Source organism: Osmerus mordax, chromosome 14 (genome assembly GCF_038355195.1).
Source record: "Osmerus mordax isolate fOsmMor3 chromosome 14, fOsmMor3.pri, whole genome shotgun sequence".
Lineage (NCBI taxonomy): Eukaryota > Metazoa > Chordata > Actinopteri > Osmeriformes > Osmeridae > Osmerus > Osmerus mordax.
In genome coordinates, this window is record NC_090063.1 from 4,510,469 (window position 1) to 4,652,366 (window position 141,898).

Below are 141,898 nucleotides of genomic sequence, written 5' to 3' on the forward strand. Positions count from 1 at the left end.
GTTAAGCCTCCCTAATGCTTCCTTGGAGTGAAGGATCAATAAACACAACGCTGCAGTCCCAAGCAGCGTTGTGTTTCGTCTTGTAACTTTCATTGGAACCCATACCAGGTTTTTGAGTCATGTTCCTCAGCATATAGCATGGTCTATTTGAAACATACCTTTTAAGGTAGAGGTACTGAACATAATGTTTGCTTAGCTGACTGGCGAGAGAAAGCCAGAGAGTGTGAGAGAGTGAGTGGCAGAGAGTACAAATGAGAAAGAGAAAAGATTGTGTATATGTGTGTGTGACTGTGTATGTGTGTGTGTGTGTGTGTGTGTGAGAGAGAGAGAGAGACAGAGAGAGAGAGAGATTGTGTACATCTAATTCCCCATGTGAGTGCTGCATGTCAAACCTGTGTTTGTGTGTGTGTGTGTGTGTGAGAGAGAGAGAGAGAGAGAGAGAGAGAGAGAGAGAGAGAGAGAGAGAGAGAGAGAGAGAGAGATTGTGTACATCTAATTCCCCATGTGAGTGCTGCACGTCAAACCTGTGTGTGTGTGTATGTGTGTGTGTGTGTGGAAAGGATTTTCTCATCATCAGGGAGACTTCCTGTAAGCCGTGCTAGGCTCCCCCCAGAGTTTCTCCTCCATGCTCAATAACACACCGTCGCTATGAGAGATCAGAACAGGACACGGACCATCTACCACCACAGTCATGTCACTACATAAACATCACTTCACGTGGGCTGGATCAGTTCATTTTGAGTTGTGTTGAAACCCTGTCTCTTTAATCTCGCTCTTAAAGACAGTCTTAATACAGGTTGGGTTTTGCACCGTGTTATATTTAACTCAGGGCCATTTGAAGGATGTTAGTTCTGGATACGTTAAATGAGCTCAGGGCATGTCATCAATTGTATGTTGGAGAACCCAGTGAAAGTGGGAAGGTGTTTACATGTAGTTATTTAAGCAGAGGCTTGTATGTGTTCTGTGCTCAGAATCTGCAGAGAGTTTGGAAGGCAAACCCATGTTGTGTGTGCAGCATTGCAGGGTGGACTGCCTGGGCTCAGTGGGATTTGAACCCAGATACAACGTGCACAAGGCAAAATACAGGAACGTATCTCACAAAGCAATCTGATGTGAGTCATGATTTGCCTATAGAACAAGTGAAATGTGATGATGATGTCAAAATCAAATATTTGACTAATGATTTCAGTAAGCATGCTGCCATTCATCAAAACCCAGTTAACTTTTTGATTGTTTCCAGAAAATGTTTGTAGTTTGTTAATGCTTTTGTGTGTGTGGTGTGTGTGTGTGTGTGTATGTGTATGTATGTCCGTATGTGTGTGAGTGTATGTGTTTGTATACGAGTGGGTGTGTGTGTGTGTATCTGTGTGCGAGTTGCTGGCCAGTTGAGAAAGACTTTTGGAAACAGACCAGTCAGTCTCTGGGAAGATAAGGCGGTCTCGATAAGGTGCAATTGAGCCATTTTTTCTGATAGGAGCAGGAACAAGGAGCTGCTGAGGAGGGAACAAGGAAGTGAGCGTTCTCTGCTGTGCCAAAAAGACAGAGCCCCTGTGCTCCAGCCAGCATGTTCCAACATCCCAATCACTGCATGCAAGTCAGATAAGACGTCAGACGAGATGGACTGTTTGGACAGGCCTTGTGAAGGAACACAAACCCCGCAGAGGCCTAAAGCTTGGTCACGATCCCCAATGTGTGCAGTGCAACACACCATGAAGATGAACAACCATCTTCCATGACATCAGTTCTGGTTTATTAGACCATCAGATTTCTACATATTCTCTTTTGAGTCTGAAATACACATTTAGACGTGAATACGACAAAACAGTGAAGTGAAATGCGCTCATTGCGGAAACATTATTTTCTTCCTTGTAGGAGGTTTCATGGCCAAGGGCATGTCTAACTATATGAAGCTCTTGCAAAAGTTCTGCCAAGAAGACCAAACTTTTGCATGCTTGGGTCTGTATATTTCCCATACTATCCTGCTATGTATTCATGAATGCTCACCCATATTCATCCTTCATCTTCCCCTCAGCCGACTAAATCTAAGCAGTCATCAGCCCCCGCCACCACTGTCTGGACTACATGGGAGGATTTTGCTTCCTGCTTCTCTGTGCAGACACCCCGCAATTCCCAAATCTCCACATAGAGTCTAAGAGCCAAAGACATTGTGTCAAGACTAATCATGACATCATTTATTATTATTATTACTTTATTCCGGACACACAAAAAGTGGTCCATAGCACAATACAAAACATAGCAAAATACAGACAAATACAAGATAAATCACATACAATCAGAAATGACTACAACAGAGAGTTCCACAATACACAGAAAGAATGTTCAGATATTAGTGTATAGACTAAAACGCCAATGGTTCCACAGTCTCGAAGTGAACCTAACCGCACTCATTGCAGGGTTCACTAGTGTTGCAATGACGCTGTTGAATGACTTAGTTAATCTACACGTACATCTGTACATTAGATTCCCGAGGACAGCAGGACAGGTAGATACATCAACACTTACAAACATTTGGCTTGCACTGCTCCATCGTGGCATTTTAAGCAGTAGCCTCATGCTATCATTATATGCCACAATGTGTTTCTGCATACTGCTTTTTTTATAGCGCCACAAGTGGGCAGTATACATTGGGGTGCAAAAAGCTTTAATAAGTGTGGTCTTCACAGACAGTGAACACATACTGAATTTGCGATTCAGCATATTAGCTTGTGCATACATCATACAGTACCGTCTGTGCATGTCCCTATCGTCAGACAGGTCATCAGTTATACAGTGCCGTAAGTATTTGACCTCATCACACACTTTAAGGACAACACCAGACAGAAAGAAAGCAGGAAATGAAAGTTTATTGTCCTCCGTGCTTCTAGCGATCATAATATTACTCTTCTTTGAATTGTACATAATGTCAAAGTCTGAGCCATATTGGGAGCAGACCCTTAGTAACTGTTGAAGGCCAGCACTATATGGACAAAGAATCACCAGATCATCAGCGTACATCAGGTGGTTGATAATGGTGTTCCCAACCATACAGCCTATTCTACAGTTGTTTAGCAGCTTCGATAGATCATCCATATAAATATAAAAAATAAGATAAAATGCTTCCCATGCTTGGGGCAGACATAGAGTTACCCCATTTCACATACGTTGACTGATGAGCATACCAAAAAGCTAAGATTCTCACTAGATGTTTGGGAACCCCTCTGTTGTGCAATTTGTAGAATAGCTTCTTAGGATTTACACGATCAAAGGCATCAATAAAACACATAAAAACTGTGGAATTATGCCTGTTATACAAATCTAGGATCTCCTGTAAGGCAAAAATTACACATATCCGTGCCATGTTTAGGTTTTAAGCCAAACTGGTTGTCAGAGGTCAGGACAAACTGTTCCAATCTATTCAGTATAATCCTCTCCAAGAATTTGGATAAAATACTGGCCATAGCTATAGGCTGGTAATTATCCAAGCTATTAATTTTGCCAGCTTTGTCTTTGATGATAGGCACTAATGTGACAGATAAAATATAGCCAGGTAGAATACCATGGAATAACTACCCAGTAAAACAAATAGCAATTATGGGACAGTTTTCTTTTCGCAAGTTTTAAATGCTCCGCAGATATCTTATCCATACCACATGCCTTATTATCTTTTAGCATCATAATTGCATCCTATATTTCTTGAGGGAAAACCGTCACATCTCCATTACTATCAATGTTACCAACTGTAAATTAGTTACTTTCAGTAAAACACCTCATAATAATGTTTCTGCCACAACTGAGTAATTCTCAGTGTCTCAGAGACACCCTCAATGTTCGTTGGTAACAATGTTTGACAGTTATTCATTCTCTTGATTTCTTTCCAGAAATCAATAGGGCTATTGTATTGCAGCTTCCTTGCAAGAGAGTCACACCTCATTGTATTTTCATTCCTCTTAATGAGACGTAGAGCATATTTAAAGTTTGCATTTGGATGTGTCTGATATTCAAATAAGGGACCATTTTTAGTCTGCCTGACTCAACAGATGCTTTGAAGGCCCTTCTTGCCTCAGCATGTATCTCTTCCACATAATCATTCCAGCTTGGCTGGATTGTTCAATAAACAATTATTTTCACTGGTGAAAATAATACTCCTGATTGTAATGAAAATAGTAAGGATTTTCTGGGATGGCACTTTGCTAAAAGCATCCATTGAATTTCCAAGACAAATGCTGCTGCTGTTTCTTTAAAATCATTGTAGAAGCTTCTTTTATGAATTATGAGAGCAAAAAACGATCTCTCATTGTATTTTCTTGGTTGAGATCCAATTTCATTGAGGTGACCTTGGAGAATCAAGAAGTTCACAATGACTGACGTGGATAAAAACATAAATAACAATAATTACGTTATCTCAGGGGCGTAGCCACGGGTAGGCCTGGGTAGGCACAGGCCTACCCAGGCCCACTGAAAAGATGCCTATCCATATTTTTCTAAGCCTACCCAAAAATATTTTTCTGGCTACGCCCCTGCGTTATCTGCTCTATTATTTTAATAGAAAAAAGTTTAGGAGTCAAAACTGAAAAACATGCCTGATAAGCCTACCTAATGGGTCCTTTATTTTGGTGGCCGTCAAAGATCAAAGTTGGGTTTAGTGATAACTATACATAGGTGTATTAAGAGCGTACTGTATTTCTCATTGTGTTGTTGCATCTCTTCAGGTGCACCAGGGAATGTGTCGGAGCTCTTTAACCCCCCCCCGTCCCCGTCCCCGTCCCCCGTCCTCGTGAGGTCGAGGCGGACTGGGTCGTATCATTTCCAGCTGCACTCCAGCAGCCGACTCGCTATGGGAGTCTCTGGCACCAGCGGGGACGCACATTATCCACATCAGTCTCGTGAGATTGCACTTTTAATGCGTGATGAAAGGAACCACACAAAGACTCAAACGCACACACGAAGGACAAATGTAACGCTATCAAGCCTTGCCTGTTCTACAGCTCCACATCGCCACTCTCTGGACATGTATGGGTTAGATTCTTGTGATTAGATTACAAAAATACGACCAAGATAGCAAAGATAGTCTCTCTACCTCTTTGTAGAAGTGGCAGAGACGAGAATAGTATTTAGGATTTAAATAGATGCCTATATTCAAGTAACAATACATCTGTAAATCATACAGCCAAACAGACTACGATTACAAGGCTCTTTCAGAATATTGTTGTCCCCCCTCATTCACACAGCCTCCAGATTCTCACACTACTTAAGTGATTCCGATTCGGGTTCTCAAACCGGGAACGAAGCAGGAGAGAGATGGGGAAGAAGGCCTGTTAGATGCAGAGAACCGTTGCAAAACACAGGTGTGTTTGAATCATCGGGAGTCCTTGTCAAAACAGCGGTGACTGACTCACTCTCGCCTCGGGAGTTGATAAGGATCTTGATAATCAGTATGAGGGTGGCTGTAGAATGTTCCGGTTGCCTCCTCTCAGGGTTTGTATGAGGTGGCACAGATGTGTGCAGGTGTGTGTAGGAAGGGGGGGGGGGGGGTTGCAACAGTGTATCATTCACAGGAAGTAGTTAGAACATTCTATGAATCCAGAGGCTGTGGTGAAATGAGGAACATACCTGATCTTTGACTGATTGCGTATAAATGCAAGAACACACTCATCTGCTCTGTGGTCAGACTCGAGTTCAGATTAAACTCTGACCCTCATAAATTAGCGACGACACAGGTTGTTGTGTGTATTATCTGCTTGGGTTCGTGGTTAGGGCGGCATATAAAACATTGGCACAGACAGTTACTGAGTGAACGTGTACAGGGACAGACTCTGTTCAGCCACAGTGTTTTGTGTCCAGTAGATGGCAGTGGACTCGCAGAGAAGAGATGGGATGGAGTGGGAGGGACAGGAGGGGAAGACAAGAACGAGAGAGGGACGGTGGGATGGAGAGAAGCAGAGTTGGAGGGGGAGTGTTCATGAACAGAATCAAAGGTCACAGCCACACAGACAAGCCTCAGGCAGAACCACAGTGCCGCTTCCCTCCCTGTCTCCTGGCTGTCGCAGCCAATAGGAAACGTTCGGGACTGTGAGGTCGTATCCTCAAGGGACCAACGTTGAGCCAGGTAACAAGAAATCTGGAAAACAACCTGGGACTTGACTCTTCCTTTCCTCTCTGATGGAAGTCCATGTCTAGTTCTTTCAGGATGAAATGATGGTTGATTCAGTATTTCCACATTTGGATTTCCCTACATAGAACACAAGGCAGACAGAAATGTTTCTGTTTTGACTGAATAGCACAAAGAAGCATACTAATCCCATTGCTTTGAACCTCTCTCACTGTCCCTTGGTCTCGCTGCCACTAATTATGGTTGTTCTTTGAAGCTCATCTGCTCTGAAAAAGCAGGAAGGATAGACATAATCCGAGAGGATTGGAGAGGTAGAAGAGGAGAGGTCAGAGAGCCCAGATGTTGGTGAGCGTGCAACATCAGGACACCTGCCTCAGGAAATCAGACCCCACCAGACCTGTCTCCACTGTGACATACACACACACACACCTAAACCACATTTGGTAGTTACTACTACACTATTACATTTTGCCAGGTTTTTTCTTCCCGGAGTCTAGGACAGAGGACAATCCCCTGGCAGGTCTCCTTAGAGAACACTGACAAATCATTATAAACGGCTGATTGTTAACATCCTGATGTTATGGCTTGTTAGGGTGCTCCAGCTCATTAGCTTGTTTCCCTGCAGATACAACCCACCTGCTCCAGGTCCACGCCCAGCCTGAACGCTCCTCTGTCCTGAGGCTGAGAGGAGCAGAGGAAGGCTGGGGAGGTGAGTGGAGGCCCCCATGTGGAGGACTAAGCTGGTAGCTAGTGTGCTTTATCTTCTTATCGGTGTACATTTTGCTCATCTAAGTCTTCATAGTGGAGATATATACGCAAACATGATTGTAATATTAAAGTTATGAATGATTCATTGTCTAGGCCTGAAGATATGCTTGCCAGTGTTCAGTTAAGCGTGTGTTTAACAAGATTACAGCTCCTCTTTGTGCTTCCATTCGACAGTAGCTGGTGGTCTAGTCTGAAGGACATCTCTGCTTTTGTCATTTAAAAGAACGATCCTTTCTCTCTCCTGCCCCAGGAATTGTCTGCTAAATTTTCTTTTATCTATATATAAACCACTGTGACGTTGTTGCTCATTCCTCCCGGCCGTCACACACACACACACACACGATGCAACTAATGTTTTTGTTCCATCAAAAGGGATTATCATTCAAGCCTTTGTCCACAGATGCACTGTGAAACTGAATTAAATATGCGTTACGGTTTCAATTTTAAAATGGGATTTACAGAATTCAGTCCACGCATGTGTCGTTTGTGTGAGATACACGTACCCATAATGGGAAGCATACCAACTGTTTCATTACATTTCTTGACTTAAAAATGACACCAAAAACAATCATGCCAGTGTAACTGTAAAGAAGTTTAATTCCTTTGGTGTTTGGTGCACAAAAAAAAAGTAAGTATCTTTCAGGTGCCCAAAAAAACAAAACCAGCACCTCTACTCGTTGACAAACAGGTAAAACCACATGGACATTTTAAATACTAAATATCAAATAAAATATTAAAGTAAAATTCAAAAGCAACCATTTCATATTCCATGTTCAGAGTGAGTCAGAGGAAAAATAAAACGAGACAAAGACTGAGGCACAGACGTTAGAATCCACAGAGCCTGGATTCTGGGCTGACAGAACTCACTAGGAGTGAATGAGAGGGGGAAAAGGAAAACTGGAGAATGAAAAGAATGCAAAAAATTAAGAGACAAAAAGGAAACAAAGCTATAAGTGGAGTAACAAGACAGCTATGAGATTAGGACGGTAGTTAACAGACAACAACCTGACACTGACTTCAATATAGAAAGCGAACACTACCATAAACTACTTCTTAAAAAAAAAAAAAAAAAAAAAAAAAAAGGTTTATCCGACTCTCCTAAAAGGCCTTTGGTGCCTTAAGCTGCTAAGATGCCGTGCTGCTTTTAAAACTGAGAAGAAAATAAAACAGTGGAAAGGTTTTAACAAATAACGAGACACACTTTTCAGTGCTGGTGCATCTCTGCTTTCTACCCTTCAACACCCTACCGTGTATGTGCTAGCTAGAGTATCATCTACTCAGGTTAGTCACCAGTCTCAAAAAAGTGGACCTCTAAATCAACAATAATAAACACTAGTGAACAAACACCTTAAAAACTATTCTTCCCACATGACAAAAGAACTTGATCACATGGTCTAATTGCTGAGAGAGGGAGTTTCTACCAGGGAAACTCAGGTCCCTCCTCCACTGTACTCTATCGCGGGTCAGTTCTGGCCCCATATTCAGGCACTTGGAAAGCGTGAGATTACAGACGATTCTGCGGACTGTCTTCGCTGCGTACAGCTGTGCCTTGAATCAGATCTCTCCAAAAACCAACCAATGTGCGCTGACCCTCAAAAACCCTGCAAGTACCGTTTTAGAGTGTGTGTGTTTTCAGATGGTTCAGGTTAGGGTGATGTGTGTGTGTGTGTGTGTGTGTGCTTTTCTCCACCTCAGCCCTATAGATCCCTGCTGAAACCCAACAAACTCTCGAGGTCTGGGGAGCAGCCCGCTGATCTGACACCTGACCTAAAGACAGACAGCGGGCCAGAAGGAGTCCTGGCAGTACGACACGTGACATCATATTCATCATCAACCACTGGTTAACTGTGCAACACGGTGACATCACTAAAAAGAACGGGGGAAAACTAACGGTGTGACGTCACTGACCACGGCTGGGAAAAAAACTCACATGTAACGTGTTCTTTTTTTTTTTTTGTGCTTGTCTCATCATTAGCATGCTACTTTCACAACCTAACTGGGACACCGGGTTGGGGGGATAACAGTGGATATACTCATTCACAATCACGTACCACTTCGTAACAGGTGAGCCGTGGGGCTCAATGCATCCTATCATGGACTACACTTACACGATCACTCGGGATGCCACAAAACTATCGTCATAACAACCGCTCTGATTCACAGGACGACCTGATGACGCCACGGGAGGGGGGGGGGGGGGGTGGCGTACGCATCGTCATGGTTACAGGCTTAGAAACGCTACAGTTACACAGACCTCATCTCATCAATATCACCACCAATATAAATATATACATGTATGTACGGGTCATTAAAAAAAGCAAACAAATCTGTCATTACGTTTTCACAGCAAATATAGAACAGACAGAGTCTTCCACCCCCCTCCCCCCCCCTCTCCACTTTTGTCTTCCACAGGAAGGACATCCTCCCCCTCGACTGAGGTCTTCCTGGGGTCCCGGGGTGAGACTGGGTAAGGCTATATACATGTCTCTCGCTCCCTCCCCCGCTCCCCACTAAGAGCTGCTGCCGCTGCTGCTGTTCTTCGAGCTCTCCTGTGCCCCCTGGAGGCGTGGAGGTCAGTGCAGCCCAGCCCGCGGGGGCGGAGGGGGGGCGTGGGGGCTTAGGGAAGGCTGGTTATGTCCCGCTTGGGAGGGGGGCCGCCGGGTTTACAACTGGCCCCGTTAGCCTTGTCCTCGAAGATCATCACCCTGGGGAGAGGGGGGCAGAAGAGGAGGGACATATGAGAGAGAAACACACAGAGAGAGAGAGAGGGAGGGGTGGGAAATGGCTTGTTGGAAGTCACAGCGGCTACAGAACGATGGAGTGTGAGTGCGTGTGTGTGTGTGTGTGTGTGTGTAGGTGTGTGTGTGAGTAGGTGTGTGTGCGTGTATGTTTGACAGCAGTGCCAGTCTGACAGAGCGCGGTCCCAGAGCTGCTACTGCTGCAGTGCCAGGGTAGATTAAAGATGGCTGCCGTGTCCACTCAGTGTCCGGCCAAACAGGTCAGCGCAGGACAGAGAGACACCCCGCTGGGATCAACAAGGGGCTTATGTCCCTAAACAGGACACTTATCCACACTGACAGAGAAGGACAGGGAGGGAGGGATGGGATGGAGGGTAGAATGAGATCCTGAGGGGGAATTTGGTTACAGCCACCCAGCAGAGAAATACAAATAAAAAGGCCCAGGAAATGAACAAAAAAACGAAACGAAAAAGAGAGAGAAAAGGCAGAGAGAAAAAGGGCAGAGACCAAACAGAGAATGAGAGGATAGAGGCTGCAGAATAGAGGAGCAACAGACAAAGGCCAGCGAGGCAGTGAGAATGAGGGATGGAGCCGACAGGTCTATTCAGAGGCCTTGTGGGACGTCTTTACTTTCCTTTCCTGGTTAACCTCCTCAAAGCTCCCGTAAGCCCTTAACGAGCCCTGATCCCATAGCGACCACACCGCCTCCCTCGGCAACTGCCATCGTGCAGTTTCCAGACTACATTACCCAGAGTTCTAGCTTTGCTGACCAAGATGCTGTCGTGTTTCCCTGGTGCTGGCTGCCGCAATACATACATGCATGTGGGCTCACTGCCAGCAGGAACAGAAATATGGTATTCTGGTATAATCTGTATGACCAAAAACTGAGAAATATAGTACACACTATACAAAAATACAGGACCAATGGCATCAAATCGGCACCATCAAACACGAGAAATACAGTACTGGTTCAATCTGGTATATAGTAACAGGTGTAATGTAAGATTAATCATTTAATTGTCAGATAGCTTAAATGAGCGTAGCTTAAATCATGCAAAGAACATAAATCAGAGACTCCTCCCATCCAAGCCGTGACTTTTTGAACTTCTGCCTTCTGGAAGACGCTACAGACCTATGCGAGCTGGAACGACGCGCCTCAACAACAGCTTCTTCCCCTCTGCTATCAGTGTGTGTGTGTGTGTATTGTTTAGTCTGTGCTGGCACTCAAATGGTAAACCCAGGAAATAAACAGGATGAACTTGGGCTTCCACATGGTCTGTTTGCAGAGTGTGTGACCCAAATTGTTTTCCTGCCATTACGGCAAAATTCTATTGTCCCTCTGCCAAACTCTTTGAATAGCACACTTGGGCTAGTCTGAATCACACACTGACTGGAGCACAGTCAGTCAATAACAGAGACAGAACAAAATAGGGATGAGATAAGGAAGGTTTGGGTTTGGTTAGCTGGTCATTTAGCTAGATCAGGTGCCCTGTTGAAACGTGTTAAGCTTTTCATAAAGTCTTGAACAATGATGGCTTGTCAATGTCGCTTTTTGTCAACCAACCAATCACAGTCATTTATACTATTTACTCATCCAGGTTGTGGATAGTACATCTGTAGTGGACAATTGTAGATTTAGAAGAGCCAGGATCCATTGTGCAAATATGTGCTCCTTTTATCCAACCTCCACCTGAGAGCAACACATTCCCCTTGTTCTATTTGACATGTTTTACTTAAGTTATTGTTATAAAAGTTGTTCAGTAATCTTGTTTACATAAAGTGTGGCGTGGGTTGTGTGGGTGCTGCTATATGTTTAACATTTGCCAAATTCATTCATTTAGATGGTGGTTAGCTCAAACTCACCCCAGAAAAGTATCGATAAAGACTCGGATCGTTAAGCAGTCTCGAAAATGGTATCAATATTGATAAAAATGTACGATCCCCATCCCTACCCACCACCAGTCTCTCTCCCACCAGTCTCTCCCTCTGGCTCTCTCCCTCTGGCTCTCTCCCACCAGTCTCTCCCTCTGGCTCTCTCCCACCAGTCTCCCCCTGTGGCTCTCCCTCTGGCTCTCCCTCTGGCTCTCCCTCTGGCTCTCCCTCACCAGTCTCTCCCTCACCAGTCTCTCCCTCACCAGTCTCTCCCTCTGGCTCTCTCCCACCAGTCTCTCCCTCTGGCTCTCTCCCACCAGTCTCTCCCTCTGGCTCTCTCCCACCAGTCTCTCCCTCTGGTTCTCTCCCACCAGTCTCTCTCCCACCAGTCTTTTTCCCCCACTCCCCTCCCAGAAAAAAAACATCACAAGACAAGGGTGCCTCTGTAGCCCTCCAAGACCAGACTGGAGGGTCTCCACTCCAATCAGATGCACACATTAAACACTGGAGGGGAGAAAGTTCTGAAAAGACTGGGAGTGTGTGTGTGTGTGTGTGTGTGGGGGGGGTCAATTCACTCAGAGAGAGAGACGAGGCTAAAATTACCCCCACCCTCCCCCCAACTCACTTTCTCTCTCTCTCCCTCAACCCAGTAGTGTAAATAGAGCATCATTCAATTCACTGTGACTGATTGTGCCAAAGAAAACACACCTGCTGGTTTCTAAAGGCCAGTTGGTGTGTTTGGGATCATTGAGAGATTTGTCAGGCCAAGGGTCCTGGTTTCAGCCAGGCTACCTCCCCTAGGTCTGGCCCACTACCCAAGCTAACCAGCCACAGCGGAACCCCCCCCCCCCACCGCCCCTCTTATAACCACAACCATGTTATCCGGTTCCTCTGCAGTGTCTGTCTGGGCACAGTGGGGCCCTTCAAGAGCCTTCAATAATCTTGCGGTCTGCTGGTTAGAAAGTGCTGACACAGACTTGTCTGTTCAATTAGATCGGGGTGCTCCAGATGGGCAGGGACTCCAGGGACCTGATCCTGGATCAGCGCTGTGAAACGCCGGGTAGGTACCGGCATCCCGACGCCGGAAGAAACTAGCTGTTCGCTAGCTGCTAGCTACTATTCATGGAGTCTGTTGCCATGGAGTCGGCATGTTTGGCCCCAAGCCATGCGATTAGTGATGACATCACCTGCCTCCTTAAGACTTTGCTGACGCAGCAAAATGTGAACACGAACCATGTGGGCCAAACAAACAGCCACTCTCAAACTGTCCAGACAGACAAGAACAGCAGGCAGCAAGAAAGCATGCAAAACCCAAATTATAACACACACACACACACGCTACAGGGTGAACCACGCCTGCCCAGATGACAGCACAACAGATGCAATACAAAGCAGTAAGTGGGCGGCAGTTGCAGCAGCGGCCACACACACACACACACACAGGCTGACTTACAGCTTGAGGACGGCAGAGCGTTTGCCCAGCATCATCTTGACAAAGTCCCGGTAGTTGATGGTGTCGCTGCTGCCTCCCGTCACCTCCGAGATCATCTTCTTCATCTCCAGGTGGGTCTTGGGGACGCCCAGCTTCTCCATCATCCTCTTCAGGCCCATCATGTCTGATGGCACACACACACACACACACACACACACACACAACTGTCAACACGTATGCAAAGACACACACTACCTCCCGACAGACTGAACACATCCAGGACATTATTCAACTCCTGGCTGATTGTCAAATTCCAGCCTTTGAGCGAAGGTTAGGTGTTAGACCAACAGCTATTCGAAGAAATGTTTGGCCACTAAAGCTAGGCTCTGGAGATGATGGAGCTGTCCCTATCATCCACTAAAAGGTAGTCGTTTGTGGAGGTGATTCAGCTGAATGCTGGGCTGTTAGAGGCCATGAGGTCAGTGACTAAGGCCAGGTGTAGGTGACACTGTATCGGCTTTCACAGCCGTGACACGGGCCTTTCAAGAGCTCCAGCCACCTCACACGCAGCAGGATTTGCAACACTCCAGCTTCACATATGGCGTAGCACAGACATCTGAGACTTAACTACAGCAGAGCATCCGAAGACAAGCAAACACACACGGTAAAACCCACACACATCCCTAATTACAGTTCTCACATAACGCACAGGCAAGAGTTGCCTTCAGTACAGCATACAATCTCAGAAACATAAACACACACACACGCGCGCACCGCAGAGATGAACAAACAAAAACACACACGCCAAGGTGAAATGACCCGTGGGTGGGCGGACGATATCACTCACCTATCTCTCCCTGGTCATTCAGGTCAAACTCGGCATACTTGTCTGCAAAGCAATCACAGGTCAGCACAACACAGTTAATGTAGGCAGGGGTTGATAAGACACTGGAGACCAGCGGGGGGGTGGGTGAGTCACACGGCATAACACCAGCCCCCCTCTCCACTGCACTCTCTAACATCCCTCCTGACAGAGGAAACAACACTTCTGGGACTGTGTCAGCAAGCATACACACATGCGTACTGTAGACACACACACACAAAAGACTGAGACACACAAAAACGCACAGCTGATGATGACAGGTGTGTGTCGGCTAGCTGAGGGTCAGTCACAGGAAAAGCTGAAAGGGTGGGGGGTGAGAGAGAGAGAGAGAGAGAGAGAGAGAGAGAGAGAGAGAGAGAGAGAGAGGTAGGAGAAGAAAGGAAAGGAGGATGTGGAGAGCATCCGGTTTAAAGACAAGAGTGAAGAGAGCTTCCACATGAGAGACTAAGACGAGAAGTCTGCAACCATGGCAACCAGTGATCACTGATTGAGGTCCCACTGGACTATGGAGAAGAGGTAGGCTAAGTCTGTGGATGGATGCCTGCATCATATTTAAAAACATGGTAAGAAAAAAAAAAGAAAAAAACTACTGACATGTACTGTACATCTTTCTTCCTCTTCCTTATACCTCTCTCCCTTTGTCTCTCTTTCTCCTTATCCCTCTTCTTCTCTTTCTGTATAGATCTTAGATCGTTGGATTAGGCCTGGCTGCTTCCCCCATTACAATGGTGCCTCTGTGTGTGTGTGTGTTTGTGTGTGTGTGAGAGAGAAAGAGAGGCCTTGAGCTCTGGAACTGTGTCACTGAGTGACCCCAGGGGCTGTGGGAGGAGACAAGGCTGACCTTGTTCATGAACTCGACACACACACACACGCACGCACGCACGGTCTCTGAGTGGGCCTCTTGTCGTGGAACAGCCTGTCAATCATCCAGTCTGGAAGACAATCTCATCTAAACAAGTGATGTCCTCTTCCTGCCCTGTCACTTTCTGCATTCCTTCATGTTCTCACTTTCCAGATTTGGAGGCCTCTCTCTATTCTTCTCCTCCCCCTCCCCTCCTCTCCCTTTTCCCTATTGTGTTCTCAGGGCTGACACAAAGGCCAAGTTCCTCACTGACAAATAGTGTCAGTCCTCTGCTCTCTGCTCTCCTCCCGTCCTCTGCATGTCTCTCTCTCTCTTCTCCTGCCCCTCTATCTGCTCATCTCGTCCACACCAACACAGCACCAGTACCCTCTGAGCCAAGAGGAGAGGGCAGCTTTACCCTGAGGTCACCAGCAGAAGGAGTCACCACCAATCCCCGGTCCATCCTTCTCTCTCTGCCTCTCTCCATAACAATATGACCTCAACACACACACACACACACACAAAATTGTGGACATTAATCTTAGAGGAATCTGGAAAGGAATCTTCATAAGGACGCCTCTGGGCGTGTGGTTTGCGTGTACATCTCTCCGGCTGGAGGCTGAACTGTTATTGCAGGCAGCGGTAACTCCCTGGACTTGGACTGCAGGCCGCTCTCTCCCAGGACTCTTGACGGTGCAACAACAACCAAAAGGAGAGACCGGCACATTCCTGCCTGGCCACGGGGGACCAGGCCTCCCAACCCACTTAGAAACCAGGCCATGAACACTTTAACATGCTCGCTCTCTCTCCCCATCTCTCACACACAGCTGCGAAATGCAACACACACCCACACACTCATGGACATATGGTCTAACGCAGCCTGCGGCCTTGCCCCACTCTCAGTAACATAACACACACAAAAACAAAAACACCCACACCATCCATCTGGGGTTCCAAGACAATTGCTTACTTTTGAAGGAATCTAGTTTTTCGGGCAGGTCGTCCTCATCCCGGTACTTTTGATCTTCCATATATTCCTACAGGGGGTGGGGGGAAAAAGAGGGCAGGAGGGGGACAAAACACAGTCCATCAGGGAAAAAAAGTAGTTCAAAGCAATTCATCCGACACCCTCCTTCTTCCTAAAGAAGACGGTGCTTGTGAAACAACCTGATACGGTCGGTTATCTCCGGCTACTTTCTGCAGCTTTTGTTTCACCACTGAGAGAAGAATGTCAACATCTCGCCGAGCAAGCAGGCTTCGTGGCAACAAACGAAAAAAAACACTCCAACTCCCAATTTTGGAGTTTTGGTGTCACTCCGAGGCCGTCCGTCACCTGACCGCCCAAACGAAGGAAGATGCCCCAATTGGTCTCGTTGTAAACTAGAGCAGCCCGCTAGAGAATGAGGAGGAAGCCAGAAGGCCCTGGGAGCCTCATGAAAACATTATGGAGCAGTCTGCCACAGGAGACTAGTTTCTTCAGTCCCTGGAGCGAACGTTACTGGTTTCAGGCTGTCATGAGGCCATGTACTAGCATCCATGTTCAACCACTTATCTGAGATTGATTGATTTTTGTCTGGCTACAAAGCAAACTGATTTAAGGGAATTCAAACCTGAACCCATCCTAGAACTCAAAGCAAACTCAATCCAATGCATGGGCTTTAAAATGAGGAAGGACTGGGTTACTCCTGTGAGTCTAGTTTAAAGAGCTGGCATGGTAGTGACATCTGAACCCGCGACAGGGTTTATTAGGCATGTGAGCCGCCATGGACTTCGGTCTGATCCAGCCCATGTCGCTGTCTTCACTGTGACCTCTTGACTGGTGTTGTTGAGAGGAGGATACAGATGCCTGAAGGCTATGTCAGCCTCTTGTATTGGAATGAACATGGGAATAGGAGGACATTTGTCAAGGACAGCACGACTCAGCAAGTCTGAGTCATCACTGCAACACACACACACGGTACTAGTGGGCAATCTGGGATAATAAGCGCCTGTAAATGTAGGTCTCATCAAACGGAGATCAAAATAAGGGGTTTTGAAATAGAACCGGGATTACGGTTGTGTTCATCCACACTCAGCACCATGCTCAGGACCATAGAGGTAGTGATGCAGAGGTGTGCAGAAATTATTTATCAAGCAAAAAAGAACTCGGGCATAACTTGAAGCCTACAGTAAATACAATGACACTTTCAGTCTGGTGACTGACTACTTTGGAATTATAACTTCTAAAAAATAAATAATAATAATAATCATTATTAAATTGTGTTCATATAGCACCTGTTTCTTTCCTAACACGATACAGCGCATTTTCCACATCCAATCTCACACAGGCAGTGACTCCCGATCGCCCTCTTACCACGACCTGATTTTGAGCGCTTCATGGTTTTCTTAAGAGACTGAGCCAAACGCTACAGACAGGCTGGCATCCAGCAGAAAGGGGGGACGTGGGGAGAGAGAGAGAGATACCATACAGAAGGAGTGTGGGAACAGCCCCGGACTACGCTGCGCGCCTGTTCAGCCCGCTATCCCTACACCGAAACAAAGAGCTCATTCAGCCCTCAGCCCCAACACCTGTTTCCCGTCTATACGGGATGAGGGTTCCCGAAGGATAGATGGGCATTGCCGAACAGCCCTGCTGATTTACTTTTACGCAATGTTTAGAGATTTCAAATGGTCAGAGACAACATTTGGTTCCACGATTTGATAATGATTTCATGTATTAGAAGATACCTTTCACGAGTCACGACCATGAAAGACGCAGAGCTTTGCGATAATGCTGGGCAGCACGCAACAAGTGTGGCCATCTCAACACCGGGCATGCGTAAGCATAGCCTAATTGGGTCAATGCTCGTGAAATAATAGATGTCAAATCTGATCAGGAGAAGTGTAGGTAACAGCTATGCGTTTTGCAGTTAAGCAGAAGAGACAGCGTTGAGGCTTACGAGACTAGAGGTCTCATTCAAAGAGCTTGCTTTGAATGAGGGTCAAGGCCAAGTGCATTCTCAACGAATATTAGGAAATAAATCACGTAGCACATTAAGTGAATATGTATTGATTTTAAAAGAGAGCAAAAAAATTAAGAAATTACTAACCTTGTTTATTTCGTCCAGCCTCTCCCTTTGTTGGGCTTTTAATAGTCCAAAGGTTTTCCCTCCTGCAAATAGAAAATAGCCTGTTAGCCTAATTCCATCATCTGTGCCACGCTATCCTCCATGTCGGCTCTATTGAAACAAGAGCGGTGAGCTAGCTAGCCAGCGTTCCAAAAGATAAGACAGGAAAATGTGCTAGCTACACTGGCTTGCTTGTAAATACCTTGAAGATTTTGATTCGAAGGCATCGTGGAATATGAGAAGAATATAGACAGAGAGCGAGGGTTAAAATGCCGGTGTGGCTGTCTTCAATCTGCTTCCCTTTGCAAGGCAACGGGGGCGGTTGCTTGTAGTTAATGGCACACCAATAGTGGGTCAACTAACTGCTCACACACCAAGTGGAGTGATGCTTTATGGCTCGCCAGGAATGTCAGTAGCTCTCTGTCTCCCTCGTGTGGAAGTTTGTGGAACAGCCCAGTTTGTCAGCTTGAACTGCTGGACTCAACCATAACAAACCCATCATATGTCATAAATATCCGAACCAAGGGCGCAATAAAAAAAACATGCAATAAAAAGTGCAATGGGTTCTCTTGAAACAGACCTAGCTACCCAGTATTAAGCGGCAAGTCCAGACAATTACAGAATGTCATGGGACACTCCAATTACATCCCTGCTAATTGTCATTTAGTTTGTTGTGACATTTGGGTTGGTTAGGGGCAGTCTTTAAACCTGATCCCCACGGACCCCTTTCCCTGCATGTTTTAGATGTTTCCCTCGGAACACACCTTATTCAAATGAATGGGTCGTTATCAGGCTTCTGCTGAGTTTGATGACGACCCATTCATTTGACGCAGGTGTATGGGAGCAGGGAAACATCTAAAACGTGCTGGGCATCACTGAGGACCAGGGTGGAAGACCACTGGATAGGTGTTAGATTCACTTCATTTCTCAAGTACAAGGGATTTGACTTAATACCTGAACTTTCAAGTAATGTCCTGATCTTTGATCTCATTGGATAACAAATATTTGTCATCCCTCCTTTCATACACGATTGGTCAGGGGGAAAAAACGTCTACAATCCTCAGAACCCATTGGCAAACTGTCACGTCAATAATCAAATGTACCGCCCCAAATCGTAGTTCACGCTAGTATGTGAAATGCGGCTTCGAAATAGTGCGATGTCCTTCCTTCACCACACTTGGTAACTATCTAGCTAACACATTTCTGTGAGTGGGGTTTCTCTTATGTTCTGTCTGTTAAACTCATTCACACTTGATAAGGCATTTCTTTAAATGACAAAATGGTTAAATGATCCCAGTGATTTTACGAGTGCATCAGTACTAGCTCTAGCATTGAGAGATGCTGTCAGGTCAGATAGCTCAAGCAGGCTTTTCAGAGCAGACCAATGGCAATGGCAATGGCAAAGCCATGGTGCTAGCTAGCTAGATAGCTATCAAGCTAGCATTTAAAAGTCTGTCTGACAGATAGCTTGCTTGTAGCTATCTCGGTTCGATTAGTAGCCAGGGCAGGATAGGCTTGTCATGTGTTTGTGCTAGATAAAATATGTAGTATTGTATTACGTTCGGTTGTGTGACAGATTGTTAGCTAGTTACATGGCCATGAGGCTAACTGGAAAGACAAGCTAGCTTGCACAATTCAATGGCATTTCAGTTGTTAATTTCTCGGCTAGTAAAAGCTAGCTGGAGCATGGTGGTTAATAACCTGTCAAGCTACTTTCAAAGGGATTTAGCCTTATACGTATCTACCTCTATGGTCTTGCTAGCGACTGCTATATTCTCGTTTTGTGGAGTCTCTTCCAGCTGTTCTTTCCATCAAGATGTCAAGACATCTTCATCTGTCACTTGATCTGCTCCGGTCAAATGTTTTGCCGGGTTAGGGTTAGCTCTGGTCATTGAATCCGTTTGATTCGTTAGCTGGTACACTCTTGTACTCTCAATTTTCACTCCATCGTGACCACCATCGTTGCAATATAATTGATCTGTCAAGGTCACAAATTCTGTTTGTTGAGGTCTGACCTTTTTTTGTGTGCCAGAGTTCACCAATGGAAAGTGAGGCTTAAGGTATAGGTTGGCACAGTGATACTGTTGTCTAACAGAATGGTTTTTCATAATGCACCAATTGCAGCAACGGGATGAACTTTCCTCTATTTCCAGAGTCTGATTGCCTGATCACCATGGACAAGTTGAAGAAGTGAAGCCCCCCACCCAAATGACCTCCTTACCCCTGAGGCAGAAGTCGAGCTGCTGTACAGTCGTTGGATGAGTCTACAGTTGGAAGCTGAAACAGAGCCAGACTCAGAGGTGGATGTCCCCAGCTGTCAGGCACCAGGCCCTTAGCTGGCTGGACCCGGAGCAGAAAGTACACCCTGTGAGGAGGTGGATGTGAGTCGGGGAGGGCTCTGACGTCGGGTCTTGGACGTTCCCTCACTAAGATGTCTATGAAACAAGGTGACGGGATGTCCATCGCACAGGCCTTGGCCATGACGGTGGCGGAGATACCCGTGTTTCTGTACTCCACCTTTGGGCAGGTAAACATTCCACCATGGCACTCACCCTATTTGAATGTAGGCTGACACGTAGGTTAATATACAGTTCTGTCATTTCAAACATTCTCTCAATGTAATCGCGTGGCTAGTCATCCTCAGGCCTGTTTTTGACGTAACGTCCCCTCCCTCTCGCCGTCGTCCTGCCAGTCAATATTCTCCCAGCTGCGCCTGACGCCGAGCCTGAAGAAGGTGCTGTTCGCCACGGCGCTGGGGAGCGTCGCGTTGGCGCTCACGGCGCACCATATGAAGAGGCGGGGCAGAAAGAGGAAACAGGTGACGGCTGGGAAAGAGGGCCAGAAAACGGTGGGTATACCAGAGGGGCTGCTGAGGACGGGAAGGCCTTCGTCCTTGAAGAGAAGTGAGTCTCTCTCCCTCTGTCTCTCACACACGCACGCATGCACACAAACCACGCTCTCAACCCCCCCCCCAAGTTACATGCGGCTTCGCCCTCAATCTGTGTGAAGTGTTGATGGCGTATTTTGGCTGTCACAGTTGACCAGCTATCGTTAAAGTAGGACTGCGGGCCTTTCAACTCATGCGAGCAAGATCTGAGCGAACAACATTTCGAGCGGGCTTTTTGCTCTGTCGTCCGTCCGCAGTTCCTCTATCGGGGCGACAGATGATGAGCCCCAGCACCCGGAGCAACGACACCATGAGCGGCGTCTCCTCTCTGGCCCCCAGCAAACGCTCCAGCTCCTCGCACAGCCTGGCCTCGGTAGGTGCTTCCCCCTCCCTCCCTTTTGGCCTCCCATGCCCTCCTCCTCCTCACTCCCTCCTTTCCTCTCTTCGCCCTTCCGCTCCTTCCTTACCCCCCTTATGCTTACCGTTCTCTTCTTTTGAAACCTCTCCGTGGCGAGAGAGTCAGTGGCCACCTCCCCGTGTTTGTGACGTCGCCGTGTTTTTTTAAATTGGATGCCACAGGTAAGGGTGCCGTCCTCTCCCAATCAGTCAGCCAATCCCTCGACTCCCCGGGACGCGGAGCCGGTAGAGGAGGAGCCCGGGACAATGGAAGATGCAAACGCAGAGAACCTCTACATCCTGGGTATGAACACAGACCTCAACTGTCATTAAGCCTTTCTTATCTCATATTTATCTTCTCTCTGTAGCCAAATCCTTTATTAGGGAGGCCATGCATTGAACCACATTACCATGATAAGGTTGGCAAACATGCTCCTGTTAAACTGTTCTTTATCTGGTCTTACTGGGTGGTTCCACTTAAATGTGGCTCACAGTTCCAACTGCCATCAAGCTTAGGTTCCCACCCCTCCAACTTCCCTCTCCACTTGTCTGCTCCCTTTTCTCATCGCCTCTGCTCTCCTCTTCTTCATCTCTGCCCCCCTAGGGATGGAGTTGTTTGAGGAGGCCCTGCAGAAGTGGGAGCAGGCCCTGAACGTCCGCCATAGCTCCCACTCCAGCGCCTCAAACAATACCAGTCTCGCCCTGCAGGGGGCAGCCTGCGCTGAACCACCGACGGTACCTGCCGCATCTCGCACCTTTACAAGTAGACTCCCAGATTGAAATGTGTCTCGGCTAGGAAAGATTACCACGGACAATAAATGAGATGCGTCACCATGGTGTTTGACGGATAGACGAGGGCAGTCAGTACTATAGTCATGTAATCCAGGGGCCCCACGTCCCTAGCTGACGCTGTTTGCGTTTTTTTGCTACCGTTGTTTCAGGTGGAGGTTCGCAACAAGGTGTTTGCCGACAAGTTGGAGACACTCCTTCACCGTGCGTACCACCTCCAGGAGGACTTCGGCGCCACTATTCCACCTGACAGCCTGCTAGCAGACTTTGGTAACTAGCATCTATGGCTGCCTCTCCGTACCTGAGCACTGTGGTAGGGTCAGTATGTAGCTTGGAGTTGAATCTTTTTTGCGTATGTTAGCATTAGCATCTTGCAGTAGTGGAGTTGTCAGCTCTATAGCTTCTTCTTGGGTAATGATGTCTAACTTTTCACAATTTTGGTAGTTAGTCTGCATATGACAAATGCAGGGCTCTTAAGTGTCACGCATTTCGGTCTTTTGTCACGCCCTCCCGCCACATATTGTATTTCTCATGCAGAAAAAAAATATTTATAATATATTTAATATGCCGCAGCACCCAACCAAAATTCCTCTGGCCGCGCCGCTCTCACTATGGAACCGGCAGGAATCAAGCGCGTCTCCCCAGGAGTTCTTAGTCGAGCCTGCCACTTATCAGCCAATCAAAAAAAAGAAAGGGTCTATACAATAGCCAATCGGAAAATAGCACTATTGTATCTGGGTAAGATTTAATGCAACAACCAATGGAAAAAAAGGATATCCTCTAATTCTTCGTGATTCTGCTACGTCTTCTGAAAGTTTTGTTCACCTACAAAGCAAACCACTGGAGCTCGAGCATCACTTGGAGCACAGTCATGATATCCTGTTTTACTGTTACAACATATTCACAACTTGTTTGACACAAGCAATGACAACTTGACTGCTGTTAGAAAATGTTTACCAGATAATTAGCATCAGTTTTTCATAACCAACAATGTCTTAACCAACAGTTTTACAGCCTGTTCACTGACAACACCTGCTCAGAACAAGTAGTTCATAGATGTAGCCAGTGTATATCGGTGAAACTCACTCCTCAGGTATGTAATAGGCCACCCGCATCAATGGATTGCTAGCTTTTCGTTGGCGTAGTTGGTAGTGGTGGCGCTTAGGATGTCAGAGGTGGCAGGTTCGAACCCAGTGTGGGGTGAACATAGGCCCGATACCTCTGACGGAGCTTGCAATACCTCGTCTGTTATATATAATTGGCCTAGTCTTATTTTCGTTATCACACGATGACTGACATATTGTCACATTATAAACATCTCTTTCCAAATAGGCGTTATCATTTTATTAGCACTAAATACATTTAAGTGTTTTGCATAGTCGATGTTATAGGTAATTAATCATTGCTGCCTTTCAAAGATGTCAGGTAAAAGGCAATTAATTAATATATAAATTTTGACCCCCTGACGGAGGGGGGGGGGTGAGAATGTCACTCTTGCCTGTCTTCAAAACTTGAGAGCCCTGCAAATGACATGAGCTTTTCCCTCGTAGCATTTCTAGCATTTTCATAGCAGGCTAGCATTTCTGTTGTTGCTAGAATGTGGGACAAGTGTAGTCGTGCTGTGACCGGCTCTGCTCGGTCATTCTTCCAGAGAGCGAGGGGACTCTCATCTTGCCAAACGTAGGGAGCTCCCACAGACAGAGGGACGACGACGCCACCACCATCACCTCCGACGACTCCTTCTTCTCAGCAGCAGAGGTTGGTGTCTCTCTCCCTCTCGCTTTCTCTCTCTCTATCGCTCACGACTTCTTTCTCTCACTCCTTCTCTCTCTCACCCTTTCACTCTCTCTCTCTCTCTCTCTCACCCCTTATCCTTGCCCTGTTATGGACATGGTAGACTGTAAAGATCCTGTGTTCATTGATAAGGACAGTGACTCGTTTAAGTAAGGTCAAGAGGGGGTGAATGACTTAACCCTTGTGGTGTTATTTTCGGGTCATTGTGACCCCCCCACGTGTTGTGACAACTTTACGTCATCCAAAAATAATGTGAAGCATTTTCTTTTAACCGTCGGGCTGTCTCACAGCACGAAGGTTAAAAGAAAATGCTTTTTATTTGTTTTTGTATTGGGTAAAGTTGTCGCAGCACAATGATGGGTCGTTGTGAACCTTCGGGTCATTGTGACCCGAAGGTAGCTCGAGGGTTAAAGGAGTCAGGTGGCTGAGCGGTGAGGGAGTCGGGCTAGTAATCCGAAGGTTGCCAGTTCGATTCCCGGTCATGCCAACTGACGTTGTGTCCTTGGGCAAGGCACTTCACCCTACTTGCCTCGGGGGAATGTCCCTGTACTTACTGTAAGTCGCTCTGGATAAGAGCGTCTGCTAAATGACTAAATGTAAATGTATATAATTGGCCTAGTCGGAGGTGGCAGGTTCGAACCCAGTGTGGGGTGAACATAGGCCCGATACCTCTGACGGAGCTTGCAATACCTCGTCTGTTATATATAATTGGCCTAGTCTTATTTTCCTTGCCTTGCCCAAGGACACAACGTCAGTTGGCTGACCGCTCCGTGGGACGGTTTACCCTGGAGAATGGGTGTAGCATCTTATACGGCCTTCGATCTAAGATTCTGAATACTGAATGGAGATAAGTTTGACCAGTGGTCATCTGAAGACATGAAGTCTGGTGGACTTAAGATACATGTGACACCACAAAGGACAGTTGACCATTTGGATGGTCAACTCCTGGAGCTTTATGACTTCCTGACTGGGAGAGAAATGCAACATGAGTTCTTATCAGCTGAGGGAGGGGAGCTTTGGACATCAGGTCCTGAGGCTGTGTGGTTTCTGCCGTCACTGGATTGTGTTTGGAGAATGTGACTGACTTTATATTGATTGATTGTTGAATAGAAAGGGACCAGATTGTTGGTACAATACAAGACTGGGTGTGTCAGGACCACTCCATCAAACGACTGGTAGCAATACTCCGGTATGACGGGTCACCGAGTGCTCTGTTTCCTGCTGCAATATTCGAATAAAGAATTTGTGTATATCCGGCAGTCATATCAATCTAGACATACAGTGCCGTCGGAAAACTTCTCCTTACAACCCCCCTGCGCCTCCATCCTGCAGCTGTTTGAGTCCCTAGAGGAGGTCTACCATCCAGTGAAGTCTGCCGCGCTCTATGAGGATGCGCTGAGCTTGGTTCGCGAGGGACGGGTGGTCTGTCGCTCCCCCAGGTAAACCCCCTCCTAACAGTCAGTCATCATACACCAATGTTTACTTAGGTCGACCGAGAACCCGCTCCCTCGGGTTTCTGAACTGGGCTCTTGTTGATATCTCTCTGTCCTAGGACTGAGTTGCTAGAATGCTACGGTGACCACGACTTCCTAGCCAAGCTCCATTGTGTGAGACAAGCCTTCCAGGTGAGTACTGAGGAGTGTGGTGCTGAAATTCGAGATGCTGTGATAAGTTTCACATGTAAGTCAGCAAGGCCGGGTGGTTTACCTCAGTCAGCGGTTTTAAGTTGGAGATCTTCTCCAGGTTCTTTTGCTGGACGAGCGACACAGAACGTTCTTCATGGAGACAGGAAAGCAGATGATCGCTGGACTCATGGTCAAAGCCAACAAGGTGACAACCCTGTACCATTTCACATCATTCATCCTCACCCTTATATTCTCTGCCATGATTCCCTGATTCCCACAACCAGAGGGAGTATCAAAAATCCTTTTTATTTCCCTGTGGGTGTGGTCTCAGTGAGTTTGTCATATTCACATATAACTAATGTGACGTGAGCAGAGTTGGCTCTCTTTGTGTTCTCCATTGTATTGGGACCCGCCTGAGGGAACTATTGGCGATAGTTGTGTACGTGTATCTGTGTTGTGTCTAAGCAGAGCCTTTTGTTGGTTCTGCGCAGAGCCCCAAAGCCTTCCTGGAGAGCTACGAGGATATGCTCCTGTACACCCAGAGAGAAGAGACCTGGCCCGTCACCAAGATGGAGCTGGAGGGACGAGGGGTGAGGAAGACCCCCTCTTCTCCCTCGCCTTTTTTGTTCCTCTGGCATGCCTCGTTTGTGTCATCAGAAAGGGGAAGCCAAGTGGGACATCTGGCAAATGTCTGCCTGTGAAACTCTCTTGGATTACCTGAGGGGAGTAACTTGTTCAGATGTAGCCGTCTTATATTGTAAACTCCTGTGTTTTGGTCTTTGGCCCACGCGCAGGTGGTGTACATGAGCTTCTTTGACATCGTTCTGGACTTTATCCTCATGGACGCCTTCGAGGACCTGGAGAGCCCGCCCTCGTCTGTGGTGGCTGTGCTCCGCAACCGCTGGCTCTCCGACAGCTTTAAAGAGACGGTAAACAGACACATGCACATATACACACTCACACCTAAACCATGGCTACATACAGGCACATATATAGAGTACCAGGGAAAATGTGTCCAAACTTTATATATATATATATATATATATATATATATATACATACATACATACATACATACATACATACATACATACATACATACATACATACATACATACATACAACACACACACACCACAATCCCACTCATACTCACACACGTGCATCAATTCCAACTGAAACACGAGAAACTCCCCACAAATTCTGGCAAAGACATGAGACTTCAGAAAAGATTGGGATTGTAATGAGGTGTTCTGTCTCAGGCCCTGGCGACCGCATGCTGGTCTGTTCTCAAAGCTAAGAGGCGTCTACTGATGGTGAGTCCAAGATAAACAAACAAATAAAAACCAACATGTGTACAGACTCTGCACTTCAGCTGAAACAACAAGGCAAAAATACAAACGCCATTGTTCTTCTTCTTCTTCTTCCTTTGACATTTTGCGTTTTGTCCCACGGTTTTTCGTTCCGTAGGTTCCCGACGGGTTCATCTCTCACTTCTATGCCATATCAGAACACGTGAGCCCTGTTCTAGCCTTTGGGTTCCTCGGACCCAGACAGCACCTCAGTGAGGTGTGCGCCATCTTCAAGGTGAGGAGGGCCGGTTACCACTTGGCGATTTAAAGTTGTTGCCTGTTCATCCCAATCGACCTTCACTGGTGTTCAAATGTTATTTGTCCTCCTCTCTTTCCCACCAAACAAACCTGAGGTTTGAATCACTTGAACTTGACGATTTCATCTCTCATGATTTGATACGTGAAATTAATCTCTAACCCTGGATAGAGATTTTAATTCAATTGAAAGTAACCCCAATGCTCAGACAGCTTCTGGTGGCAAAGCTGAAACATACCTTGTGCCTTGTTTTTGTTTAAGTTGGCAAAATAACTATTACAAAACGTAGACAAGTTCTCCTTAGTAGCCCATTTAAAACTACAAAATGAACCCAATCACATGGTCCTATTTTTCTCTGTCTAGCAACAAATCGTGCAGTACCTGAAGGACATGTTCGATCATGACAAGGTGCGCTTCACCTCGTCCCAGTCCCTCGCGGAGGACATCTTGAACCTGTCCCACCGCCGCAGTGAGATCCTGCTGGGCTACCTGGGTATTGACAGCCTGCTGCAGCTCAATGGAAGCCTGCCCAGGGACCAAGGCGACTCCACAGGGTCCAACTGACCCTAGGAACCTGCCGGGATGGGACACGCAAGACTAGACTAGACCCAGGACAGAGTGTGACCCGGACTGGGCCGGGCCAGGCCAAGCTATATTAGGTAGACTAGACTAGAAATAGAACCAGGACAGGCTGTCAGGCCTACCATGCAAAGATGAACTTCAAATGTTTGTTTTCATGTTGAGACTCAAACAACATGACTGAAAAGGATCAAGACAAATTTTACAGTGTGGAAGTTACAGTATAGAACATTCCTTACACAGGATTGAAACAGTCTAGCATGTCATCAATGCAGTTACAGTAAGACCATTAATATATCCGGATCAGTGTCTGTTGCTCACCTGACAGATGTGCCCTGAAAATCACCATTCAAAGTACCCAGCTGTTATTGGACATCACAAAGAAGGAATCCTGTTGGACTTTATTCTCCAAATCTCCCCTTTCATTGACCGACCACCTTTTTAGACTTGACGCCGGTCCTTGACGATCCTTCTTTGTCTGTGTGAAAGGCAGTGATGGATCAGAATGTGTTTTATGTTGTGTACGTATGTCTATAAGTTTGGGATGGGAGGGGCGGGGGAGAATAGAAACCATCCCTTTTAGCAAACATCCCAACACCCTCGGCCAAACGAAGACTTGCACTGATCAAAGTCTGCTAGTGGACTTCTGCTGTTGCTGTTGCTTTTACCTCTGCGCTGTGTAATCGTTCAGCCATTCGTTTTGTTTATTTATTCCTATCGGAGTCGAACGTCAATGTATTGTGGGACTCATCCAAGAGAATGAATGTGTAATAAGGTTGAGTCAGGGCACTGTCATGCATAGAAAGTGTATGTTTATGACCCCAGCGTGTCCTCACACTCTCAGTGTAGAATTGTTGCTGAAGCCCTGAGGGCGCGAAGAAGCCAAGCTACCAGTGTTGAAGCTGTTGGCCTGCATTATGCAGACTGGATTCTGTTCTGCTTGGGGAAATGCAAAACATTATTAATGCTAGATCATTAGCAGCTTTGAGGGGGAAGACTATCAGTTATAGTTACTCAGACTGTTGTCAAAATGTCTGTTTACATGCATGTGTGATAAGGTGAGGACAATTGTCTCTAATCACTAATTGTCTGTAAAAACTACATTGTTGGTATATTAGAGCCAGTAATCCCTCCCTCCCCTTCCTGCCAAAACCTAAACTTGTTTGATCTAGTCTTTGTGAATCCTGGATCTAAATGTCCTGCTTTCACTCGTCCCATACCCACACTATTGTACCTCAGACCTCTCAAGTCCCAGCAGGACCCAAGGCTATGTTTGAATGTCTCTCAATTCACAGCTTTCCTGTTCATGTTTGGTGGCTTATCAAGTCATTTGGAACTTGTTCAGCGGTCTCTTTGCAGTTTTGTTGCATTGTAGCTGTATCCAGGCAACCAACAATATTTAAGGCCTGTATCTGAATCGGAAGGTGAACAGGGCAGCTGTGAAAGGATTCATAATTCTGTTAGGGTGCCATATCCTGCTTCTGGTTCATTATGAAGCTAACTTTAAGGACGCTGTGTAAATTGAGCCTTTTATTTGCCTTTTGTCCCATTTGCACTTAATCAACCAACAAATAAGAATGAAATGCAGATAATTGTCTAGCCCTATAGTTAATCAAGAGTAGGCTAATTGGATAGTGACTACAGCATAGGTCTTAATCATTTTAGTTACTGGATATGTAAGTAATGTAAAAGCACGTAAACTCTCCCTTTGAACTTTGTCGATTTAAATGAGATGTAGTCATGCCCACAATTTTGGTAAGAACCGCCTGCGGACTTGTCCTAATCTGCACGCTGACAAACATTTTAATTTAGCTTGCTGTTTTTTCTGTTCAAAATTGTAGTTCTGCTATAAGCTTCTTGTTGGAATTAAAGCTGTATCAGAGCTTCCTGTAGCAAACTATCAGTCTGATATCAACTGAAAAGACTTCTTATTACTTCAGAGTAAGTAAGAATCAAATTACTGTAAAATGTAATGTATAGTCTCAATATGTATCACATTGATAATTGCACATTATTTGCATTGCATTGCCAAACAGCTGCTTTTGGGCTGAGGGATTAGTTTCTCCAAGACAACTGAAAATGGATGTAATCCATTTTAATCCGAGAATCATTACTTTATTTCTTAATCAGAATTTGCATGCAAGTTTTTTTTCTTCGTTTTGAAACCCTTAATGAATGAATGAATTTGTCCGTTAAGTCTTTTGATTAGAGTCCGAGACTATTACTCTGTCTCAAAGATCTCTGAATAATTCAGAATAGTTGTGTGTTGATGCCAGTAAAAATGAAACAAATAGGAACTTTTCGAATCAGTCAAATTAATTATAGATGGTGAAAATAACTATGTAATTATTTTGTCAGCTTTCTGTTTTTGTATGGTTTTACATTTTAACTCCCAAAGTTTCGGTAGTGATGAAATGTATGATGGCTGTCTTTGGCTTTGATTTGATAAAGATTCCAGAAAGCCAAAAAAAAAGACAAATCGAATTATATAAACTGTCGCTTGAATGAACTCTTCACAGTAGACTACGAGTGTCCTATATAGCCTATGCCTTGTTTTGTGATGTCTTTCTGTTGTGAAATTACAATGCCAGCACATACTGTAAACGATTTTCTTAATTTGTTTTTTCTTAATAAATATATATTCACCTGGTCTTTTCCCAATCAAAGAAGTAGCCTATTCGCTTTATTTTATTGAAAGGCAGCTTACATACATTGATCTCGTTGTAATTTTAGAGTTAGGGTTAATGTGACATTGCCTCAAATTCCGTCAGCCATGTTTGACCTGCATATATGATTCCCAATGTTTTCATTCACTAATTTCTAATTTTATGAATAAATATTCCAGTAGAAATGAATCATGATTGGACACGATTTATGCCATGGCAGTGCGATCATTGGTCGACCAGTCCAGTATATCCCCGTGAAGTTTTTTTATGTAATAGGGAGGAGGGAGAGGGAGGGGGCATGGTGAATGGGTCGTTTTCGTAAAGGGGGTTCCGTTTACTATTGGTAGACATACTTGGGCGTTTCATTGTGATTTGTCAGTGCACATTGCCCGGTGTCCGGGTAAGATGGCGTCGGAAGAGCAGTGCTCGGCACCACCTCAATGGCGGTCGATATCTCTAACCCATGTTGAGTTCCCTGCCGGTAAGTGCGCGCAACGAACCTAGTTTTTCGGTTGCATCTGTCCGTTATAGGCGTGCAGGTTTGATACCTAAAAGAAGTGCTGTGGTATGCTACTGAATGGACACGATCAACAGCAGTTGCCGAATAGTGACACAGGGAGTGCGCTTAGGCATACACTGCTCTGCAGGCAACGTATCAACAACTGCCAAATTATGAGACAGTTCCGCATGCGCAGATAGCAAATAAGTCCACAATGCCAAGCTAACTAGCCCAAATTGCTACATTGATATTTAAACGTTATAAATGACAATGTATTCACATATTACACGTAACAAAATATAACATAGTTAAAATTGGTTTTCGTGTTTATCTTTTAGTATTGCACGTGCAGATGTAGTCCCCTATGTAATCAATCAGCTTCTTTCTGTTAGCTAGCTAGCAAAGCTATGCTTGCTAGCAATGTTTGACAAGCTGGTTGACAAAACGTTGCCTAGTTAGTTAACAATGACCAGTTAACTAGTTAGCAAGGTACAGTTGATTGCATGTTTTTCTAAATCAATCCTCTGTCAATTACAACACTTTATAGTTTGAACTTGTTCCATCATGAGGAAGTCCTCCTGGGGGTACCAGAGGGGCAGTTTACATCTCTACTGAGCTATGAATTTCCCCTAACTTAACTGTAATATATGATAAATGTCCTCCCACCAACCATCTTCTGTGTGTGTCTGATGATTTGTAGGTGACCTGACTGGACAAGTGTTGGCCTACACCAGCCTACTTCCAATGGCTGTTCTCGTGGGCTTCGTCACCCTCATAGTTTTCAAGCGAGAACTGCACACTGTAAGTGAAACCCTTGTCGTGGACAATTTTGAGAGAATTCATGTTTATTTGAAGTATGACGTATACATAATAAAGTTACCAACATCATAGGTGTTGGTAACGCCCCCCCCGAACATCGTGAACAGACCATTTTATACCACACAGTTGTCAAAAGTCATTGGTCCATCCACAATCATGATACGACATGCAACTTTACCAAATCTCTTCTGTCATTGGCTAACTCCTTAAAACAATACAGTTGAATCCACATTGTCTCCAGACCATCTGTCTCTTCCCCCCAGGTGACAAGAACTCAAATCACCCAGACTTCACGTCTCTAGACTTCACGTCTCCTAGTTAGGTGGTCATCAAAACTTGCATCTACCCCAAATGGTCAAACTAATCTCCATTGTATCAAGGTTGACCCAAATCCCTTTCTGCCAACTGTAAACTACTTTTAAACAACTATTAAAATACATTCATTGTACATAAGCCCAACATTTCTTTCACAACCTGCTTCAACTCAGCTTCAGCCCAAAATAATACTGATAAACACCTGTACTCTAATCTACAGCTGTTAGAAATGCAAAGAGCTGGGCTCTTTAATCTTTGTATTCAAATTAATTGTGCCACTGGGGCACCCCAGTGGCTTACTGGGTAAAAAAAATAAACCTGGGTTTGATTCCAGCTCAAGCCATTTCCTGTAGGTCTTCCTCTCTCTCCCCCTGCTTTCCTGTCTCTCTCCAACTGTCTCTATATAACGAAGCAGAAAAAAGCCCCGCAACTTACCATCTTCTGTTTGACAGATCTCCTTCTTTGGTGGACTGGTGCTGAATGAAGGGGTGAACTGGCTGCTGAAGCACATTCTTAGGGAGCCACGCCCTTGTGGAGGTGACCCAAACATTCAAAACATGACCTTAACACTGCAATGTTGACATGCATAACCCAACACATGCAGCTTCTTTGATCCGTAAACATGTTCAACTCAGCACCATACTCTCTTGTCTGTTTCAGCAGGGACACATACAACCCTGAACACAGAGTATGGCATGCCTTCCAGTCATTCCCAGTTCATCTGGTTCTTTGTGGTTTACTTCTTTCTTTTTCTTTATTTAAGGTGAGTCGCACAGGTCTAAAGTTTTTAAAGTATTTTCCCTATCTTTCTGGAGATCTCGGAAGATTTTATGGGTGATTTTGTCTGGGTGGTCAGAGCTTTATTCTCTGATGGGCTGGTTGAATTTCCTGCTGTGTGCGACATCCATCCAATTCTCTCAGATCTCCACAAGTTGTTAGGGCAGTATTGGTTGATGGGTGCTGAGTTACTCCCTCTCTGCTGTTTAGAATGCATCAGACGAACAATGCTCGGTGTGTGGAGTTGCTGTGGAGACACATACTGTCCATCGTCTTGTTAGGGATGGCCTTATCGGTGTCCTACAGCAGGTAAGGAAGAGAGGGGCAATGGTAGAAGGAAGTTGTGGAGATTCTATTACTGTGTGTATTGTAATATTAAAGAAATGGATCTTTCCAGTTTAACCAACAATGTCTGATTTGTAGTGGTGTGAAACGGTTAAGCTGAAGATGCTTGTGTGTGTATTGTTCCCCTCAGGGTTTACCTGTTGTACCACACCTGGAGTCAGGTTTTCTATGGAGGAGTGACTGGCAGTACTATCGGGGTTGTGTGGTTCTTCTTCACGCAGGAGGTGCTGACACCGCTGTTCCCCAAGATGGCCGCTTGGTGAGGAACGGGGCCGCATCTCAGGGGAGAGCACAGACTTAGAAAGTTAACCAACCAATACCAGTCTCTATTCTGGCAGCTAGCTCCTATTTACTCGTACAGGCTTGTTTCTTTGATTTTTTTTCTCTTTATCTGACAAGTCTTTATTACTTATGTCCTCTTGAATGCAGGCCGATATCAGAGTTCTTTCTGGTGCGAGACACAAGCCTGATCCCCAACATCCTATGGTTTGAGTACACAGTGACCAGATCTGAAGCGAGGTGAGGTCTTCTACATGTTTTTTTTCCACATCTAAAATATATTTGACAGTTTGTGTTTTTAAGAACATGTCTTGATATTTTTAGTTTGATACTTGATAGTTGTTTTGTTTTTTTAATGCATTTTATTGTTGTGAATCTCCATGTCACAGAAACAGACAACGAAAACTCGGAACAAAACTTCAGTGATCTCAGTGGTCCCTTGGTGAAACTGAGTTAAAGGATCACACACACACAGACACACACAAACACACAAATACTCAAGAAAACACACTGGAGAGCCACCATCTTCTGGACTGACCTGGTTGCTATGAATAAAAGGGCCAAACCGTTTACAGGTGGACCAAAAGAGAGTGCCTGGACCTGGCTGGGGAACTGACAACGGGAGAATGTCCGGCCACATGCCTCTCCTTCTTGTACAGCTTGCCCAAAATGCTCCCCAATGCATGCAAGTCCGTGCAAGAGGCATACTATTTAATTATAAATTAATATATATTTTAACTGTAAACGCACGCTGACAGTAAACGTGTACTGTAAGAGAAGGAGGGCTCTATCAATTAACAAACATTGGGCTGGTTATTAGTACAGCATGAAATTTGTGAATCTTTTATTTTGTTTTTGCAGACTCATGGTTAGCTGGTTGAGTTAGTTCAGTAAGTTCCTTTTATTTTGGTGTAGGTAGTTGGTTGAGGCTGAAAATGATTGAGTTGGGGATTTATTTGGTAATGGGTACAATAACTTGGAAAATTAAAGTAACTCTTTTTCATTCTTGTATAACAGAAGAGAACAATTTAACTTAATAACTAGTTAAAATGTAATATAAACAATTATTTGCACTTTGTGGAAAAATTACACTAGTTACATGTTAAAGAAACCCCCTAGTTTTTGTGTTTATTTTTTGCCTCTGGTACCCTCTAGCATCTGTCTGTGTTTAATGGTTGTCCAACCTCTGTATTTGGATCCAGAACTGACTTGCAAGCATCTATGCCCTCACCTATAGTATAAAGCTAATGACTTAAGCTTCAAAAGTCTTTTTGCTTTTGTTGAAGAGATTATTGAGGCAGTGCATAAGAACCACCACAGAGCTTTATATGTTAAATATTTTTTTTCATATATTTTTGGGTTAGGCTTCCTCGAGGTATATAAGGAAGTGTTTTATGAAATCTTCCAGGGATCGAAGTTTCCTGGGAAATTGTTTTGTTTTTTCTTATTTTCTATTTGAAGTTATAAAGAGAACATGAAATTTGAATCTTTCTGTTTACCTGCCTTTTAAAGACAATGTTCCACATCATTGGGGGATAAAACAAACGATTTGCTGAGAGGAAAAATGTTTATATATATGTGTATATATACATATATATATATGTGTGTGTGTTTATGTATATAAAACCTCTGGTCAATCGTAGCATTTTTCTAAGCTGTTTTCCTCACCACCAGGGTGGTGCAGTAGGGCTGTGTGTTGAGGCTCTGAAGTGATTTGAACTGTCATATCATATCTCCACAAAGGGAAGCATTTCTCTTAATTTATCATAGTTTTTTCCATTTGTAACCCATATCAGGCTGAATAAATAAATTGTGTTTATGTACCACTGTTTACCATGTCTCTTTTTCACCAAGAAATGGGAGAGGGAGATGCCTAATGAGTGTTACTCTGATCTTTGGAGTGCTAGTTAGAGGCATGCAAACTCCTCATCTTTAGGTGAGACTCACCTTTTTGAAACCAAAATTTTCACTTGTGTCCTTGGCCAACACAGCATTTTACCCGTGCTTCGCAACTTTACAACTGTCTCTGGAACCAATTGTCACTCTTAATGCCGAAAACCACACAGCCAATCATGGGCAGAGTGGGGAGAGGTTTTCTACATTGATCTAGCCTCTTAATTTTGCTATCAAAGTTCACTAGATTGATGCATTTAACTTTAAAATGTAAGAAATTTTTGCTGTATCGTTCTCACCTTTTTTCCCCCTGACCTGTTTGCATGCCTGCATGAGCCAATTGTACTACAATTGGCTAATACGTACAATTCTGTTTTCTTTTTAGGTTGAGAGGTTCATAGCATTGACCCCGATGCTGTCCACTGTTATCTGCAGTGCTCGTCACATTTCGACCACCTCTACCTTTACGAGGACTTTAGCCCACTTCAAATCCCAGCTCACCCAGGCTCTTGAGCCTGAACACTTAAGAGTTCACAATGAAAGCCACATGCACACCGTGCCCTCTGGCTCCGAGTCCCATTTCAGAGTCCTTGTGGTCAGTCCAAGCTTTGATGGCCTCTCCTTAATAATAAAAGACTTGAACTTGAACTAATACAGCGCCACAGCTCTGACTATCCAAGCTAAGAGCCCGCAGCAGTGAGGCAGCCACCCCAGTCTGGCCAAGAGCCCTCCCTGCATGGGAGGCTAAAGAGGGATCACACAATTGAGGAGAAACTCAAGGCTGGGCAGGAGTGAGCTCAATGGGCCCTGTCAGGGCACTCCAAACTGGACTGATTAATTTAAAAGTGAAGTGTCAATTTTCCATTTAATATATGGCTAATGTGATCAGTTAAAAACCCTGAGTGAAATAAGAGTCTGACTGACCACAACCACAAGTGGTCAGAATAACCTTTGCAAATGGGAGGTTTGCAAAGATGGTTACCAATTAAAGTACAGTTGTTTTCTGAGCTGACTTAAGTTATCCTTGGTCTAATTATAAATATTCCCTATTTTAAAAGTGTAACTTAAATCCAAAATTCTTAGCTTTTTATTTGACCAGAAAGCGTCTTTTGAAAATATTAAAGTGTTAAGGCTGAGGCAAGTTCTGTTACAAGACAGTTTGCAGAGAATTGACATCACTGCCAGTTCTTCAGTTTCCCCACTTGAGGGCAGCATAATGTAAAGCTACAGTTTGTTGAATTTGAAGGAGACAGGCCTTCGGTCATCAGAAGAATCAGAATTTGGTTTTATTCGCCATGTAGGTTTACACAAACACGGAATTGACTGTGGCCGGAAGGTGCAAACAATACAGGCATGCAAACTCCTTACCTTTAGGTGAGACTCACCTTTTTGAAACCAAAATGGGTAACTTACGTGAATCGTGCAGATCCGATGGGGGCGGGGCAACACAGCATTTTACCTGTGCTTCCCAACTTTACAACTGGCTCTGGAACCAATCGTCACTCTTAATGCCTAAACCTCACAGCCAATCAGAGGCAGAGTGGGGAGAGGTTTAGGGACCCATTTGACGTCATCGAGTAGAAACAATTGTAATCCAATATAAAAAATGATGTCTATTGGATGTGTGTTACCTTTACAGTAAGTGATGCTTTTGACTTTTGCTTTTTAAAGTAGTTCAACACAGGTAATCCTGTTTGTTTAATTGTTTTTTATGATGTATGCTATACAAAAAAAAATCTTTATGGTTGAAAGACAATGACATTGTTTACAAGAGCACATATTCTACATAGATCTAGCCTCTTAATTTTGCTTTCAAAGTGCACCAGATTCATGCGTTTAACTTTCAAATTTAATACATTTTCTTCCGGGGGAGCATGCCCCCGGACCCCCCTATAGCGGGTCGGGGGTTCGCCGTATCCTTCTCACCTTTTTTTTTTACCCCTGACCTGTTTGCATGCCTGTAGTTAATAGTGTGGAATTTCACTTTTTTATTTTTTACAAGATTGCACCGTGTGATGTCTTTTAAAATGAAATGTTAATACTATTGTGTGAGCATGCAACTCGTGCAAAGGCTAACCGCAGTAACTTCAAAATTAAGTTTTAAGTGAAATTGAACTTCTCAATATCTGTTTTATTTTGTGACAAGGTTTCAGAGTTCAATCTTGCTCCGTTTTCGAGAAAAGGTGTATAAAGAATTGCAGTAACTATCAAAGCACACTTAAAACCGAGGCAAACGGCAGTAAGTGTAGTTACGGCGCTGTTTGCCCCTTCATTGTATGCACTTACTGCAGTCTACAAGTAATTCTACTGGTCCATATTTCGAGCTCATTTATCACCACTCTCACCTGAATGAAATTGCATCTAGAGGGAAAAGAATACTGGAACTATCACTTAAAAGAAAATATCCAGATTATGGCTAAGTAATGTGCTAATGAGCTACGAAACCAACTGCGCTAAACCCACCGGTGATAAGATAGTAAACCTTACCTTAACCAGACAATGTCTAATATAGAAACTTAAACAGGCTCTGCCTTAACTCAAGCTAGCGAAGGTTAGGTGATGACTAGCGTATTTCACTTTCATTTCTTTCATGTTATTTTGTGTACTTTTGAATTAAGTAATTGTGTAAAATACTGAAGACTGATCAAAATTAATTAGTTACCATGGCAAAAAAACTCGATTATTAAATACATTTACAAAATATTTAAATAGTCAAAATAGTTTGTTTTACTGAAAATACAAAGAAAACTGGAAAACAACACTGTAGTTACTGCACTTGGCTTCTGCATTTACTGTATAGCTATTTCGGGGTCATGGGTCAAATCTGTGGCCGTGTTTTTTAATGAATAAATATTACTTCATTAATATATGTTCAATCAGTGCACTACCACTAACCTGAACATCACTAAACACATCTGGCTGGATAGTCAAAGAACTTTGAAGTCATTTTTCTCAGTTTCACTTCTGCAGGGCGGAATAGTATCAGACAGAACAAGGCGGAAGAGGGCAGAACCCGAACGTCACTTCCCCACCAGTTAGCAACTTCGCTTGAGAAGGTAACGGCGGAGATTTTTTGAGATGGAATCAAACAGAATGTAGCTACTAGTAGTTGAATGCCATTTCATGTTATTGGAACGGAGCTGTTTGTCTGCTACATCGATTTAATGCACCTTTTATATTCCACACCGTTTAATTATGGTAAGGTTTGCTTTGGTCGAAAAACCCACACCGTATTCCGGGAAAACATTGATAAACTACGTACTGTAACGCTCTCTCTGGTTAACTACTACTAGACTTATTTTAGCAACTAGCTAGCTAGTTAGCTGTCTAGAGTAGCTATTCAGCTAACGAGTTACTTTTCCGAGGAAAGGAAGTTTCCCTCACTTTTAATTTTGAGTTAACGTTTGCGTGTTTGCTTTGTCAACAAAGCAGTTCTCTTCTACATGTGAGTTAGCATGTCAACAAAGTGTGCAGCGCAAAGGAGTCATGAGGCTTTATAAGAAAAGTGGACGCATGATATAAACATTGAATGTGTAACTTAAAAAGTCGAACCCTGAGAGCCTTTTGTTTATCTAAATATGACATTATGTAAATCACTGACAGCCGTTATTTACCAATGAGTTTCCTGTGCTCTGACCATCAGCATTATTTACCTGTCTGTTTTTCTCCTATAGATGAGTACCTGTCGCTGGTGCACGTCAGTAGAAAATGGTGCAGCAGAGCTGCTCCAGAGCTACAGTTCTGGCTCGCTCTCGGTCGAAGATGAGGAGGCGGTCAACGCGGACCTCTGCTTCTGCAACGAGTGTGTTCTGGAGTACCACAGAGCGAGGGAAAACTTCCCTGCACTGCATAAGGTGACAGTTTAGATGTGTTGTGCACGCTGGTGTCTATATGGGGAAAATAAGCATTTAGAGCTATGTTCTATTGTCTGAATATTACCTTTTTTGATCAACTTTTGGTCACCATCTTTATCTCTCCATCTCTCCATTGACCCTGTCGCCTCCCATTCTTCTCAACAGAGGCTTTGGAAGCTGGAGACATCTCGGCTCCGCAGCCACTTCTCTCAGTTTTCAAAAGAGGAGCTGGAGGATGACGACCTCTGGGTCATCGAAGATAATCAGGAGGAGACCAAAGTGTCTAAAACGAACCCAGCGGAGTATGCTAATGTCCTACGCTTCCCTCTGCTTGAGATCCTGAAATACCCCTACCTAATGGCTGATCGAGAACTGAGTGAGTTTGATACACAACAACCAATTCACTTAAATGTTCTCTTCTGAAGGGCAACATGGGTGTATTTCTGTAGAGACCCGTGGAGTACTGTTGTCATTGTATATAAGGAGCATTACACCCACTTTCTTTTCTTTGACATAGACATGCTGGGCTGCAGTCTCCTTCACATGTGCTTTTGTCCACCAGGTGACATGTGTGTCGAGGCTCTTTGTAAGATGGAGAAATCAAACCAATCCTTTCAGGTTACTGAAAAAAACCCAGGCATCTACCTCCTCCTAGTTCATCCCAATGAGACGGTACTGCTCGTTGTAAAATAGTTTGTAAATATACACATGCAATGGACATATATTAATTGTACCATCACACTATTGTCAGATGCTGATTGTGTTACCGTGGTGGTGAGATGTACATTTCTCAAGGTCTCCTTGAAAGGGTTGAGGGTTATAGAATAGTAACAGGGAGTCAGATGGCTGAGTGGTGAGGGAGTCGGGCTAGTAATCTGAAGGTTGCCAGTTCGATTCCCAGCCGTGACAAATGACGTTGTGTCCTTGGGCAAGGCACTTCACCCTACTTGCCTCGGGGAGAATGTCCCTGTACTTACTGTAAGTCGCTCTGGATAAGAGCGTCTGCTAAATGACTAAATGTAAATGTAAATGTAACACCTATTCTACATATTCAAAATCTACATGATCTCCTATATTTTCCTCCCCTCCTCCCTAGGTGAGGCGGTGGGCCATCAATGTGGCCAGGTCTCTGGGCAACGTGGACAGAGATGACTTCTATGACCTCCAGGAGACATTTTCCTGCATGTTCTTTGTTGTGGAGCTTGGAATCTCCCGGAACCTCCAGGGGATTGACCCCACTTACGACCCCACCAAAAAGATGACAATGCTGCCATCGCATCTGTACGACAAGAACGACAAGAATTACTGGCTAGGTGAGGCGTCAATCTCAATTTAGTTTGGTTGTACTTTTACATAAATTTATTTTGCACGCTAGTTAGCTCCCTGTCACGTGACAACGGAGCGCAGTGACAAGGAGTGATTGATGGGTAATATTAACCAATCAAAACCCTGCATTAAAGTTTAGAATGTAAAGATGACGTTTAGTTGGTTATGTAACATTGGTTTGATAGAACGGTGGACTGGTCACTTTATCAGCTCATGTCGTGTAATTTTATCCAAGTCTTCAATCTATCTTTAAAGTGAAAAAATGGCACTGGAACACTGCAAAGTTTGATGCAAAATGTTTATTGGTCTTCAAGACAAACAAAAATCCCAATAAACGTGAGCAGGCCCTGAAACCCAACTTATTTTTACCCCCCCGCGTATCCAGTTATATACTATTTAATGGCCCCTCCTATTCTCATGAGTTATGTTTCTATTGGTAATAACAACTGTGAATCATCCCAATTTAGGCCTAGTGCTTGGTTTTCCCAAAATGTGGCTTTCCTTAGTTTGTCTGGGCCCTTTGTTGACTAAAGATAAGATTCTGGGCGTAGGGCCAAAAACCTTGACTTCTAGCCTATGCCTCTGTTTAAGAAGGAAGACATCTGTTCCCGGGTAGCCCCTCCCCCCTGCTCCTCAGCCACTGTTACAGATCACACACATGCTCAATACCTTTGTGTAATTCAGTGATATTGATTGTCAGTCAACAGTTTAATATATGTTTTCCATTAATATAGAACAATACTAAAAGGGGTGATTCAAGAGCTTCCTTATTAATCTTAATCAATCTTCATCAATTCAACAGTGTGGTTTAATTTTCCACATCATAACCCAGGGCTTAAAACTTAACTTTTTTACTTGGTAGTACTGGTCCTCCCAACTTTAACCCTTGTGTTACCTTAGGGTCATTGTGACCCTTCAGTCCCAATACAAAAATAAAGTGAAGCAATTTCTTTTAACCGTCGGGCTGTCTCACACCCCCCACACCGCGAAGGTTAAAATAAAATGCTTTTTATTTGTTTTTGTATTGGGTAAAGTTGGCGCAACACGCCGATGGGTCGTTGTGAACCTTTGGGTCATTGTGACAGCACAAGGGTTAAAAAGTTAGCACCTGCAAACATTTCGGAGCATCCAATCGAATATTAAGAAGCATTGATGAAACAAAAGTTCTGTACGTCTTCAGTCACTTCTCAAGATGTAAAAACAGCACTGGAACTCAGCAGGGTTGATGCAAAGTGTTTTATTGGTTCTCAGGTAACAAAGATTGGCAATAGAACGTGAGCGTGATCCCGGGATCAGACTGAAGTTTTCTCCGGACAATTTAACTTATATAGTCTTCTCCCCATTGTATGTTAATATGGTACGATATTTGTTGGTTTCGTAGACATTAGGTAATCTTACAAAGCGGATCCCTTGTCTCAGGGGATTCAAAACAGGTACTTTCCTACATAGACACTTCTTCCAATTTAGGCTCTTTCTGACCTTGAACAGCCAGCTGCATTAGGCTTCTGGGCGAAAGGCCACAAATATGTCTCATAAGTCATAGCTGTGCGTCCTGGTCCTTTATGAAAGCATACACATGCTCCTCTCCCCCACTCATCCTTTAATTATTTAAACCTTATATTTTGGGCTTCATGTCTCCTACTATTGTTTAGGAATAACAATAATCAGCAAACAGCTTTGCATCTGGTTTCCTATAATATAACTTGTAATAATATGGTTTCCAATAATATAGCATACACCAAAGAGTGATTACAAATATCTTTAAGTCCATAATCATTAACCATCTTCATAATTACAACAGTATGATGTTTTTTCCACAACAGCATCACAACTAAAATGTTGATGTTAGATTTATTTATGTAAAGTTGGATGGATAGAACAGTGGACCGGTCACTGTATCAGCTCACAGCAGGCACATACTGTGTAGTAAGCTAATTAGCGAGCGTTTTGTAAAGAAACGAAAACAGGTCGCACCATAATGATTATTTGCACTTGCAGAAATGCTCCCAAATATATTTTGAGGTCTCACAGATACAATTTATGGACCATACGCAACCAAAATGGTCGCAATTTTGATCTCTGTAACCGTAAAAAGCATATTGTGAGATAAGGAAATGTCTGAAGCATTTGTGCTTTTCCTCACTTGGCTTCAGGCATCTGCATGCTTCTGACCCAGTTGGACACACAGGCCATGGACTCTCTGTTCCTAGGACCAGACAAACAGGCCAACATACTCCAGTGTATCCTCAATACGATGGAGAATAACATGGAGGGTAAGTAACTTGTCGGTGAAGCTGACAAGTCGATGACGATGCTTCTTTTGTATTGTTTAATTAGTTATCGAACTGCTTGAATCTTCCAAACATATTTACAATTGTTGTTGTTGTTTTGTTTTTTGCCAGAGAGATTTGGTTGTGAAATGATATTGTTGTTGTAGATATTAAAAGTTAAAGGCATGCCTTTACTTAACATTACTCAGTGAGGGAGCGTTAATCTCATGGAGCTGTCTTGATGTATGTTTGCTCCCTCCCCCGCAGACGAAGAGCAAGATGGGAAGGAGGACCCCTTCTGGCCGGCCCTGCAGTGCTTCATGGTGATCTTGGACCGGCTGGGCTCCAGGATCTGGGGTCAGATAGAGCCCATCCCTGCCTTCACGACTATCACAGAGAGCTCCAGCTACATGAAAGAGATTGATTGCATAAGAAAGGAATCTCAGATGTACGAACGTTTCTGTTTATATACTTGCACATGATGTCTATACTTATACATGATCTCCCTTTTCTTGTTGAATTTGATGGATAACTAATGAGTTTCTCCCCCCCCCCCCCCCCCCCGCGTTTCTATAGGCCGCAAGTCAAAGTGGAGCCTGTGCTTGATGATGATGATGATGATAGCACGGTGTCATGCAGTCAAATGGTGTATTGTGCTAACATCCCAGACCAGAGCAAGGTAGCATAGCTGAAGCTACATTCTCACCATGATGTATTTTGGACTGATTGTTTGAGAGTGTTTGACTCCAAACCGGAAATGTAAAAAATGTGTCCGTGGATTTATCTGCCCGTACATTTTGGACGTGGGAGGGAGCCCACTGCAGGGAGACCCGTTTCAAAACCCGGTGTAACACCACTAGTAAAGTCCTGTGCTGAGTTATGTGATGACCTCTTGGACTTAAACCTTCCTTATGTTTCCTGCAGGGTGATTCCAAGAGTTTTCCGTGGGCTGTTAATCAAGAGCGTCAGAAAGTCAAGGCCAGGGAAAAGGTTATTTAGTATAATCATAGCTTGCGAATATATTTCTTTATGGCACACAATGAAGTCAATCTCTGGGATTCAATTCCATGGTCCTTGTTAATGGAGACTCGCAAGCAGCGAAGCACACACTCCCTCAGATACACTTGGGTTAACCTAGCCTGGCATCGCCCGACCAATTGGCAAATGCAAATAGCAAAATTCAAATCACAGCATTGAAACATCATCCCTGTTGCTTACCAAAAGGCCTCCTCTTTGGATTAAACCCGCCACATATCAGACCAACGGTTATGATTGGCCCGGCACTTTTCATGTCGGAAGGAAATCTGTTGGAATGGTAGGGCGGCCAGACCCATTTGCCAGAGCAAATGAACCATGAGCTTGCAGATTGGTCTGGTTCCCAGGCTAGAGTTAACCATTACATTTGAAATAAATCAACAAGATGCAGTACAGGTTATCAATAGGGTAGAGGATAGGGTACCTGGGAACTCAGTGATTTCTGGTGTACGAGGTAACAAAGAACTCTCTTTCCCTCTCCATCTCTTTCCCTTTCTGTCTGTGTCTCTCTCTCTTAAGGAAAAGAGAGGGCGACGCTCCCATGGTGCGGACGGCAGCGTGGTGTACGAGGAAATGAACTGTCTGGTGAATTACCTGCAGTCTGATCTGGGTCAGGCCCTGCGCATCCACAACAGTACCTTCCTGTGGTTCATCCCCTTCATCAAGTCCATCATGGACCTCAACAACCTACACATCAACGAGGTCATCCACTATCTATGCGAAGAAATGAACAGGGACTGGCAGGAACGACGATCTACCTGCGACAAGGTCTCCGAGTTCTTTACCCTCATTCTCGTTTACATCATCAATCTGCACCTGGAGAGTGGATGCATGAACATGCTTTACTACTGCGCCCCCAACTGGGTGGAGGTGTTGGTGAAGACGGCTACACTTCCCGGTGAGGCTTTCAAGGGCTTGGAAGTACCAAGCTCTCACTCTGTCTCCTCCACTTCATCATCGAGGTTGCCACCGCCTCGCAAGACGGCTTCGAACAGGGCAGTGCCTCAGGCTTGCATGGCTCTCATCCGGGCCCTGCTTAAGGAAGGCAGCAAGCTGTGCTCCAACACCCCTCAACAGACCGCCAAGTGTTCACATTTCTTGGATCTCTTGAACCAGCAGATCAGAGGCCCTCAAAAGGATTGGATACTGAAAGGGTCAGAGGTCAAGCATCTGCAGAACTGTTTGAAGCAGTTTGTCAGGCAGATGATGGACAAACCAGCTAGAACAATCACCCCGCCAGCTGACGCCTTGAATGCCGGCCATGCATCACCACCTGTTTGTGCACCATCTGACCTTCCTGGGCCAAGCGGTTTAATAGTAGGTAGCCGTCCCATTAAAGAGGAAGTGTCGTTGGATTACAATGAAGATGCTCCCCATGATGGCAGCAATCGTAGCGCACAACTCCTGGAAGCACCATCGCTGAAGAAGGAATTTATTGAGGATCCTGCAACAGCGAAAGACATCTCTGCTTCACCTCCGATCCCCGAGAAGTCCTCTTTGAGACCAGATCTGGGAAGAATTCTGGAATTAAAATCCAAACTCAGTGAGCTGATGTCTAACAAGAATGCAGGCGTAAAGAACAGCGTGGCTTTTGAGCGTCGGAGCAGAGACGAGACAGAAAGTCCCAAGCCCTCCACATCTAACTCTGACAGGACAAGGAGAGAAGTTATGAGCCCCCCTGCTGATTCCACTGAAAGCGAATCCGTCGACAATACTCGCCCCTCGGTGTTGAAAAGAACGAACGTGAAACCCCATATACCTCCTGGCAGTTGTCACAAACTTGACAGATCCGTGTTCAATGAAACAAGAGAGGATGTCATTGTAATATCGGATGGCGATGGCGAAAGCGATGGGGGGTCAGGAGAAGACCTTTTTTTTGTGAAGAAAATGATCAAGAGCGAACCCTCTGGCATGAACCACAGCCCGTGTCGTGAATATGAGGGGGACGAATCACAGGTGTTTGAGTTTGAGACGCAGGAAGATGTTGTATCTGCTTGGGCTGACTCGGGTCTAGAGAACGACAATGTGCAGCATGTTATTCCTCCCAAGACTAAAAATGATTGTCCCATCAGACCAGCGTTTAGTGAAACCTCAGCTTTTCCTGAAAACGACACACAACCAATTTCAGATGAAGACATAGAAAGAGCCATGCTAGAGGCAGAGGAGGGGATAGCCAAGCAGAAGAGGCCTTCTCGAGATCTTAAACGTGCCGCCATTGTCCCAAAAAAGGATATTTTTGTAGAACCGAAACCACTTCCTGTTAAAGCCCGGAGGAAGAAACCTGACCATGAAGAGAGGAGATCCAAAGAACATGCAATGATTGCCCCTCAGTTTACCATGCCGCTTCCCAAGAAAGCAGACCATACTTCTGACTCCACTTGGATAGAGAAGGAGACCCGACCCTCTCTCTCGAAGCCTACCTCCTCCAGGACCGAGAAAGAGACCCAGGCTTCCTCCTCCTCCGCCTCCAATTCAAGGCCAGCCCAATCTACCTCCATGCCAGCGATTGTACCCCCAAGAAAGGTCCGTAAGGCCAAGGAGCCCGAGTCCACGGCGGAGAAGCTAGGCCTTAAAAAGAAAGAACGAAAGGCCTTTGATTTGTCCCAGCGATCCCGGGACTACGTGGACCAGCTGAGACTCCACGGCCAAGGAGTTCAAGTAGAACAGGCAGGGAGGAAGCGCACCCGAAAGACCAAGAAGGCCAAAGTCCGGACCTCCGACACGCTTGTAGTGCCGGGTACTAAAAGGAAGCTCATACCCCCAAAGCAACGCCAGTTCTTCAGGCAGGCCAAGTCTAAGCAGCAGGGGGGGGGACCGGGGGCCCCAGCACACCCCGGGGAGAATGCTGAGGAAGACACCCGTGGGAAGAACAAGAAAGATCCCGAGCGACGAGCCCTTCCACTCATGTTTTCAGACGAGGAGGATGAAGATGATCCCCTGCCTTGCTCCCAGCCAGATCCGGAGAAGAAGGTTTTCAAAGCAGCGATGAATGGGAACGCGCCAGAATCTCCCACCACATTGAGCACCGCCTTATCCAGCACAGATATTCAAATATCGAAATGTTTCCATGGGAAAGATGATGTCACTGCTAGCAGCTCTGGTCAGGCTGCCAGGGGGGATGAAATGCTTGGTAATGATGATTACGACTATGAATGGATGATGTACACTCAAACAGGGCCCACAGATATGGAGATGTCCTCCCAAATGGAGGAAAATGAAGATGAATTCTATACGCAGCGAGATCCTGTAGACATGGATATTGACGGAGACAGCCAGGAGCCCGCGGATGGAGAAGATCTGCCAGGCGACCTGCAGGCAGATCAAAACCACGGTTTTAAAAAACCGCCTGCGCCTCTATCTGCCACCGCAGATGCTCAGAACGACGAGCGCTTGTTCCTGAAACCAGGAATGTCTCCGATGTCTTCCAGGAACGCCAAGCCGTCCACCACCAAGATCTATGCTTCAACGTCAAGTTCCAGAAGTGCTTCGTTGGGGCAGGACATTGCGAAGAGTGACGCGGGTCCGGCTGGTTGCGCTTCGGGAAGGGGCAGGTTCATCAGGCCCCCCAAGCCTGCCCGGAGACCTGGTGCCCCCCAGCCTCACCCGCCCCCCCAAGCACCGTCTGTACAGATGCCTCCACCAAGACAACCATTACATAAACCCATCCCACCTACAACCCTCCCCCAGTGCCCCTCTACCTCTAAGATCTACTCCAGACCCGAAGCTCCTGTGATAGCCAAACAGGCACCACCAAGGGACCCGAACATCCTTCTGGACCCCTCCACCCCTATCCAGAACATTCTAAGGTGGACCTACGATATGTTCACCAACTACAAGCAGTTTGGAGCGCCTACAGACCTGTGTGCCTTCCCGTTGGTGCCAGTGGGCACACACTTTAAGTCCTTTGATGAGTACTACAAGACCTTTTACCCTTTGTTGCTCATCAATGCGTTTGAAGAGGTGGGTGTTGTGTAGAATTCTTTGCATGCTTATGTTGAATAGCCCACGTAGTAGGTCGTAAGGCAAACCCAATAAAAAACAAATGACTGCCTATTTTGTAAGTGTTCATGGATCCTTTTTGGAGATTTATGTTCTGCAGTTAATGCTTGGTTTCTGTCTCTCTGTCGTCAGCTTTGCTCTGATTGGCAGAAGAACAGTGGAACAAGACAGATGAAGCTGAACTTGGTCGGAAATGACTTCCGCAACGGTGTATGGAACGTCAATTTCGAGGGTAACTTTTGTGAAAAAGCCACAAATTCCTGTTACTGCTTAGAGGATGAACGATTAATAGTCATTTAACTTTTCAAAACTCAAACCCGTTGAAAGCCATATTTTATTCCAATGATAGCCTCAATCCAATGTTGACGACAGTGGTGCACAACTTGGCTTAGTTCACCGACGTCTCATCTTTCAACGGGGTCTGGTCTGGCAGTGCTAGTTATTGGAATAGCTAGGAATTATTTTGTCCCATGCCTGCTTCACCTCAACCTTTTCCCTCTCAGCGGTCCTCACTCCCAATGAAGAGTCGCGTCACCTGTACCCTAAGGAGGATGACCTGGTGGTCCTGTGGCTGCCTCAGAACACTGGAGCTTACTCTATACATGAGCAAGAGCAACTGGAGCCCAAGGCATACTTCGGTTGTGTCCACAAGTCCAACGTCCAAAGCGAGGGTGAGGATGATCGCCTGGAATGTTAAGGAAACGGAATGTCACGGGATCAAAGTTGTATTCCCCCCTCGTTTCCCCCCCCCCCCCCCCTAGTTGTGCATGTTTGTCCCTTAATTCAAGTATTCATTTCCTGCCTGATCTATCCAACACCCCTTCCCAGGCCAGCCCACCATCACCATGATCATCAAGACCTGTGGGAACGTCACGTCTGTGAACAAGATGCCCGTGCGGTGTGATGTGGTGGGTTCCCTCATCAGCACACTGCGGGAGTTCAGGGCCCTGGTCAGTCTGAAGAGCAGTCCCCTGAACAGGTCCCTCCTGGCCCCCCAGATCTCCTACTTCACCCCTGGCGAGGACGACGGCTCCGCCCTCAACCTGCCAGTGAGTTCTAATTGTTTGCTTTGTCATTCAGCCTCTGAAGTTGAGGTTTTATAAGGGAGGCTTTCAGAATCAGAAAGGGTTTTATTCGCCATGAAATTTTGCACAGACAAGGAATTTAATTTGGCAGGTAGGTGCATACATTAAACATATAGGAATCCTAAAACTTAAATATGTGATCTAACTATACAAAAGGTAAAAGTCTACCTAATACTAATACAAAATATAAAATAAAATATAAAGTAATATAATTTACCAAATAATTTACAATATAAAAAGAAAAATAGTACAAGAGATATAAATAGTGTAATTATTTCATGAGCTAGTAAGAAGTTGGTTCACTGGAGGATGCTTATCCCCATTTAGTTCCACTCCAGTGTACCAGGCAGTAGGTAACAGTACAGTTTTACATTTAGTGGTTTGTGCGTGTGCCTTTCCGTGACATTGACACGTGACAGTAACTGGAAACGTTTGTGTGGCGTGTTGTGATTGAACCACGTTCGCCGTGGTGTTCTCAGGAGTATAACTCAGATCAGCTGAAGGCCGTAAGGAACGGGGCATCTGCTGTCAGGAACCAGGCCAAGGGCCCCAAGGTCTGCCTGATCCACGGACCTCCAGGAACGGGCAAGAGCAAGGCGATCGTAGGCCTGCTCATGAATCTCTTCTCGGGGGTAAGACTTGCGGTAGCGCCAGGCGCACATAGACCCAGGTGTGCTTGATTGAGTTCACCTGGCACATTGTGGTGATGGTCTTCGCACCTCTGACGCGATTTCACTGTGCCAGGTGAGAAGTGCGTCCCAGGATAAACAGTAGTATCCTACCATTGATAGTAGGTTTAATCGGACTCGTTTTAAACACCAAATAAATGGATAAAATGATGTTGAAATGAATATCACTGCGTGACAAAATCGTCTTTGGCTACATTATTGATAATCCCTCGCAGGGTGCTCAGAGCATGGCCCCTACCTCCGCCAACCGCCTTTCCAAGCCCCGTCGTCTCAGGGTCCTCCTCTGCGCCCCCTCCAACGCCGCCATTGACAACCTGATGAAGAAGGTCATCGTGGCCTTTAAGAGTCTAAGCCTCCCGCAACGGCCCCAGGGTACCTCTCTTTTACACGCACGCCGACACAGGAACGCGCCGGGGCCGACAGTCAGCCTGTGGTGACACTTGTGTGTGTTTGCGTGCAGGCAACTGCGGGGACATCAACCTAGTAAGACTGGGCAGCGAGAAGGTCATCAGTAAGAAGCTCGCTGACTTCAGCCTGGACAACCAGATCAAGAGCCGAACAGGTGACACATGCATGTTATCGAAATGGGAAACGACACGAGAAGACCGCCTCTCGGAGCGTAGTAGTTATTCATCAGACTATTGCTGACCTGTTGTGTGTGTCCCAATAGAGAAGGCCATGTTACAAAACCCAGACGTACACCGGCGCAGAGCTCAACTTGAGGAGTGGATCTACAATATCTCCAGGGAGATCAGCCGTGCAAATAAGGACAGTCCTAAGGTACACACACGACACACAGACGGAATCAAAAGACAAAGCCCAAATCTGACACACGCATCCCTAAAATACCGATCACAGCCACGTGTACTATTCTTCACCAGAAGGGGCCGCCAGAGCCCAGTATATACATTACCTCCACTCATTTTGTCCACTAGGTAGTCCTTTCAGAGAATAATAATAAAAGAGGGAATTGTAGTTTTTTTCACTGCTGATATATTTCTTCCTGATGTATATGCAGTACAGGGAGTTGGTTGAGAAGAAGGCCAGACTGGCCAAGGACAGACAAGCCCTCAGCAGTGAGCTCAAGCAGGTGAGAGACTGTTTTATATCTCTAACCTCAACAACATATCCACTAGTAACCTCCTAATCAGACAACATTGTAAATAAAACACAAATTAGTCTCAAGGGCAAGAACTTTCTAGAAATATCCATTCCACCATCTCACTCTTTTTCTTTCTCCTTGCCCCTTGTCCCTCCTCCCCCTCCCAGAGTCGCAGTATGAAGCAGGCGATGCAGGCCAGGGTCCTCAACGACGCTCACGTCATTTGCTCCACCCTGAGCACCAGCGGCAGCATGGTCCTAGAGTCCGCCTTTCGACGCCTCGGACACGAACCCTTCAACTGCGTCATCGTGGACGAGGTCAGAGTCGGAACGCCGCTAGGGGTTAGATAGGATGAGAAAGATCGCAGCCTTTTAAAGTAGTATCCTCTTCTTATCATGTAAGTGAATAAACCTAGCTGTATAATAATTTTTTTCCACCTTGTTCATAAAAAAAAAAGACTTTACCTGACTGACATCATACCCATGTGTCTGTGTCGTTTCGTGCGCATGCGTGTTTGGGTTTCCATGATGCCCAGGCAGGTCAGGCCACAGAGACGGAGACCCTGATCCCCATGCTCTACCGCTGCAGCACACTCATCCTGGTGGGAGACCCCAACCAGCTGCCCCCTACTGTCGTCTCACAGGTACTGCAGCTCCCACTGCAAGCGGGTTCAAAACGCGTTCAGCAACCCGCACGCTCTCTCTCTATCCCATGTAGTGTGGTCTCTCACTCTGTGTCCCTTGCGCCTCCCCCCTCTCCCAGAAAGCGAAGGAGCTGGATTACAGCCAGTCTCTGATGGCCCGGCTGTGTCAGCGCCTGAGGCTCCTCAGCCAGGAGCAGGGCTGCCCCAGCCCTGTGGTGTTTCTACGGAAACAGTACCGCATGCACCCCGACATCTGCGAGTTCCCCTCCAAGCACATCTACAACAAGATGCTCATCACAGACAGGTAGATCTCCCCCCCCCCCCCCCCCCCCCTGCTCATCACAGACAGGTAGATCTCCCCCCCCCCCCTGCTCATCACAGACAGGTAGATCCCCCCCCCCCCCCTGCTCATCACAGACAGGTAGATCTCCCCCCCCCCCTGCTCATCACAGACAGGTAGATCTCCCCCCCCCCCCTGCTCATCACAGACAGGTAGATCTCCCCCCCCCCCTGCTCATCACAGACAGGTAGATCTCCCCCCCTCTCCCGTCTCCCGTGGGGGGCCCCGACATCTCCTTTGTCACAGGGGAAAAGAGTCGCTCACCCTTAGAACCCCTTCCTCTATAAGGTGGACAAGGGTGTAGGGGTGAGTCCATCCTCTCACCTGGATTAGCTGCTCTTGACTAGTTGACCTGAAAACAAGGGGCGACGAACGTCTTTTCGTGGACCAAACGAAGTACTGCACTACAGAATTCAACATGGTGGGTAACCCTGGTGTGTGTGTGTCTGCCTGCAGTGCTACAGGAGAGGAGAGGTGCGCTGCCGGTTGGCCTTTCCAGCCCTACCTCCTGTTTGACGTTTTGGATGGCCAAGAGCTCAAGGACAGAGAGTAAGGACGCTACATGCTCAAGAATGAACCTGACCCCGACTTGAGAGTCGGCCGTGCGGCCGGATGGGTGACCAGTTGGCTGACTGGCTGTGTTTGCGCGCGTTTCCAAAGGTCGTTCTGCAACGAGAAGGAGGCGCGGCTGGTGCTGCTGCTGCTGAGGCTGATGAACAGCCACGTGATGGCGGCCGTGAAGAAGCAGGCCGGCGTGCCGCTGGACAAGAAGCAGGTGAAGGTGGGCGTGATCACCCCTTACAACAGGCAGAAGGAGCGCGTCAGGAGAGAGATGTCGCGGGAGGACTTCGGACACGTCCAGTGAGTCTACCAGCGCGCACACACACACACATTTAGACATGTGCTTATGCACATACGGTCTCTCTCTTCTCTCTCTCTCTTTCTCTCAGTCTTTGTCCTTCTCGTCTCTCGTCCTCTCTCTGTTGAGGGTGTTTGTTGACGCTGCGTCCTGCTGTGTTGGCTGCAGGGTGGAGGTGGACACTGTGGACGGCTTCCAGGGCCAGGAGATGGACTGCATCATCGTGTCCTGTGTCAGGGCGGGCCAGGATGGCATCGGGTGAGGGGACGACCCAAGAGGGATGGGGGAGGTGGGGGTCACTGTATGTGTTGATGATGGTAACGGCGCGTTCACACTGCAGCGTTTTTGTTAACGCTCTGCACCGCTTGCCTTCCCACAGTACACCACGCTCGGGGGCCGTGTTAGAAAAGTTAATACAGAGTTGTAGTTCTCTAAGGTCACTGTTGTAGGCATGACCAAGCGTGCAGACTTGGGTTCATGTACTCACAATATCGATCAAAATACCACTTTTACACAACATTTGTGTAAAAATACAGAATTTTTACTAGTGCAAGATTACAGTAGACTACATGTTACGCCACAGGTCACTCAACCATAAGGTGACCAAATTTGAGTTTGTTTGGGGGGGGGGGGGGGGGGGGGGGGGGGGGTGAGCTGGTCGTCTATTGCATGCCGCATTATCTGATCAAAATGACAGTTCTCTCTACAGTCAGAGCTCGTGCAAGAAGGTGGAACGTAAGGGAGATACCATTTCCAAAACTTATATGGGCGTAATAGTTTGTGTAAGACCCAGAGAAACACAAATATCCGACGAGTCAAAATCCCGGACAGTTTTGGAATCCCTGCCGGACGCTTTTTTTAGGTCTCGAAAAGAGGACATGTCCGGGTAAAGGAGGACGTCTGGTCACCCTAATCAACCAGTCGTTTGTAGGCTGGGCTAGCAAGCTAGCAGTGGCACAGAACAGTCACGTAATGTGACCAGACTGAATTTAAAAGTATAAAAACACCCTAGGGACACTGACAACGTCGGCAACCCTGCACCATGCATTATTAGTTTAATGTAATCTTTAAATTCAGGCTCGTCACATTACGTAACTTTGTTCTGAACAGAACTGGGTGTGCAGACACATACGATAAGTTTCTCCTCCATCTTGAAATTGTCAAACCTAGAAATGTTTACCATGACCAACAGTTGCTACGTTACAAGAAACAAGAAACCAATCCGATTGGCCAACGCTAGCGTTTTCACGCGCCTCATTTACATAAAGTTGAGAAAATCCAACTTGCAACGCTTCGCTCCGCTCGCCTTCCCACAATGCCCTACGCGAGCGTCAACGCCCGGTTTCATAGAAAATGAATTGGAAGCCGACGCCCCGCGCCGCCCGCTCCGCTGCAGTGTGAACGCAGCGTGAGGCTAAACTCTTGTCGGTGTGGGTAAAGAGCGGAGGCTAGCCCCGTGTGTGTCGGTGATGGTTGGCCCTGTCGGTGAGGGTGAAGGTTAGCCCTGCAGGTTGACTTTATGTACTGTGTAATGTTCATGTTTGCTGTTCCCCACAGGTTTCTGGCTAACAGACAGCGGATGAATGTAACCATCACACGAGCCAGGTGTAGCCTGTTCATTCTGGGTCACCTGCGCACACTCAAGGTTGGTTTTTCGCGGTCATACAATACGTGGGGGCGTGGCTTATATCCATGACTAGTTCTTCTTTATTAGTATAAACACAAACACACCTTGGATTTATTGACATTTCCAATCCAGTCGTTGATGTTCTTTGCTAATACCTTGCAGATTAAGTTGATTCTGACCCGTTTCAACTTTGCCTTTTTGGTTCCTCCCACACACACACACACACACTAGAGCGGCGACAGTGATTGGGGTGCGCTAATCAACGATGCTAGCAGGAGAGGCACCATTGTCCGCGCTGAGGAGAAGGCCTTCAACAACGCCGTCCAGAAGATCTTCAAGCCCTTTCCCTCCCTCGCCCGGAACTTGTCCTACCCCGCTCCTAACCCTTCATCCCGAGCGGAGGCCCCGAGGCCCGCCTCTGCCAGTCAGCGCCGCTCTACCTACCCTGTGCCCTCCGCCCAGGCCAGTGGCTGCTCCCTCCAGCAGCACCCCAGCAACGCCTCCCCTCCCCAGGCAGTAGCGCGACCCACCGACCCCCGGCTGGCGGCGAGAGTCCCACAACCCCCCGACCAGAAGGCCCAGTCGCTCAAGCCCCCTTCCGCTCGCCCTCCTCTCGCCCCCCAGGGCCTCCAGAAGAGAGAAGAGGCACAGGGGGACCCCAGGGCGGAGACCTCACCCCGGTACCCCCCGGCCCCCCAGCCCAGGGTAGAGGCTCTTCGGGAGACTGTCCGAGACCATCCGGCTGTCAACAAAAATAAGGTCCGATTCAGTGACACTGGGCAGAAGCGGGTCAAGAGCCCTCAGGATTTCAGCTCGTGGGCGCCTTCTGCAGGCAGCGGCAGCAGCAACAGGGACCCCAGAGGTGACGGAGCGAGGGAACACCGAGCAGCCGTCTACAACCGGGAGCCCCAAGTGGACGGCTCCAGAACCGCGTGCGCCGAAAACATCCGGGACCCCGCCACCGACGCCCCCCGCCCTTCCAGAGGACGACGTGGGGATCCCGGCAGCAACAGCCCCAGTGGGGGAGACGTCGAGTACAACCATGGGAGGAGCTCCAAAGCTCTCCTGCCAGAGAAGGACATGCACTCTGTTTCTGGAGCCCCGCCCCACCCAGCACCAGGGGAGCGGACGGCCCGAGACCCCCGATTGACTGGCTCCACACACAACAAGGCTCGCTCCCCGCACCTCAACCCCCCCACACACACCCCTAAGGGACTGAAACGCTCCTCGGACCAGCAATGGGACCCCCCCTCCAGTTCAAAGAGAGCAAAGAGATGAGTGGATCGTTTTAGTTTGGTCTTTTTTATATTGATTTGGTCAAAGGTGAGGACTTGAAGATGAGAGAGAGAAGAGTTCCCCTCAGACCCAAAGTTCTCAACGAGAGTCCAGGTTTCCATCTCAGCTGCTTCTCCTTGGTCACTTCTGCTGTGTCTTTATAACTACAGTCCAGTTCCACTGTGGGATGGATTTTTGTTACAGTATTTCCGTGTTCACAATGTCAATGATCTTGCCAAAAACACTGGGATGTAAATAGGGGTTTTTCCAGATGTAAAGTACAGCCACTTAAATGCACTTAGAATACGTATATATATATATATATATGTGTTGATGCTGTTGTTTTCTTTTGTGATCTGTTTTTTTTGGACTGATTGTGAAATTCTCTTTTACATACCCCCCCCTCCCGTTTATTCCTAAAGCTTTGTATTTGTACTGACGCCGTTTTAAAGTTTGTCTTTTGGTTTCTCATCATTTCCATGTCCTGTTTCTACCTGAAATTCCTCCTCAAAAGTCAGAACTCAGCTAATGGCCTCTCTGACAACCCCAAGGTTGGCCTCTGGGTGTGTGCTGACAGTAAATAGATCTGGAGAGAAATGCATAATATAAGACAGACCTTTTGAGCTGTTTGATTGGTTCTAGTGAAGAGGGGGGAGAGAAAGGTACCCTGATAGAGTGGGTTTATGAATGGTCTTCGAACCAGATCTAGTTTAAGGCAAAAGCTCCTTGTCTCTTTCAGGGATACATAGAGACCTGAGCAGTATCTCTTGCTATACTTTTTCGTTCAGCAGCTGCAAAAATGATTCACTCACTTGGTTATCTGCATCAGATTATGTTTGTTCAATTTCTTTTTCCAATTTTCTTTTAACAATCTTACCTTTTGTTGGCATGTAAACCAGGTCTTAAGATGTGGCTTTAAAACACTTTCAAATATATTGGGTACCTGTTGAACCAGAGACCTAAACGTGGATTTGTTTTTAAATTGACCATAGTTTTTTAAGCATTACATTCTATTGCATATAATAAATTGGTGCATCTATTTGAAAGGATCTGCAGAACTAGACTACGTTATGTTCTGAATCTTGGACGATACTACGTCCAGGGCTTTTTTTTTACTTTTTCACAAGATGCTCAAATAAAGGGAACTTTGTTGACTGACTCTTGTCCTTTAATTCTTCCTCTGTCAAATCTTCTTCCCCCTGCTTCAACGCCACTCCCTGGTATAGTCTATAGTTTAGTAGTGTCAGCTGGTATAGTCTATAGTTTAGTAGTGTCAGCTGGTATAGTCTATAGTTTAGTAGTGTCAGCTGGTATAGTCTATAGTTTAGTAGTGTCAGCTGGTATAGTCTATAGTTTAGTAGTGTCAGCTGGTATAGTCTATAGTTTAGTAGTGTCAGCTGGTATAGTCTATAGTTTAGTAGTGTCAGCTGGTATAGTCTATAGTTTAGTAGTGTCAGCTGGTATAGTCTATAGTTTAGTAGTGTCAGCTGGTATAGTCTATAGTTTAGTAGTGTCAGCTGGTATAGTCTATAGTTTAGTAGTGTCAGCTGGTATAGTCTATAGTTTAGTAGTGTCAGCTGGTATAGTCTATAGTTTAGTAGTGTCAGCTGGTATAGTCTATAGTTTAGTAGTGTCAGCTGGTATAGTCTATAGTTTAGTAGTGTCAGCTGGTATAGTCTATAGTTTAGTAGTGTCAGCTGGTATAGTCTATAGTTTAGTAGTGTCAGCTGGTATAGTCTATAGTTTAGTAGTGTCAGCTGGTATAGTCTATAGTTTAGTAGTGTCAGCTGGTATAGTCTATAGTTTAGTAGTGTCAGCTGGTATAGTCTATAGTTTAGTAGTGTCAGCTGGTATAGTCTATAGTTTAGTAGTGTCAGCTGGTATAGTCTATAGTTTAGTAGTGTCAGCTGGTATAGTCTATAGTTTAGTAGTGTCAGCTGGTATAGTCTATAGTTTAGTAGTGTCAGCTGGTATAGTCTATAGTTTAGTAGTGTCAGCTGGTATAGTCTATAGTTTAGTAGTGTCAGCTGGTATAGTCTATAGTTTAGTAGTGTCAGCTGGTATAGTCTATAGTTTAGTAGTGTCAGCTGGTATAGTCTATAGTTTAGTAGTGTCAGCTGGTATAGTCTATAGTTTAGTAGTGTCAGCTGGTATAGTCTATAGTTTAGTAGTGTCAGCTGGTATAGTCTATAGTTTAGTAGTGTCAGCTGGTATAGTCTATAGTTTAGTAGTGTCAGCTGGTATAGTCTATAGTTTAGTAGTGTCAGCTGGTATAGTCTATAGTTTAGTAGTGTCAGCTGGTATAGTCTATAGTTTAGTAGTGTCAGCTGGTATAGTCTATAGTTTAGTAGTGTCAGCTGGTATAGTCTATAGTTTAGTAGTGTCAGCTGGTATAGTCTATAGTTTAGTAGTGTCAGCTGGTATAGTCTATAGTTTAGTAGTGTCAGCTGGTATAGTCTATAGTTTAGTAGTGTCAGCTGGTATAGTCTATAGTTTAGTAGTGTCAGCTGGTATAGTCTATAGTTTAGTAGTGTCAGCTGGTATAGTCTATAGTTTAGTAGTGTCAGCTGGTATAGTCTATAGTTTAGTAGTGTCAGCTGGTATAGTCTATAGTTTAGTAGTGTCAGCTGGTATAGTCTATAGTTTAGTAGTGTCAGCTGGTATAGTCTATAGTTTAGTAGTGTCAGCTGGTATAGTCTATAGTTTAGTAGTGTCAGCTGGTATAGTCTATAGTTTAGTAGTGTCAGCTGGTATAGTCTATAGTTTAGTAGTGTCAGCTGGTATAGTCTATAGTTTAGTAGTGTCAGCTGGTATAGTCTATAGTTTAGTAGTGTCAGCTGGTATAGTCTATAGTTTAGTAGTGTCAGCTGGTATAGTCTATAGTTTAGTAGTGTCAGCTGGTATAGTCTATAGTTTAGTAGTGTCAGCTGGTATAGTCTATAGTTTAGTAGTGTCAGCTGGTATAGTCTATAGTTTAGTAGTGTCAGCTGGTATAGTCTATAGTTTAGTAGTGTCAGCTGGTATAGTCTATAGTTTAGTAGTGTCAGCTGGTATAGTCTATAGTTTAGTAGTGTCAGCTGGTATAGTCTATAGTTTAGTAGTGTCAGCTGGTATAGTCTATAGTTTAGTAGTGTCAGCTGGTATAGTCTATAGTTTAGTAGTGTCAGCTGGTATAGTCTATAGTTTAGTAGTGTCAGCTGGTATAGTCTATAGTTTAGTAGTGTCAGCTGGTATAGTCTATAGTTTAGTAGTGTCAGCTGGTATAGTCTATAGTTTAGTAGTGTCAGCTGGTATAGTCTATAGTTTAGTAGTGTCAGCTGGTATAGTCTATAGTTTAGTAGTGTCAGCTGGTATGGTCAAAACCTATTCCTTTTCTGACTCACCTTTCTGACATGCCCCGCATCGTAGATCACGGACGAGACATTCCGAACACAGCTGAACGTCTCATCCGAAGAAATGCCTATGTGCAGATACCCGACAGAAAAGCTAACCGTTTCACATTCCTCACCTCACAGGTGTGTTGCTTCTGTAGAGATGTGCAGCTTTTCAGTGACGCAGCAATCCTCCCCTTTGTCCAACACGCACAAACACTGTCTGCAGTGTAGCAGAGAGTCAGCCAAACGTCCTCTTTGTGTGTTTTATTGTTTTATTATGTTATTGATATTTTATTTAAAACCTTTGCTGTGAACGATGTGGTTTCGACGCCTATAAGGGGTAGCCTAATCAAGACCACCGTTTACAGCCAAGCTTGGTTTCCACAGGGGAGGTTGGCGTCCCAGGAACAGCAGTTGTCTCTCAGGTTTGGAGCCGTCAAGGTTCGTAGATATTGTTTACTTAAAGCTCCTTCACACTTTCAGCTTAAATCAAATACAGTAGCGGTGAACGAGGTGGTGTTACAGCTCTCATCAGACACGCCACTCTTAATTAGCAAGTGTTGGCTACCCTTGATAACACAATCATGACAATGCTTTTTCTTGAGAAACTGAGTGACTCAATAACATACGAGCAAGAACAAATAACAGTCACATTTACTGTAGGTGTTACAGTGTAATAAAATGCTGATTTGTAATAGCTCATTTATTATAACTCCAAACAAAAATAATCTCTACAAAAAATATTCAAATAATGTCATATAATATCGATACTTTGATAGATCTTTTACTCTCTTTTTAGATTTCTGATGAAGTTAAAATTCTGTTTTTTCCTGAATACTGTGTGGATTAAATCTCGCTAAGTGTGGCAACAATCACTCATTCCTATGACGACCATAATAGTGACTAAAATTGTATTATTCATAACCTGAAGAGTATAATAATAGGTAGAATCTCAGCATCAGTTAGTGGGCACATAAGATACATTGACAGAAGATAATCATAAAAAATGCAGCAGAAAAGGAAAAGGTGAAAATAAGTCTCATTTTTTGAAGAAAAATGAAACCTGATTTGACATTATTCTACGTAGGCCTCAATAGCGGATGCCCCTCCCAAAACTCACACTCCCCCCCCCCCCCCCCCCACATTCCATATAACCCACAGGTAAGCCTCCTCAAGACCCTCTCCCTCCTCCTCCATCCAATCACACAAAAGAAAGAGCAGTGCGCACACCGAGGGGCGTTTGACCCGACCAATAACAAAAGAGGAAAACAAAACGTCTTCGTGTTTCTTCCTACCACACATCCCTCCCTTCTCTGTAGTGAACAGCAGTGACTAAAGTGTTCTCTTTTGTTTGTTTTTGGTATGAGGTTGCTCCAGCTCGTTTACAAAGGGAGAGAGATGTACTGGATATCGAAAGAGACACTGATTAGTTGTCTGATTCTGCTTATTATACTCCCATTCTCTTTCTCTCTTCTCTCTCCCCATAACACACACACAAACACAGGACCGCTCCAGTCCAATAACAGTCCAGTGAGGTGTGTGCATTCGCGTGTTCACGCGTGTGTATCAATTCTACTCAAGTGTGTTCAAAGGGTCCGTTGGTCAGCTAGCGTGCTGTGGGTTGCCCGTTCCCTACACACACACACACACACACACACACACAGAAAAACACACACACACCCCACCCCTGGCTCCGGGGGTCGTGGGGGGAGGATCAGTGTGCAGTTACTATGGCCAGTAGGTAGGGGAGCAGGATGCAGAGGAGCATGGAGGCCAGCGGGAGGTGGGGGGTCCAGGCCGAGCTGCAGTCTTTGCCCCCCTCGCAGCGGGACTGTTGGCACAGCAACCCCTTGAAGTCCGGAGTGCAGATACACTTTTGGTTCTGGTAGCAGGTCCCTCCGTTCTGACATAAACGCATTTCCTCGTCACACACGTTGGCTGTGAGGGGAGACATGGGGGAGGGGAGGGGGGGGGGGGAGACGGGGGGAGACAAGGATCATTTGACAAGCTTTGCCATCACTGACACAGTAACACCGGTCTTCTTTCTTCCCTCCTCTTGTTCCCCTTGATCTGTGTTACTCAAGCACCTTCTCTGGGTCAAATGAACGAAATCTCCATTTTTAATTCAGATGATTCTCAACCCTGTTGCTGCTGCCTGAATAAATAACATCATTAAACAGCTCGGAAAGACATTAGGGGAAACACAGAGGTACTTTATGGCGTGCATGATACTTGACCTAAAATCTCGATGAGGAAGTCCTTGTGTGTCTGTGCGCAAATGAGTGTGTGTGTATTAAGAGAGAGAGGGTATCACGGGCGATTTTGTAGGGCATGATGACGTGACAGAATGCATCTTTATTATTGATGGGACTCTTTTGCTGAAGAGATAAAAACGTCTATGGGAGCCTCAGCTGTAACCCCACTTCTATTCTCCTACAACAAACACAGAATGTCTCCTCTCACAGCCCCCCCCCCCACCACCACCTCTCTCTTTTGCTCTTTCTCTCCCTCTTTCTTTCCTGCAGCTCTCCCTCTCTCTTTCTCTCTCTCCCTCCCTCTCGCGCGTTCTCTCTCTTTCTCTCTCATGTAAATTGGAGGTGGCGTGTTAGTGTGTACAGTATGCTACTGACTGACCCAGTTCGACAAAGCTCTGCAGTAAATAGAGTCGAGATTCCTTCCAAAAACAGCCTCTGATATGATGGTACAGCATTGGGGAGTGTGGGGGGGGGGAGAGGGTAAGGTATGTGAAGAAGAAGAGGGTAGGTATGTGTGTGCGTGCGAGCGAGAGAGCATGCGTGTAATGGGGTTAAGGTGCGACAGGGTCATCCATTAACGGAGCAGGTGAGGCATCTAATGAGCTGCGCGACCCAGTCCCGGGTGGCAGGAGAAAGAGGAGGAAGAGGAGAAGGAAGGGGCATGTGCAAAGACTAAGTAGTGCTATGCTCTAGTAACAAGAGCTCCACGCAGACTATAGTGTTTGACACTTGAGGAACGGTTCTTGTTTCACTCGCACAACATACCCACACCAAAACTCCCCCCGTGTCTTAAACACACACACACACAGAACGCCGAGTGCAGTCTCTTGCACAGCATACTCACGGTAACACCCTTGTTTCCAGTAGTACCCGGGGAGACAGTCGTCACACTTGAGGCCGGTGGCGCCTTCTTTGCACTGGCAAAACCCAGTACCGTTACAGCGGTCATGGACCGAGCCCATCTGATTACAGTTGCACTCTGGGAAGAGGGAGAGAGATGGGTGGGGGGAGGGGGAGGGGGGGGGGATTGAGAGGGGCAAGAGGAGGAGGAGTGGGAAAGAGAGAGAGAGTTAGGAGGGGATTTGGGGAGGAGAGATGGAGAGAGTGGGAGGGCGGTGAGAGGGGGAGTGTGGGAAAGAGAGAGAGAGTTAGGAGGGGATTTGGGGAGGAGAGATGGAGAGAGTGGGAGGGGGGTGAGAGGGGGAGTGTGGGAAAGAATGAAATACACAGAGGGATGTTGGAAAATGTCAGAAAACGTAATGGTCTCTGACAGTTTATTTAGCGTACTTTTTGGGGCTTAGATGAAGTATTGGACAGAAAATCAACTCCACTACTGTGTGACAATGTGGGGGGAACGTGTGAGTGTGCGCGCGAGTGTGTGCATGCCCATTCGTGTTGGCACGAAGCTTCTTATGTGTTTGTGTGCATTCTTGTCAGCTTAGAGGTTCCTGTGTGTCTGTGTGTGCGTAAACATGCTCTAGAGAGCGTGCTCTGTATTGATTCTGTGCCATGCACAGTGTGCCAGTGGCCTGGCAGGCAAGCTAATGGGGCCTCATTTGTGCTGACTCCAAGGCCTGGCCATGTGTGTGTGCCCCCCCACCCTTTGCCCGGCATGGGAAGTTTACGTTCCCACCCCCTCACTGGCCACCTACAGATGGAGCCCTACCGACACCAGATTTATCTCCATGGCTAACCCACATGGCTCGTCTCAATACAGGTCGATCCAAGGCACAGTTTGCAAGGAGGTGTTCAAAAGGTTGGAAACGTAAGACTAACAAGGTGTAGCATTTGTGGATATTCTCCCAAATTCTCACATCAATGCCCGTTAATGTATTGGTTCATACTAGCTCACACACACACACACACATGCACGCGCACGCACGCAAACACACAAATCATGCTTCCCCCGATCAGCCCCCCACCAAACACCTCCACCCACTGCTACCCTCCCGTCCTTACGCAGACACACAAACACACGCACACAAACAGGAACTTTCATGCATCGGAGAATGCGCACACTCCCCCGCACAGACGGCCAGTCCCGCCTCCCCATCTTACCGATGCAGACTCCTTCGTCATCCAGCTCGGCGGAGGCGTTTCGGAAGTAGCCCACCCTGCAGTGCTGGCAGTTCTGGCCCCGGGTGTTGTGCTTGCAGCTCACACATGTCACAATGTTCAGGTAGTCGATGTAGCTACAGCGGTTAGAGTGGCCGTAACACTCACAGTCTGAGGGGAGAGAGAAACAGGAGGAGGAGGTGGAGGAGGAGGAATAAGTTAGAGACACGTTTCTCTCGTGAAAGGAGATGAAGGGAAGAAAGACGACGAGCATCCTGCGCTGTGAAGGAATGAGGGGCGGGCAGAGTCGGCGAGCAATCTGAACAGACACAAGTTTGGATGTGTCATGTAGGGACCACATAAGTTGTTTGAAGTCTCTCAATGGGCCTAACAGCATCTTTGGTCATTTGGTTCAATTCAAACACTTTGGATGCGCATTAATATTTCAATTTTAACACTAAGATAATGTTAATAGTTAATAGAAAGTTAATTAATAATTTATAATAATTTCATATAAAATAGTCAATACATTTATCCTGACCATCCCTTGTATATTGTGTGTTTGACTAATTCAGTAAAAACAGACCTCTCTCTCTCTACCTCTTTCTCTTCCCCTTCTGTCTCCACCTTTTCCTTCTACCCCTTCACCTCTCCCTAGAGGTAACGCTGACTGTGCTATACTCAGCTCTACTGACGGGAATGTATGTGTGTGTGTGTGTTTTGTGGGAAGATTAAAGGGGCTTGTTCTAGGAGAGGTGAAAGTGTTTTCTTACGACATACAGGATGTGTTACAAGTCAATCTATTACATTTGTAATCTTACAATAAGATCTATCTGTCTGTCTATATGTCTGTCAGTCTGTCTGTCTGTCTGTGTCTGTATGCAAAATCAATATAATTATAATCTACATGTATTCATTTAATATATGCTTATCCAGCACTGCTGTACATACATATTATGCAGAAATCTATGTTTACAAATGTAGGTTCTCCGCATAACACTAAGATGGATTTAAGAATGCATTATTTGGTATTGTGAGAGGAAGAGTGATTCCCCTTGTGAGAAACGAAAAGTAATCATCATGAATGTGTGGAAGTCTTGAGTGTATGAAACAGACCCAATCAAACAGACCTATGCCAGTAGACACTTAATATGCAGAGTTGAGGAATAACAGTTCGATAATTATATATAGTTAATTTTATGGAGAGGAGAGGAAAGGAGAGGAGAAAAGAGGAGAGGACGTACTATCTGTGATTCTTTGGCTGAGGTTACTGCCTAATTAAGGTTTTAGTAATCTTTAGAAGTCTGCCGAGTGTAAATGCTGGGAGGCATCTCTGTCCTCTAAAGAGGCATGTTTACCTGCATGTTTATGCAAATACACATTTAAATGCACATTAAAAAGTTGGAGTTTAGCTGTTTAATCAGCCGTCACATTATTATTTTATTATTGTTTGGTTGATGATGCCGCCTGAAATATTTATGCACAGCTTTAAAGGAGGCAGGCGAGGAGCGTTGTAAAGTGCCTCCCTCAGCAGTTGAGACGAGATAGAGAGATATTGAGAAATATGGGAAAGAGAGAGAGAGAGAGGGAGTGGGAGGGAGGGAGGAAGGCAGGGAGGGGGGAGACCAGCTAGTTAAATATAAATGCCCAATTAAAGTTCAGACAGAGTGTGGAAGGGGACATTGTCTCACACGTAAACGCAAAGTCAAGATGCTGCCTTATGGAACGCTGTCAATTGATTACAAGAGGCCTTCATTAAACTGTGTAACAAATGAACCATTAAAGTGACAGTCAGTCTTAAGAGAGTTTGATTAGCATGCGATTGGATGGGGGAACTGTTGTCATGTGGCACCAGGGGAAGGAATACATTGAATGTGACACAAATCTTTCAAGAATCTGTTTGACGAGAGTCTGAGTGAAGAGATAAAGAGAAGAAAGACAAAAAGAGAGGTAGAGAGAGCGATGCCCCAAGAAGAGAATGCGACACAGAATGTCTAATTAGTAATGATAATGATAGTAAACATGTTGGACGTGGATGTGAATATTCGACATGCTTACCTTGGTTTTGAGCCAAACAAAATCAAAGCAGAAGGGGGAGGGGTGGTTAGAAAACAAACCATGAACAGACAGTAAGAAAGGATGAGAAAGTAAAACCTGGCAACGTTTTATTGGATTCTCCCACTGTATTTCAGCACTGGTCTCCTACTCTTCCAAATGACACTTTCCAAATTTATTTTGATTTTTTCTTTCTGTAAAATACCCTTTAAATTACTTTCGATTAAAAGACCCCACTGAGCTAAGCCAATAGAACAGGCCGTTTATAAATCAGGAGGCCTGCTCCTGTCCTCTCCATGCCTCTCCGCTTCCTCCCTGCTGATGTCTGTACCATCGCTGCTCTATCTCTTACCTTTGAAATCATCGTACACAATCCCAAACAGGTGTCTGGCCTGGGGCTCTCCTGAGATCAAGAGCTTGAGCAGGCCTTGAGGAGATGAAGGAATCTTTGTTTAAAGACAGGCGATCAGGATCCACACCGCTGTGCACCACTGCACACAGTCTGCCAGCTCTGGGGTTTCTACAGAGCCTAAGGGCTAATGGTGCCTGGCTTTGCTGCATGTAGCTACGATACAGGCCAACACTCGGCCTGCTAGCACCTATAGGGGCTACTTGGCTAAATGTTGCCTAGCTTACCTAGCTACAGTAGGTTCACACGCTACAGAGATACCTTAGCACCACCAAAATTCAGGTTGCTAGTACCTACTGCATGGGGCTACTGGCTAATGTGGCCTAGCCTACCTAGCAACAGTAGGCCTACAGGCTGCAGTATCAAGAGGCAGGCTAACATCACCAGCACTTAGACAGCCAGTAGCCTAGGGGAACACAAGTGGAAGGCAAGGAGAGGCCAGGAGGTTTAAATCAAGGGAGAGAGGAAGACTGCTGGACTCTACGAGGGTGCGTTCATACACCAAACACAAACTACTGTCGTGACAGACCAGCTAATGTAGCAGTGATTCTGTTCTACCTTTCCGTTTTCTCTCTTTCTCCATGTCTTCCTCTTTTTGCTCCTCCTCCACCTCTTCTTTCCTTTCTTCCTCCCCGTTGACCTCCGTTTCCTCCTCCTCCTTTGTTTGTTCCACCTCTTTCTCCTCCTCCTTTTCTTCTTCCGCCTTCTCCTCCTTCTCCTCCTGTTTCCCTGAAGGACCTCCTCTCTCAGTCCCTGTCTCTGGTTTTAGAGGCTCTGCCAGCACCACAGAAAAACAGTCACACTCCTGCCGATGATCTACAAGTATGCTCTACATGGCTACTAGTCAGGTCTGACTGGCTGCGCCCATATCGAGGCAGCAGCTCATTCGCCTCTTAACTCCACAGGTCGACTTATGATGTCTGACCGGCTGAAACAAAGTCGAAACAGTGCCATTCTTTTCACACACCCTTACGGTAGACTACAATCTACAGATCAGCATAGCCTACGTGTCCTTCGCAACGTTTCGCCAGTTACCTTGATCTTCAGTTTCAGTTTCCTCTCTGCCCTTCTTTTCCTCCTCTTTCTCCTCCTCCTCTCCCTCCCCCTTTCCTCCAGAGGGGTCAGGTGACTCCTCCGTGGCCAGCGCCTCAGATGCGGGACCCTCTGGTTCTGAGGGGACTGTGAACATCCCAGACGCGAATCACACACTCTTCTCTCTGTCTCTCCAGCAGCATCCAATGAAGGCTACCACGACTACAAGCTTATCTACAAGCTCCCCAGGATCGCTGCATCACACTAGCCCACACTAGGCTACACACACAATGATACCTTCGGCCTCCCTCTTCTCCTCCTCCTCCTCCTCTCCCTCGTTCACCTTCTCTCCGCCTCTTTCTTCCCCTCCCCTCTCTCCCTCTCCTCCTCTCTCCTCATCAGGGGTTTGTCCGGGGGACGGCGTGGGCTTCTCAGCGTCCAAGGCCTCGGGTTTGAGCGTAGCTGTGAGTGGCGGGAGCCAGAGAGAGTGTTGAGACACAGGAGCATCAGAGACCTGAGGGGTGTGAAGACATGACATCCTCTTCCTTTTATCTGAACGGTGCAAAGGGCTTTCTATTCTCCAAGGTCTCACTTCCTGTCCTTACAGGAAAGGGCACACACTCGCTATGACTGGCGTAGAGAAAAGTCCACTCTACAGACTTCCACAAGCTTCGGCGCAGGACAAAAGTGAACTCGTTGTCCCAGTAGCATGACGTGCACTTGGGATGACCTTCGAATTGAGGAAAGCAAACTTTGAATCGATTTGCTCCAACAACGCTGTAGGGATTTTTTTCCCCCACAGTTCCCGCGGATTTGTACTCGTCTCAGACTACAGAAATTCGACCAGCTAGCCCGTCACCTTCTTCAATCCACCTCTCTTCCTCCTCCTCCTTCACAGCATCCTCTGTTTCCTCCTTTTTCTGCTGAGGTAGCTACCCAGAGACGCATCATATTGACATCTTTGATCTCGAGATGAGTCAAAACTGAGTGGCATAAGGACGTGATGAAGACTAACCATCACTAGGCTACGGTAGTAAGGACTTCTGTCTGGCAGTGCCCTCCTCTGGTGGTGATAGGGAGGAAATGTGTGTAAAATACGTCTATCCCAGGAAGGTCAACGTTTTTGACAGGCTCCATGAAGACACACTTCCAGGCAAGCCTCCCATGCACACACTCACGCACACACACACACACATAGAAAAGAGACACACACTGACAACCAGCCCACCCTACATCCAGAGGGCTCTAGCGGGACAGAAGGCTGGCAGATGTTTCCCCCTCACTACTTCATCCCCACTCACCCCCCCTTCCCCACTGGCCTCACGCCATCCTTGTACCCAAGCATCATACATGACCTCAAACTACTTATCCCTGCCCCCCCACGCGAATGTTACTCCCGGCACCCTGCTCTCCTACCCCGAAACACACACAACCAGCCACACACATGGCTGTGTATATATATCCGGTTCTGTTTATAATCTGGCTGACCGCCTAGCTAACTGTCTGACTGACTGACTGACTAGTTCACTGTCTGACCACCCCGCCCCTGCCACTCACCACTGGGGCAAGAAGCCTGAAACTGGGCATCTTCCCCAGCTAGTGTAGAATAGCACAGAGAGAGGAAACCCATTTCATCAGAGTTCTCCCACAGTGCCTTGTGGGAGTGGTTGATTTGCTGTGCCACGGGCATTCATCTCTACCCCGCTCCTCAGCTTAACTTGTACTGTCTGAGTGACTCCCTTGGAGCCAGGCTGCACTGGCGGACTAGCGGTTTGGAAAAAGAGAGAGAGCTTGTGTGTGAGTGTGTGTGTGTGTGTGTGTGATGGTTTGCTTAGCCAAGGAACGACAGTGATGGAGCTGTTAGATCATCTGCCCTGGTCAATAGAAGTTTGATGGATAGCCAACGCACACTTGCTAGGCATGCTGTCCAGGATGCTGACAGTGCCTGTGATTTCTCAGGCCAAAATTCCTTGACATTGCTAAGCAACACTCTGAGACACACTTTGAAGATAGCACACACACACACACAACACCTTAGGAATGGCCAGCTTGATGCAGTCCATGTTGGATGTCACCAGAATATTTGTGTGGACAGTGGGCTCATCAATTCAGATTTATTAGTTACATGACTATCCATAACATTAGCAACCAAGGCCTTGCTTTGGGAGCAGATTATGAATGCAAATCTTGTTTTTTTTGTCTTGGCAAGCTACTGAATCTGGCCTCTCATTTTCTCTTCTTCTCTCATCTTTCTTTTTTCCCTCCCCCTCTCTCCTTACCTCCTGCTGTATCCCTGTCTGTCTCTCTATTCTCCCCTTTCTCCCTCTCTCCCTCACTTCTGTCTCCCTCCCCCTCTCTCTATTGCAGTGCCAGTGACTCCATAGGGACTCTGTCTCTGAACCGTGTAGACATCACTCTGAGTGAACCAGGACCCTCACTAGCACAGCCAACACTCTACCCCTCTCTTCCTCCCTCCATCCATCACTCCGTCCCCTTTTCCTCTCTCTTTCCTTCTCTCTCTCTCTCTCTCTGTCTCTCTCTCTCTCTCTCTCTCTCTCCTCTCTCCCCCTCCCTCCCTCTCTCCGTCCTCGTTCTCCACTACAAACACTCACTCGCCCACTCGTAACAGGATTCCTGTGTCGTTATCCAAATTGAATGAGAAGCTCTGACAACTGATATTGTGTTGCATCGTGTAACAGAGTTACAGGAGGTACAGCGCCATAGACGGCTTTCCAGTCCAGATGGAGCCATGCCACTGACAAAATCAACATTCGAGAAAGGATATTTTAAGCGTTCGACTGGAATGGAATCGTAGTGCTATTTCCTGTACATCTCTATGTAAACTAGACTAGGCTTCTAGAATGACTGTCCATCTCTAGAGGTTTAGAATCTAGCCAACACTAGCTGTAGCTATGGGTGAGGCTTACCTTCATTCTCAGGCACCATTGGCTCAGACTGTTCCGTCGAGGGCGGGCTTGTCATGGGGGGGGAGTTCTCAGCTTGGACAGGTGGAGTGGACTCCTCCTCCACAATTGGTGGAGAGGAGGAGGACTCCTCGGGGATTGGCTGAGGGGGGTCGGACTCCCCAGACTTTGTCTGAGGAGGTTCAGACTCGACTACAATTAGTGGAGACGACGTGGACTCCTTTCCCATCAGTATTGCGGACTCCTCAGCTATTGGTGGAGAGGATGTGGGAGGGGGCAGGGACTGTGTGTCTGAAGAAGTCGTTTCCCCCAAAGGCTGTTCTGGGCGTGGGGTGGGTGTGGTGGGGGGCAGGCTGTCAGTGAGGGGGGGCTCCGCCTCTGGGGCTGGGGGCTCCGTTGGGAGGGCGTCGGCCTCTGGGGAGGCGGCGTCGACGCGGGGGAGGGGCTCTTGAGGAGAAAGTGTGTGAGTAAAATGAGGGATGGGGTAGGGTGAGGCATTAGCATATGAGATGCTGCCTCAGATTGTTTACCCAAAGAAAGCCTAGCTTTCCTTTTCTTTCTAAAACACATTCACTCACTGACCGCACACACACGCAAACACACACACACTCACAGAAACATGCGCACAGAAACTGTAGAAGTGAGGACACAGTTAGGAGTGTCGTTCTCACTGAGACAGGCTAAACTCCAAGCTGTGCCTGCGTAACACGTTCTGCTCTAGGAAACTGTGTAGGTTTAGTGACAATGAATGCAGAGGCTGTTTGGTTTCAGTGGTCAGTGTGAGGTCAGACTATACTGTTAGGAGTCCTTGTTAAATGTTACATGCTTCATTACAAGTGTGTGCGTGTATGTGTGTGTTTCATCTAAACTACAAAAATATGGAGAAATGTTGCTACAAACAATAGATAAACACTACAATAGAGACAAATAAACACAACCGTCATGTCCCCTACACTCTAGTGACCAGCCAGTCTATAAGTCCCCTACACTCTAGTGACCAGCCAGTCTATAAGTCCCCTACACTCTAGTGACTAGCCTACTAGTTTCCTACATGCTAGTGTACTACTCAACTAGTCCCCTACAAACTAGTGACCCGTCTACTAGTCCCCTACACACTACTAGTACACTGTACTAGTGTACCTGGAGTCTGTGTGAGAGGTTCTGGGTCCGAGAGGCCTGGCTTTGGATCACTTGCTCCTGGAGTGCTGGTCTCTGTCAGTTAGAAGCACATAGGCTCAGTCCTCCAACATAAACACAGACACACACACACACAGTGGAGGAGAGGTACACATGCACATACACATGTGCACAAAGACACAACCACTCACACAAATGCATCCACAAACACTCACAGCCTCACCCAGCTGACAGGCTTTTCACACAGCGTATTCTCAGCCCAGGGCTGGGCTGAGAATACGCGAATACGGCAAAGAGCGGACTCCGGGATAACTTAGACCCTTCTCACACACACATTGCTAACCCAGGGTTAATCTAAAGCCCAGTTTCACATGGGCGCCTTTTAGCCCCGTGTTTGGTCCATTTTCCGAGGATAACCCTGCAAACGTGAGGCTAACCCTGTTCCAGAGCAGAGCCAGCAAGCCCGGGGTAAAGTCGGGGCTAGGCCACTTTGAAATGTGCCCGGATTGAGCCAATATGAAAGCTTTCTTAGCCTGGGGCTAACAGCTCCCTTAGCCTGGGGCTAAGAAGGTTCTAAGAATGCTTTTAGCCCTGGGCTAAGTGCAGTGTGACAAGCCTATGCTCAGTAGCATCCCACTGTCACGTTGGGAACTGCCCACTAAAACTGTGGAGTTACATAATCTGGTGACATGAGCAAGTCTGTCGGCACAGATGGATCTACTATCTACAAACTTTCATCCCAGGCAATGCTCGCCCATCACACATCACCCACGCATGCACACCCACACATACATGCCCCCACCTACACACCTACACACCCACCGACACAACTACACACACACCTACACACATACACTAAATGAACCATGTTCCCAACGTCCCAATTTATTTCTTTCCCCGCGTCTCTCGCACGAGCATGTTGGCATGTAATGAGATCATTTGTCAGCGGCACTAATGCAGCCAAAATAAACGATAACAATAACATCTAATGCCACCTGTCAGTCACCGTGTCCTCTTCATTAGTTACCTCGGCGACAGACAGCAATCTGGTCGGCGCTAACAACGCTGTTGTGATTCACCAGAGAGGAGTGGAAGAACCTCTAATGACACCCAGCTGAGTGACAGGAAGGAATATCTCTCGGCAGGTTTAACACACCTAAATAAATAGGAGAGCGGCGCTCTCTTTATGCTACTAACTATTCAATAATGCTAGAATCCCAGGTTGGGACACGAGGTGTAATTGACCTGGCAGCTAAGCAACGTGCAGATCTCACCAGACCAGGAACCACCAGTAGAGGGGTTGGCCTATGCGAGGACAGGAATCGGTGCTTATCTGGGTAGTGTGTGCGTACTCGTGTTGTATGTGTGTGTGTGTGTTTACGACGAGTGTGTATAAGGGTCAGAGTGTCAGTGTATGATGTCTTTAGTCTTCCGCTGAGCAGAGGGGATTCTGTCTGACTTTCTGAGAAAGACATGGGCTTGGGTGAGCAGGGAGGAGCAGGGGTTGGGTGGAGCAGGGGGAGCAGGGGTGGGCAGGGTGGAGCAGGGGGAGCAGGGGTGGGCAGGGTGGAGCAGGGGGAGCAGGGGTGGGTGGAGCAGGGGGGCAGGGGTGGGTGGAGCAGGGGGGCAGGGGTGGGCAGGGTGGAGCAGGGGTGGGTGGAGCAGGGGTGGGCAGGGTGGGCAGGGTGGAGCAGGGGGGCAGGGGTGGGCAGGGTGGAGCAGGGGGAGCAGGGGTGGGTGGAGCAGGGGGGCAGGGGTGGGTGGAGCAGGGGGAGCAGGGGTGGGCAGGGGGAGCAGTGGTGGGTGGAGCAGGGGGAGCAGGGGAGGCAGGGGTGGGTGGAGCAGGGGGGCGGGGGGGGCAGGGTGGAGCAGGGGGGGTAGGGGGGCAGGGGTGGGCAGGGTGGAGCAGGGGGGGCAGGGGTGGGCAGGGTGGAGCAGGGGGGGGGCAGGGGTGGGCAGGGTGGAGCAGGTGGAGCAGGGGTGGGTGGAGCAGGGGTGGGCAGGGTGGAGCAGGGGTGGGCAGGGATGGGCAGGGTGGAGCAGGGGGAGCAGGGGGGGGTGGAGCAGGGGGGGGCAGGGGTGGGTGGAGCAGGGGGAGCAGGGGTGGGTGGAGCAGGGGGAGCAGGGGTGGGCAGGGTGGAGCAGGGGGAGCAGTGGTGGGTGGAGCAGGGGGAGCAGGTGGGGCAGGGGTGGGTGGAGCAGGGGGGCAGGGGTGGGCAGGGTGGAGCAGGGGGGGCAGGGGGGCAGGGGTGGGCAGGGTGGAGCAGGGGGGGCAGGGGTGGGCAGGGTGGATCAGGGGGGGGCAGGGGTGGGCAGGGTGGAGCAGGGGGAGCAGGGGTGGGTGGAGCAGGGGGGGGCAGGGGTGGGTGGAGCAGGGGGAGCAGGGGTGGGTGGAGCAGGGGGAGCAGGGGTGGGCAGGGTGGAGCAGGGGGAGCAGTGGTGGGTGGAGCAGGGGGAGCAGGGGGGGCAGGGGTGGGTGGAGCAGGGGGGCAGGGGTGGGCAGGGTGGAGCAGGGGGGCAGGGGTGGGCAGGGTGGAGCAGGGGGGGCAGGGGTGGGCAGGGTGGAGCAGGGGGGGGCAGGGGTGGGCAGGGTGGAGCAGGGGGAGCAGGGGTGGGTGGAGCAGGGGTGGGCAGGGTGGAGCAGGGGTGGGCAGGGGTGGGCAGGGTGGAGCAGGGGGAGCAGGGGGGGGTGGAGCAGGGGGGGGGCAGGGGTGGGTGGAGCAGGGGGAGCAGGGGTGGGTGGAGCAGGGGTGGGCAGGGTGGAGCAGGGGTGGGCAGGGGTGGGCAGGATGGAGCAGGGGGAGCAGGGGTGGGTGGAGCAAGGGGAGCAGGGGTGGGTGGAGCAGGGGTAGAGTAAGTGGGAGCTGGCGTTGGGCAGGGGTTGGTAGAGCTGAGCCGGACAGGGCATGGCAGGGTAATACAGGGCAGCAGTGGGGTTGGGTGGAATTTGGGACTTTGTGTTTTAGACCACCCTTCCCCCTAGACCCATCAATCCAGAAAACCAATCAGCAGAGGGCTCTGAGTATTAGGGCCGCCGGCCCTCTAATCTCCCCCTCTGGGCATGCTCACTGAGAGCGAGGGGAGTGAAGGGGGAATGTGGGAGGCAGAGGGGGAAGGGGAGGGGGAGGGAAGGTTAGAGAAGAGCCCTGACCCAGGATAATACCCAGCTTAGATCATGCCCTCCGCGCTCTCCGCTACTCACACTCACTTGAAATGTGCAGTGTGTACACGAGAGAGGCCTAGAAAACACTGTCCCATGCACACTTACATCATCCTCATATGTAACAGTTGATACGGACTACGTCAAATAGGTCTGGGGCAGCCCAAGGTTGAACCCAGTTGGCTGGGACTGAGGCAGAGATCCAGCGAAGGCTACTGATCACAGACTCCCAAGTGTGGTTGAGGGATGGTCTGGATACTAGTTTGTCTATGAAGGGAAGGTTGCTAAAACCCAGACTGTTCTGGCCCAGCCTGCACTGTTACCTATAGGGAGATGCTGGGGAGGTTAGACGGAGGGGAAGGGTGTGTGTGTGCGTGGGTGTGTGGCTGTGTGTGTGCGTGCGTGTGTGCGTGGGTGTGTGGCTGTGTGTGTGTGTTTAGGAGGACCTCAGACCTCGGATCCCTGGGAGGAAGAGAGGAGGATGAGGATGATTTATGGGGATCGCTGAGCTGCGCCATATGCCAACCATAAATCTACACAGACACACACACACACAGACACACACACACCTAAACACACGCACGCACACACACCCCAAAACACACACACCTAGATCAAGAGACACTACTCGCATTGGGGTCATGTCCAAGCCAGACAAACTACCATTTTCTTAAGCAAGATGGTCACAGTAGAGCCATGAAATTGTTACCATGGTAACCGCTGTAAGGTGACAGAGCCCTGGAACCCGACACCGTCATGATATACAGGCAGCGTCCAGTAACCATGGGCACAGACCCTGGAAAGGAAAGTAGTTGTGGCCCTACCCTTTCCCATCCTCTAAACCCTGGTGTGCACACTGGAAATAAAGTGGATAGGCCTTCCTGTCGTGGATGTATCCTTTTTATTCTCTCAGTCTAATGGAACCTACTTCTACCTGAATGGTGTTTCTTCCGATCCCTGTCAGAGACCCTGGTGCGTTTACATCATGTGAAGGCTGACGGCAGGTCATTGAGGGCTTCTCAAAGCTCTGTGTTTGATTTGGGGGTTTAAATCTCCAGTCAGCGCCCTGTCAATCAATCACCGCTCGTCAACAAAGTCTTCCGAGGGACAAAAGCGCTTTTCACTTTTCAAGGGAAACCACTTAATGGATTTCCTTAAAAACAGAACAGTGCTCCTGGAATTCCTCTTCCTCCTCCCCATCCTCCTCCTCCTCTTTTTTCTCCTCCTTCCATTCCTCTTGCCACTCCTCCTCTTACTCCCTTCATCCTGCGGTAAGTGCTTTTTTTCCGGGACAACACAAGCTGCAGCCAAGATGGCAGATTTAAATTTAGCCCTGGTCAGCTGAGGCCCTGACGGGTTCTAAGCGGCACTTTACATCCTGGCCTGACAGACTCTGGTTGTACCTGATCTTGGTTCCTCAGAACCAGTCAGTCAGAACAAACCGGGCTGGACAGCCCCCCCCCACCCCGGTGGGACCAGTCCAGAGCTGACACAGCCCCGTCCCAGGGACGTATAGACGGACTTCAGAACATGTACAGGCTGAGCGGTGGACTACTGGTGAATAATGTAAACTACCATTTAGGTATTCACTCCTCCCCCATCCTCACGCACATACACACACACTATATGGGTATGCACACACACACACAAATACTGTATATAAGACCGCACCCCCCCCCCCCCTCCACACACACACAGATGCATGAGTCTACGGCTACCAGCTACCATAGTTCTACTGCCCACCTTCCGGCAGGTTGGATGAGAGCCCCTGAGGAACTGACGTGGTGGGGTCAGGTTCTAAGGTGGGGTCGGATGTCACGGGGGTGGTTTTAGTCACCGTCTTCGTCGCGGCAGTGGACGTGGTTGTGGTCACCACGGTAACCGGCGCAGGTGTCTTAGTTGGCCGTTCTGAGAGTGAGCAAAACAAACTAGCCTCTGAACTCGATACGACTACTGGAAAGACAGAATTGGTATAATAGCTCTGGTACTATGCATGCCCTGTCTGGACAGGCTAGGGGGAAAAAATATTCTCAGTAGTATGATTCTCTTCCATTTTACTCTGTTATATTATATTCTGTTGTGTTGGTTTATTCTCATTCTGTATTATGTTCCATTCTACTGTTGTGTTGTATTCTACAATACAACACAACAACCCTGCAGTGCAGCCCCCCTGCAGCCCAACAGACCAGAGGATCCTAGCAGCCTGTCAGCTCTGCTGCTGCCACTTAGCCCATCGCTTCTGTCTAACCGCTCGGAGCTCCGAGGCGCTCCTCAGAGAGAATCCCTGATCACATTCCCTTTCATTCCTGCCTCTCCCAGACCCTCGCTCGGAATCACACGGCATTACAAGACACTTACAGACTTACCCATCCCAGTTTTCCCTCTCTCTTCTTCGCGTGTTGTCTCACCACCTCCCATTCTTCTTGCTCTCTGTCTCTCTCTCTCTCTTCTCTCTCTCTCTCTCTCTCTCTCTCTCTCTCTCTCTCTCTCTCTCTCTCCCTAATTTTCTCAGTCATTTCTATCTCTTCTCCCGCCTACCTGTCTCCCCACCCCTCCCTCACTTCTACTGCCAACCCCCCCCCCTTTCCTCCCCTCCCCCCTCCTCCCTCTGTCCCCGTCAGGCAGTCTAAACAGAGGAGGCAGAGCGGTGGAAGGAGCCCTCCTGTGTAAGTTAGTGTGGTCGTGATGAAAGGACGAGACCACTGAGAGACCCATGAATAATGAAGAAGTCGGGAACCTTCGTGCTGCAACACTGAGAGGGAAGAGGGAGGGATGAGGAGGGAGGGATGATGGAGGGATGACTGACTGAAGAGGGAGGCAAGGAGGGACGGATAGAAATGTCTAATGAACGACAGCGGGAGGCAACTTGGAAAGAGAAACAGAAACAAAGTCACAGAGAGCGAGAGAGAGAGAGGGAGAGAGAGGGGGAGAGAGAGAGAGAGAGAGAGAGAGAGAGAGAGAGAGAGAGAGAGAGAGAGAGAGGGAGAGGGGAGGGTAGAAACAGCTCCTAAGCTGTAATTGACAGTTACTTACTAGAACCGGAGGAGGACCCAGCGATTGCACCTGAGAGAGAAAAGAGAAAAACGAGAGAGAGAGAAGAAGATGAGGATCTGCTTATGCATTCATTTGTCTAAAACATTACTCTGCTCATTCATCACAGGCATGTTGTGGGGGGCAGGGGGGGGGGGGGGCGGGGGATATAGTTAGAGTGTGAAGTATTCTAGAACATCAATCAAATCTAATTCTTTGATTTTGGAACACAACTCACAGCTTTGTGTGCAGTTACCTTGCCCCGCCCTGCCAGGCCCAGTTGAGGACTAGACCACAGGGGATGCCAGTAAGGGTATATTAGATATGAACCACTGGGCCACCCTGGAGGTGGTGGGGTGGAGGGTAGGAGGTGAAGAGGGATGGAAGGGGTGGTGGAGAGAGGGCACAGAGGAGGTGGGAGGGTTGCCCTAGATTATTATTTTATCGTCTCCTGCTAGCTAGCTGGTTCTATTCTCCAGCATCTACCCCCACAGTCTCTGCTCATCTACTCTAAACTAGAAAGAAGTCTGTCAACCCAGTCTCTATTTCTATCCCCTCCATTCCTCCTCTCGTCTCTCTCTTTCTCCCTCCCCATCCTTTTCTCTCAGTGCATCACACATTCTCTTGATCTTAGTTTCATATCCAGGACCACTGTTAGAGAAGCTGAAGGGGTTCCATGTCGGCATATCTTCTATGAATGTTCTAGATTAATGATGAGGTAGGGCAGCTATACAAGTCCATAAAGGACTCCGTCCAGGCATGCAACCCACAAACACGGCAACAGAACATCCGGCGTGCAGTTTGTTTTTTGTTCAGTTTTGTATCACTGTCTGATTGTGTATTGGGTTACTCAGCTGGGATCAATCACTAACCTGATTGATCATGCTCTAGTTAGTGCTCCAATTTCATATCTATTGATTGCTGTAATATGGCCGTACACAGATAGGATGTTGATTTCGAATGTGTATACTATAAGTGCCATTGTGTCGGAAACCACATCTAATATCTAAGATTATCTCATATCCGTAGAGCCCAGTTGGAGCCAATGTATGTGTGTGTGTGTGTGTGTCAGTGTCTCTTTGTAAGCGGCGAGATAGGAACGAGTTGGTGTGTAAGCGTGTCTCCGGACCTGTCCCATGTGTTTGAGAGTGGGCCTGTGGGAGTGCGTGTGGAACTGCCATACGTACATTCATTTGGGGAGCCGTTGGGCGTGGGCAGGTAGGAGCCAGCCTTCCAGGACTTGGCCTTGTAGCCTCTCTTGCAGCGCTGGCAGTCCTGGCCCGTGGTGTTGTGTTCACACTGGCACTGCAGGTTCCCATCCTGCAGCAGGCACAGCGAGGCGTGCAGGTTACACTTACACCTGGGGATGGAACAACAGGGCTTTAGGGGTCAGAGTAGATCAATCGATACCGTATGTAGATGGATAGATAGACAGATCGACGGACAGATTAATCTGTCTGCATTTGTGTGAGGGTTTGTGTGTGTGTGCTTGTGTGTGTGCAGGGCCCAGGTGGGCTGGTCCAGAGGTAGACATCATGAGGAGCAGATGAGGAAGTTACGGAGCAACGGCGACATTAAATTACAGCCGCTTCCAGATGAGTGACCGGATTCCAATCCAGTTTGTTCCGGTGGAGTGAACAGCAATCCGTCCACATCAAATATTCAAAGAATGGCCCTGTACGCTTGCAAAAGGACTACCTCAATCTTCCTGCCTCATCCCTCTCTCTTCCTCTTCCTCACCCTCTCTCCCTCCCTTTTTCTCTCCTTCTCTGTCACTACTCATCCCCTCATCCCTCACTCCAGGTTCTGGGGTGTACCTTGCCTCTCTGCATCACCAGTCCACCTCGACGCCAGTGTCCTTGCACAAAACAGTCATGCATAACCACATCAACATATGAAATAGAAACAATAAATAAGTAAACACAGTTTGACGTGGCCAGCTGGTTGTTGAGATGTTCAGGCTCTGCTCAGAGCGGGTTCAGAGGAACATGGCTCTGATCTGTGATCACCTGGAGGTGCTTACAGCAAACTCGTCAGAGATTCATTAAGATCCCAAACTACTACAGCACTGAGGAACAGACGTGGAACCATTGTGGCGTTCCATTTTCTTCCTCAGATATTGCAGCGAGACAGGACATGACTTGGCAAAACTGACTCGACAAGATCTATTTGAGCAACGCAAGCTCTCTGATTGGGCGAGAATCCACCCCCCCCCCCGCCCCCCAGTGATCCTGATGCATTAGGAGATACCGCCTGACAGACGCCAGATCAGAGATGCTTGTAGGGAAGGGGGGGGGGAGGGGTATGACTGATGCCAGCCGGAGTGAGTGACAGCCCAGACGCGCGTCACACACAGGAAGTCCAACAGGAGACGGGAGATGCTTCTCCATTACCTGATCAGCACCCACAAGCTCCATCTCTGGGAAGGACTCAGAGAGGAAGGAACAGACTATTTAAGAACTGCACCGGTTAAGCCGGTGTTAGGCTTATTGGCTGTATCGCATTCAGGAGATCAACCTTGCTAGGCTGACGCTCACGCGCACAAACACACAAACACACGCACACACGGCACACACAAACACACGCACACACAAACACACGCACGCACACACAAACACACGCACACACAAACACACGCACGCACACACAAACACACGGCACACACAAACACACGCACACACAAACACACGCACACACAAACACACGCACACACGGCACACACGCACACACAAACACACGGCACCACTGCGATCAGTCTTACTGCATCTATCATGATTTACACAATTATCATGGGAACATTGCATCTCAACTTCCTTCTCTCAGAGAAGAGATCTCGTCCGTCTAGCTTCTGTCTCCATCACTATCTTTCTCTATCTCTCTCATTGTCTTTCTCTCTGTATCTCCCACTTTGAAGCACAACATGGCCCAAGCCCACAACTACAATCAGAGGTCAGTTCAACAGAGTTCAGTCCCATACATGAATTGTTCGAGTTCCCTCAGTGTGTGTGGTGTGTCACGTGTGTGTCACGTGTTTGTGTGTTTGAGTGGCCACCTCTAGTTGTGGTGCTGTACGATGGTTAACAGAGTCTTCTGCTCCAGAGGACAGGAGTCAAGGTCACAGAGTACTGCTGCCGCCGGTGTCCCCCCTGACCAGCCGCCCTTGACTCCAGCGGTACAGTACAGAGGGGGGGGGGGGGGGGGGGGCACGTCAGCACGCATGAGTGGATGTGACACTCCAGCTTCTGTGAAGCGCTGCTCGCCACTTCCTCTCCACTTCCTCTCCACTTCCTCTCCACTTCCTCTCCACTCTCCTCCTTCCCTGTCTCTTTGAAACACGCACGCACGCGTGCTCTCCTTTTATCCCGCGCACGCTCTCTGCCTCTCTCTTCGGTTGACAGCTTGCGCTGGGACTTCTCCCGCTCCCTCTCCACAGTCCCTCCGCGCACAAATTATACATGGCCACAATCGTATGTTAATGTGCAAGATGGCCGCCCCTTGCTGCTAAGTCATCAAAGTGGGAGTAGCAGCTCTTAGCCGAGACAAGTTAAGACAGGACAGCTGCATCCATCAGCTCTTTGTTTATTCAGATGTGTGTACGTGTGTGTGTGTGTGTGTGTGTGTGGTGTGTGTGTGTGGGGGGGTGGTGGTTTGCACACTCCTCTCCCTGTCCATTAAAAAGGCCCCCTAACAGAGAGAGACAGTGTATTGATCAGCAGAAAAGGATCGTCAGACCGTTTTCTCTGATCACATGTCGGTCTTTCCGTCCATCCATCTGTCTGTCTGTCTAACTGTCTGCCTGTCTAACTGTCTGCCTGTCTGAACTGTCTGCCTGTCTAACTGTCTGCCTGTCTAACTGTCTGCCTGTCTAACTGTCTGCCTGTCTGAACTGTCTGCCTGTCTGAACTGTCTGCCTGTCTAACTGTCTGCCTGTCTAACTGTCTGCCTGTCTAACTGTCTGCCTGTCTAACTGTCTGCCTGTCTGAACTGTCTGCCTGTCTAACTGTCTGCCTGTCTAACTGTCTGCCTGTCTGAACTGTCTGCCTGTCTAACTGTCTGCCTGTCTAACTGTCTGCCTGTCTGAACTGTCTGCCTGTCTAACTGTCTGCCTGTCTAACTGTCTGCCTGTCTGAACTGTCTGCCTGTCTAACTGTCTGCCTGTCTAACTGTCTGCCTGTCTGAACTGTCTGCCTGTCTGAACTGTCTGCCTGTCTAACTGTCTGCCTGTCTGAACTGTCTGCCTGTCTAACTGTCTGCCTGTCTGAACTGTCTGCCTGTCTGAACTGTCTGCCTGTCTGAACTGTCTGCCTGTCTAACTGTCTGCCTGTCTAACTGTCTGCCTGTCTGAACTGTCTGCCTGTCTGAACTGTCTGCCTGTCTGAACTGTCTGCCTGTCTAACTGTCTGATCAGAACTCTGCGGCACCCGTCTGCATGACCGCTCCTGCGCTGGTGGTGCCGGGGAGCGAAGGAGAGGTGGGAGACGAGGACGAGAGGAGAGCGGGCTCCTCCACGCGAGAGAAAGATGCGGCAATTGCAAGAATAAATACAACTATAGATGAACAAATATCAAGGGAGAGCCGTGAGAGGGGGAGAGGGGGAGGGGGAGGAGGTGAGGAGAGGAAGCAGCTGGAGGCAGCAGTTAATGGGGCTTTATCACTCTGTTTCTCTCAGTCTCTCGCTCGCGCTTTTTCCTCTCCCGCTCTCTCCCTCGCTTGCTCCTCTCCTGCTCCTCTCTATCTGTCCAGGGACACTGTACTTCCTCTCCCTCCACCGTGTCTACTGTATCGCTCTATCTTCCCCTTTACTTTCTCGCCCCGTCCTTCCCTCTCTCTCTCTCTCTCCCTCTGTCCCTCTCTTTATCTCCCCCTCTCCGTTGCTATCCCTCTCTCTCTCTATCTCTCTCTGTCTCTCTACTACTTTCTATCCATTCTGGTATGGAGGCAATCCTTAGTATCTCTCCCTCTCTCTCTCTCCCTCTGTAGGGGTGGGGGGATACAGGTGTGGGGGGGGGGGTGATGAGGGGGAGGAGGGGTCGAACCTGTATGGGAGGGGAAGCTGTGGATCAAATCACGTCAATCAGCCAGTCTCCATGGTTACTGAGGAGCCCTGGCGGGACGGCAACCTTGCCAGGGCCCAACCCCGAGGTGACAAGCGCTGTGCCTCACACACACTCACCAGGACTTCAGCCGCTCTCTCTGTTTGATCAGCTGTCACACACACACACAAGCACACACACACACACCTCTCAGTACTTGCACTACACCTCCACAGTAGCGGTGACTCCTCGACGAAACAACCAAAAGCGAGCAACAACAACTCACAAGACTAACCACGGAAACACAGACACACACCTCGCTACACACAGGCAGCCAGGGTATTGGTGAAACGCTTCACTGAGTCCTATCAGACAGGTGCTTCACACAAAAAGGCTGGTGCAGCGCGCTGCCAGGTGAGGTGTTTTACAGCAGCGCTGCGTTCACGCCTGTTCACCCTCCTGTATCCAGCATCACTCAGGCTGGGGATTGTGTCCTGTCACGGGGCTGTGTTGCCGGGGGCTTGAGGAGCGAGCGTTGCCGTGGATCACGGAGGTAAGGTCGCTTGCAAATTCCAGGTTTCGCATCCGATCGTGAAACCGACTGATTTCTGGTCAGTAACAGTATCGTCAATCGCATGTTATGGTACGATGGTATCATATCATATCGTATCCTATCGTAACAGCCCCTCCAGCCTGCAGGCCCTTCTGTTCCTGCAGCGGAGCCCAGCGAGGAGCAGCGCGGAGCAGGCCGCCTCTGCAGCGGAGCGCGGGTGACTGTCAAGATCCGCGTGGAGCCCGATCATTGATCCGTACCTCTTATTGGCTTGTTCCTAAAGTCTTTATCACCGCAGCCCCCCCCCCCCCCCCTCCCGCCAGCAGCCTCGTAAATTCGCCAGAGCTAATTGGACATGACTGCGTTTGTGGTCCCGCTTCATAAATTTCATTCTCTGAAGGGAGAAGATCGATTTTCCTGGAGCGCAGTCTCCTGGAGCGAGTGTGTATGTGTGTGTGCGTGCGTGTCTTAGTATGTGTGTGTTGTGTGTGTGTGTGTTTGTGTGTGATCCCCTTTGAGCGTTTACCTTCTCCCCTAGTTTTCCTCCTCCTCCCTTCTTTCTCTACACTGGTGAAGAAGTAATCCATATCTGGAGATCTTCCTGTAGCTTGTTGACCAGGAGTTATTGTGTTATTATTGGAAGCCTATTTAGACTCTACTGCTGCTCTCCAACCACTTAGACTCACTTATGGACGATTGATGCTTTTTCAACGACGTCGTCGAATAAACTAGACAGAGAGCAAGTAGAATCCACCCACTATGCAAACTCTGCCAAGTTTTAGAAGCCTCTGTGTGTGTGTGTGCGTGTCTGTGTGTGCGCGTGTGTGTGTGCGTGCGTGTGTGAGTGCGCTTATGGACTGAGTTGACGGACTCATTCTGAGGCTATGGGGGTAAATGGACTGCATTTATATAGCGCTTTTTTACCTTAGCGGCACTCAAAGCGCTTTACAATGTTTGCCTCTCATTCACCCATTCACACTCTCACTCACACATACCGACGGCAGCGAGCTACCATGCAAGGCGCCGGCCTTCCCATCGGGAGCAACTTGGGGTTCAGAGTCTTGCTCAAGGATACTTCGGCACATGACCTAGGAGGAGTCGGGGGTCGAACCGCCAACCTTGCGATTAACAGACAACCCTCTCTACCCCCTGAGCCACAGCCGCCCCCCCCCCCAAAAAAAAAAGGCCAGAGGGATGTTTTGGGGTAACACACAAACACATACGCAAGCTACACACACAACACACACTACACCACACTCAGACAGACTTGGCTAGGTCACTGAGCTTATTTTAAACTCTTATTTTAAAAACGGAACCAGCAGTAGGCTACAACATCAAGAAATATTGCATTTATGCCATTGAAATGACCTTGATTGACTTTGTGAGATGTATGGTGTGTGTTTGTGTGTGAGTGTGAAAACGTATCCTAGGGGTGTCCCTGGCATCTACAGTTACATTATGGGTGTGGTCCTTACATAAAGTTCTTCTTAGTGAGTGCCTGTGTGCACTCGCATTTTGCGTGGGTGTGTGTGTAGATGTGTGTGCCCGTACGCTTGTGTGTAAATGTGTCCGGACTGCTCTACGCGCGCGATGCGCGTGCGTGTCCATGCGCATGTGTAAGTGTAGCTGTGTAAATTATTCACAGAGAGAATGCAGTAAATGGCTTGTGCGTGTCTAACGTTAAGCCCTCAGTGAAGACCTTGGAGGTAGAGGAGAGGCAGGGTGAAGGTGCATCAGTGGCAGGCAGTGTCGAGGCAGGGTGGAGACAGGGTAGAGGTGGGGTAGAGGCAGGGTAGGGGCAAAGGGGAGGCAGGGAGGAGGCAGGGTAGGGGCAGAGTGGAGGCAGGGAGGAGACAGGGTAGGGGCAGAATGGAGGCAGGGTAGGGGCAGAATGGATGCAGGGTGGAGGCAGGGTAAGGGCAGAGTGGAGGCAGGGAGGAGGCAGGATAGGGGCAGAGTGGAGGCAGGGAGGAGGCAGGGTAGGGGCAGAGTGGAGGCAAGGGCTGCAGGCTGAGAGGGACAGGAGGAAAGACCGGGGAGAGTGGGAGAGAGGGTATATATATCCATATATATATAGGAGTGGTGGTGGATACAGAACACTATCATGCCAATGTTGAAATATTGCAGTCACTCGTTCCTCCATCTCTCCCCCTCTCTCCCTCGCTTCTCTCGTCCCATCCTCCCCTCCACCCTATCAGTCTGTAGATCAGAAGGGGCCAGCGCGGCTGTGTGAGGCCCTCGGCTCTACAGGGCCCCCGCAACTGAATGGATTTTAATGAACGGCGCAGACCACCTCCTCGCCTGGGGGGGGGGGGGGGGGGGGGGTAAGGAGAGAGGGAAGGGGATGAGAGGATGAAGGGACAGAGAAATGGAAAGGGGGATGAGAGGGTGGAGGGATGTAGAGCTAGAAAATGCGAGGATGAAGAGGGGGGGGAGGAGGTGTGGAGGGGGGGAGGAGGGGGGCATCCTCCTCTCTTCCTCCAGAACAGCGACCAAATAAGGGGGGGGGAAAAAGACAGGAACGGAGAAGAAAGGAGCAAGAGAAGACGAGGAGGAGGAGTGCGAGCCGGGCCCAGAGAACAGACGGCACGAAAACATGATGAGGGACAGAAGCTGGGGATGACAAAGGTTTGGCGGGACGCCTCCTCGTTGCCTGGGCCCCCCCACGGGGCCTCGGGCCCCCCAGGGTGACTGTGCTGGGGTGGAGAGGAGCTGTTTGCCTGCAGGGGCTGGGTCTGTGTGTGGGGGGTGTGCCTTCATATGGTACTGCCTGAGAGCATGTGTGTGTGTGTGTGATTGGCTGCTTGTGTGTAGCACTGGGTAAATGCATGCGTGTGTGCGTCTGCAGGTGTGTATGTGTGTGGAGCAGCCTGAGTTCATGTGCGTGTGCGTGTGTGGATGTGGGTGTGTTACACGGAGGGATTAGGAGGGCGGACTGGGACTGGGAGAAGTAAACTGCGGATTTCCAGGCCTTCCCTCCGAGACAGTGTGCCCTCCACGCGAACCTCGGAGATGGAATTTAACTGTACCCCAGTGAAACCTGAGACAGGACAGGACTAGCCCTGAGGCTCACAAACAAACACACACAAACACATGCACACACACGCACAGTCTACTGTGGTGTAGGTAAAGGAAGATGTAACTCTATGCAGGTGTGTGTTTGTGTGTGTCTGCGTAGCACAGGAAGCAGGCCCAGGAGCTGTATTTGAGTTGATTTGGGATGAGGGCGACACGGGTTAATATAAATATCCTGCTAAACCTTGACACAGGGAGAGCATCATTAGTCATGGCAAGACGAGAGCTACCCTAGCTTCAGGACAAGGGGGGTGGTGGTGGTGGTGGTGGGGGGGGGGGGGGGGGGGGTGATTCAAAACACTGGCACAGTTAGCGAGGCAATTAGTACAAGGACTAAATCTTGGAGGTCTTTACTAAAAAGCAGGACGATGATTGTTTACAAGATCCAGCCAGTAGAAGCCCCTAGGACATCCACTATGACTGAACGCTTCCTCTTCTGCCTGGCTCTGTTTGGATATTGAGCCAATCATATTCCCTCCTGTGTGCTGCACCATAGTAACCTTGGAATTAGTGATGAAATAATAGTGATGTATGTACAGCAGAGCACATGATGGTCAGCTTCTTACTCTGCATCGGTCCTGGCTGTGTGTGTCTGCATGGGATTTTAAGTATGTGTGTGTGTTTAAGGGTGTACATTTACATGCTCATAAACTTATGATAATGCAACAGTCTGATAGTAATAAAGCAGCATGTGTGCATGTTTGCGTGTTTGTGATCGTATGCTAATTAATGTGGCTCACGTGGAACAAACAGCCCTTCCAAGGACACTCGTCTTCTCCTCCTCTCTCCCTCTCCTTTCTTCTTCCTCCCTCGCTCTGCCTCTCCTCTCTCCCTCTCCTTCCCTCCTCTCTCTCCCTCTCCTCTTTCCCGCTCCTTCCCTCCTCTCTCTCCCTCCTCTCCTCTCTTCCTCTCCTTTCTTCTTCCTCCCTCTCTCTGCCTCTCCTCTCTTCCTCTCCTTTCTTCTTCCTCCCTCTCTCTGCCTCTCCTCTCTTCCTCTCCTTTCTTCTTCCTCCCTCTCTCTGCCTCTCCTCTCTCCCTCTCCTCTCCTTCTCTCCTCTCTCTCCCTCTCCTCTCCGCGTCCTCCCTCTCTCCCTCTCCCCTTTCTCATCCAGTGAGCTGCTCGGTTCTGAAGCTGGGAAGCGGTGGGAAACCCCCCCCCCCCCCACATCGGGGGGAGGGGGGGGGGGGGGGTGTGCTAAGCAGGGTCCACCTAGGAGAATTCTTTATTACGTTTGGGAATTTCAAAGGATATTTATGGGAGGAGAAGGAGAAAGGGAATGGAGGGATGGAGGGAGGGGGGGGGACTGGAAGGAAGTCAGGAAGAGAGGGAAAAAGAAAGAGACGTCTGAAAAAGTGCCTTCGGCGAAAGAAACGAACAGAAGAAAAAAAAAAAGAGGGGGAAATAAAAGAGCAGGAATTCGCTGACTTCAACGTTCGGCTCCTCCTCTGCGAAGGTATGAACAGTGATGATCAAATCAGTTACAAGCGAGCTGTCATAAATCACCGCCCGCGAGAGGCGCGGTGACGCGCAGCTCGCCGCTCTGCCACGGCTCTCCGCGGGGCCTCTCTCCTCGGCCCGCGCCGCCGCCCGCTCATCAAGGATTTAGAAAGCCATCCGTTTTCCCGAGCCGGAGCCATCTCCTGGGGAGATCACTCCCGAGAGAGGGGCGGGGGGCGGGGGGGATGGGGGTGTGGTCAGTCTGTGGAAGGGAGGGGCACTTTATGATAATGAGGTCGAGGGTGTGGTCACGCACGACGGGCATATTGTTTGTGTAGACTCAAACCGTAATGATTCACTGCTCGATTGACAAGTTTGCGTTCAGAAGTGAAATATATTGATATGAAAGCTGGACAAGCGTTTGAGATGACGTTTCTCGTCTCACGCTACGGAGGATTGCAATTTTTCAATCTGAAGGGGTCAGCTTTGACCTCGGTTTCTCTCTCTCGCTCCTCTCTCTGCCTTCGCTCTTGCTGTGGGCATGTCCGTGCGGTAGCATTACAGTATGTTCCAGTACTATGTAAAAGACAGATTACACAGTTTCACATTAGGCAATACACTTACATTACTCACATTTACATAATAAATAATAATTTCCAAAATATCCATCCTATGTGTAATCAAGTGAAGGATCAATGAAGACATCGTCTACAATCATTTGGGCAAATTAAGTAGTTATTACTATTTTTCAGTTATTACTATTTTTCAGATATAATTGTAACATAGGTATACTTTCTATTATGTAACTACTAAATGAGAACAAAACATAACATTTAGAGGCCCCATGCCCACCTCTCTGACCTCTCTGTTGGTGCCCATGCCCACCTCTCTGACCTCTCTGTTGGTGCCCATGCCCACCCCTCTGACCTCTCTGTTGGTGCCCATGCCCACCCCTCTGACCTCTCTGTTGACCTCTCTGATGCCCACCTCTCTGACGGATCCCTTGTCCACGAGCTCTTCCTATTCCTTGCTGTCTATGCTGTTGAAAGAAATTGCCAGTGTTTACGCCCCCACTTTTACGTATATCTAATGACCAATTGTGGTTACCCCAATCCGAAATCAAGTAGCAATAACGAGTACTCATCATGTGTGGTTAATTTATATGTTCGTACAAAAACACATTTTATTTCTGTAGTTCTCAAAATCAATTTACTGTTTACGTATTGCTGAAATGAAAATATATAGGTTTACCAAACGGTTCAGTGATTAACCATTAAGATCAGTTGGATTAAGTGTTGGTCAAATGTATTTACGCAAATTAGATGAGAAGCATATCAAAAGTATTGTGAGCATTGCATTGTGAAAGACAATTACTTCATATGAAAGATATTTCTTTGATGACACACTGATTAGGTGTGGTGAAAAAGTGATTGTGTAAGCATTGTACTTTGTCAATTGAACATGTGATTACATGTTTGAAAAAACAGACTTTTTGATGATCTGCTTTGAGTTTTGTACTAACAGTTGTGAGGTTTTACCACATACTTGTGAGAATAGTACCAAAGCAAATAAAAAAAACTGTAACACTGCGTCACACACGCACACACACACACACCATCCTTCATCACCAAATCACACACACCAGTCCCATGCCACTGGAAGTACATCTGTCATACTTTTCGATCTCTCTCTCTCTCTCTCTCTCTCTCTCTCTCTCTCTCTCTCTCTCTCTCTCTCTCTCTCTCTCTCACCCTCTTCCTTTTCCCTCCCATTCACTAACCTTCACACTCGCTAAAGGACACAACATCAAACTTTGGTATAATTCACCATGGGGGTGGCAGTTTCCAAAGTCAAAGTCACACAACATCGATAATCGCGACCAAAAAAGGAAGAGGGCGAAAAAAGAGGGAACAAAAGAGTGATATCTGCAATCGCTCAAACGCCAGAGGAGAAGAGAGAGACAGACGGAGCCTTGAGACCACAAATCAGTCACCTGGCTAGCTGGGACCTGTCACTCCTAAACAAGCTGCCACGTGCTACCACATGCTAACCTAGCCCTAACCCTAACCCTAGACTTTTCCAGTCCCCAGCCCTAGCCCTAACTCTAGCCCTACACCTAGTAGCTCTAGCCCAGCCCAAGCTCAGCCGGAGCCTAGCCTAGCCTCAGCCCCAGCCCCAGCCTCAGCCTCAGCCCCAGCCCCAGCCTCAGCCCCAGCCCCAGCCCCAGCCCCAACAACATCTGGTAGGAGGGCAGGCTGGATAGAGACAACAAGCTCTCAGCACATTATCTCTCTCAGCAGGTGTCCACTATCACGGAGAGACAGAAACACGGGTCTGAAGACATGCAGGCATGAAACAACATGCCCACCCAAACACGTTCATCTATCAAGCCCTTAGCAGCTATCACATTCACGGACTGGCAGCGCTCGCTTGCACTTGCTCTGGGGGGGGTGGGGGGGTGGGGTGGGGTGGGGGGAGTGTGTGTGTGCGTACGTGTGTGCGCGATAGTGTGCGCGATAAGTCGCGAACGAGCACATCAGATGCAGAAAAGCAATGCACACACACACACAGACACACACACACACACATTCTCACACACACACACACACACACTCACACACGCTTCCTCCCTTAAATGTCTTTCCCCTTCCATCACGACGGAGCGAATCGAACGAGTCGGCGGACTTCAGACGAGCAAACGACCTGCCGCTGTCGAGGATTACCAGCAGATGAATGTCCTTCCTCTCCTAACCTTCTCCATCCTGCCATCCCTCCTTCCTCATCCCTTCATCCCTCAGCATAGGCCTAATCCACTTACGTGGCTCTTGCTGAGCCTATGGCCTGCCCTTCATTCTATTATAGAGACCCACTCTTCGGCCTGCTGCTGATTCCATTACACTGGCCCAATCCACGACCTGGCCTAATCCATTATACAGTCTCCGGTGCGATGGTGGTGCCCAGGCCGTTCCACTTCGCTCCTCTACCCAGGGACAGCTGCTGACAGATGGGCCCGAGAGGAAAGGCGAGGGGGGTGGGGGTGGAGGATTTGGAGCCGGGCTGGTAAGGGAAGCTTCACTGTGAATGTGATTTCACTAATGTGAATGGTAATCGAGAGTTGAGGCGGTGGTGGTAGCTTCTCTCGCTCTCTCTCTCTCTCTCTCTCTCTTTCTCTCTCTCTCTCTCTCTCTCTCTCTCTCTCTCTCTCTCTCTCTCTCTCTCTCTCTCTCTCTCTCTCTCTCTCTCTCTCTTCACACACACACATTATCTCTCTCATTCTCTCTGATGCTGCATAAAGCCTCTATCAGGCATCATGAGTTCAAGGAAACGTTCATGAAATGTTGAGGTGTGTTTTAATAGGACACTCCAAGGCCAAAACAGAACGGTTTCAATTCTATTGTTTGGTCAAAGTGCATGAACTTACGGGCTGATGGCCTCGTGAAAAATAGCCTTTCACGATCCATATTGCATTTGATTTTGGTTGAAATATAAAATTGGTTATGCTGTCAGGGTTACCAAGGTGACAGTGACGACACACTTGTGAATTCCAGCCGTTTCTCCTCACATGACACAGGCTCTCCCCTCTTCCTCCTCCTTTTCTGCTGTGTCCTGCGCTCTGCCCCCGCTCTCTCTCTCTCTCTCTCTCTCTCTCTCTCTCTCTCTCTCTCTCTCTCTCTCTCCATGTCCTGACCTCCTCCTGCCACCTCACTGGGCTCCCCTTCTTCTCCTCCTCTCACCTTTGTCTTCATCTACTCTCTTTTACTCCGTCCAGCTTTTCTTCCCATCCCTCCATCTGTCTGTCCTCCACCTTGTCTGACCCTCTTTCTCTTTTGCATTGCACTCCCCCCCCCCCACTCTCCCTCTCCCACTCCTCCCCCACTCCGCCCCCACCCTCCCCCTCCCACTCTCCCCCACTCGTTGTCTGTCTCTCATCCAGTATGCTGAGTGATCTCGGTACGTCCACAAATCTAAATTTACCTCCCCTCTCTCTCCCCTTCTCCCTCTTTGCTCTCCTCCCTCGCTTCCCTGCGTTTGCACTTAATGGGCTATCAGGTAGCAGCGTTATTGATAAAACAGCAGTATCGAGGCCTGAGTACCTGGCTTCCCAAATACCTACGCCAGCTCTTTGCAGCCCAAGCCCGTCATTCTGACAATGCACTGTCAGATCTAAGGAGATCACACACCAGGGAGGCCAGAGAGACAGGCAGGGCAGAGAGACAGGCAGGCCAGAGAGACAGGCAGGGCAGAGAGACAGGCAGGGCAGAGAGACAGGCAGGGCAGAGAGACTTGCAGGGCAGAGAGACAGGCAGGGCAGAGAGACAGGCAGGGCAGAGAGACAGGCAGGGCAGAGAGACAGGCAGAGCAGAGAGACAGGCAGGGCAGAAATACAGGCAGAGCAGAGAGACAGGCAGGGCAGAAAGACAGGCAGGGCAGAGAGACAGGCAGAGCAGAGAGACAGGCAGGGCAGAGAGACAGGCAGAGCAGAGAGACAGGCAGGGCAGAAAGACAGGCAGGGCAGAGAGACAGGCAGAGCAGAGAGACAGGCAGGGCAGAGAGACAGGCAGGGCAGAGAGACAGGCAGGGCAGAGAGCTTCTCCGGCATTGTTCTCATCCTGTCTTCCACCCCTCCTCATCCTCCTCCATATCTCCTCCCTTCTTCCCTCCTCCTCCTCCTCTTTCTCTTCGGAATTGTCATCTCCACCTCCTCACCTCTTCTCTCCTCCCCCTGCCGTTTCTCCTCCTCTATCTCCTCCATCTCCTCCTCCTTGCCCCCCCACCCCCCCAGTCCTCACCTCCTCCTGCTCTCCTTCCTTCCAGGGACACTTGAGCCCACCAGGAAGTGACAACAACCTCTCCCGTCGATATCGCCAGCCTATCTCATTACCGCGGCGACCCGAAGTAGCGAGACGGTCTGCCTTATTATATAAAACCCATTTCACCCTGCTGTCCCCCGTCAAGCACCCAGGAGAGAGAGAGAGAGAGAGAGAGGGGTTGGGGGGGGGGGGGGGGGTAGATGGAGAGAGTATTCATTATTCAAATTTAAAGCATTGGAAATCCCAGTCTGTTGGCGGAGATGAGATGAGATGGCTTAGCCCTTTTGTCCAGGGAACGTTGACTAATCGTCTGGCCCCCCCCAAATCAATTTCACATTGCAGAGCGTTAGACACCTCTCATTGTACAGTAGCCGCCCTGGACCCCCCATCTACCATCACCCAATAGTCCTGCTGGCCGCCCAGAATAACTTTATTGATTAGTGATTATGTTACGGGAGGTGTGGAGGGCAGGGGCGAAGAGGAGGGAGGGAGCGTCCCTCCTGCCTCCACCAGGGCTAAATCGGGGCTCGCTGACACCTGATCCAGCCCCAGATCGTATCAGTCACTTCCAGGGCTCAGGGTGGGGGGGGGGGAGGGGGGGACGTCAGGGCAGGGATGGAGGGATGGAAGATCGGTGCCTCCGGTAAAAACAGAAAATGAGGAGGAAAGATGGTTGCACAGTATATCACTGGCACGGATAATGTTTGGCTGGTATCTCTGTCTGTCTGCAGGTCCTGGGCAGCTCGCTCTCTCTCGCTCTCACCCTCTTGCTCCCTCGCTCTCTCTTTCTCTCTCTCTCTCTCTCTCTCTCTCTCTCTCTCTCTTGCTCTCTCTCTCTCTTTCTCACCCTCTCTCTCTCTTTCTTTCTCACCCTCTCTCTCTCTCTTTCTCACCCTCTCTCTCTCTCTCCCTTTCTCTCACCTTCTCTCTCTCCCTCTCTCTCTGTCACCCTTGTCTTCTCGTGCTAAGCTTCAGAAGCGTCTGGTGATCGATACGTACACATCTTCTCTTTAGAGCTGGTGGGTTGAAGCGGGGGGAGGGGGGGGGGGGCTGCGATGCTGTGTCAGCATCCACTCAGGACTTCATCAACCACTTCTGGATTCCCCCCCCCCCCTCTTCAACACACAGGCAGGCCCTTGTCAGGCGACACCTCTCTCTCTATACCCCCTCCACAACTGTGCACATAAGCGTATTCCTTACTTTCCATTTTCACCTGCTCACGCACAGCCCTCCTCCTGCCCCCCCCCCCCCACCCCCCCACCAACCCAACAAGGATGTTAAATACCACTCAAATGTCACCCTGCCGTATTGATTGGAATAATAATTCTGAAAGGTAGGAGAGATGGCTTGTTGATGCTAAGCAGGCGTGTAACAGCTAAACCATCCCTCAATGTCACAAAGTTGCCATGTAAGGGTTCCCGTCGTCTCCCCTGCAGAACGAGGGGTGGGGTGGGGGGGGGCGGGGGGGGGCGTTGGTTACCTCTGGACCAGCGGGGGCCTCCTGTTTGTGTCGTTAATCATCGCTCATGTCGACCAATGACAGGTGGCGTGGGATCAGAGAAAGGCGAGCGGGGGCGGGGTGGAGGGCGGGGGGCAGGGGAAGGGGTTTAGACCGCCTTGGATTAAACTGGCCGTGTATGAACATGTGTGGAGTTGGAATGTGTGTGTGTGTGTATGCACGTGCCGTGAGTGTGTTTATGCCCGTGCAGAAATGTGAAGAGGGGAAAGCCATTGTATTCCATTGTAAACTGTAACATACATAATACATTTCATTCAGCAGACTAGACATTCCATGGGTGGTTATGAAGTGGGAATTGATCTGTGAACCGTTCGCCTAGGATTTAATCCACCGTCCATAAAAGAAAACACACACACAGCTTCCTCTTGTGTCTGACATTGTCTGACTGGTCGTAACTCACCCGCTCAGCCTTGTGAGACATGAACAACACTGGGATCCAGACACACGTGTGTGTGTGTGCAGGTTTGCCTTTGGGCATGACTCCCCCCACGGGCATGACTATGGGTTCGCATCCCATCCACCGGGGTTGGAAGGTCTGGGCTCGTCAGGGTCCCCTCCAACATGGGAAAGCCCCCCTGTCTACATCACGTGAGTATTGTATGACAGTGCAGGAGAGTCACTCAGTATCGACTGCACTGCGGTTATCGTTCACCTGGCAAGTATCGGAACATGATCCCGACAGCAGCCAAAGTCGTTTTTTTATAAAGACATTGTTGTAGTGCTGAGGCACTCATTCAGATGGGAAGCATCTGGATAAGAGCGTCTGTAAAAAAAAATGACTAAATGTAAGCAACATTCTAGATCATTTTGCTGTCGTTTTTTACAATGCTCTATGACTCCCGTGTCACTTTGCTGCAACCCACCCGGAACAGCCCTGGAACTTACAACCCTGTCGTAACCGCCGTGGAACTCTCTAACGCCGCGCGAGCGCGCCACTCACCGTGCCTGCACCTCGATGTTGGAGATGGCGTAGAAGTATCTCAGCAGGTTGTCCCTCTGCACGTAGGTCCCCCCCAGCGACGGCTTCAGCAGCCTGAGGCGCAGGTTGGTGAAGGTGAAGAAGTCCTTCAGTCCCTTCATGCTCTCCATCCGGGTGTACAGGTTGTCCATGTTCTGCAGCCGGGAGCCGGCGAACACGGCGAAGCGGCCCCGCACCTCGAACCGGACGTTCTTCTCGTTCTTGGAGCCCACCCAGCGCGAGTACTCCTCCGTGCAGATGACCCGGGTGATGTTGGCGGCCGTCAGGTCCGCGACTCGCTTGGGCTGCATGTTGAAGGCTTCCTGGCAGTCGTCCGCGTAGAACTGGAACGGTTGCCAGGAGCGACCGTTGTCCATGGACTTGTCCAGGACCATGATGGTGGGTCGGCCGTACTCGAAGGTGATCTGGACGTCGTCGCTCAGCTCCAGGCTCTTGTTCCAGGACAGGGAGATGTTGGCCAATAGGGGCTCAGGGTAGCGCGACCATGTGACTGTCTGCCAGTAGGTGATGAGGCCGCCGCGCTCTCGGTCCTGCATCAGCTGAGGGGGGTGGGCCAGGTCGGGGTTGGAGGCGTCACACTCGTCGCTGCAGAGGTAGGGGTTCTCCTGTTGGGGAGGGAGGCGGGGTAGCAGGGTTAGAGGATTGGGTCAATCACTAACCACCAAAACTCTTCTTTCGTAGACACTCTAAGTTCTTGGTGATAAGAGTAGGCGCTGTGCTGCTGTGGAGTCTGTCTGAGACTTTCAGACAGAGCTCTCCACAACACACGAGCCACAACACACAAACAAGTATAAAACATATCGAACAGGAATAGAGAGAAAAGACAGGGAACTTACTAACCAGGATTGATCCAACACTTTATTCCTTACATATTACTGCACAAGCTTTGCTTAGGCTGATTGAATCCCTCCTCTTTTGAATGTAATCCTTTTGCAACACTACAGTGTTGCAAATCTGACCAGTCTGTCAAACCCATGCTGGGTGTCTAATAACAATAAGCCAGAATTACCATCCTGGGAGGCTGCTCCATTAATCATCAGATTTTGGGTGACATCAGGAGGAATGGAGAGGAGAGGAGAGGGGAGGGGAGGGTAGCGGAGGGGAGCGGAGGGGAGGGTAGGAGAGAGGAGAGAGGAGAGATGAGAGAGGAGAGAGGAGAGATGAGAGAGGAGAGATGAGAGATGAGAGAGGAGAGAGGAGAGGAGAGGAGAAAGGAACTCATCCAGTAGAGATATTCTAGTACAAAGGATAGGACTGCGTGGGAAGACGTCTTAGAACTGAAACTACTTTGTTATTACCAAACAATATGAGATAATAATCTCCCTATCTTTTTCACACACACACACACACACACACACAGACAGGGGAGGTATGTGCGGCTTGTTTCCTGTCTGATAACCGAATTATTTTTCCCTCTCTCAGACACAACACAGTTCAGATCATCGTCAGAGCGGGGGGACACACACAATGACAGCCTACTGGTCTATAAACAACCAGAACGCAGACTTTAATGGAAATATGGACGGCTAAAGAGCTGGAGTGGTAGATGGAAGGATGGACGGGCAGTGGAGGTGGGTGACACGACAGTCCATGTCGACCATCCGGGACCAAGGTCCTCCATTAGTGTGCTGGGAATCGCCTCCACTCTTCCTCCTTCCTCCCTCTCTTTCCTTCCTCCTTTCTCTCTCGCCCTCTTTCCATCCCTATTCCCCCAGGCTCTTAGCCTCCCCTCTTCCAGAACTCTCCCCAGCACTTTCCCTCACCCCTCGCTATTGGTATCTCATTCCATTTCTTCTCTTTATCCGTCCTCCTCCAGCGCCAAACCCCTCACTCTTTCGACCTCTCTAAATTTGTTACCAATTCCCTTTATCCCTTTACCTTTCTCTCTATTTATCACCACTGTCTACAGACTGCCAGACACACACACAAGCACACACACAGGAAGATTAGTAGACTGTTCGTCATGAGGTGAACCTTGACCTAGAAATCTCATTGAAGATGATCACAAGGTTAGTGTCTTGTCCTAGTTCCACACGTAGTACATATCACAGTGTTTCGGAAAAGGATTTAGGATATAATGATGTGTGTGTGTGTCTCAATACCATGGCCTGGGACTGCAGTTGAAAGTCTCGACAAATGTGACCAGTACTGGCAGTTTGCAGTAATGTTCATCACTGCCCTTTAAAACCTTTAACACTTGTATAAAACAAACAGCAAGACCGTATCCAGCCTGGCGGGGGTTTTTATCTAAAAAAGTGGAACTGTTTGCAGTTTCCCCCTTGTTTTGTATTTAATACAAAAACTTCTAAGGTAAAAAAAAAATCTGGACCTTTGGTAGTGAGGGGGCCTAAACAGTTTATGTCCATGCATGCACATTTGTGTGTGCCTGTGCATGTATGTGTGTTTGTGTCCATGCATGTTTGATTGTGTGTGTCTACGCGCAGTATTAGAGTGTCTGAGTTGGAAGAGATCTCTCTGACTTTGGGATGAGACATAAAGCCATGTGTTGTCTCTCCTGCCTGTCTAACTCCCCCCCCCCCCCCCCCCCCCCCCGCCTTCCCCCAATGAGCTGCAGGGATAATCATAGGATTGTGTTATATTGTTTATGGGGGGTGGGGGAACATGCTTAAGCCTTCTAAATTCCCTGCCCACTATCCCCTCGCCCACCCCCCCCCCCACACACACACACAAACACACACAGACAGTACACACACACACTTTATAACTTTCCTATATCCTCCATCCCACACACTATACCTCCTGCCAATACACACACAAACACACACACATAGATCCTGGCCAACTGTTACGGCAGGTGGCCTACACCGCTAAGCCCCTCCAGCAATTATCCTCGCTGGGATCCTGTCGCCAACGACTACGGGTACCATAGCGCTGAAACTCTGTCACCATGTCAACGTGCTGCGTGTCGCTGTGATAAGTGGGTTCCCCGGTTTTGGGCTGGGGAACATCCCATGTGGAACAGATGCTTGGAATTTGTACATCCCCTGAGGTGCAGACAGACAGACAGGCCGACAGACAGACAGGCCGACAGACAGGCAGACAGACAGGCAGACAGGCAGACAGTCCGACAGGTAGACACAGACAACAAACTCAAAAACCTACCTGTCATAAACTTAAAGTAGGTATGTGCAATGCCTCTCTAAAAGGCCTGTTATGGAAACGCTTTCAGCCACAAAGGACATTAGTGCCACAAACAAACTACTGACAAAGTGTTTGAGAAAATGCCTTACTTCATTAATGGACCTCATTGTACCAAAAAAAAAGTTTTATTTCAATTAGTTTCCATTAGGTTCCTTTCCTTCCTCTCTTTCTCTCTCTCGCTCTGTCTCTCTCTTTTCTTTATTTCACTTTCTATTTCTGTCCTCTGTCTCTGTCTCTCTCTCCCTCTAGTTTTATGTCCCCTAGTTTTGCAGTTCTGCAGGACTTCTCCTGGTATTGCTGGCATGGGGAATAGAGAGAGAGAGAGAGTCTGAGAACACAATTTAGTTTGTTTACAGGAACCATGGTCAGAATGACCCCCCCTTCCCCTATAACAGAAAGCAAGTACACAGGGATATTGCTTTTCAACTGGGTTTTATTTTCTCGTCTTGAGATTGCCCTTTATAAACTATATATGATTGTCTTGTCTTTGAGTTATATGACAATTAATTGTTTTGTGGGTAAATTTGTATAGTCCAATGTTTGTCTGGGAATGGGTGTGTATGTGTGCATCTACAGTACACAGCATGCAGGTGTCTGTATATGCACAAGTAAGTACATGTAAGTGTGTGTGCATGTGTGTTAGTGTGCATGTTTGTGTTTTTCATAGAGAGAGAGGGGCAGAGAGTCATAGAGTAAGAGAGTGAGATAGACTATTTTATATGGTTAATTACAGGCTCAGCCTCCCTACGGAGTTCCCTGACAGGAGAATGTGTGTGTGCGTGCGTGTGTGTGTTTTTGTTAAAGCAGGCCAGAGGACACGAGACAAATCCCACAACTGGCGAAGCAGAGGGGGAGAGAGGGGTGAGGAGAGGATGGGGGCCAGGGCCAGGGGAGGGGGAGGGGGGGGGGATGGAGGAGGGCATCTGGTCGCTCCACGCTCCAGGACAGCCTGTTCTCAGATTAGTGCGTCTGGTGGAGGGGGGGGGGGGGGGGCGGGGTGGGGGAGGGGGGAGGGGGGTTTGAAGGGGGGCTCATTACATAAGTAAGAAGCACAGAGAAGAACACCGTGACGTCATCTCTTTCAGGATGCTATCATCCCTGTTCTCGTTCTACAGACCGCCTTCCTTTGAACTGTTTTGCGTGACCTACAAAGCTCCCATTCCACTGCGACACACACACTCACACACACACTCACACACACACACAGTCCTCAATTCATTACGAGCTTGCAGGTCCAGAGAGGTGAAGAGGTAAAGAAGGAAGGTAGCTGGCTCGCATGTCAGATCACCTCAGGGTGTCTGAGCTATGCACCGCCAATCCCCCTTAGTCTCACACTCACCCTGGCTAAGACTCACTTAGAACTGTCCGCTAACCCACTAACCCCAGCAGATCAACAAGCCCCAAGCCCAGGCCCAACACCATGAAGTGAGACTGGTACTGCCTTTACACTGGGTAGAGGGACATTGGGAGAGAGAGGCGGGGGGGGAGAGAGAGAGAGAGAGAGAGAGAGAGAGAGAGAGAGAGAGAGAGAGAGAGAGAGAGGGGGGGGGGGGGGGGTAGAGAGCATTGGGCGGAGAGACACGGGTAGACATAGGGGACAAAGAAATTGGGAGAGAGAGGGGAGAGAGAGATAGGGCAGGAAAGAAATAGGTAGGGGATAAAATGGGGGGAGACAGGGAGGAGATAGGGGGAAGAGAAAGAAAGAGGACGCAAGGGTCTGACAGGATCCCAAAAGTCAGACAGGATCCAGCTGTGATTCACAGAAGGATCTCTTCCTCCAGAGAGGGCTGGGCAGGTACAAGGTCAGTTCCTGAGTATGGTCCACAGTAGGAAGGATGTGCTTGGCCCTAGACAGAGCAGGCTGCCTGGGCCTGGGCTGGGCTGGGGGGAGGCAGGATGGCTTCAGGCCCACACTGGGAAGCACTGATCTACTGATTCACGCTACCAGCTGCCATCTTCCTCTCTTTCCAGCAGCTTCTCTTCCGCTGCTGTGCTGCTACTCTCCCCCCTCTCTCTCTCCACCCCCCCTTCCTCTCTCTGTCTCTCTCTCTCTCTATCTCTCTTTCTGCCCCGGTCTCTCTCTTTCTCTCTCTCTCCCCAATCTCTCTCCTCTCACTCTCCCCAACCTCTCTCTCTCTCACTCACTCTCCCCTGCCTATTTTTAGAACTGGCTCATTTCTACCTTCTAAAACGGGTAAATCTGTTGTGGAACAGGAAGGTGTGTTTGTCTTGCCTTCTGATTCATATACTGTACTCATACACACACACACACACACACACTGTACCCACATACATGTGACAACCCTCAGAAATTCCCTAGCTTTGCCAATTGCATCTCACACACTAACACACATCCAAAACACACACTCGAATCAACCACACACACGCATACAGCACATACACACATGTACACATTCTGTACAGAAATACAGTAAACATACACACACACCCAACAGTCAGTTTTCTTGGGAATACTGCGTTAATCTCCAGGGAGTGGAGTTGATTGAAGGTTTGAGTTGTAAGGAGAAAGGCACTAGGCAGGCATGGAGACGTTGGGAGTGTTGGCGCCGCAGTGTGCTGCCTCTCCTAAGCGATGGGGTGTTTGTTGCAGCGCTGAGCGGATTTCATCTTTCTGCTTAGCTAAGCTGTGATCTTCCCTCCTTCTCCCTCACCATTAGCCCTCTCTCTCTCTTCCACTCTCTCTTTGCAAGACACTTCCCCCTCCCCCTCCCCCCCCCCACTCCAACCCAAGCAGATAGCTAGTTAGCTAGATAGCTACCTAGCGCCACTCCCAAATGCAGGCTACATGGCCTCTGCCAACAAGCTCCCCACATGCATCGCCCCATCCTCAAAGGAAGGAACTGACAACATATTGAAAGGAGCCAGCTTGTAGCTAGCTGGAAGGGTGAGGAGGAGGAGGAGGAGGAGGAGGAGGAGGAGGAGGAGGACAATTAGACACTGGACGAGGAGGGAGAGGAGTGAGAGGAGAGAGGAGAGAAGGAGGAAGAGGATTCCCTTGGAAACCCCAGGTAAAATACATCTAAACATGGATTCCAGAGCTCCCAGGGAAATGATCCAGCCCAAGGCAGAAGATCCATCAAAACTCGCCAGAGGTGGTTTTACATGGTGTTTGTGTGTGTGTGTGGGGGGGGGGTCATGGGTCAAACTACCCCGCAGCAGCCCTGCAGTGTCTCAACTGACCCCCATCACTTTCCCCCTTTCCACAACCTTCACTTCGATCTCCATCTCCTGTTCTTGATCCCCCCCCTCTTTTTGCTCCCTCCCTCCCTCCCTCCTTCGCTCGCGCTCGTTCTCTCCCTCTGTGGCCATGCTAATGCGGAGCCTCTTCCTCTCTCCATCTCCCTGACCGTATCTTGACTTGGGGGACTGCTGAATGAGTAAATGCAAATGTACTCCAATTAGATAAGAACCCTGCTTCTCTGAAAAGATGCCAAATCCGGAGGCATGGGAGGGTGGTGGGTGGGGGGTTAGGGGGGTGGCTGTGCTGCTTTTCACAAAATAACTGATCTCTACCGATATCCCCCCTCAAGAGAATGACACAAAGAGCCCTGAAACAGGCACAGTCATCCTTTAAGGTCACAGGACACCCTAACACAGTCAGTCTGGACTGTGTCCACCCCTGCCCAACCTGCCGGCAACCACCACGGCTCGGTGTGCTGAATGGGTTGTTTGATAGCAGATGGGAATACACGGTGGCGTGCGTGGCTATGTTGCGGCCTGTCCCTAGCACACCGCTAGTTTGGTGTGAAACCTGAGGGCCAGATTTGCACAAGATCAGGGACTCGACCGAGGTCTCTGTGGACCCTGGTGTGTGGGAGTCCTCCGGTCAGGCGCCACAAACAGACCGGCCTCTCTGTCTCTTCACTATGAGCAATACTGCTGACGGGATGAACCGTCCCCACACACACCTCTCTCCAAACTCATCCCTTACCCTTCTTTCTCTGTCCACGCCCCCCCCCAGACACACACACACCCATAATGCCCCCAAAGCCGGTATGGACCGATTCTGAGGAAGCCCATTAGGCCTCTATCAATATTTCATGGCTAAGGAATATAGTTGCAGGAGTTTCCAGAATCCGGGCCATTAAAGGGCAGGTGTCAATACAGGAAAACAACCTTCCAAGCCTTCTCTCTCTCTCTTTCTCTCTCTCTTTAGCGCTCTCTCTCTCTCTCTTTAGTTCTCTCTTTCTTTCATTTCGCTGTTTCCCACTGACCTTTGCTCCCTAAGCCTCCTTGTATTTTCCTCTATACCTCCCTATATTATGACTCACTCACTCACTTTCTCTCTCTCTCTCTTTCGCTCTCTCTCTCTCTCTCTCTATCTCACGAAGGCTTTCCTATCTGTCAGCAATTTCCGCTACTTCTACATTAAACAAATCATTAACCATCAGGTATCCAGGGACAATATCCGCTCCTGATCCTGTAGTCAAGCAACCCCTGAGTCCTGTGATTAGTCTCAGTGTGTGTGTGTGTGTGTGTGTGTGTGTGTGTGTGTGTGTGTGTGTGTGTGTGTGTGTGTGTGTGTGTGTGTGTGTGTGTGTGTGTTTGTGTGTGTGTGTGTGTGTGTGTGTGTGTGTGTGTGTGTGTGTGTGTGTGTGTTTGTGTGTGTGTGTGTGTGTGTGTGTGTGTGTGTGTGTGTGTGTGTGTGTGTGTGTGTGTGTGTGAGAGAGAGAGAGGGAGGGGGGGGGTTGCATCTGCGAAAGGGAATAGAAAGTTGAACTTTACTCTTTATTCCAAGCTCATTGTTTGTAGAGGACACATTACTATTGTAGCATCTTCAGCCTGCCAAAATGTTTCACCTGAAGTTGATTCCTTTCTTTTACTCTCTTACTTCATAGAGAACGAGACATCCTTCATCAGATTACCTGTCTGATGAATCATAGGCCAGACTGATTCAATCTGATTGGCCAGCCCATGGACAGGGAAACTAATTACCACATCACCAGGCCAGCCATTACCAATATTACACTTGCCTGAAGGATATCTGAGATTCACGAGTTTAAAAAAATAAGTAAAATCTGCAACTTGCACAACTTCATGGTTTTTACGCATTAACTAATTTACTTGGGGAGTCTGCTAACTTCAGCTCGCTCAATAACCTGGAAGGGAACGGGCGCACTTGCATAGTAATGCGGAGACAATTTTACCGCAGCTCCCTGCCTTCGCCCTTAGTGCCCTTGAACGGGAGGGGTCCTCCCCCACTTCCGCCATGCAGTTTACCAAGCGAAATTCGAAATCCCTGCAGAAAACCCAATCAAGCCTGATGACATCCTGCCAACACCGTGCCACGGTAAACAACACCTCGATACCACTCTGTGAGACGCGCGACCGTGCCAAGTCATTTTACCGGTGTCATGCCTTTCGGTGCCCCGCGACACTGAGGCCGAGCCCCACTCACGTTCACGGCGCACTAGGAGGCTTCCGCTCTGACTTGGACAAACTGTGTTAATTTTTTATAAAACATTTTACGTAGTGTGTTCTTATATTTCATATCACGTGCAAAACAAAGTTATTCAAATACGCACACGCTTTTCAACAAGTCAACACAGGTTAAAATGAATTTAGGCCCAATAGAGAATACGTTGAATTTCAGTGTTAACTTCAGAAGTCTATAGTAAACTTACCAGCGTGCAGAACCTCTCCGGTGGGTTTCCGCAGGTGATTCCCGCCGGTTCCACCTTGATCCGCATGTAGTCCTTCATGCTGTCCGTTTTAGGGTGACATGCGTATTGTTCCCACACCGCACCATCGTCCGTGCTCACCAGGGACTTGCACAGGTCGTACTGGCCCAGCGTCACGGCGAAGCACTGCAGCAGCAACACGACCAGGCGGAGCATGACAGGCGGGGGAGCCACGGGAGTGGTCCAAGAGGGGTATGGAGAATGGCGAGGGGGGCCACGGTAGTCAGAGGAGGGGTGAAGAGCGTGGAACGCGAGGTGTGATCATGTGCACACATAGATTGAATTCGACTGTTTCCAACGTGCGTCCTCGCGCTCTGCCGAGAAAGGTGGTCAGAAATTGAGAACGTGAGAAAGTCGTCTTGAATAAAGGAAAAGATCTCACCGAATAAAATGTCAACGTGGGACCTACTATACCTAGCTTTCCTCTACAAATATTCACGGCTTCCAAAATACGTAACACTTTCTTGTTTTGACGGTCGACGTAGAAAGGAGTGACGGGTGATGGATGTGGGGTAGTATAAAGTTACAGAGAGAGCACACGTCAACTTCAACCATAGTGCTGCTCGTGACAGAGCTGGAGGTTGTTTAGGTAGGCTATCAGCACAGATCCAGAGGCAGACCACAATGACCTTTTTCCTGCTGCGACCGAGGACAACTGTCTGGTGAGGATGACTGAGAGGTTACGGATTCTTTATGTACATCCATTGAACGTGGCGCACGGCTGCTGCTTCTGTGATTGTCCTATGACAAAAGAGGGAAGACGTTAGACAGAGAAAGTGAGAGGGTGAAATGACCATTCATCAAAAGTCTGTGACATGTTCTTATGACATGTTATATGACTTGTCTTAAGCCGAGGCCACGCAACGATACTGAAGAATATGGTTATATAATTTATGACAGATATATAACAAATGTTCGTGTGTCATGTCAGAGATAGCGTTTTGAGAGTTTTAACGTTTACAACGGGCTTTTGAGATAAGCATGAAAGGTCTATCCCAAAGTTTCCAAAGTTGTGTGTGGGTGTCTTGCTTTTTTAGGGGGGGGGAGGTTCAGTCAAATCAGAGATCACACTTTTCACAGTATGTGAGTGACAACCCTGAAGTCACAAATGTGTGCTTCTCTGGGTGACAACTCTCAAAGTAAAGCTTAACTAGGCCAACGGCATAAAGCTCAGACGCTCAGTAACCTACGACTTTCCAGACATTTCAGCTCTTATGAATTCTAACTGTTTAAGTCCAAACATTTTGGTGGCTGGTTCAGAATTATTACGATTTTTTGGTCAAATCTCAAAATGATAATGTCCAATTATGTGTCTCTCATCCGCATAAAAAAGGTTAAAATTGCGCGGGTGCCGCCTGTGTGGAGAGTTAGAATCATCCTTTTTCAGGTCGAGACAAAACGGCTGTCTTAAAAGTAATATTGCACAAACCGTTATGTTTGGTCACACTGTCAGTCTGAGAATGTGTAGTCCTACACGCATGAAATACAGCATAATGTCGGCAACGGGACACCAAGGACTTCAGCACGTAGTTTTGAAGTCATCAAAGCGATTTCCCCGCACTGATAGCCGTATAGGGGTGTGTCAAATTGCAACAGCCTCGGCGGGGCAACCATTTGGGAAGCGCTGTATCGTGCCTCTCTAAATTGATTTATTTGCCAGTATTAAAAAAAGTCACAACTTTTGCATTGGGGGAACATTCATATGTAATGACAATCCAAACATTTTTGACTAGACAAACACGTTACGTTTTAGATTTGCCTAGAATGTGCATGCAGTAATGCACTCTCTGCGAGATTCGTGCGATAAAACACTTACTTTTAATGTCCATCCGGGCGAGCTTATACGTGTCCCGTCAAACGAACATTTTGCTGACATAAGCCCACAAATTCATCCACTGTACCGGTCTTCCGTCGAGGTGTAGCCTAGTACTGTACTCCCGTTATCGGTACGCGATCTCGCTATTTGTTTGCTCCTCTGTCGGTTACTTTTTTATTACACCGAGGATGGCGGCACGGTAGATCGGTGTCCTAGATCTGAAACGGCGAAGGGGAGCGCGTGAATTCCAAAGTGAAGGAGTATCAAAAGTAAAAATATTGACTTTGAGGAAGGGGTTGTGCCCGCCCTTATCCTCCTCCTGTTTTACCAGCTCGGGTTTACCCGGGATGCTCAAGGGCAGAAATAAATAAAAAAAATATTTATGGAAAATCTCCCTCTCTCTCACCCCCACCCACCCACCTCTCTCTCTCTCTCTCTCTCTCTCTCTCTCTCTCTCTCTCTCTCTCTCTCTCTCTCTCTCTCTCTCGCATAGGCCTACGCACTCTATATCTCTCTTTCCCCTTCTGTCTCTCACTCTCAGTTAATGCCCAGGCTAAATCCTTTTCACCATCACTTTCAATCACTATCTGAGCTTTTATCTGCTGGACTGAGCCGGGGCGGCGCAACTCCTTCTCTCAGCTCCAAACCGAACCATCCCACCGGCAGACCAACATGCGCTACTTAAAGGAACAACGGGAAGGGAAGCGCCTCTTGTCGTGCTTTCTCCATCTCTCTCATCTCATCTTCAACTAAATGACAGATGGCGATTTTGCACGAGCTGGGTTAATATTATTGGTTATTGGTCGATTAATTGTGGAGGACGGGGGGTTGCAAAAGTTAGTTGCGTCGTTTCATACATTTTTTGTAGACTTCTTATATCATTAAGTTGACATAGATCAAATTGATTGTCGTATTTTTGACTGTTGTATTTTTTCAGATATTTGATATCCGTTTTATAATTTGAGTTTGCTTAAAACAACCCTTAATAGATTTGTATACTCTGCCGCTCTTTCGCTGTCCATGGAGCGAAGCGGGCAGATCGTTTCATTGCGGTCAATTCTCGAGTGGTGGCAGTTTCCGCTAGAAAGTTTTAATTACATCTAAACGGGGGTGAATTATGACAATGTTCTTTGTCGTTCTGAAATAAAAAACAAAAAATCACACAGAATTTGATGAACAGAACCAGCAGAAACAAAGTAAAAAGGGAGTCATTTCTAGGGGGACAAACTCAATAGGCCTAATAATTTACTTCTAGCCACAGCAAACATGTTGTCAGAAAGAGATGGAGATTTGCACGTAACTATGAACCTGCTGTATCAGGGAACACTGACAGGATACGGTTGAAAGCGGATCGATACTTTGTCCTTGCTTTGCCTCCTTTCTCTTTTCACATCTCTCCTATCCACCGTAACCCTTTCACCACCTGGGTGGAGGAGTAATATCTCTCCGCCCAAATAATGAATTTACTCCTCAATGAAAACCTGTTCTGTATTGAAAATATGAACTTAAAGACCTGCGCTGTCAAGCGCTGGAACAAAACAAATGGTCCTTGTAATTTATCAAAGTTATAAAAGGTGTCAGCGTTCTTGAAGTAGTAGCCTACATTTCCAGTTTGATGATTGGTTAAATTCTACTTCTGCAGGCCACGCATTGGGCGTACAGTAGCGCTACCGATGAATCTGTTGTGGTCTGTATGACGTCAAATCTTGTCCTCTCAACTCCGTCGACGCATTCATTTTGTCAATGATGTTCGTTATTGGGTTTAATTCACGATGTGGCTGCCGTAAAGTCCTTAACGTCTTTCTCACTGTCAAAGATAAGTTGACATTTTAAAGGAGAATATGTTGTGGATCCCCCAAAAGTGTTTTTGACAACAAATACATCTGAAATAAGTTTTGGAGTCTTTCTCTTGAATGTTTGTCTTGTAAAATCAGAACTTTCTTTTACACTACGACACATGTATCCCTCAAGCAACGTTTATGCATTTTATAATCGACATTTGATTGATCCCTTACCTCATCAATTATGCCCAATCAACCTTTGATCGATGTGAAAGGAAATGCATACTGTATTTACACTATCTGTATCAGCTGAGTGTTTAAGCATCAATACAGGCCTCCATGGATGACACCTTTGGTGATGTTGATGAATGAGTGGTGTTAGATTGTGAGATTCAATTACGTGTCTCTCTTACACCAACATCAATAACACTATAACGCCCTGTCGGAATCAAACACACACACCTTACCTACAAACCCATATGTTTACTGTAAAACACACACACACAAGCACACACACACACTTATATTTGTCAGCCTGGATAGTGTGTCACACCACACATCATAAATTCCCAACAACTATTTAAGGATATCGAAGTATGCTTAAAGATTTAAGATTAAAGACATTCATATTAAAAAGCAGGGGAGTTTTTTTTTTAATGTGCTGACCTGCGTACAGACACAAAGTGGACCATGTTTCTAATATGCTTTAATCCATTATGATTCAACATGATTGTCACTTGGATCATTGTCAGCTATGACTGACCTGTGGATCGCTGGCCCTGGTTAAAAGTGGGTAAAGCGCTGAGCTGAGGAAAGTGTCGAGGGCAGGTGAGCCCTGTCACTGGGTCTGAGTTTGGCAGAGGACTGTCGGAGAAGCGTGGTTGGCAGACCTTGGTAAAAAATATACCCTTCATCGTGACTGCCTGCAGAGTTTGGACAGAATTCGGGACAGTGCTGTCCTCTCTCTCTCTCTCTCTCTCTCTCTCTCTCTCTCTCTCTCTCTCTCTCTCTCTCTCTCTCTCTCTCTCTCTCTCTCTCTCTCTCTACCTACCCCTATACATACGTATACATAGATATTTCTCCCTCTCTCTTGCTCACTAATTCACCGTTTATCTCTCTCTGTCCCTCCCGTCCTTCCCACTCCTCCCTTCCTCTGTGTCTGTTTGCTAAAGTGACGCAAAAGTCCACTTGTGTGGGAGTCGCGCCCTTGCATTAATCAGCCTGGACATTTGGGAAGGCCCCGAAAGGAGGGGGTGCATGATCTGACAGGATCTGCAGTTCTAGGCTCCCCTGCCTCGACCATATACACATATTCACACGCACACCTGCGCACACACCCACACACACATAGTCCCTTGCTCTGTTTGTTCAGTAAGGAACTACACATCTTTATACAATGAAAGCTCCCTGAGGACCTTGTCTTCAAACCCAGAGGTCATGGCATGGTTGGAGGGGGCTGGGATGAAGTGTGTGTGGGGGTGTGTGTGTGTGTGTGTGGGGGGGGGGGGGGGTGATGGTGGTGTTGGGATTGCTAGAGACATTTGGAAAATGAAAGAAAAACACTAATACCATCTTGCTACAGTCAAAATAACTTTTTGGTGGTTATTCCCTACACATTTACATTACATTTACATTTAGTCATTTAGCAGACGCTCTTATCCAGAGCGACTTACAGTAAGTACAGGGACATTCCCCCCGAGGCAAGTAGGGTGAAGTGCCTTGCCCAAGGACACAACGTCAGTTGGCATGACCGGGAATCGAACTAGCAACCTTAGGATTACTAGCCCGATTCCCTCACCGCTCAGCCACCTGACTCCAAGTACACAATCATCTGAGTCCACACCTCTGCTGAGACAAGGCTTGGCGCCTTCTAACACTCGGAAAACTCCCGTTGATGATAGTTGGTTTGTTGGAATGTCTGTCAATAGTCCTTTCCCCCATCCCCTTGGTTACCATCCCTTCAGTCATGTAAGGCTACAGAAGCCCCCCCCCCCCACACACACACACACACCCTCCCAGTTGTGTTCAAATATTTAGGTCAATAAGACTGGTGTGGTCACTGTAGTTTGTGACAAAGGCTATAGATCATTTGTCATGTTGGACTTATGGGGTCTCTTAAACAAACCTGGGTTGCATGTCCACACACACGCAGCTTGGATCCTCATGTGTAGACCAGACACACACACCCACACACACACATACAGCTTTCCTTCCACTCCGTATCCTAGCAACCCATAGCTGTTCTAACTCGGGACCGCTGCTCTCTTCACTCTCCTCAGGTGTTCTCCCGCCAGGAGAGAAACCCAGAATGACCCTTTACTAACCCTGAAACACAGTCCCCCCCCCCCCCCCAGCCCTTTAGCCAATCACCCACTTCACCAACCTCCATCTGTCTCTTTCTTCCTCCATCCCTCTTCTTTATCTCTTTCCCACTCTCTCTTGGCTATTTGTTCATAGTTTTTCCAGTGTTATTGTAAAATGACCTTCCTGCCTACAAAGGAATGTACTGTAATTCCAGTTTAATCAGGAAAGACCTGGTATGAGTAAAGTGATGTTTGATACAGAATGATAATTGTACTGTTTGGAGCTTAGACCCCATGGCGAATAATTGATCAGTGGGCGCCTGCCCAACATCCGAGAAGAATCCCCCACGGAGTCCAGAGACTGGCGGCGGTGGCCAAGCCGACGACCCAGGCAGAAGAGCCGAAGAATAGCGACAAGGAACCAGGTGGCGAAGGGGAGGTGGAGGGTCGCGCACTTGATAGCATGGACAAACTACACAGGGAGAGAATCGTATTTAAAGGCACGATCATGTGATCCTTAGACAGCGTTAATTGATAGACAGGAGCACTAATCGAACTGAAACCATATGACAGCCCGACATAGGAAAGAGGGAAAGTAGAGCGTTCTTAGCGGGGGGGAGTTAGTAGTGAAACATTGTCGAAGATGCCCGAGTGCAGGGATCGGTCTTGCCTGACTGAACTTGCGCAAGCTTCATTAGTTTTATTATTATATTTGTATTTTCGATTATTTCCGATTAAGGTGACATTTTGGGGAGATTTGCCCAGAATTGTGATAAGGATTCTGTGAGATCCTTCAACACGGCTTAACATTGGTTTTCCAAAACAAGCATACACTCTATGTACGTTTGTGTGTGTGTGTGTGTGTGTGTGTGTACATGCAGTATATGCACATGTGTTCACATCCATGTGTGTCCGCATGTGTATGCGCCCATAAGAGTGCGAGGCCTTAAGAGTGGTGTGTCTCCTACTCTGCAGCGTGCGCTTGAGTGGATCTCCAGCGTGGCCTCGTGTGCTCTGGTGATCGATGCAGCGCTCTGGAGGTGCCTTTCACACACATCTCCCCCAGACTACACAGCGTCTGTCTGTACCGCAACCAAGGTGAGACTCTCCCCAAAATCACTCATTCACACACGCACTCACTCTCTTTCTCTCTCTTTCTATCTCTTTCTCTCTCTTGCTCTCTCTCTCAGAAATAGATTAAAAAAATCTTTACGGAAAATCTCCCTCCCTCTCTCTCACGCCCCCCCCCTCTCTCTCTCTCTCTCTCTCTCTCTCTCTCTTACTCTCTCTCTGGCTCTCTCTCCTCTCTCTCCCTCCCTCTCTCTCACCCCCACACTCTCTCTCTTACCCTCTCTCTTTCTCTCCCTCTCTCTCTCTATGCCTGAAGTAGGGATCAGACAGGCACCCAGAGGTACTAAAGCTGTCGTTGTCATATTGCAGTTGGAAAGAATAGTTACATGCCTTTTACACCCCTCCTCTCCCTTCCCCCCCTCTCCTCTCCTCCTCCCCTCCTCTCCGCCCCCCTTGCCTCCCAATCCTGCCCCGGTGAAGGTTACCGTAACCACCCTCGACACACACACACACAGTTCATCCAGCAGGCATCCGAGAATTGTTCCACACCCAGAGGGCGTTTGGGATTTTCCCCTTGATCAGCCACGTCTTGTGGCCTTCCCCGATGAGGTCACCGCAAAACCTCCCCCCCCTCATCACGCCACCTTCTTTGACGACCGGAGGGGTAAATGTTCAGGGGTTCGACCCTAAACATTCCCAGTGTTCCCACCTCCAAATGGTTGCATCTGCTTTTGATCAGGAGTTGATTGGAGGAGGACCTTGATGTTCAAAGTCGACTCTTCCGCATGGACGATGCGCTTGATGTCTGGAGGTCGTCCGCTTGATAAACAGGAAATGGTGGGACTTTGGGCGAGAGACAAAGAGAGATAGAGAAAGAGACTAAAAAAGGGGAAGAGAGCGAGAGAGAAAGAGAGGCATAGGGAACTACAGAGATGTCTTCCAGTGCTGGAGGTCCAGTCCTTCATCCTGACGTTGACATTGGGAGGATAAACCGGTGTGGATCAATAGGCAGCCTCGGCCCCCTCATCGATTGGTCGGCCTGACCCACCCCCGCCCGCCCGTTCCAAACCCGCTTCCACCATGCTCACCCCTGACCCCTGTTCATTCATTTATCTATTTCAGCCTTGAACAATCCTCCCCTCTCCTGCCTGAAACAGCTGCTTCTTCTGACTGAGTCATGCTACCTGTTTATACTCGACTATTGGCCAACATCAACTGATACAGTAATATGTTTCATGATAAAGACACTATGGAAAGGATCCTAGTGATTGGGTACTATACAACACACGTTGATTGGGATGTTGAGTTTCACATGGGGTCCATTGTGACATCTGTGTGACCTTGGCTTTCGCAGTGTCACATTTCTAGCTCTTGATCAAGGATCTTCTTCTCGCCTGGACAGCAGCAGTAGTGACAGTGGTCATCGTGTATTTCTGTCTCCTCCTCTGGGGGTAAATAAGACCCCCGCTGTCAGAGAGGGTTCTGGGTAATGAGACAGTCTCTTTGTAGGCCTCGTCCAGCAGGTCAGAGGTCAATGTCTTGGATACATTGGAAATGGATACCCTGAAAACTATTTATATCATTATTGTGTATGGCTGTATCACTGACATGACAGGGTGCACATGCCCTGACCACAAAGGTGGCCTGGGTACAGTTTAAATTGAAATGGGGCACAGACAACAAAAGCCTGCTACCTGGCCGTGTCTGTCTATCTGGTTTTCTACCTAGGTGTTTTGTTGTCATGTTCTTTGGTGTTCTGTTGCAATGCTCCTAAAGTAGGTGTTTTGATGGCATGTTTTTCTGTGTTTCGTTATCATGTTCCTAGTAGTTTGGCTGCACAAAATCAGTTGTTCTGTTTGCTCTGTTTCTTATTGATACTTTTTTTCTTTCTTTTCTAATTAAGAATAACTATCATGTGACTACATAGCACAACCTATAGTAATATTGATGTGCTGTAGTTGCACAGGAAGTCGTAAAACGGTGTAGCGGTCAAGATTATTGCACACAAGTGAAGCTTGGTAAAGGTGTGGTTTGCCTAAAGGGGGTTAAGTGGATGTTAACATAGATTTTAGTTTGGTGACACAACTGTCAACTGCACCTTTACAACATCCACTTAACCATTAAACCCCTCCCCCATGCTCTGCCATCTTACACTTTTTACTAACCTATACCACCGACACTTAATACCTAGCAGTTGCACATTTACCTCATTTAGATAAAGCAATTCTTATGTGACAACAATGGTTTGACTATTATGTATTGTATATCAAATTTTCACGGCCATTTCACAAGCTCCCCTTGTAACCGCAGGTTGTAGGCAGGGCTTCCATCCAGAATGACCTTGGGGGGGAGGGAGAGGGGGGTCTGTTAATTACCATAAGCTAACGTGCTAACGAGCCCCCACTAATGAACGTTTGCAAGGGCTTGTAAACCAGCCCTATCATTCACCCTCTACCTTACTTGACCCAGACTGATAACCACAATTCCCATTCAATTATCTTCTGCTCCCTCCATTGGATGAAACACAATGTGTTGGGGTCACGGCTTGTGGCTGATGTTTGTGTGTGTGTACTAATTACTGTATATTTGCTTCGGGTGTGTGTGCAAGCATAAGTGCCTGTATAAGTGTGTTTGTGTGTCAACGGGAAGGTGTGTGCAAATATAGACATATGCTCAGTGTGTGTCTGCATCCGACTGTATGTGACTGTGTGTATGCATGAAGTCTGTATGTGACTGTGTGTATGCATGAAGTCTGTATGTGTGTGTTTCTGTGCATTTTCCCACAGCATGCAGGCTGGAGGCGGGGCTTGGGGGGGGGGTTCAGTCAGGGTGGGAATGCAGGATTGAGTGGGTGGAGGTGTGGACCGGGATAAGCTCCATTCTGGACGATGTGATCCCAGAACGGGTGCAGCGGGCTGGGGCGGGGCTGGGCTCAGGGCCGGCCTTTCTCCCCCAGCACTCTCAGCCTCTCAGCTAATGTAAACACGATCAATGTGTTTGTTCTGTAGCCCATGGAAGTACAATGAGAACACAGGCCAGCTAGGCTTAACACCAGCTCTCCTCACTCTCCCCTTTGACTCAGTCTTGACTCTGTCTTTCTCTTACTTTCGAGATGGGCTTCCCATCTCTCTCTCGTTCTCAAAAATAGAACTATGAAAATGATCAAGTAAAAATATCATTTGTGTACATATATGTATTGTACACTCTGAAAAATCTGTCTCCCCTTTCTGTTTGTTGTGTTTTCACACACTGTTTCTAATTTGTCTCCCTGGTTGTGTACAAACTCTGTTTTTGCCTTTCCCACTCTCATGCCCTTTCCTCAGTCCCCTGCGAGCCAATCTTTCTTCCTCTTCCTCTTCCCCTCACACCATCAGCCCTCTCTTTTTATTTCTCTAATACTCTCTCCATCTCTCCATCACCCTCCCTCTGTCTGTTTCCCTTGTTCCCTCCCTCCTTCTCCCTCCTCTCATCCCTGGGTCATGTTGGGGGTAGAGAGTGTGTGTGTGTGCATGTGTGTGTGTGTGTAGAAGGGAGGGTGGAGGTTGCACTCTGTTTGGCCCTCTCTGCAGTGTTATCCAGCACGCTCTGAAAATAGGAGAAATCTTCTCCTGTTTCTCCAGACACCATCAATGAGCAACAATACACACTAATCGAGTATAAGTGTGTGCTTGAGTGTGTGTCTACACTCGTCTGTCAGTGTGTGTGTGCAAGCGTGTCTGCAGGTCCTTGGTTATTTTCCCCGCTTCACACACCACCATGTTGTTTTCCTGCTCTCCGCTGTGTCTGGACATCATGTGATCTGCAGCTCCAACAACCTCTGACCCGGAAGCTCTTGATAGCCTGCATAATTAATATCCTGGTTCTGGATCTGTAGGGAGGAGGGGACAGGGTGGTTTATATTTAACAAGAGTTCCAGTGTTGAGGCTCTGACTTATGGCTATCGACACAGAGACACTTTCTACACAGGCACAAAGAGAGGCAGATTCTTGTGGAGTGGACCATTTTTTGGTTTGGCCCAGGTTAAGGTTTTTACTCAATATCATTGAATCCCCTCGCTTTCTCTCAATTTCTCTCCTTTTCTTTCTCTCCTTTTCTTTCTCTCCTTTTTTGGCTATTTACTTTTTCTTTCTCTCTCTCCATGCCTCTCTCTCAGTTTTTGTTCCATCCAACATATAGATCCTTTTATTCTTACTGCCCTTGGGGACCAGAACAAATATATGTGTGTAGAGATTGAGACATCTGGTGAAAGGTTTTAGAGAGTGCGTACAGAGCTCTATAAGGACTTCCAATCCATTCAGAGCTTTGATAACATTTTGTACAGTACTTCATCTCTCCCTCCTGTCCTCCACATTCTCTGTGGCTACAGGACATATGGACCCTGCATTTCCTGTCCAAGGGACAGCAGCTATACAAAAACTCTTTGTCACTCTCTCCCTCCTCTTTGTTTATAATGCATCCTGTAGCCTCCATCTAGATTCCTTTCATTGGTCATTCGCTCAACAGTCTGACCTTGTTTTCTATTATTCCCATAGACTCAATAATATATCGTATTACTGATGTATATGTAACACTATAGAATAATACTTATTATTGACGTTTTTCTCAATTGCTAAGATACGTTAATGGAAAAGGGGCTACATTTGATCTCTATCATAACAAGCACAATAGTGGATTTTCTTTTGTTGACAAATAAATCATACATTTTCACATGGCTTTCACACACACTGCAAATTCTAAGCACATGTCAACTGACCAAAAAACTCCCTGTATCAGTTAACTGTGAACTTCTTCTGACTGTGTGCAAAATGTCTTTATACAATTGTTCAACCAACATAAAAAACACATAAAAATGTATGTTGTCCCCCCCCCCCCCCCCCACAGGTGGGGCCTGTGGGACACGGCTTCATTGGGTTTGAAGTGTGAAGCGTAAGTACAGTTTGTCCAGGAATCTGTAAAGTACTAACTGGTTACTGAAGCTTTTTGTCAGTCATTATTCACTTGAGCAATCTTGAGTGACATTCGTTCTGCTTTATTGCAGTCATTTTTGTTAAAACACTGTACTGTTAGATACAAAAGAAATGTATATTGTGAAATGGTGCAGCCATATTACAGTTTTTCTCGATTGGTTATACACATTTTCTGAATGCATACCTCATACTCTCAGAACTCTACACACAAATCAAAAAAACACACACACAATGGGCAAAACCCCTCACTTCTCCTGCAAAATTAAACTTAACATTCAAAACAATGTTATTTAATCTCAAAATTGTATTTTGTTTTCAAATGACAAACACAAACCATCATATGAATAGACATTTATAAGAACCATTTGAACACTAATGTGCTCAATGTAAAACACTATGATGAATGGAAAACACTTCTTCTTCATTCATCATAGTGAGTTAGGCCTTTTTTTGTTCAGTGTTACATTTACTACGGACAGTACATACATAAGTGTGTTGTAAAATATTTGAGAATATTGTTTTTATACTCAGAACACAGAAATACACAGTAACAAATATATTTTACGTATTTTTCCCAGAAAAACAATGTACACAGGGTACATCCCAACCAACACAAAGTTGCACATACAGTGGTCTACATACAAAACAACAGAATCATTTACTGTATAGTGTATACAGTTACATTATTATTATTTTTCTTTGTATTTGCCGTAATGTTATGGCGTTATTTTCTAGGACCATGTTCATGATTTCAGTTTCCTGTTCAGGAGACAGAAGACATTCCCAACCACCTTGTGTTGGTAATCTTTCAGTTCTGCCAAACAAATAGTAAAATACTGTAAATACTGTGTAGGAATACATTTTCCAACTACTTGAAACATACTTTATTTTTACAGTCATACAGAACAGTCCACAGGCAATACTGTACTACTGTACTCATTGAGTACTGTATTGATATGCAGTAGGAGTCCGGATGATGGATGCTACAGTGTACCTGCTCAAATTTGGCTGTACTCTTTGCCCAGCCTCCCTCATTGTTAGACCATGGTTGACCACATGGTCAACCAAAGCGGCTCGGACCTCATCAGAGATTATGGTCCTTGGCCATCCTCGTCCTCCCCGTCCTCCTCCTCTTACTCTCACTCCTCTGGCTCTGCCTCTGTTTCCAATGTTGGCATCCATTGCTCAAAAACAGAAGAGGTCACCTGTTGCCCTTTTATGCTAAAGCTCTGATTGCTAATTGTAAAACTGTGTGACAGGTGTTTGTCCATGCGATGAGTCAGTGTGCGTATTTGAATGGCAGTGTGTTCCTTGTGAAAACAAAAGATTTTCTTCATGAAAATTGTGCCAAATGCAGAGAATTGTGTGTAGTGTTTTGAAAAAAGTGTGTTTTAGAACTGCAATTTGAGTGTAAAGCAGGAATTGTGCTTGTAGTTTAGCAGAATTGGTTCATGGGGTTGGTGCTTGAGTTACATGTTGTGGTCATTGTGTCTCAAGTACCAGTATTTGTGTGTAAACAATTGAGAACAACTGTAAATTGAATAACATGTTACTACAGGCCTGCCACCTGAGATAACTGAGTGACATCACATAAAAAACATAAGCGCGAGTGCACGCACGCGCACACACACGCACACAACTACTCATGCAGGAGGTGTTGAATAGCATGTTACTACAGGCCTGCCGTCTAAGATAATTGACTGACATCACATCAAAACACAAGCGCGCGCCCACTCCCGTGCACACACACATTCCAACAGTATATTTCTAGCTCCTCTATGCAGTGTAAGTGTGTCTTCGCAGTCACTAGATCACTGTCAGATTAGCCGCCCTTGTTCCCCCTGGCTAGTCAGGGGTGCCCCTGTGTGTGTGTGTGTGTGTGTGTGTGAGGCCCCAGAGTGTAATGGCAGGGAACACGGTGATTAACGTGGGGCGTGCGGTTGCCCCCGGAGCTGGCAAAGTGGTGGTGGGGGGGGGTGGGGGGGGGGTGCTGAGCCGTGTAAGCACCTGCCTTATCCCCTCCCAGCCAGACGACAGCATGAACACATCAAGCGGTCCCCCCCACACACCCGACCACCTCCTCCTCCTCCTACTCCTCCTCTCACACGCTCACACACGCTCTCACACGCAAAGGAACAAACGCGCGCGCACGCAGACGCTCTCTCTCTCTCTCTCTATGCCTGAAGTAGGAATCAGACAGGCATCCAGAGGTACTAAAGCTGTTGTTGTCATATTGCAGTTGGAAAGAATAGTTACATGCCTTTTACACCCCTCCTCTCCCTCCCCCCCCCCTCTCCTCTCCTCCTCTCCACCCCCCTTGCCTCCCAATCCTGCCCCAGTAAAGATTACCGTAACCACCCTCGACACACACACACAGTTCATCCAGCAGGCATCCGAGAAGTCTTCCCCTTGATCAGCCACGTCTTGTGGCCTTCCCCGATGAGGTCACCGCAAAACCTCCCCCCCCTCATCACGCCACCTTCTTTGACGACCGGAGGGGTAAATGTTCAGGGGTTCGACCCTAAACATTCCCAGTGTTCCCACCTCCAAATGGTTGCATCTGCTTTTCATCTCTCTCTCATCTCTCTCTCTCTCTCTCTCTCTCTCTCTCTCTCTCTCTCTCTCTCTCTCTCTCTCTCTCTCTCTGACGCTTGTACTCACACGTCAACGCTAACAGCGCACACTCTCTCTCACTCTCCTCTTTCACATTCACACACATCCCTTCCCTCACCCACATTCACACTCCAACAGACTGACTGGCTGGCTCGGCAACGTCAGGGGACATTTAGGCAGCTTGGATTGGTGCCAACCAGGAGGGGAACATCAGCCCCTCTCTCTCCCCGGCACCATCGCTAAGAACCGTTCCTGACCCACACCGGCTGCCCCGGTGCCACTGGGCCGGAACCAGTGGCACCTTAAATGGGCCATTACTCAGACACCAGGGCGACCCTGTCCAGGCTTTGTCCACACAGGCCTCTGGCCCGGGACCAGACAAACCGGGCTTGGTAGGTATAAATCTCTGGCTCTCAGTGGCTGGCAGTGAGGAGGTAGGAGTCAGGGATACAGCCGACACACACACAGACACACGGTGGGGCTACATTACGCACACACAGGCACACACATATATATGCGCTCGCACACTGGGGCGACATCACACACTCATGCACACATGCTGGGAATACATCATGCACACACTGACATGGGGTATACATCACAGGGTACATACAGACTAAAGCTTGGTGGTGGTTCTGAACATTTCTTTCTTGATAGACAAGAGTAACAACAGGGAGGGTGCAAACAAAACAAGACAAGAAAGAGACTCACAAATCGTCCGATATACTGTGCCAAAGCCCTATAACGTGGCCAAATTGGAACAGTTAATCCATTCAATCTGTTGCCTTTTGTTTCTTTTTATTTCTTCGAAATAATCCGTCGGGTGATCATTCTAACACTGTGTGTGCATGTGTCTTTGTGTACTCGAACAGTATTTCCACTCTCTCTTTGGTGATGGACTACTGCTCTGCAACTGGGTAACAGAGCCTGTGTGTGTGCATGAGAGAGAGAGAGAGAGAGAGAGAGAGAGAGAGAGTGATTGTGTGTGTGAGAGAGAGAGAGAGAGAGAGAGAGAGAGAGAGAGAGAGAGAGAGAGAGAGAGAGAGATAGAGAGAGAGAGAGAGAAAGAGAGAGCAAGAGGGAGAGTGTACGTGGGAGTCTCAGGTCTCCAGTCTCTCAGGTGTCGTCTACTTCGCTGTGGTCACACAATTTGATACAGCTGCAGTGGCCTCACAGTTACACCAACACCCCAGAGCTCCATACCGTGGTCGGGCACCACCAAAACAGCCCAGCCATTCAGAAGAACCTTCTCAGAACCTTCTCAGAACCTACGCAGAACCTCATTAGACTCACCTCAGCAGATGACTCCATCCTGAAGCCACCTGAGGCCCAGCTGCTGTCTGATCCACCAGATGGACCAGAGAAGCAGATCGCTCTGATCGTCTCACTGGTACACAGGCTCTTCAAGTTGGTGATCTCCATCTATTAAACAACATCTCTCCGGCAAATCATCTCTCCAAACAATCTCAAACATCCAGTTAACTTTGGCCATGAAAAATTCCGGTTGAGTTATCTGTGTGACCTGTCGATGGAAGGGTTAAGACGTGGGCTGCCGTCCTGTCCCCCTGCGTGTGGATGATGCCTCGCCGTCACTCATCCCTCATTAGAATTCTTAGCCTTTGTCCCTGTCAATCAGTGATCCTCAGATCCCAGTTTTGCCTGGGCGAAGTCACGGCAGATCAACGGTGTCAGAGCATTCTGTGTGTGTGTAGGGGGGGGGGGGGGGGGGGGTTGTCTACGTGTGTGTGTGTCAGAGTATTCCCCTGGAGCCCAGAAGGTCACTTTGCCATGGGCCCTGCTAAGTGCTGCCTCTGAGCAGAGAACACAGCTAACATGGCTTTCTAATGAGAACAGAGAAAGAGAGGAGGAGGAGGGAGGGAGACAGAAGAAAAGGCAGAGATGTAGAGACAGGGAGAAAAGGGAGAATGGACGGAGAGAAGGAGGACAGAGAGCGAGGAGGGGGGGAGGGAGGGAGGGAGAGAGACGGGGGAGTGGGAGAAAGGATGGAGAGAGAAGCTAAGGAGAGAGGGGACTGAGAAAAAGAGAGTGGGAGAGAGAAAGGAGAAAGGGATGGATTGACAGAAAGAAATGGAGGGAAAGAGGAAATAAAAAACAAAGAGAGAGAGAGAGAAAGAGAGAGAGAGAGAGAGAGAGAGAGAAAAAAAAGAAAACGAGAACCGTACATAGTATGAATGAACATCCGTGCTGTTAGTATTACTTTTGGTGTTAAGCGGGATCCTGTGAGCAGATGTCTGCTGTCCTGCATCCAGGCAACTGGATATGGCTCTCTCACCACTCTCCATTAGGCTGCCATGCTGACAGTGGACACAGTCCCACCATTGTTTCCTAAACACTGATTAAAAGCTGTTGATTTGCCTGTGTGTGTTACAGTGACACGTCACAGATGCTGGTGTGTGTGTGAAAGGGTTGAAGGTCTTTTGATGTGTGTGTGTGTGTGTGTGTGTGTGTGCATGTGTATGTGTTTCCACATCCAGAAACTATTGGCTTTAATCATCTGTTGAGCAAAGCCCAGTGGTGAGCCTGCCCTGCAGCACGCCCACACTGTGTGTGCGTGCGCATGTGTGTGTGTGTGTGCGCGCAGTGCTGCTGCGCTTTAACGACCCAGGAAAGCATCTTTCTTGCACCTTAATGACATGGAACACAACCTTCCCTGCTGCTCCTTGACGTGGCGTTAATTTAATAAGCTGCTCCGTCACGCCACAGTAAAGTATAGCCGACCGCAACACCGACAGGAGCGTCTCCCATATGAGGGAGAGGAGGACGAACAGGAGGAGGAGGAGGAAGTGGGAGCAGAGCGGAGCTGGAGTCCCCACTGCGGAGGCCTGGGTACACCTCAGCCCTCGCAGCTCTGCTGCTGCCTTTGATGGGCACGGGGCCCACTGAGGTGACAAACACGACGGAGGAAGGAGGGAGGGAGAGACGGATGAGAGACGGAGAAAGATAGAGAGAGACCGGTTTGGGGAGAGAGTGAAAGGGATCGAAGGAGGAAATGGAGAGGGGAGAGAGGGCGAGGGGAAGAGAAAGAAAAGGGAGCGAGAGAGATGGAGATGGAGAAAGGGAGAGAAAATGGGGGACGGGGGAGTGACGGGGGGGGGGGGGGCGGACGGGAGAAAGAGTGAGAGACTGAATGGTGAAAAAGATCTGCGTTTGTTTGTTTATGCATTCGCCGGCCTAATTCCTCATTAAGTCGTCTGGAGTCGACGGGGGCTCTTTGAAAGCCTCTCCTCTTTGTTTGCCTTTCTTCTCCTTCTCGTCGGCCTACTGTGTGTGGGCCACCGCCACAGGGAGACCACACTGATCCGCCTCATTTAACGTGGAGCATTTTCTCCAAAAAGTCATCATTATTTTGTTTGCGTAGGTTCTTTCCTTCGGCCCCTCTCTCTTGACACACTGCGTTCCGTGTGTGTTCTCGCGTTTTGGTGATGCGGTAATGCGGTGCAATGTTCCATCATCCTGAGGGTTGGGCCGTGGTTTGATAGGGTTGTCATCGGAACCTTGTCCCTTTCATGGGATCCCTTATTCCCGATGTGTATGTTTGTCCCGATATGTATGTTTGTCGGTTTCTTTCAGTGTGTGTGTGTGTGTACCCTCTTGGGTCAGTGTGTATATGCATTTGTGCGTTTGTGTGTGTGTGTGTTTCTGTTTGGGTCCGAGTGGGTATGTGTGTGTTTGAGACATGAGCCCTGCCAGTTCCTCGGTCTCTTTTGGAACACCACGTCCATCAAGCTCCAGCCTAAGTTCAGCTCATTTCCCCAAACCACGGTGAGTTTCTAATACAGCCAGTGGACAGGCAGCGAGAATTGAGAGTGTGTGTGTGTGTGTTTGTATACGTGTGTGTGTGCGAACGTTAATTTCGGCAGGGTTTCGAGCTGGTTTCATTAAAGCCTTGTTGTACTGTCACATACATGCGTCCTCTTGCTCAATCATTATGGCTTCAAATCCAAAATGAGTTTCCTGCTAGGAACCTGTCTCCTTTCGTCCCTGTTTCCCCGGGAGCCTGATTTATGGGGGCCCGACCCAGGAAATACCACAGACCTCAATCTCATCACCTTTTTTTCAGTTTGGAGATTGATTTTTTTGTACTCCATTGTTACTCCATTACTCTGTCTGGGTCTCCATTCCATCCAGGCTTCTTTCAGTCTCTCTCTCTCTCTCTCTCTCTCTCTCGCTCTCTCTCTCTCTCTGTCTCTCTCTCTTCCACTCTATCCTCTATGACTGTATCCGGTCCTAACCTCTCTTCTTTCCTTTTTCTGCCAACTTTATCACTCCCTTCAACCCATCCCCTCTTCTCCCAATCTTCTCCTCTAACGTCCATCTGCTCCTTTAGACTTGTCGTTTTTCTTACATCCCTACTCAATTCCTCTCCCTTCATCTCTTTCTGTTGTTCTCCTGAAACATTGCTCTGAACCCAACTCATTTCAACTAACTTTGCACCACTTGCATACACCTTCGCAGCATAGGCTATGCACACATTTCCACTCTCATGCAGAATATCTATCTAAGCTCTCTCCATACCTCTAATCAATCCCTCTCTCATTATTTCAAATCACCTCCTCATATGCAGCTAGGAAACTCAACAGCATGTCTCTCCGGCTTGTACCGGTATATCTGCAACGCATATGAATACGGGATAGGATGCAGTATAGCTTGAAAACATAAACACACAGTGCAGGGGAGTCAGGTGGCTGAGCGGTGAGGGAATCGGGCTAGTAATCCGAAGGTTGCCAGTTCGATTCCCGGTCATGCCAACTGACGTTGTGTCCTTGGGCAAGGCACTTCACCCTACTTGCCTCGGGGGAATGTCCCTGTACTTACTGTAAGTCGCTCTGGATAAGAGCGTCTGCTAAATGACTAAATGTAAAATGACTAAATGCATACATGGCCCAGCACACAGCACCTGCGTAGCCTACAGTGCCCCCAGGCCTGCACATCCCTCCTCTCCTTCCTCTCCCCGTGGACTCTGGCCTACCGCTCACTAGACGCCCCTCCCCATCCAGCAGGCTTTGGTCATTAGCCCGTACAGGAGGAATCAATCTTGGGAGTGAATTCACATCACATACCTCACATACATCAGTGACCTTGACTGCCTGCTTGACTGCCTGCCTGACTGCCTGTCTGTCTGCCTCTATGCTCAGTCCAGCCTGCTAGCTTGCTGTGGAGGAGGGCTGATGGTACATGGTTGCAGTCAAGTACAGTACTGCATATTAAAGATGTGATAGAGAGGTCTCGAATGACAAAATTTGCCATGTTGACTAATTCAAAATTTTAAGGGTAGTGTTTTGAATGGGCTAGTTCAGAAGTGAAGTATCATAACTCACCTAATAAGTTTGTGTTTGTATACAATATTCCTTGAGGGATTTCTGTGAATTTGTTTGAATTTCAATGAAGTAGAGCAGCAGTTAATAGAGAGGGATTGGTGAGATGTAGAATTTCTAATATTTTTATAATGAACACGATGCCTTGTCTTTCATGCAGACTAAGTACTTAGCGTGGATAACTTTGAGTGTTCAAAATATCCTGAAGTCTCAGGAAGTTAGTGCAGACCAACAGTTACAGATACTACTGTATGCTACAGTATTCTGGAAGCTTAGTCTGTTCAAGTTCTCTGTTAGCTAGCTAGGCTTTTAGCCTAGTAGACTTTCTGCCAATGATAATGCTCAGTGCAGCTATGTCAGTCCTTTGCATCAGCATTTTCAGAGCTCTAATGCTTCAGATGCTCAGGATTACACTGTGACATAACATTCGATACACACAAACCTGCACACAGTTGTTTGTCAAACAAATATATATAAACAAAGTTCAAAACGCACCAAAACCGTAGGGAAAGTATTTGCACCCTTCACTTTTAGTTTTGAATTGTAAATGAAAGAAATTGTCCTTTTTTCCCATCACTTTACCCTTTATGACAAAGTAAAAACAAGTTTTTAGACATTTTTGCAAATGTATTAAAAACACACTACTTCAGTACTTTGTAGAAGCCACTTTTGTCTCATTAGACCAGTTAATATCTTCCTCATGCTCCTTTAAATGTTGTTTGGCAAACTCCAGCTGTCATTTTCCTTTTACTCAAGACTGGCTTCTGTTTTTTCACTCCACCATAAAGACCTGATCGATGGAGTGCTGTTGAGATTCCGGCAGGTTCCCCCCTCTCTGTAGAGGGCTTCTGAAGCTGTCTTAGAGTGACGGTGGAGTACTTGGTCATCTCCCTGACCAAGGCACCTTTCCGGTTACTCAATTTAGTCCTGGTGGTTCTAATCTTATAGGATCAGATTAATCATCAGAAATGGCAATTATACTAATTTACATATAAATGTACACAGTGTTAAATGGGTGTGCATACTTTCTGAAGCCACAAGCTAACAAGTACTGTAGTTTGTCACACACACACACACACACACACACACACACACACACACACACACACACACACAGTCAGCTGTCAGCACACCTCCCAGATCAGATTCCATCAATACATCACAAGGAGTGGACTACACAGTCTCTCTTTCACACACACACACACGCACACACACACACACACATCCTTCAACATCATCACCTCTGTTTCATCCCTTCCTCAAAATCATGTTGGCCTTGTCTTTCTTATGTATTTCTTATCTATTTCACTATTAAAGTACACATCATGTAAATCCATAAACAACAACATTACACGTGTACATCAATTTTGTTTATAATGTACTTACACATTTTCTTCTAAATACGCATGTGTATGCTCTCTAAAGCAGACTAATACTAATACTGTAGGTGTGGATGGAGTGTAGATGTGCTGTACACGCTGTTAGATTCAAGGGTGTCACGTGTACTGTATGTGTGCGTGTGTTGTTGTGTATCTCAGATACAGTATGTGCCGCGTAAGTAAGAAGAGAGAGAGAGTCGTAGCCAGCATTTCTGCAGCCGGGATGCAGGTGCCGGGATCCAGCTAGATGAATGTATCTCGAGCCGGGGCAAATGTCACTGTTTCATAACTGAAGACTAATAACTAGCCATGTGGGCCAGACCTTTCTCTGCAGTGTACTGAAACCCGGCAGAGTTTAAACTGAAGGGTAGCTTGCTCTCCCTGGTCTGAGTAAAAAGGAGAAGAGATAGGAGAGAGCAATGGAGATAGGGAGAAAAAGAGAGGAGAGAGTGAGCGAGAGAAAGAGGAAAAGAGGGAGATGTGCTGTCCTTCAGACTGGGACTTAGCTGTTGGCATTGGCTTCAAATCTCTCTTTTTTTTGTTTTTACCTCCTCTCTCTCTCCCCCGCTCTCTTCTTCTCTCAGGCCATGGCATCTGAGATTATCCAGACTCTCCATTCTGTTGCAGTATGGCAGGAGACACCACGTCTGCTGCTGCTGGAACACAGAAACGTTTGTTTATTTATGCATTTATTCTGGTTATTTATTCACCTTTTAATTTATTTATCTACACATTTTGTTATTTGAACATATGATCCTACGTCTGCAGCATGAGCATGCGTACTGCATCAAGACCTGGGCCGGTTTTACTGGGCTCATTAACTGCAGAAAGCGGCCCCGGTTAATTAAAATAATTCCCCGTTATCTCGGCTGCTTTGGTCAGCCAAACGTTACCGAGGGAAAGCTGCAGCACAGGCTGCTCTCGCTTGGCGAACACAGCACCTCCGCCACGGATCGCACCTAATTAGCGCTCGAGGAGGAATATTTTACCTCGAATTAACATGCCGCGCTATGGCCCGCGCTTTAATTGACGAAACCCGCGTGAGGGCGCAGGGAGGGAGTGAATGAGGGGAGACTGCGGGGATATAGAGAAAACGGGCGTTCGGCTTTTGGTGCGACGAGAAACACGCATAGAATGTTTAACCATTTCCTAATTAACGACTATCAGAAAAGCAGTTTGTTTAAGAGATTGGGGGTGATTTTCGTGGGTGTAGGCCTACTATAGCGTGAACTCTTAGACGAGAGATTTGCTCTGTGCTCTTACATGACGTCTAGCCTATCGTTTTCACAACGAAATGAGGTAGGCTAAATAAACCATGATGGTTTGTCCGACTGAATGTGATGAGGACTTGAGACTTTTGAAACGTAAACACGACAGGGTAAAAAATTCAAAATGGTTAATTACGATTGAAACAATCCAAAAGTCTCCCTCCTGTGCCAGTCATGTGAATCTATGAACTAGGTACTAATCTGGTAGGCCTAGGCATGTCTAGTCTTTTGTACTATTATTAATGCGTATCGGACTTACAACCATTGGTGCATGTTGGGTGATGCATTTTTTAAAGCTTCTCGTTTACAGATGGAAATCGTTTTAGAGACAAAATTAAAATGAAGCACAACCCAATTCATTGTGGACTCACCTGGGTAGGCTAGTCTGTTTACTAGCCTATGAGATTTGACCCTGTTTAGTAGTCTTTACACAGAAATACGATAATTATCATGCAAAGCTTTTATTCTGTGATGTTTAAAAAATAAAATGCAAAGTAGGGAGAGTATGTGCATACTTTATAAATATGGATTGGATTGTTCAGTCTGTTTCCCAGTTGTATTAGTTGCAGGAAACGCCTGTGCAATATACTAGCACACTCACAACAAAGTGTAGTGTACTATAGTACACTAACACATACCCTAACCTTAACTCCAACCCTTTGTTTTTGTTTTTTGAACTCAGTTTTTATTGAACACACATAGTACAAAAAACACACAAGTGGAGATGCTTATGTAATTACAGTTATAATATAATATAATTCTGGACTTATTTAGTCACTCAATTATTTGCTCCTTCATTCATTACAATAAACATTATAAACAGGTAAAAAGAGAAGAAATAAGAATGAGAGTGTGATTACAGTTGAGGCATTGCATGTAGTATTGGTGACCATTTTCTAGCAAATCCGTCAGTTTTCAGTTGTAGTCTGGCAGAGATTGTTTTCCACCAACCCTTTGTTTAAGTACCAAAATTCAAACATTTGGTATCTGCAATATAATTGTCAACTGATTTGTTGAGGGAATATCTGTGTTAAAGCTCCTTTATAAAGTGCTGAAGAGTGCTGTAGAATAATGCACCCCATTTTGCTGTCTTGGTTGTTTGTTCTTGTATGATTTTAAGCCAACAGTCAACATAGTAAAACCAAGAGATTATTAGGCTATGTGGCCGTGTGTGTGTGTGGGGGGGGGGGGGGGGGGGGTGAACCAATGTTTGGTCAGAGAGCGAGTGCAGAGACACAACGCACACTTTCTGTGACAATAGAAAAAAGACCGCTCCCACACACACACACACAACCACACACACACCCACATAGGTTTTGATCAATCAAGTTCAAAACACCCATCCACACATGCACGCGCCAACACGTTCGCACACTTTAGGATACATTTAAGAATTACACACACTTTTGGATGAACACACACACACACACATACGCGCGCACACACAAGCTTTTGAGCCCACTCACTGACACATGAAAGCAGACAGAGAGTGGAGCGCAGCTTCCCAGGCCGGGGGGAGCTCTAATGGCCTTGTACAGTGCAGTCAGGGAGAGTGAGGGTGAAGAGCAGAGCAAGGTGAAGGCATGCAGCTCTTCTTCCAGTTAAATACACACACACACATCCACACACACACACACACACACAGCCCAAGACCACACGTACAGATACAAATACTGTACATACTACCCACACTGTTGATGCACACACACACACACAATCACGCACTCTACCCAGTACACAGTAAACTCACACTGTATCCAGTACACACAGTGGACACACATAGTGTACCCACTATCCATACAGTAGACTTGCATGCACCCACATACATACAGGGATGCCCCAGCATCACTCCAGTCAAACGGGCCTGTCCTGAAGAAGCTGCCATTTCTTAAAGGAGCAGAGCATGAATTATGCAGCTCCGTCTTCACATGGGGGATTTTTCTGCCTCTCCTCCGCGCTCCTCTCTGCCAGCTGTTTTCTCCCTCTCCTCCGCGCTCCACTCCGCCTCCACCTCGCCTCCATTCTTTTAACCTCTCATTTCATCTCCACAGCGACTGAACTCTCTCCTTTCCACTCTTCCCCTCTACCCTGTGTTCGTCTGCCGCCATCCTCGATGCGACCGCTCTCTCATCCCCGCCCCTGACCCACCCCTCTCACGCCCTCGGCCTCTTTCTGTCTTTTAGTTCCTTTCATCCCTTGTCGCCTACCTACTCTTACAGTACAGCTCTTCTGGTGCAAAATGTCGAGTCTGGAGAAAGAGAAGCTCTGCCTTGCCTGCCCCTCGCTTCCTCCCAGGCCAGCCCTGACCTGGTCTGCTCTATTAGGCTCTGCTCTGCTCGGCTACTCTGCTCTGCTCCGTCCTGCTCTCATTCAGCTCTGCTACTGTCTACTCTTCTCTGCTCCACTCTAACCTGCTCTGCTCCACTCTAACCTGCTCTGCTCCACTCTAACCTGCTCTATTCCACTCTAACCTGCTCTGCTCCACTCTAACCTGCTCTGCTCCACTCTAACCTGCTCTGCTCCACTCTAACCTGCTCTGCTCCACTCTAACCTGCTCTGCTCCACTCTAACCTGCTCTATTCCACTCTAACCTGCTCTGCTCCACTCTAACCTGCTCTGCTCCACTCTAACCTGCTCTGCTCCACTCTAACCTGCTCTATTCCACTCTAACCTGCTCTATTCCACTCTAACCTGCTCTGCTCCACTCTAACCTGCTCTGCTCCACTCTAACCTGCTCTGCTCCACTCTAACCTGCTCTGCTCTGGTATCAGATTCTCATAGGCACTTGAAAGTGGAGAAGCGGAAGTCTGACGTTTTATTATCAGCCTCCTACGGCTCATGTTCCTGAGTAAGAGTGACTGTGGTCCACTGTAATTACCAACACAAGTTGCCCCGGTGAACGCACTGCAGTGTTTGGGTGTGTGGTCGTTCCTGTGTGTGTGTATGTGTGTGTGTGTGTGTGTGCAGGAAACATTGCTGGAAGCTCACCAAGACAAACAAGGTCACCTCCTCCTAAAGCATAGTGGGAAGTCACCAGTTGGCCAATCAGAAAATCCGTCCCAGTTAGGGGTGGTGGTGGAGGTGGGGGGGGGGGGGGGGGTCGAGGGGTGGGGGGGTGGCCGTGTCCTTGTGGGATCGATCCAGACTGGCGTTGTCGGGTCGGTTCTGCCATGTTCCTGTCACCAGGGAAGCCAGGCGTGGCTAACAGAACACGGTCACATGGTCCGGGCATCCTTCAGGTCCGGTTCCACTTTCCTGGAGAACCCTGCCAGTCTGGCCCACTGCCACCTATATACCATTACTCTGCTGCTGTCTGCACGGATGTGACCACTAGTGTATGTGTTTGTGTGTGTGTGTGTGTGTGTGTGTGTGTGTATGCAAGTGTGTGAGTGGGTGTGTGTCTGTATTTGTGAGTAGGTGTGGTCATGTTTGAATGTGTGTGTGAGTGTGTTTAAGTGTGATGTTTGTGACCTTGCGGGTTCCTATAGTGTAGCCTCACTAGATGAAGCTAATCTAAAAGCTCCTCTTTTATGGTCTGTAGGTGGGGCCTGGTTCTCTTGGACCTTGTGACATTGCAGATATGTGTCTCTAGAAAGTGTCTGTTCCCAGGTAAAACGACTGAGACATTAGTATCATGGTTGTCCATCCATACTACTAAACTTTTCCTTTTATCTGACAAAACACAGATGTGAAAGAAAAGAACCTTAAATAAAAGATGAAAAGAATGGAATGTGTTGGTGTAGATTTTGTCTGTCAACCCTTCATCATCTTGCTGCACCAGTCAAATCTCTGATCATGTAATATGATAAAATAAATGATGTCACTCAATCTTTTGGTCCTGCCCCATCTCCTCCCATAACCTCCAAAACACACACACAGTTATACACACACGTGTATACACACGTATGTGCACATTCCCGTACCCACCCACGCCAACGCAAATTCGCACACACACACACACACATCGTACTGAAAAGACCCCGATGAGGTCTTCAAATCCTCGACAAAGAAAGCTGATCACAACGTGACAAGATTACAAGTCCTGTCTGCGTCATCCCTCCTCCAACCTCAGTCGGAACTGTGTCCTCAACCTCGCCCTCTTCCTTCCTCCTCTCTCAGCCTCCCTTCTTCCTCTCTCACCCTTCCTCCCCTCGTCTTCTACCTCTAGTCCCATCGCTCTGTCCGCTCTGCCCACTTCTCAACCCCTTCGTCCTCATCCTTCCCGGCCCATTCCGCGTCCTCCCTCCTATTTCAACGTGACATCATTGTCTGCCTGTGTCATTTTGGGTTGCATAACTGTTGTGATTTTCCCAGGTCCTGTCGGGACAACTCTTGGTGTTTAATCGTGAGAGATTGAGGGAGATTATGGCCGATATTACAGACCGCTGGGTTACCCTGACCCCAATGTGTCAAGGGGAAGGAGGGGAGGGAGGGAGGGAGGGAGGAGAGGGAGGAGAGGGAGGGAGGGAGGGAGGGAGGGAGGGAGGGAGGGAGGGAGGGAGGGAGGGAGGGAGGGAGGGAGGGAGGGAGGGTGGGAGGGAGGGAGGGAGGGAAGGAAGGCAGGGCACGATGTGGGAAACAGACATGTGGGAGGGAAGAGAGAGAAAGTGGTTTGGGGGTAACGAGGAGATGAAGGATAATGCTTAAGACTGGGGAGATGTGTGAGATAGCCTGTAGTCAGTTCTCCCACAGTTAGGCTACAGCTCAATCACACATACACACATACACATCCTGGTTCATGTCAGACCAGCATGGAGGCATGTGTTCATTAGTTCAGGTGTCGTTTCTGCTTACTCAGGCTCTATCCCATTAGGCTTGTCATGCTCTGCTTTATTGCATGTCACAACAGTTTCAGTCCTCACTGTGAGTCGTTCTACAGAAGTTAACAGAAAGAAAGAGAGAAGGAGAGAGAGAGAGAAATGAAGGGAAAGAGGGAATGGGAGAGTTTAAAAGAGACAAACAAGTAATATAATATCTCTCAGATATGTCCTACCCTCTCTTTTTCTCTCTCCTCTCCTTCTCTCTTCTCCTCCTTCCTCCCTTCCCTTCCCCTCTCCTCTGCACTGCTCTCCTTTCCTCTCCTCTCTTCCTCCCAGTCCCTTTTGTTTACTCCAAAGCCTCTCTTTTGCATTGGCCACCATCCCTTGACGTCAACCATCGATTGTCAGCAGTTAGAGAGACGAGCGCGATGCCCTGATTAGCATACAATTAGGATTGACCTGCCACCCCTGGGAGGGATGGAGGGACGGAGGGAGGGGAGGGCTCAGGAGAGAGAGAGATGAGGGGGGACGGAGGGAGGGATGGATGGACGGACGGAAGGAGAGAGAGAGAAGGAGGGAGGCGGGGAAGGAGCAGAGAGAGGGATGAGAAAGACGGAGGTAAGGATGGAGGGAGGGAGGGAGGGAGGGAGGGAGGGAGGGAGGGAGGGAGGGAGGGAGGGAGGGAGGGAGGGAGGGAGGGAGGGAGGGAGGGATGAGAAAGACGGAGGGAGGGAGGGAGGGACAGGAGGCTGACACGGTGGCTCCTGTTTCTGCTGACACGGGCGGGACAGAGCGAGGGTCTCAGAGGGCATTGTGGGTCGAGGTGTGCCAAAGCTGTATCGATGTCTGGGGAGGCGGGGTCTCTGGCCCGCTGACGGACGCCACCGGCAGGCCTTAATGACCCTGTGTGTGGATGTGTTTGTGTGTATCTGGGAGAGAGTGTGTGTGTGTCTTTGTGTGAGAGTCTTGGGACCTTTTTATACCATCCCCTTGTTTTTCAGCACCCCCACACACACATTTTAAAAGCTTTATTTGAATCCAGAGTCCCACTAATCACACACACAAACACACACACACACACACACACACAGACAAACTCAGCATACACTGTAATTTGAACCCATACCTCGTTACGGCACAGAAAACACACAGACAAGCACCACAAGCATGTTTAAGTTTCACTTACTGTGCTGAATTTGAAAGTTCACTGACCGTGACTGATGCAAACGACAGAACAATGGGCCCGACCTGAAGGACACATCGACATGAAGGTCAGACTGAAACGGACAATACAAATGCCTTCTCCTCTCTTCAGCTCTTTCTTCTCCTCTGCACTTGTCCTCTCCTTTTGCTCTTGTGGCCAATCCTCTCCTCTTCTCTCTTTCCTTCACGCTCCTCTCTTCTCCTCTCCTCTCTCCTCCTCTCCAGTCCTTTCCTCTCCTATTCTCTTCCCTCTTCCCTCCTCTCCTCTCCTTCCTTCTCCTCTCCTCCCAGGCATTCCACAGCAGGCTAATGTGGCACGTACTGTAGGTCCTAATCAGTAACATGTATCAATGGTATTGAGTGCGATGGCCCCAGGTGACCTGGCCAGTGTTATGCTGCATTGATGCTGTATTGATGGACGCAGGACAGGGAGCCGAGACAAATTAAAATGTCAGAGGGGGCAGAGGTGGGCCCCGTCTCTCCTCTCCTCAGCATGTCCTGAAGGTGGGGCAACGGGACGGCGGCTGAACGATTCTTAATATAACGCTGACACCCTTTTCTCTCTCTCTCTCTCTCTCTCTCTCTCTCTCTCTCTCTCTCTCTCTCTCTCTCTCTCTCTCTCTCTCCCTCTCTCTCTCTCTCTCTCCCTCTCTCTCACACACACACACACAAACATAAAAGCACACACACACTCGCACACTCACAAGGACATCAGAGACAACTCGAGAAACAGGGGGAGAGGGATGTGAAGAGACCGATGAATGGTGAGAGAATGGGAGGAACCAAGACAAAAGAGAGAGAAGACAGAAACAAACAAGTCGACACAAAGAAACTTCGGAAAGTTCAAGTTTCAAGGTTATTGTTATTAAAGTCCAGGTGCGGGCACATTGTAATTATTTGCTTCTACTCCTCTTGACAATCGGTATGTAACCATACCAACGGCCTGGTTTCACTTGTGTACAGAGATTTAATGGGATTGTTATGTTGCTACTCTGGAAGGCCTCTTGGCGTACATTATGCATCTGTGTTCTTACCCTCCTCTTGTCCTTCTTTCTTTGGTTGTCCTGCTCTCCTACCCCCATCCTCTCATCTTTCCTTCTCCACCTCTCCCCTCCACCTCAAAACCCCTCGAATCCCTCAAACCCACCTTTTCAACCTCGCCTTCACCTGGACATCCCCTGCTCCCTCCCCTCCACTATTAGACTTATATGTTAGTTTTTCTTTATAATGTTCTTTGTCTGTTTTGTTCAATCCTTTGTCTTTATATTCTACTTGTTTTGCTTGTCTTCACACTTGTAAAGCGACTTTGGGTATTTAGAAAAACGCTATAAAAAATGAATTGCTATTATTATTACCTCTCCTCCTCTCCCTTTTTTTTTACCCTCCTCTCCTTTCCTCCTCCCTCCCTCCTTCACCTCCTCTCCTTACCTCTCCCCCCTCTCCTCCTTATCTTCCATGCCCGTGTCACCTCTCCCCCTCCTCTTCCTCTCCTTCTTTCCACCCTTCTCTCCCCTCCTCTCCAGTTGTCATCTGCTGCAGATGTGTTTGGTGACGTTGACGCCCAGTGAGCTGACAGCCAAATGTCCTGACAGACCGGAAGGCTGGAGGAAGTCCGGCCCCAAAGGAACCCACGCGGCCAACCAGGGTCAAGGACTGTCGTTGATTGACACTTCTGCTTCCATGATATCCAGATTAAGTCACTGAGTTTACATGACATCCATTCTGAACACACTGGCTCATTTAGATTGATCACACTGACCACATACACACACACATACGGTTTTTATTTAATATACACCACATCAAATGTATTGTCATATAATAATAAAATATAGACATACCGTACAATCTTGTTGCATACTGGTAGTGAATATCATTTTGAAGGAGGGGGTTGGTGTCATCGGACCTAAGAATGGAAAGCTGTTCTGATACCAGGTTCAGGTTAACTCAGATGGCTGTCTGACGTCCAGCTCCATAGACTCGGTCATGGGAAAGGGAGGGGGAGAGAGAGAGGGGAGGAGAGCTAGAGAAAGAGGGGGGCACAAGGCACTTCTGTTTCTTCTTGAGATTCTTATCTCTTCCCTTTCATCCCCATTCTCTTTCCTTGAAGCCCCACAACTGTCCTCCACATCTCGCTTCCTTCCTCTCCTCCTCCCTCCCTTATCCTCCTATTTGTTTGTACTCTCCTTTCCCCCTCCTTTAGCCCCCCCTCCCTCCCACCCACACACACTCCACCCCCCCCCCCCCCCTCCCCAGGAACAGATGCGTTGGGACCATGGGTCACTAGATGTTCTGCCAGGCAGACAGACCAGAACTGACCCCAGACCAGTGGATCCTGTCCCACCACTCCACGCCTGGGTTGGGGCACACAATAGGAGAAGGGGAGAGGGAGAGGGAGAGGGGGGATATGGAAGCACAAGGAAGAAAAGGAGGGCGAGAGAGAGAGGGGGAGTGAGGAGGGACACTCGTGGTGAAGCAGAGCAAAGGAGAGAATGTGAAAGAATTGCACTGCTACGGATTGCATATTCACTTCACCTCTCAAGACTTAGACTGCATCATCCCAATATCTGTGGCCTTCTCATAGTAATGTTGGCCTGGTGGATTGCGGTCTCGCTCCCTCCCTCCCTCTCTTTATCGCTCTCGCTCCCTCTCTTTATCTCACTCTCTCTCTCCCCCCTGTCTCACACACACTCATCATTGGTACGTTTCAGGTTCTGGAGGAAAAAAAGTATTAGAAAGAGATGAAGAAAGAGACAAAAAAAAGAGGTGGAGGGAGCGGGGTTGGGAAGGAGAGAATGAAAAAGATAGAGCGTGTATGAGTGTGTGTATGCATGCATGTGTGGACGATGTGTGGATGTGTGTGCGTGACTTTGTGTGTGTGTGTGTGAATGTGTATGTGTGTGTGCATTCATGAGTGTGTGTCTGCGTGCGGGCATACGTGCCTGTGTGTGTGTGTGTGTGTGTGAACGAGAGTTCAGCTCAACAAGGCATGTCTGACAGCTTGTGAAGCCACATTAGTCAAATGGTGACCAGGAGTCACCCCCAACACCGCTCTACCAAAATCACCTGGATCTGGAGAGGAGGGGGAGAGAGGGCGAGAGGGAGAGAAAGAAGGAGAGAGAGAGAAGAAGAACAAGAAGAGAGAGAGAGAGAGAGAGAGAGAGAGAGAGAGAGAGAGAAAAGAGAGAGAGAAAAGAGAGAGAGAGAGAAAAGAGAGAGAGAAAAGAGACAGAAAGGAGGAAGAAGACAGAGCAGGGCCATGCTAATTGGGACCGAATATCGGGGTCAGGGAGAGAGAGAAGGAGCAAGGGAAGAAAGAGAGAGAGAGGGAGGGAGAGAGAACGAGAGAGAGAGAGGGAGAGAGAGAGAACGAGAGAGAGTGGTCAGGCCCTCCGGTGGCTTGCTCTGTCTAATGATGCGTCGTAATCTCGTAATTAGCAGACGGTAATTAACGGCAGCATCACCCAGGTCTCCGAGGGTCGACCTGCTCTAGCACTCCACCCTGGCTCCCCTCTGTGCCACCACAGACACGCAAACAAACATACCCCTTGTTTCAGTCCCAGGTCAAACAAACATACCCCTTGTTTCAGTCCCAGGTCAAGCCCTAGATCTAGGCACACACAGCTAACAAGAGCCTTGTTGTCATCAGTGTGTGTGTGTGTGTCTATGTCGGTGTTTCTGTCATTATCTGTGCTTGTCACTGTCTTTGTGTCTGTGCATGTGTACAAATACAGTAGTTTCCGGAAGTTTTTAGTGGATTTTTTGTGTTGTGAATTTAAGTCCTGTAAGTAAAGTCTGACTATGTACACGTCAGAACAGGAACCAAGTCAATTGGTCCAAGAAACCTCCATGATCAAGTTGTGGCGAGGCTAAGATCAGGGCAAGGAGATCAAATCATTTCGAAACCTTCGAAGTGTTCTCAGGAGCATAGTGACCTCAAAATTGTAAAATGAAGATTTTTTGAATCACCGAGACTCTTCCTAAAGTAAGGAACTGGCCTTGGTCAGGGAGGTGTATCAAACTGTTACTCTAAGACAGCTTTGAAAGGCCTCTACAGAGATGAATGAACCTGCTGAAAAGACAACCACCTCAAACAGCACTCGATCAATCAGGTCTTCGTGGCAGGGTGACTAGAAGAAAGCCACTCTTGAGTGAAAGGCAAATGACAATGACATGAATATGCACGGGTGCATATACTGTATCCCTGTGTCCAGTATTAGCATGTGTGTGTGAGTGTTTGAAAGGGGCCTAGCCAGTTCCTGGTCTCAGGCAGTCTGTCATAGCAGCGTCAGAGAAGAACTCACCTCCAGGCTGGTATGAATATTAAGAGAAAGCGATGGGTTCCGCATGCATATTTCAGGACGTTTGAAAGGGGCCTAGCCAGTTCCTGGTCTCAGGCAGTCTGTCATAGCAGCGTCAGAGAAGAACTCACCTCCAGGCTGGTATGAATATGAAGAGAAAGCGATGGGTTCCGCATGCATATTTCAGGACAGTTCGTCATGCAAAGGGAGACCGGATCCAAGTTTCAAACACAACAAGCACAGTGTGGAAACCTCACCTAGACGGAGTCTTAGCATATATCACAGATACACGCGCTTAAAGATGACCTTTAAGTGTCAGGCTATATGTTGGAGGCAAAATAGAAAAGATGGTTGAAAAGATGTCCCTCGTACACACACACACGCACACACACACACTCTCAGTGTCTGTTTTTTCTCTTTCTCCCCCGTCATTCTCGCCCCTCTCCCACACGCAGCCCAGCACACACACACACACACACAGTGAAACGCGCACTCGCAAACACACAGATCCAAAAACACACACAGATGGTCGCACACGAGACAAATATGCCTTTGTGGCTCTCCACCCCTCCCTATTAATAAAGCATGTTGTTGAGGAGGCATTCATTTCACAGGACTCATCTCCAAATACCACTCTGTCGTTAATAATACAAGGGAGGAATTCATCCCCCTTCTCCTCTCCCCCCCCATCTCCGCTCGTCTGGTTTCGCCTTCATACTTGGGGGGGGGGGGGGGGGGGGGGGGGGGGGGGGCATGGCGGGGGGGGGGGGGTCATGTTGAGTCTGGGGCTCCCGGGTGGTGAGGTGTAGTCGGATGTAATGTGTCCTGCTCTCCTATTAATTGAATTTTAAAGTGACCTTGGCGTGGTATTGATCTGCATTTGTATTTTGTTTTTTCTCGCTCAGACCCCCTCACCTCCTCCTCCTCCCCCCCCACCCCCCCTCTTACCCATCCACCTCCTCCTCCCCCCCCCCCCTCTTACCCATCCACCTCCTCCTCCCCCCCCCCTCTTACCCATCCACGGCCCTCACAATGCGTACTCTCGCCCCCCCCCCCTCCTTCTATCTTTCTCCAAATGTACAGTATCTCTCTCTCTCTCTCTCTCTACAAAGGCCTCCCTCACTTTCTCTCTCGCTTTCTCTCAGTCGCTCTGCAAACTCTGGGTTACCGGAGGTTGCCAAGTTGGTGTAGGATATTTGACTTCAGAAGGATCTGGATCGAAAAATAGAGTCGGAGAGGGAAGATCTTTCAAAGTCAAGATGGCTTGAGAGGTTTATTCAGCAATGCAGCAGCTGGTACAGGAAGACACAAAAAGCTCCAGACTCCCTCCAAATCCCCCTCCCTCCATAATACAATTTCCCAATATTGCCCCCATAACCTTTCCATAGTATGTTCACCCTAGTATGTTCCATGACATCATGGAAAAGGGTCATGTGTACGAACTCCCTATCTCTAACGTCAGCTCAAACCCCTCTCTAAGGAACCCCAGAGCACCCCTTCTACTACAAGAACCAGCCCCTCCTCTCTGGCTTCTGTTCTATGGGGTTCTCCTTCACTCCCACTATGGGCAGAGGTCTAGAGGACAACAGCAAACCCAGACGCTCGGCCTTCAATCAGAAGTGTTTTCGATTGACAACTCTTGGCTGTCCTCCTCATTTCTGTTCTCTCATACACGGTTGTTGATCCTTTATTCGTGACAACTCCTTCCTGGGAGAGGAAACACATAACGGCCCTAAAGATAGCGACGCGTCCCCCTTGCACACTTGAGAATTGTTCTTTGTACCTCCACCCTGTCCTACCCATGAACTTTTGGCCGCGACATTAGCGTGGGGTCCGAATGCTACGCTTTGGAGTCCAAGATCGATGGCGGCGGCAGAAGTTGGAGCTGTGCAGAGGGGGGAGGGTGGGAGGAGAAGGGAGAGGAGAGGCGCAGGAGGAGGGGCAGGAGCGAGAAGGGAGGAGAGGAGATTGAGGTGTTGGATGGTGAAATGTGGATGTCCAAGGAGCAGGGGAGCGGTGGGAGAAACACATCAGTGGGGTCAGGATGTGTTGGTAACTGAAAGTAGAGAGAAAGAGACAGAGACAAGAAGAGAGAGGGAGGGAGGGAGGGAGGGAGGGGGGGGGGGGAAAGTGGGAAGAGAGAGAGCTAGAAAGAGAGAGTTAGAGAGTTCTCTGACCTATTTTCCTGAGGTGGGATGTTCCGTGGTCCCGGCACACGCGCCACAACGCTCCCTCTACTGTTTGGATCTAGAACTGCAGCTTGGAGCTGGTGGGGCGGGGGGACGGGGGGGGGGGACAGGGGGGGGGGGGGACATACACTTTCTACAAACTTTCTCCCTCTTCATAGAAGTTTACAATTCGGACGTTCGAAACTAAGAACCCGGCGAGCGCGATGTCACAAGCTAACCCGTTACGTCAGCTCTCAAGAGTGACGCAGAGGTGTGCAAGGTCTCTTCCAAACTCTGTTATTGGGAAGGAATCTTTGACGTCCCGTGTGGTTCCATCCCCTTCTGGGTGCTTGCCTACCAGAAGGACTCTGATTCGTCATGACATGAGGATTCAGAGAGGGCTGGGTCCCCCCTCCCCTCCTCTCCCCATGGGAGGGGTGACAGGCTGACGTCGGAGGGAGAGGCGTAGGAGGAGGACAAGACCAAGGGGAGGAGGTGGAGAAGAGGACGGATGGAGGATGACAACGAGGAGGAAGAGGGTGAAACATGAGGAGGAGGGGGAGGAGGAGGAAGTGAAGAGGTGGTGGCCGGGGGAACAACGTTCATAACTGTCCCTCGCTCTCTTATTCCATGGTGTCTCTTCCTCTCTCCATCCACCTCTTCTTAATTGGCTGCATGGAGATGAAGAGAGGTAATGTATTCGCATTTCCTAGGCTACAAGCCCATGACATATTTGGTATTCGCTGTTCCTTATACAAATGACATAGAGCAACAGCTTTACACGGTTGGCAACGTATCATCATATCATGTTTGCTAACTGTGTCTTAGTCAACGTCAAGCCTAGTTAGCTGAAGTTTCATGCTACACACACCAGGACATGACAAATCACATACGACAGCCCGGTAAAAATGTATTCTATGAAAGCTCTTGAATTTGAGTGGAGTGTATTGATCTTTAGGACTGAGAAAGTGGTTGGAACCCACGCTCATCCACACACAGACACACACACACACACGGACGCACAAGTCTCAATCTATACCACTTTGGACATGAATGAGACCGTTCTGTAGCTCATAGATAACGACTGCTTCTTAGGCTTCTTAGTCATCTTCGCTGTCTTTATCTCTGGCGTCCCCTGCATGTGTCTGCGTAGCACTCCCGTCCAAGGGTTAATGGCAATTGATCAGTTGTTGTTAATCACTGTGCTTTGTGATTACCTGGCAGGGCGGTATTGATCGCCCATCGATCGCTCATCTTCGGCCCGTCTCACTCCGCCTCTGAGATCACTGTCGTTTAGCGCTCAGACCAGATAACAGGGTGTCAGCCATGACACTGTCGTCTGTCACTGACGCATGGCTCTCCACTGGTGTAGTCATTAGGCTCCACACACTCTCTCTGTGTGTGTGTGTGTGTGGGTGTGTGGGTGGGTGTGTGTGGGTGGGTGTGTGGGTGTGTGTGTGGGTGTGTGTGTGTGTGTGTGCGTGTGGGGGTGTGTGTGTGTGGGTGTGCCACAGTCCCTAATGGTTACGCCAATAAGTCTAGACACACTGTCCACTCAGATCAAACCTAAGTTTAAACTTGTCTTCGGGAGCCGGTGGTGAGGTCACTGTGGACGAGGCGGTTCTGTCCCTGCGGGTCATACCCGGGTCTCCATCACTCGGGAATGCTCAAATACTGTCTGATTACTCGGGGTGCCCTTGATGTATCTCAACAAGCGCAATGAAGCCAATGGATCCCGTGACTGTCGATTTGGGAGACAAATGGAGCCCACTTCTGGCAGGGTCGTTGACCCAGGTTTGTTGAGGGCACTTGGAGTCTCTGAGGGGCCTCTTTCGGTCTCTCCCATCTCAGACGCCTTCATCACCCCCCCCACCAGGATGGACAGAATGAGGTGGGGCGTCGTGACAAGTGCTGGACGGGATTCTGGGGTTTTTGATGGCTTCCATGTCCATTCTCTGGAACCCTCCCACCTCTCTCTCTATATTTTTGTCACTGTCTCTCTCTCTCTCCATTTCTCACGTTCATGTCTTCCTCTCTTTCCGAGTGTTGGTGTGACACAACACAGTGGTGTCAGTTCCAGCCTCCATTAAAAGCCTGTCTAAAGTATGTGTGAGAGAGAGATAGAGAGAGAGAGAGAGAGAGAGAGAGAGAGAGAGAGAGAGAGAGAGGTGCGCAAAGGACCTACGTGTGTGTGTGTCCAAGAGCTTTGAATATGGTTGCCTTAGTGTGTGTGTGTTTGTGTGTATGTGTGTACTCTTGCTTTGAGGTATGCTTTGACAGATGTGGATTTAATAAGCAAATGTTAAAGGTATGGGGACGTGGGCGGGGGGGATGGGGATTAAGGGGGGGCGGCTTTGCTTATGAAATATGAATGACTGTTTCTGCGTTTTCCTCTGCGTGCTTGATAATGTCTCTGGTTTCCAATTCCCCTGACTCCCTCCGTCTCTCTCTCTCCCTCTATCTGTCCTTCTCCCTCTCGCTCCCTTTCTCTCTTCCACTCGCTCTCTTTCCATCTGTCTTTCTCGCTCTCCCTCACTCTCGGTCTCTCCATCTCTCCATCCTTCTCTCACTCCATCCATCTATCGCTCTCTCTATAAATATATATATATATATTTCCATCTCTGCAGCTCCAGTCCAGCTCGGCAATCTGATAAGAAGTTCAAAAAATAAACGAGACATGAATATAGATATCTGTCTTTGACTTGTCAAACCAGAGTGCTTTCAGTAAGTGCCAGGACAGTCATAACAGTCATAACAATCATCTCAGAGTTCCAGTCTTGGTAATGCCCAGGGCGGTTTGTTCTGAAGACTGTTGCGGCGCTGTGCGGGATCTGAGCCGGGTTAGAACTGGGTTGGGACTTTTGGCATCGACCACCACCCTACCTCTCTTCCCTCTCCTCCATCATCCCTCCCTTCCTCCAATCCTCCCTCCCTTCCCCCTCCTCTACCTCTCCTTTCTATTCCCTCATCTATCCTCCTCTTCTATCCTCACCTCCCCTCCTCCTCTTGCTTTAGTCTCTTCCTCCACTCCTGCCTCACTCCTCCCTCCTTCCATCCCCCTCCCTTCCCGTCCATTCCCCCTCTAACTTTATCTCCTTCTCCTCGATCATCCACCCCTCCACCTATCCTGCTTTTCATGCTCTACCCCCCTTCCACCGTCCCTCCTTCTCCTCTATCCTCTCCAATCTCCCCTCCCTCCATCTCCTCCCCTACCCCCTCCTCCCCTCCCTCCTTCCCCTACCCCCTCCTCTCCTCCCTCCATCTCCTCCACTACCCTCTCCTCCCTCCATCTCCTCCACTACCCCCTCCTCTCCTCCCTCCATCTCCTTCCCTACCCCCCTCCTCTCCTCCCTCCTTCTCCTCCCCTCCATCCCTCAGCCCAGCCTCAGAGTCTCTCTTTAAATACCTCCTCCAGTAGAGCACAATAAAGGCAAACAAGGTCGTCCGACAATTAACTTTCTTTGTTTTTGTTTCCCATTCCCCTGTTTCTATATATTAATTCCACCCCCTCAACCCTAAGATTAGATCCCCTCTGTTCCAGCGGAGGAACCCTTACCTTCCCTGCCTCCCTCCCTCCCTCCATCCCTCCATTCTTCCTTTACTTCATCCCCGACTGGCACTGTGAACAGGTGATGAAATGCAGAAGAAAGGGGAAAGGAAAAGAAGAAAAAAAAGAATCTATCATTCTGTTACAAAGAGCTTCTGCTCTCTGTACCCCCCCCCTGTCTTCCTTTGTCCCATAACATTTAGTTTAGTAACCTCTCCCTCATCCTCTTCCCCCTCCCTCCCTCCCTCCCTCCCCTCCCTCCCTCACTCCCCTCCCTCCCTCCCTTCCTCCTCTCCCCCCCTTCCTCCCTGTCCCAAGATCCTCTTTCCTCCTCCCTCCAATCCTTCCGGTAATTTGGCAAACTGGCAGAGTGCCTGATAGGCCCATAAAGAGGAGAATGTAAGGGGGGCTACACACACACGCAAGCACGCACTAACACACAGTAAAGACTACAACAGCTCTCATTAGCAGTTTTACACCAAAAAGGGAGCCCCTGCACCCCTGAGTGTTTGCGTCTGCGTGTGTGTGTCTGCACGTGTGTGTGTCTGCGTGTGTGT

At 48.0% G+C, this 141,898-nt stretch overlaps 5 protein-coding genes across 8 annotated transcripts; 3 read left to right on the forward strand and 2 right to left on the reverse strand.

Moving 5' to 3' along the window:
• Positions 1 to 9,304: 9,304 nt before the first annotated feature.
• aif1l (allograft inflammatory factor 1-like) lies at positions 9,305 to 18,042 on the reverse strand. Of its 2 annotated transcripts, XM_067251138.1 has the most exons (6): positions 17,953 to 18,042; positions 17,733 to 17,794; positions 15,614 to 15,680; positions 13,767 to 13,808; positions 12,941 to 13,103; positions 9,305 to 9,582 (listed from the first exon to the last, which is right to left on the reverse strand). In XM_067251138.1, the coding sequence occupies exons 1-6, from the start codon at positions 17,975 to 17,977 to the stop codon at positions 9,495 to 9,497; spliced, it is 447 nt and encodes a 148-aa protein (XP_067107239.1). In that variant the 5' UTR covers positions 17,978 to 18,042; the 3' UTR covers positions 9,305 to 9,494. The 2 variants fall into 2 exon arrangements, with proteins under 2 accessions (XP_067107239.1, XP_067107240.1); XM_067251139.1 differs by lacking the exons at positions 17,733 to 17,794; positions 17,953 to 18,042 and adding an exon at positions 16,918 to 17,019.
• Positions 18,043 to 18,902: 860 nt separating this feature from the next.
• Positions 18,903 to 30,221, forward strand: miga2 (mitoguardin 2). The gene is made up of 16 exons (XM_067251012.1): positions 18,903 to 18,930; positions 19,904 to 20,277; positions 20,443 to 20,653; positions 20,895 to 21,010; positions 21,217 to 21,337; positions 21,638 to 21,768; positions 21,975 to 22,092; positions 23,474 to 23,580; positions 24,949 to 25,055; positions 25,169 to 25,241; positions 25,360 to 25,446; positions 25,733 to 25,831; positions 26,036 to 26,170; positions 26,504 to 26,557; positions 26,712 to 26,828; positions 27,213 to 30,221. The coding sequence occupies exons 2-16, from the start codon at positions 20,182 to 20,184 to the stop codon at positions 27,411 to 27,413; spliced, it is 1,773 nt and encodes a 590-aa protein (XP_067107113.1). The 5' UTR covers positions 18,903 to 18,930; positions 19,904 to 20,181; the 3' UTR covers positions 27,414 to 30,221.
• A 231-nt stretch (positions 30,222 to 30,452) lies between these two features.
• Positions 30,453 to 34,959, forward strand: dolpp1 (dolichyldiphosphatase 1). 2 transcript variants are annotated; one of them, XM_067250641.1, is made up of 8 exons: positions 30,453 to 30,575; positions 31,294 to 31,394; positions 32,180 to 32,264; positions 32,388 to 32,490; positions 32,715 to 32,813; positions 32,980 to 33,108; positions 33,279 to 33,368; positions 33,518 to 34,959. In XM_067250641.1, the coding sequence occupies exons 1-8, from the start codon at positions 30,500 to 30,502 to the stop codon at positions 33,552 to 33,554; spliced, it is 720 nt and encodes a 239-aa protein (XP_067106742.1). In that variant the 5' UTR covers positions 30,453 to 30,499; the 3' UTR covers positions 33,555 to 34,959. The 2 variants fall into 2 exon arrangements, with proteins under 2 accessions (XP_067106742.1, XP_067106743.1); XM_067250642.1 differs by having other exon boundaries at positions 32,391 to 32,490.
• Positions 34,960 to 38,082: 3,123 nt separating this feature from the next.
• setx (senataxin) lies at positions 38,083 to 56,284 on the forward strand. The gene is made up of 25 exons (XM_067250725.1): positions 38,083 to 38,219; positions 38,696 to 38,875; positions 39,041 to 39,251; positions 39,438 to 39,547; positions 39,972 to 40,188; positions 42,355 to 42,474; positions 42,739 to 42,919; positions 43,048 to 43,150; positions 44,026 to 47,466; positions 47,638 to 47,737; positions 48,009 to 48,176; positions 48,334 to 48,554; positions 49,070 to 49,222; positions 49,495 to 49,651; positions 49,740 to 49,841; positions 49,950 to 50,059; positions 50,298 to 50,369; positions 50,549 to 50,698; positions 50,917 to 51,024; positions 51,144 to 51,328; positions 51,821 to 51,913; positions 52,025 to 52,225; positions 52,392 to 52,481; positions 53,781 to 53,868; positions 54,082 to 56,284. The coding sequence occupies exons 1-25, from the start codon at positions 38,217 to 38,219 to the stop codon at positions 55,126 to 55,128; spliced, it is 7,611 nt and encodes a 2,536-aa protein (XP_067106826.1). The 5' UTR covers positions 38,083 to 38,216; the 3' UTR covers positions 55,129 to 56,284.
• A 3,386-nt stretch (positions 56,285 to 59,670) lies between these two features.
• On the reverse strand, positions 59,671 to 104,822 carry ntng2b (netrin g2b). Of its 2 annotated transcripts, none has more exons than XM_067250464.1 (8): positions 104,645 to 104,822; positions 102,772 to 103,569; positions 93,926 to 94,569; positions 77,744 to 77,916; positions 76,560 to 76,589; positions 62,813 to 62,980; positions 61,599 to 61,733; positions 59,671 to 60,437 (listed from the first exon to the last, which is right to left on the reverse strand). In XM_067250464.1, the coding sequence occupies exons 2-8, from the start codon at positions 102,982 to 102,984 to the stop codon at positions 60,214 to 60,216; spliced, it is 1,587 nt and encodes a 528-aa protein (XP_067106565.1). In that variant the 5' UTR covers positions 102,985 to 103,569; positions 104,645 to 104,822; the 3' UTR covers positions 59,671 to 60,213. The 2 variants fall into 2 exon arrangements, with proteins under 2 accessions (XP_067106565.1, XP_067106566.1); XM_067250465.1 differs by lacking the exon at positions 104,645 to 104,822 and adding an exon at positions 104,258 to 104,291.
• Positions 104,823 to 141,898: the final 37,076 nt, after the last annotated feature.

Bases quoted from the DNA above. Each gene is read 5' to 3' on its own strand.
- aif1l (XM_067251138.1), bottom strand. From the start codon at position 17,977: ATGCCTTCGAATCAAAATCTTCAAG. The intron at 15,681-17,732 runs GTTAGTAATTTC...CACCCCCTGTAG, and splicing joins GGCTGGACGAAATAAACAAG to GAATATATGGAAGATCAAAA. The intron at 13,809-15,613 runs GTAAGCAATTGT...ATTGCTTTGCAG, and splicing joins AAAACTAGATTCCTTCAAAA to ACAAGTATGCCGAGTTTGAC.
- miga2 (XM_067251012.1), top strand. From the start codon at position 20,182: ATGTCTATGAAACAAGGTGACGGGATGTCCATCGCACAGGCCTTGGCC. The intron at 20,278-20,442 runs GTAAACATTCCA...TCGTCCTGCCAG, and splicing joins TGTACTCCACCTTTGGGCAG to TCAATATTCTCCCAGCTGCG. The intron at 21,338-21,637 runs GTATGAACACAG...CTGCCCCCCTAG, and splicing joins AGAGAACCTCTACATCCTGG to GGATGGAGTTGTTTGAGGAG.
- dolpp1 (XM_067250641.1), top strand. From the start codon at position 30,500: ATGGCGTCGGAAGAGCAGTGCTCGGCACCACCTCAATGGCGGTCGATA. The intron at 32,814-32,979 runs GTAAGGAAGAGA...TGTTCCCCTCAG, and splicing joins TTATCGGTGTCCTACAGCAG to GGTTTACCTGTTGTACCACA. The intron at 33,109-33,278 runs GTGAGGAACGGG...TCTTGAATGCAG, and splicing joins TTCCCCAAGATGGCCGCTTG to GCCGATATCAGAGTTCTTTC.
- setx (XM_067250725.1), top strand. The intron at 50,370-50,548 runs GTGAGAGACTGT...TCCCCCTCCCAG, and splicing joins TCAGCAGTGAGCTCAAGCAG to AGTCGCAGTATGAAGCAGGC. The intron at 51,025-51,143 runs GTACTGCAGCTC...CCCCTCTCCCAG, and splicing joins CCCCTACTGTCGTCTCACAG to AAAGCGAAGGAGCTGGATTA.
- ntng2b (XM_067250464.1), bottom strand. From the start codon at position 102,984: ATGCTCCGCCTGGTCGTGTTGCTGCTGCAGTGCTTCGCCGTGACGCTG. The intron at 94,570-102,771 runs GTAAGTTTACTA...CCTCCCCAACAG, and splicing joins CGGAGAGGTTCTGCACGCTG to GAGAACCCCTACCTCTGCAG. The intron at 61,734-62,812 runs GTAAGATGGGGA...CCCTCTTCCCAG, and splicing joins TGACGAAGGAGTCTGCATCG to AGTGCAACTGTAATCAGATG.